This window comes from Peromyscus maniculatus, chromosome 9 (assembly GCF_049852395.1).
Source record: "Peromyscus maniculatus bairdii isolate BWxNUB_F1_BW_parent chromosome 9, HU_Pman_BW_mat_3.1, whole genome shotgun sequence".
Taxonomy (NCBI): Eukaryota; Metazoa; Chordata; class Mammalia; order Rodentia; family Cricetidae; genus Peromyscus; species Peromyscus maniculatus.
The window spans coordinates 67,699,505-67,811,046 of record NC_134860.1 but is presented as its reverse complement, the minus strand read 5'-3'; the positions used below and the strand labels follow the sequence as shown (position 1 = coordinate 67,811,046).

The 111,542-nt window shown below is 45.2% G+C and overlaps 2 protein-coding genes across 5 annotated transcripts; one reads left to right on the top strand and one right to left on the bottom strand.

Moving 5' to 3' along the window:
- The first annotated feature begins 18,769 nt into the window (after positions 1-18,769).
- Rhobtb2 (Rho related BTB domain containing 2) lies at positions 18,770-39,658 on the top strand. 2 transcript variants are annotated; one of them, XM_006986372.4, is made up of 10 exons: positions 18,770-19,339; positions 23,349-23,550; positions 24,389-24,492; positions 25,764-25,949; positions 26,872-27,890; positions 28,175-28,293; positions 30,248-30,398; positions 35,930-36,018; positions 36,690-36,795; positions 36,920-39,658. In XM_006986372.4, exons 2-10 carry the CDS (start codon positions 23,359-23,361, stop codon positions 37,135-37,137), a joined length of 2,184 nt encoding a protein of 727 aa, XP_006986434.1. In that variant the 5' UTR covers positions 18,770-19,339; positions 23,349-23,358; the 3' UTR covers positions 37,138-39,658. The 2 variants fall into 2 exon arrangements, with proteins under 2 accessions (XP_006986434.1, XP_042141020.2); XM_042285086.2 differs by lacking the exon at positions 18,770-19,339 and adding an exon at positions 20,213-21,412.
- Positions 39,593-73,578, bottom strand: LOC102908997 (tumor necrosis factor receptor superfamily member 10B). 3 transcript variants are annotated; one of them, XM_076545278.1, is made up of 8 exons: positions 73,324-73,578; positions 54,111-54,207; positions 49,963-50,076; positions 48,147-48,255; positions 47,069-47,259; positions 46,462-46,556; positions 44,142-44,217; positions 39,593-42,596 (listed from the first exon to the last, which is right to left on the bottom strand). In XM_076545278.1, the coding sequence occupies exons 1-8, from the start codon at positions 73,468-73,470 to the stop codon at positions 42,241-42,243; spliced, it is 1,185 nt and encodes a 394-aa protein (XP_076401393.1). In that variant the 5' UTR covers positions 73,471-73,578; the 3' UTR covers positions 39,593-42,240. The 3 variants fall into 3 exon arrangements, with proteins under 3 accessions (XP_076401393.1, XP_006986444.3, XP_042141019.1); XM_006986382.4 differs by lacking the exon at positions 73,324-73,578 and adding an exon at positions 60,745-60,999; XM_042285085.2 differs by lacking the exon at positions 73,324-73,578 and adding an exon at positions 60,745-60,999 and having other exon boundaries at positions 44,149-44,217.
- Between the last annotated feature and the right edge of the window lie 37,964 nt (positions 73,579-111,542).

The following is a 111,542-nucleotide window of genomic DNA, read 5'->3' as shown; positions in this document are numbered from 1 at the left end:
ATTTTTAAAGTTTGCTCACATCTCCTATATTTAACTTTCTCTTTTAGCGACAACCAGTCAAAAGAAAACACTGAATTGCTCTGGGCCAGTGTTCTTCCTGGTATCACCTCTTATCTGTTTGTAGAGCTTAAAGCCAAAGGTTTTTATTGTTTTTTTTTTTTTTCCTTTCTTTTTTTGCCGTCTCATTTCCTGTTGTAAAAAACAAATCATTAAATGCCCCGGCATAAGGAGTTCTGTGTAATTCTTAGGGACAGGAGTTTCTGCAAACACGATTGCCGGGAATTGTTTCTTTAAGTCCGGTTGTGGTGACAATTATTTTCAAATCTGGGTTGTTAAATAAAAGAAAAGAGAAAAAAAATCTGGGCTTATGGGGGATTTGGAGGAGCTGCCCTCAGCTGGTCCCCAATGTGGGACCCTCCAGAGCAGCAGGAAGCTCCTCCCACCCTCCCATCCCCCCAACCAACGCCTCCTTTGCTTCTCTGGAGCTAACTAGGTAGGGCAGGCCCCTCGAGACTGTCCAAGTAGTCTGCTTTTTAGAGCTGAGTCTTTTGCCAGCCGCAGTCATTTGAGAGAGTCACCGGGTCCTTACCGGGAATCTGCAAGCAGTGGCCAGTTGGAAGGGGAAGGCAGGCAGGGGCGGATCTGCGCAGCCCTACCCCGAGCTTGCCCTGCAGGGCTTACACCGCATACACCGGCTACACTGCGGCCAGCTCACACTACCCATGCCAGCTCCTGGCCCCAGTTTGGCCCCAGTCGGAGTGGTAGCTGTAGCGACCTCTGAGTGCTAGCTGTAGCTGGCTGCTCTCGCCCCGGGGCCTCAGCGTCTGCGTCTCTTTCCGCCCAGTTGTCACGGTCCTCAGCCTGAACCTCAGCCTCCCACCGCAGCCCCAGGCCTCCCTCTTGGGTTCCCAAAGCCCCCACTGTATGAACAAGGTGGTGACTGTCTCCAGAGACTTCAGGCACTGGGTCCTGGTGATTGAATCTAACTTTTGTCTCTGAGCTACCTCTCTGGTTCTCTTACATTCTTGTTTTGAAACTAAACGGCCTGGTCTGGCCTTGAACTTTTGCATCAGCCTCCCGAGGGGCTGCAATTACACACCTGGTCTACCTACAGTCCTGGCTTAGATAGCACATTGGGCTGTGCCCTCACGTGGCCTGCAAACAAGCTCCCTCAGTCATTTTTAGGACACTAATCCTGCTTATAAGGACGGGACCTTGTGACCTAATCATTTTTTCTCAAGCTCTGCCTCTCAATAGTGTTACAGTTCAGATTATATCTCTCTTCTCTCCCCTCCCCATCCCTTCATTATTTTATTTTATATGTATGGGTGTTTTGCCTGCATGTATGTCTGCAGGCCACATATATGGCTTGTACCCCTAGAGGCCAGAGGAGGGCTTCAGATCTCCTGGAACTGGATTTACAGACTATTGTGAGCTGATACGTGAGTGCTGGGTATCGAACCCTGGTCCCTGGAGGAACAGCTAGTGCTCTTAACTGATAAACCACCTCTCCAGTCCCATGCAGATTATATTTCTACATAAGCCTTCAGAAGACATCTCTAGACCCTAGCTATCCCAGGGCAGAGTCTCGAGTAACATCTGGCTTCTGTGTGAATTCCAGCTCCACGGCTCAGACACTGTCTGGATTGTCAGCATCTCTGGCATTACTTTAGAAACTACAGAGACCTGGCAGGCGGGCTCTGCCTGCTACCTGGGAGCCAGGATGGGGAATCATGGAGTTTGTGTTGGTAGGCAGACTTCCTGGCACTGAGCCAAGGAAAGTGCAGGCAGTTTAGATGAAAAGGTAGGGGTGGGAGTGGGGTCGCTGGAGAGATGGCCCAGTGACTAAAAGCATCTACTGTTCGTGCAGAGGAACCAAGTTCAGTTTTCAGCATCCACAGCTTACAACTGCCTGTTAACTCCAGCTCCAAAGGACCCACGTCCCTCTCCTGGCTTCTTCAGACAATGCACCCACACAGTACACACATCCTCAAAGACACACGGAGTTTTTCAAAGTGAAATACATTTTTGAAAGGGGGGTGGGGTGGGATTTTTTAGTTTGTTGATTTAACTGTAGCTAAACATGAGGAAAACATCTGGCAGGAGCTGTAGGCTAGATTTCTGTTTCCTGCCTTCAGGAAGAAAAAGACAGGGTTCTGATCTTATCTCTTAAATAGGCAATTCCCAGGAGGGAATGTAGCTCCGTGGTAGAAACTTGGCCAGCATGAGCAAGGCCCTGGGTTGCATCCCTACTGCCACCTAAATAAACGACTGAATCCGTGTACTCCGGCTATTTCCATTCAATATTCATCGGTATAATTTATTTTCCCGGAATTTGAGTCAGTTTCTTTGGAATTATACAGGGCCAGGGAGAGTCTCCTAGAGGTACACCATGACCACAGGAAACAGTCAGGACTCTCTTGCCCATGGGCATGTCTAGGGAGTCTTTCAAACCTTGGCGGTGTCTGTGATCTGGAATATTCTCCCCCTCTTACCAATGGAGAGCTCAGCTCCTGGGTAACCAATGAGGATGGTGGAAGAAACATTTAAATTTCAGAGCTGTGTGAAGCTTGCTAGCTTTTCTTCTGTTTTCTAAATGTTTAATATAAACTTACAGAATGGGGGAAAAAAGACATAAAAATGAATATAGTTCTATGCACAGGGTCACGCTGGTTTCAGATTTCAGTTTTATGTATCTACTGGTGGTAACTGTTTCTGTAATATTTTTTTTCATGTTTTCCAGGGCTCTTTCCCCTTCATTTATGAGTATATGTATCTATGAAACCAGAAAAGTATTATTTTTAAAAAGTTATTATTTCCCTTTTGATAATGGAGCTAGGGCCTTTCACATGTGAAACACTGTACCACTGGGTTATTTCTAGGGCACAGGAATTATTTTGTTTTGATCTTATTTTTGATTTATTGAGTTTGAGAGAATGTGTGTGTGTGTGTATGTACACGTGTGTGTACATGTGTGTATGTACGTGTGTGTATGTACACGTGTGCATGTGCGTGTGTGTACACACACGTGTGTGTGTGTGTGTGTACACATGTGTGTGTGTGTGTGTCTGTGTGTGTGTGTGTGTGTGACAGTCAGAGGACAACTTGTCTGGAGCCCACTGTCTTCCACCTTGTTGAGGCAGAGTCCTGTTTCTGTGGTTCGGCTGCTGCATGCTAATAACTGGCCTCGAGATTCTAGGAGATTCTCCCGTCTCTGCCCCCCATTCCCATAGAAGTGCTGCGATTACAGCTGTGCAATATCACATCTGGTTTAGGGCTTTTGAAGTGAATTCCAGGGATTAAACTCAGACAGGCAGGCTTCTGCAGCAAATGCTGTGCCAACTTCCAGGCCCAGAAAAAAAAATCATTTTCAAATAAAATATAATTTTTCTTAAGGACAGAAACAAGCAAGAGAGCTCTCCCACTTTTTAAATACCAAGCACAGAAAAGCTCTAAGAGGAAAAGCAGGATTTGGCACCCAAGGAAAAAATGGAGAAAATCCAATTAGTCATCTTGGGGTAAGGAAGGGCTTCTCAATTAAGACAGAAAAGCACCAGTGTGAAAGAATGCTTGATAAACCCAACTGCAATATAACTAAAGATTTATGTTCATCAAAAGTCACAATAAGAAGTCATAAAACTCTACAATCCTGGAGAACACATTTGTCAGCTTATAATTGGAAAAGGTCAGAGGCACAGGTCTTAATCCCAGACCCTTGTCAAGGAGGCAAAAGCAGGCAGATCTCTGAGTCTAAAGCCAGTCTGGTCAACATACCAAATTCCAGGCCAACAGGGTTATATAGTAAGATCCTGTCTCAAAAAAGGAGCAGATGTGGGGGGCGGGTAGGGGTGGGGTGGGATGGAGGTAGAAGAGATGGTTCAGTGTTTAAGACCACTAGCTCCTCTTGCAGAGGACCCAGGTTTGGTTTCCAGCACCCACACAGTAGCTCACAACCACCTGTATCTCCAGTTCCAGAGGAATCAACGCCCTCTTCTGGCCTCTGTAGACTCTTGTACACACATATGGTGCACATATACTCATAAAGGCTCACATTCACATTAATGAAAGAAGACCCCAGAGTATACAAATAACTGCCATAAATAACTATAAATAACAGAGGACACGGAGATTATAGTGTCCAAAAAAGGGGCAAAAGACAAAGATGGGAATCTCATAGAAGAAGAAACACATTGTACCAAGATACAGAAATGATTTTCTTGGTCTTGTAATCACTGAACTACAGATTGTGCAAGGGCACCATTACACACCCAGAAGAAAGGTGTAAGGTCATATCTAAAATCCCACCTGGAGATGAGAACATGAAGCAGCGGGAAATTCTTATTTCTTCATTTTTGAGAGAGAGTTTTTCTGTACAGCTCAGTCTTTCCTAGCATTTGAAATTCTCCTGCCTCCTCATCTCAAGTGTTAGAATTGCAAGCATGCTCTATTGTGCTTGGCTGGGACCTCTTAGACACTACATGGGAAAATGCTTTAGCATTTTCTTGTGCAGTTGAACATACATACTTTCTATCATCCAGCCATTCCAAATCCAGGTATTTCACCAATGAAGAAGGCTTGAACATACACACATAAAGAGAAACACAAGAATGTTCAAAGGAACTGAGCAGCCCAGTGCTGGTATAGCTGAAGAACAGTATACCGTAGCAATCAGGAAAGGTATTAGCTCTGACTATTGAGCTATCTATGCCTTATAAACAGAATTGAATGAGTAAAACAAGCCCAGCTTGATGGTGTGCATACAATATAATAGCTCAAAAATTGTCAGCAAGTGCATAGGTGTAGCTCAGTGGCAGAATATGTCCTTAGCATGTGTGGAGGCTCTCTGTTTCATCACCATCACCCCAGGCCCCCATCCAAAAGATGAAGACAAATGAATACAAAACAAGCAAATCTATATTACATATTACTTAAGGTTCCTACACAACATGATACAGGCGATTTAAAAATCATCAAAGAGATGACACGTCCATATTACACAACAAGAGTATTTCTCTGTTGGAGAAATTAGAGGGAGAAATAGAGGGAAGAGGAGGAGGAGGAGGAGGAGGAGACAGGGAAGAGGAGAATGTGGAGCTATAGGAGAATCGAGGATAGTATATAGCTTTTCCCATGAGGTATACCAATTATAATATACTTTTTTTGGTGGTGGGGGTGTATTGAGACAGGATTTCTCTGTGTAGCTCTGGTTGTCCTGGAACTCACCATATACACCAGGCTGGCCTCAAACTCACAGAGTTCTACCTGCCTCTGCCTCCAAGTGCTGACGCTAAAGGCGTGTGCCACCACTCACAGTTGGGATTATACTTTTAAAGTTGAGTAAGGCCTTTCCAATTGTTTGGATCTCTATTGTGTTTTATAACTCAGGTACATATAGTATTGTATGTATTGTATATTACGAGATTTAAAAAATGTTAATGTCCACACAAGGAAACTGGAAGCATATCCAAAACCTGTAAGTATCATGCCTTTGATTTGAACTCTGACAATTTGATTTAGGATTTCAAATCCATAAACCCACTTGTCCGTGGAGGGCTTAAAGATTCTTTTAACCTGAAAAAGAAAAAAAAATCTTCTGTAGGTACAGACTACCTTAGTCTATTTTGGTTTCCATAATAAAACACCCAGGACTGGGAAATTTCTAGAGCAAAGAAGTTTGCTTGGTTCGGTGTTTGGGGGCTGAGACATGAGAATTATGGCGCTGCTCTGCTCAGCTTTAAGTCTGGCTTCAGCTCGTGGTGAAAAGCGGAAGGGCAGGGGTAGGAGATGGTTCCGTGCTAAAGCGCTTGCTGTACAATCATGGCAACATGAGCATGCATAAAGCTGGCCATGGCAGTGTGCACATGTAACCCCAGGGCCGAGGGCGCAGAGACAGGTGGATTCCGGGAGCTTGCCAACTAACCTGCATAACCTGCGGCCAGCTCCGACTCCAAATGAGAGTCTGTCTCAAAAAAAAAAGGGGGGGGGGAGGGGATGGTGGTAGAGAGCAACAGAAGATCCTGAACATCGTTCCTGGCCTCTACATGTGCACCCCCTGTGCATGCATATCACACACACACACACACACACACACACACACACACACACACACACACACACACACACACAAGCAAAAGAGTGGATGCATGTGGAAAACACAAATGGGATGGCTCTGCTCTCCAACTATCCACTCTCACGATAACTAACCCAGTTCTATGAAAATCTACCCACTTTCTTACAACTTTAATCCATTCCTGAGGCCCCTGCCCATGACCCAAATACCACTCTCTCGGTCACATACCCCAATTCCACCCCACAAGGAGAAATTAAACCTCAACAGGAGTCCAGAAAGGCATCACCACATTGGAACCACAGCAGAGGCTCGGCACTCATTTTCCTATCCCCACTCTCTGGAATCTTTAAGGTCTCCTAGAGGGGTCAGAGGGAGCAGAGGATGAGCTAGCAAGCTTTGATAGCTTTCCTAGGGACTCATCCCAAGCTAGAGAGCGGTTCTAGCAGATGTTAGAAAGGCTGAGCAGACTTCAGGGTGTGGCTTCGCGATCATGCCACCTCCCGCTAACCTGACCAGAAATGATGGCCCTAGGAATCACTCTCTGTGGCGCACAGGGATGGAGTGAGGGCGCTGTAGAGTCCACTCAGAGTGCCTGGCCTTGCCCTTTCGTGTACCCACTGGACCAGCTTTGTGGGCAATCACAGGCTTCTCTGTGGAGGAATACAGCAGGGTAGGAGGAGCCTCAGGCCTGGGAGGGGAGGGAGAGATAGGAAGCTTAAGTAGGTGGCGAGTGACAGAAGCAAACTGCCTTCCAGAGGGGCTGGAGACTATGTAGTGAATCCTGTCTCATGGTACCTACTAGGGGAAACCAGGGAAGTCGGGAGTGAGTTCAGATCTTCCCTTTCCCGCCTCCAACCCTATGGTGGCAGTGTTCCCTCCCACTTCTGTTTTCTAAAATGCCACCCAGGGCCAACCCATCCCATGATATTCAACACGAGGGGTGTATTAATTATTTTAATGTCACTTGGGCAGAGCACCCGACAGGACAGCTTCAGGGAGGAAGTGTGTTTTGGCTTTCCGTCCGTCCCACCAGAGGACATGGTGGTAGCTGCCTATGGTGGCTGGGAGCATGTGATCAAGGCTCTTCACACTATGGTGGACCAGGAACCAAAGGCGTTCCTGGGCAATGATCTTCAAAGGTCTGCCCCTAGTGACCTACTTCTGCCATCTAAGCCCCATCTCCTAAAGGCTCCGCAGCCTCCCAGAAGAGCGCCCCCAGCTGGACAGCAAGTGTACAACCTGCGAGTCTGTGAGGACAGTTACGCAAACAGCAATAAGGGGATGGGCAGCTTAAGCCATTAAGGAGGGTCCAACAGTGCAGTCAGCAGTTACCTCTGGAGCCCTCGGAGATCCACAAAACGGTCCACGGAGCCCCCCCCCCCCAAGTCCATTCCAAGAAACCCTCACACTGGCAACCCCAGCACTTGGAGGGCGAGGCAGGAGGATTGCTGGAGTTCGAGGCCTGCTTGAGCAACAGAGGCCCTATCTCCAAAAACACAAGAAGAAAGAAGCCTGGTAGCCAGTTTAGGTTTCCTGTCTTCCGTTTCCTGGGCAACCATGCTAATCCTTAGCTTTCCTGCTGTTCTCCACCTGTGTGCAGGTGAGCCCAAGCCAGAACAAAGCCTGTCTGTCCCCACCTGGCTTCTCTGGCCTGACTTCCCGCTCCCCAGCCTCTCTCTATGGCCTGGAGTTCAGGTAGACAAAAGTCATCACCAGTGTGGGGTTGCTGCTGCAGTGACATTCCCTGGCACCAGGCCAGGCTGTCAGGAAGTGCATAAAAAAAAAAAAAAAAAAATAATGCCAGTGAGTGGAATTCCAAAGCAGTGTGAGTCACCAGGGACCCAGGAGGACAGGCCAGGGCCCAAGTCCTACTAGGAGCCTGAAGGCAGCTAAATAGAGCTCCAAGGGAGGCAGAAGCTAGGCCAGGCACTGGGAACATTCATGTGGCCAAAGGCGGGAACAGGTGGCTTCACCTGGGCTCTCTGCAGACCTAGAGGCAGGGGTGGGGTGGGGTGAGGTGTGGTGGGGTGGGGTGGAGTGTGGTGGGGTGGGGAGGGGTGGGGTGTGGTGGGGAGGGGAGGGGTGGGGGTTTCAGAGCAGGAGGCCAGCCTCCTGGTTACCAGAGCACTTACCTGCTTTCCCGTAGGCTGGGATTTGGATCTCAGCCTTACCCTCCAATGGGTCTGCTGTTTCTCTACACCTCCCTTTTCAACAACCTGGCCCACCGCTGTCTGCAGACAAGGAACAGTGACAGGCCAGCTGGGCCCCTCAGGAGGGAGACACAGCAGGTAAGTGCCTCCCTCTTGGCACAGGGCTCTGTACTGGAAAGAAAGGGCTCTCTCGCTCCAGCCTGCTCTGGCCACTCCTTGCCACTTCATGTAGCTCTCAGTGCTGGGTCTCTGAAGAAGGGTGACATAGGAAGATAGGACAAGACTGGGTGGCTGAGGAACCTGGTGCTTGACCTGTCAGCCTGTAGCATCCCCTGGACTGTGGCCCAGCAGCTGCCCGTGGCAGCCAGCTTTGGAATAGGAGACAAAGGACTTGGACCAGCTGGGGGTGTATCGAGGGGAGGGATGTTAGTAGCTCTGGGCCAGTGCAAACCTGGGCTCCATTCTTCCCTTGGGACCCTGGCCAGGTTGGGAGGGGTGATAAGGAAGGGGTGGGAGAAGCAGGCACCCCCCCCCCAACTTCCCACTTCCCAGACCACCGAATTCTTATTCCTGAAAGACGCCACAGGTCAGGATAGACCACAGTGACAGTTGGTGATGTTGGGGTCCCCTTGGCCTTCACAGTGACCTGATCTGCCTCTCCGAGTTGTTAGGGCCCCTGCCTATGCCTCACGTGCTCCAGGAAAGTCTCTCCTCTGCTAGTGTCTCCAGCCATTGGAATAGCTTTGATCTTCTGGACCCTGAGCCCTGGATGACCCTCCACGTTTGGGGGACTCTCAATCCTTTAGGCAGTAGAATCTGTGGGCCCCTAAAGAAATAGATCGATAGCTCCAATTCCCATTCTCCGCCCCTTTCCTATCCCCAACCTGTCCACTGTGTTTTTCTTTTCAGTCCCAGCTGACCAGGGGCTCGGAGGCTGCCAGCAAACAGTCTCGTGCCTGCTCTGACTTGGGGTTAGTCCCTTGCAAAGAAGTAGCTGAGTGAGAGGCACCTTCAGTTTCTGTCAGGAACAGGGCTGGGATCGGGTCTGAGCCTGAGGCTTCTTGGGGCTTGCAAGTATCCCAACTAGGCAGTCTTAATTGAGACATGGGCTAAGGTTGCTCAATCTGGGTGACTAAGAAGGCTTCTCTGAAGTGGCCGTTTAAGGATCAGACCCTGTTCACATTCACTTTGGCCCCAGGCACTAATTCCAGAATTTACAATCTTGTTGCCCTCACCCTACCTTCAGGCCATACTTTTTCACCTGTAATGTTAAGACCAACCAGTGTACACTTGGCCAAGTGCACACTGAGTTAAAACTCCAGCCTTGATAGACAAATACCTTCTTATAGTCTGGACTCTGTGTAAGGAAAGATGGGCTCCAGCCCCACCCAGAGAATCCTGGAAGAGGTTCCCCAGGCTAGCAGAGCCTGATTCTCTGATTTCACAAAGCTACGTGATAATACCGCACTTCAGAATTCCAAAAACGGAGGGTGGACGTGTGTGTGTGTGTGTGTGTGTGTGTGGTTGGGGGGTCAGCTATCTACTTAGTACCAGACAAGAAGCTGAAGCTCCCCTCCCCCGCCCCCCCAAATACAACCCTGTAAGGAGACAGAGACAAGACTGGAAAGGGACCATCTGAAAGGTTCAGAGCATGAACATGCATCACACATGGCAAGCCCCAGACAGTAGAAGCTGGGCTGTGCTTAACACTGAACAGTCTGGCAGCAGCCCACACGTCTACTCCCCTCCCCAGGAACCTACCCCAGCCCATTTGCGTCTTGCCTAGCTCCTCAGCCTGGTGGGAGTCTTTATGCTTGACTACACCGGCTCTGTGATCCTGGAAAAGCGTATCCCTTCTGGAAGCTTCGATCTCCATTTCCTCTTTGGCCAATGGGGAGGAGGAAGAAGGAAGATGATGATGATGGTGGCAATGATAACGATGACTTTTCTTACAGGATTTTTAAGTTTGAAGTAAGATAGCTCATAGAACACAATACTGGGCACATAGATTATAAACACGGAATAAGCAGTGATTGTTCTCCAATCTAAGTCCCTTGGTGACCTGGGCCGCTGGCATCCTTGCCACTTCATAATCTCCGTGACCTCTAGGGCAGCACCAGGCACCAGAAGGAGCTTAGCATGTATTTGATGAATGAGAGAAAGAGGCTAATGACGGGGATAAGTGAACAAACAAGCCTTATTATTTGCACAGAAAGCTAAGTCTCAGCTAGGCAGTGTGGCATGGGTTGCCCAGGTTGCTCACCATCTTGGTCCTGCAGGATGGTTTGTGCCTATATGCTGCCTCTGTCTGAAACATCACTTCCTTTCACTGGAGGCAGCTTATATCCAGAACACCCAAGCTGGACCTGGGACCCCAAATCTCAACGCACCTGCTCTGAGTGACCCGAGCTAGGACTTCAAGGCTCCCTGCAGGGACAGTGTGACAGAGCAACCTCTGCTCCCAGCTCCTTTTGGGGCTGCCTCTAGTCCTGAACTTCCACCAGAAGCTCGGGCTTCTGGAGAACTCCCTACCCGGCACTCCCAGTAGCAGGAGGGTTAGTCTGTGACCAACAGTGAATTTTCCAGAGCATGTAGTAACCCCCAGACAGCCAAAGTTGGGACATGTGTTTCCAGTGGTCAGCCTGGCAGCGGCCCACATTCCTACTCCTCTGCCTGGGCACCTGCCCTAAGCCGTCTGTGTCCTGTCTGTCCCATGGAAAGTTCTTAACTCTGAGCACCAGCTCCTTTTCCTTTCTCATGTGCAAATTGGGAATCGAGTCAGCCCTCCTGTGGCTTGGCTCCTCTCACTCACGGTTTGCTCCCTGGTGTGAGGGTGCTGAAGCCAGCCATGACCACACCCTGCAGAGCAAACTTTGTCTGTGGCAAGTCAAAGTGGTCTCTCAGCAATCTCTACAGTTTTTAACCACTTGCAAATCATACCCTGGCAAGAGTGGGGTCCTGGGGAGGCCAGGGATGCTACAGCTGTCCTTTGGGCTTCTCATTGCCGTAGCTATCTCAAGAAACTTCTCATCAGCAGCCCCTCATCCCACCCTCAGGGTTGAATAGCGCCCCTTAGGGTCCCTGGTGTCCTGGCTAGTCACCTGCCTACTCATTTTGTAAGCTATCTAAGGTGAACCACGTGCATTTATTTTTGCAGAATCTTAGACCAGGAGGTGGGAAAAGGGAGAGGGAGGAAAAAGGGAGACAAACAAGAAGGAGGAAAGAGAGAGCTGAGCCTCTAAAGGTGGGTGGAGTGGGTCTGAATGACTCCTAGACTTTGTGGAGAAGAGGGGAGCTCCTCAGAGCTTAAGGTGCCTTTATTCTCCTGTCAAAGATCAGGGCCAAGGACCTCACAAGGGTCCCCCAAGTCAGCCACTCCATTTTTTTCTTTTTCTGAGGCCTCTGCAGGGACAGGAGCCTTGTTACTAACTCAGGGCCAGGGCATTTACATCATTCCCTTTCTTCATCTTTAGAGGTCTAGGTACCAGGAAGACTCCCAGGGCTGGGGGGCAAAGGCATTAAAGGGCTCTGCAGGATTTAGCCTGGAGCTCTCCAGGGAGACTCAGGACCTAAGTGAGGACTGCGTCCCTTCCTGGGGAGCCCCCAGCGATGCTACAGACAGGCTCAAAAGCAGCTGCAGCTGCAGCCTCCAACTCGGGCTGCACCCTGACATCTAGCAACACCCAGGGGATTCAACTGCAGGCTAACTTGACCTTAGCAAGAAGGAGACTTCCCAGTGTGGGCTGCACACACTGCCCTCCAGCTTCACTGAAACCAGCCTGGCTACGACGACGACGACGACGACGACGACGACGACGACGACGTGCTCTGTATTAGGCTGCCCTGTGCCTTTGGAAGCAGGAAGTTAAGAACAGACGCGCACAGGGGCCACTTTTGAAGGGGCAAATGTCCCCTGCTTTCTGACAGCTCCAGGGGAGGGGGGCAGGTCGGAGGGAAGAGACCCAGGCCCTGGGTTGCACCTCTCCCTCACCTCACTCCCTGCAGCCCCACAGACACCCATGGGGAACAGTTGGGGCTTTTTATAATCTTTATTTGTTAACAGTTGAGGCTATTTTTCTTCCCATGCTGCAAGAGAAGCCAGTGGCTCATTAAAAAAAAGTTGTGAAAAACACAAGTCTATTTTGGGGGTGATCAGCCTCCTCCAAGCCTCACACTCCCAGCTCTGTGGAGCTCTGGGGATGAGACCTGCTCTTGCTGGGAAGGTCTGCAGCTTGTAAGAAGCCAAGGATTCTTGGGCCTAGCTAGCAGCATGGTGACGGGGGACATATGTGTCCCATCTTCTACCTTCTTGGACAGAAGCAGAACCACCTAGCTCCATTCTGGTGTGGCCCTGCCTGCCTCATGGTGGCTTCAGAACTCTGTCCTGAGAAAGCCACCTCCCGGGAGGCTTGAGTTGGAGCCACACTGCTGCCGGGCATCTTGCTTTGGCATGTTTAGAGGGTCTGGCATTAGTGGTGGCTCTTACAGCTCTTGAAAGACATTAACCGTCAGGAGATAGAATTTCTCTGCTGAATGAAGAGTCGTTTCAGAGCCATAGGAGATATTTAATGAGGTCCTGGACCAGCTGTGGGTAGACCTAGAGGGATTAGGAGAAGGCTCTGTATGCCCTCTGCCCGTGGAACCACATCGATTGCTAATGGAGTCCTCTTGCCGTGGTGTGGTTACAGACCTGTTGGCAAGGGCCTGGGCCAGCCTTGAACTTTCCGCCAAGAACTCTCACTCACGATCCCTGTTCCATCTCCCCTGACCTCCCCTTCATTTTGTCAAGTGACCCTTTTAGGGCCAAGGTGGACATCGGATTTTATTACTCAGCTAGCCTCTCAGAATTCTAACTCTAGCCTCACTCAATGCCCTTGTGTGGTCTGCTCTGAACATGGGGACCAGATGGCTGGGATACAGACAGAACTTGGGTTCCTGTTACCCAGAGATGTGAGGGGGAGCACATGGGAAGTTGGAGGACTTCAGTGCTTGAAAGGATAATGAGGTCAAGTAGTCGTCATCTGTTGTCTTCACACAGTGTGACTAGTACCATTGTGCCCAATGGCTGGCCAAGGAGATTACAGCCTCTGTCCAAAGTCACATAGCTGTTTGAAAGGTCAGAAGTATGAGGGTAATGGCTGCCTCTCTGCTTTGATTTCTTTTCTTCTTTCTGGTTTTTTGAGACAGGGTTTCTCTGTGTCGCCTTGGCTATTTTGGAACTCGCTCTATAGACCAGGCTGGCCTTGAACTCACAGAGATCCGCCTGCCTCTGCCTCCTTAGTGCTGGGATTAAAGGTGTGCACTACCACCTGCTGGCTGATTTCCTTTTTGTTAAGGCTTATTTTTATTTATATGTATGTGCGTGTTTCTGCGTGGGGTGTATGCCGCACACGTGTGTGTGTGTGTGTGTGTGTGTTCCCTCAGAGGGTGTGTTAGAGCCCCTGCAGCTGGTGTTACACACAGTTATAAGCCATCCGATATGGGCTCTGGGAATGGAACCTGGTTCCTCAGGAAGGGCAGCAGTCACTGTCAATGTTGGGCCATCTCTCCCTGCTTTGGTTTCTTTTCCTCCTGGGGCTGCTTTCACTCTTCTCCCATCTCATCACTTTCTCCCTGTCCCTTTGTCCCTTTCTCATCACCAAGTCAACTTGTCCATCCTTAACAACACAGCATCAACTGCTCTCCAGGGGGGATCCCGCCTCCGGCTTCTCCAAGCCTTTCGCTACCATTTCTGAGCTCTCCAGAGATTCTAGAATTTTCTTTGGATGGGTGAGACTTGATAAGGACCAAAAGGCCTTGCAGAATTGGATTCTCTTTCTTTCACTGTGTGTTAATCCCTATTTCATCCCTTCCAAAGACTTCCCTGTCCGCTCCCAGCCTTGGTGGTCCTTAGCTAGGGTTTCCACATTTGCTCAGGAGCTGCTCCCGTGGAAAGGATGACTGACCACGTCTAGGCCTTCCATGGTTAGCACCCACATCAGCTGTCCAGAACCTCAAAGGACGTGGAGACTAAGCTTTGTATGTGAGAAAACAAACCTAAAGAATACAGTTTTGTTCAGGATCATACAGTTCCATGAGTGACAACTGACAGCCCTTTACCAAATCACTCAGCCAACTCAGAATGGCCCGGCCCAGGACCCCATTGTCTGCCTCATAGCTGGCCCCTCTGGCTCCCAAGCTGGAGCATCAGATCTCTGAAGTTGGGTAGCAGCAGCTATGTCCTTGCACTGGGTAGAGCCTTCTGTTTGAGCCGGCTGACTTTGGGGTGACTTACAGTGTGCTCATTCCCTTTCACCCCCCTTGTCTCCTCCCATCTTGCCTCGGTCCCTTCTCCCACTTCCATGAGGAGCCTGGAGGGAACCCAGCACGTGAGACGACAAAGGAAAGCTGGTATAGCCCGTGGGAGACATCGCGGAGCAGCATGTGAGTGGCCACTTGGTGTGGTATTGTTCTCTGCCCCACCCCACTCCCTGCCCCCAAACTTTCACCCATCAAATATTTGCCCATCAGATATTTATTAAGCATCTCCTGTGTGCATGTTGAAGCTAGACTAACATGACAAATAGATAAATACCACTTTGGGTATGCATGTCCCTTCCAAAGGCGTTCTCAGGACTGGAGGGTAGAGAGACAGCATTGTGACCAGCAGTGTGTGTCTTGAGCTACTATCGGAGCACAGGAGGTCAAGGAACTCAAGATCGACAGGGGGTGTTGGTGGAGGACTTCCTGGAAGATGTGACATCCAGGCCATCTTACAAGGATGATTAAGCATTTTTCCCGTATAGGAGATGGGGGTGGGGAGTATCTTTGTGTCTTTGTGGACTGCTTCCACAAAGACCACACCTCCTCATGGGGACCTGGTAGTGGTCTTACCCTGGGTAGGGAGCTGACTGGCTGCCCTTCCTCCCCTTATCTAGGCTCTGTAGCTCAAAGCAGCTCAGCCTTTGCTCAAGATTTACTTCTGGATTCGTTGCTTGTTCTGAGCGGGGATGCCACCTGCTCCAGTAGGCACACTGCTCATATCACAAGCTCTGGGTGTGTGTGTGTGTGTGTGGTAACTCCAAGAGGAGACGGGCACTGTGAACATGTGCTTATCAATCTGGAAGGCTGAGCTGCTTGTTAAGCACAGAGAACACACAGGCTGGAGGCAGAATGGAGGGAGGGGTCTGTCCAAGTGGGGCTGGCCTGGGAAGAGGTGGAGAGAGCCATGGAAAGAGGGCAGCGCTGGGACTATCCTGGATCTTGAGGTGTGCGCCTTCCCGAGAACCAGGATGGAGGCTTCTCTCTCCAGATAAACCTCCAGCTTAGAAGCAGGTGTCTGCCCACAGGAAAACAGCAGCCTGGTGATGGTCTGGCTTGGCTGTGGGGAGGGAAGGAGGAAGTGACATCAGAAGACAGGTTCAAGGGGATTTTAGGTCCCCGGACAGCTGTGGTGAGGGAAGGGATGCTGGGGGTCTAGGACAGGAAATGTTGGGGTTAAACCCGCCTTTGTGTTGTAGGAATCCCTAACACTGCCGTGAGGCATTGCTTCCGGAGCAAGGACGGGGAGGAGGTCACAGCAGGGCAGTGCCTAGGCCAGCTGGAAGGGCAGTGCAGATGGCCAGCTAGCCAGCAAGATGATGGAATGGGCAGAGGCGACTCTGAGCTGCAGGAAATGGGCAGAAAGGGAAAGAAGGACCAAGAGCAGAAAGGGGGTGAGGTGGGCAGGAACTCCAGGCCTGAGAAGAAACCTGAAGCGAAGACAGAGAGCAGGCTCCAGAGCTGGGCTTAGAGGCTCCGATGATGGAGCTGGGAGAGTGCTGTCCTGCCGTGACAGCTGCTGGCTGCCTCTGTAGGAAGGGGACAGAGTGGGCCATTGGCAGCTGCTGGCTGTGGTTGGGGTAAATCCAGCCTCGGGGATCTGTCATTGAAAAGTTACGAAGATAAAGTTGGGCAGTGGTGGGTGGTTCAGCCCTTTAATCCCAGCACTCTGGAGGCAGGGACAGGCAGTACTCTGAGTTCGAGGCCAGCTTGGTCTACAAAATGAGTTCCCCGACAGCCATGCCTACACAGAGAAACTCTGGCTTGACAAACGGGAGGGGTGGGGGGGAGAGGCCTGGGAAGAAGAGGTACACTTGTTTCTGAGGAGGTACAAGTTGGAGAAAAACTTTCATGTCAAGACAGGACTGAGTGGGCTCTGACTGGGAATGCTGGAAAGGTGAGGTGATGGGGAGACTTCTCTCTTAGTTAGGGTTGCTATTGTTGCGATGAAACTCCATGATCAAAATCGAGTTGGGGAGGAAAGGGTGTATATAGCTTACACTTCCACATCACCGTTCATCACTGAAGGAAGTCAGGACAGGAACTCAAACAAGGCAGGATCCTGGAGGCAGGAGCTGATGCAGAGGCTATGGAAGAGTGCTGTTTACTTGCTTCACATGGCTTGCTCAGCCTGCTTTCTTATAGACCCCAGGATAGACTGGGCCCTCCCCTTGATCACCAATCAAGAAAATATCCTACAGTCTTGCCTACAGCCCCGTTTTATGGAAGCCTTTTCTCAATTGTGGTTCTCTCCTCTCAGATGACCTTAGCTTACGTAAAGTTGACATAAAACTATCCAGTACAACTCCTGTTTGGAAAAAAAGCTGAAAGCAGGGACTGGGACTGTGTACCCTGGCAGGAGTGGTATTCAGGCCATCTCTCCAGCTAGCCACTGGCCGAGTCCTTGCCACTCCACTGAAAATGAGCAGGTTTATAACTTCGTTTGACATTTACATTGGTTCAAGACTGGACCCCAACCTTGCGTCTTGGACCATTCTATGACTCAGCCTGATTTTCTCTCCCGAGGAGAAGAGGCATTGGCTGCAGAGGTACAGGCTCAGAAGCACACCTCCAGCAAAGGAAAAGTCCTGTTTGTCTACTCAGCACTGTACCAGTGACATGCTGCAGGACACAGGAAAGGGGATACCAGCAGGCGTCAGCACCCAGCTGGCTCTTTGGAGCTGGATGGAGAGACCCAGGGAGGGAGGGAGGCTCTGACCAGATGTAGGAACCCAGAGAGGTTTCCTACTGTGTTTTCCTTTAGTACAATCCCTCTTAGGAGTATAAACAATGGAGTGAGGCTCCTCTGTACCAAATACAGAGAGAAGAACATACCTGGGTAAAGTCTAGTTTCTCCTAAACACGTATTTGAACTAGTACTTGTTTTATGAAGATTGAGTCTCAACATGGACTATAAGGAAGCACCCCCAGTCACTGTCAACCTTCTCTCCAGCTCTGGGTAGATGTTGGAAGTAGGGGAGCATCTGCCAACAGTAAAGTATCTACCTACAATCCAAAGGTTAAGTGAGCCTGAATGTACACTTACCAGAAGCATCCTGATAGGAAACTTTCAATCACATGCACTCATAGACAAGAGGCATGTTTCAGACAATACAAATTGAATATTTATTTGTTTATGGCAGGGTCTCCCTGTGTAGCCCACGTTGACCTCAAACTTTCCATCCTCCTGCCTCACCCCCCTGTATGCTGGGATTACAGATGCGTATCACTGAACCTGGCAAAAATTCAGTTTTTATTTGACTTTGGGAAGGAGCAGTAAATCTCTCTTTCGTATCATATTTTGCATAAACTAATATTAAAATGGATCTATATTCTCAAAGAACAAGTTTTGGAAGTGTGATAGAGGAAGTTGAGATGTGAGGCTGGCCAGTCTGGGCTTTAAAAACTGTCCAGAGATAATTGACAATATTTGTAATTTCTAACAGTCCACACCATCCTAACAAAACCAGCCTTGAACAAGGAAGCTTCCTTCTGATGAACATTAGAATCAAGCATTTTTTATTTTAGTGTTTGGAGATAAGGTTTTGCTTGGTAGCCCAGGCTAGTCTTGCACTCACGACAATCATCCAGTTTAACCCTCCCAAGCATTACAGCCACCACATCTGGCTTGAATTACAGTAGATTACAGAAGAGCATCTAAGAGCAGACTTCAATAGGGTTTCTCTGGATAATATTTCCGTGGCATTCTTTGCAAAGTTAAGAAGATACTTGTGAACTCTCTGTGACAACAGGTTGGGATGGGAACCTCTGAAGGTGATACAGGTATCGATACAAAAAGCTCAATAAAAGCTCCGAAAGTCAGAGTTGCAGGGGTGATACAGAAAGGAAGGCCCTTGAGTACTCGGAAAAACTTCCAAGGAGAGAGAAACGCAGTTGTGTGCCACTGGTGGAGGCTTGGCTGAATTCAGGGAGAAACAGGAAAATCTTCCCGTGGCCCTCTAACTCGCATTCCCAAGGCGCACCAGGCGGAGTTTCTTCCTAGCCTCCTGGGGAAAACCGTCGTGAGAATCCAGCAAGTTTTAGAGGCTGGCCAGGTCAGTTTCTGGCCACCATTCGTGGCTCCCAGGGGAGAAGGGAGGGGGCGCAAAGAGCAGCAGAGGAGCGGCGGGGCGTGCCCTGGCTTGGGGGCGTGGCCAAGGCGTGGCCTCCGGGTGTCCAATCCCCATTCGCTCCCCTCTCCACCAACCGCGCGCCGTTGTGGGCGGTCCCTGTCACAGCAACCGTTTCTGGGTGCGATATTTTTCCTTTTTTTTTTCCCTTTCTCTTTCCCCCCCCTCCCACCCCCCCTCAACTTTGCTTTTTTTGTGAATGAAAAAAGGAGGTCGTGAGCGGTCCCCGGGACTGCGGCGCTCGGCGTCTTAAGACTGCGCGCGTGCGGCGGCCTCGCCCGGCGCCTCGCTCTCCAGCGCGCCGCCTGCAACCTCCGCAGCGCAGCCGGGCGGCGGCGCGGCCCAGCGGCCGGAGGTCCGAGCGGCGGCGCGCAGTCCGGCTCCACGAGCCTCCATGACATTGGGCGCCCGGGGCGCGCGGAGATGCTGATCCGGAAGAGGCAGTGGCTGCAGTGCAGCGCGCGAGGCTGCTCACGCGCCGCGGTCCGGCCTGGGCTCCTGTGCCAGAGTTTCTGATCGCACCCGAACCGGGACCCCAGGAGGCTGGATCTCCAGCACAGAGCAGCGGCGTCGGCGGCGCCCCAACTTGCACGCGCGGAGTGACCCCCAGACATCTCACTAAAATGAGCGTGCTTAGCAGGAAGAGATGTGTTCCCTACACTAGAAATTACCCCGTCACATGTAGTGGTGTAAGTACATGACTGATTTCTATGATGGCCGGGTTGCAAGCAGCCTCTGCAAACGCGCCGCCTCGCCTTGGCTCAGCATTCAGCGCCCTCCCCCACCTGCCTGCGCCCCTCCTGCTTTCACCCCGGGCTCCACTCTTCCCTTGGGCTCTTGCTGAGGCTGCTCGGTTCAGAAGGGAGAGAAACTAACCTTTCTTGGGTGTTTTTAGGGAAAAGTATGTGTCTTGCATTGGCGTGGCGTGCCCCTCCCCCTTCCCTATTTATTTCATTTAAAAAAAAATTGTATGTGCAGAGCAGCAGCCTGTCAGGGGGAAAATTAGAGGTTCAGAGTGGTGGAGGTGTACCTTTTTTCTTTCTTTTATTATATTATTATTTTTTAAGCCACTACGATTGGGGTGTTCGCTGACGGTTGTAGCGGTGTTTCTTTGAAGTCAACTCCACTGTGGTCTGTCCAGCAGAGTTTTGGCAAACTATTGGTGGGGAATGTTGAGCTTTGTTTGTTAATGTTCGGGTATCCTCGGATTGAAAAGGTTTATCCTGTATTTAGGCTCCTGTTTTTGTTAACGTGATCATTCAAGATCCCTTTGGGCCTTGCTTTACGTTTTCTGCGTGGGGAGGATCCACCCCTCCACCTTCGCCCATATTACAATGTCAGCTTCCCCAGTGGGAGCTCCTTTAATTCTGAATCCAGCCTTTATTTGCTCCTCTCTTCCCGATTCTCCCTTTCTATCCATCTTCCTTGATTTTTTACTTTCATTTTCTCGATTTTCCTGCCTTTCACGTTTTTTTTTTTTTTTTGTAAGATGCAGGATGTGGGATATTGGTTGCTAGGAGACAAGCCAGGCTCCCAGGGAGATTGTCGTTTCCTTGACAACCAGACTAGGGCAGCCACAGATGAACAAGCCTCCTATCAGCTGTGGGAGGGAAAGGGGGGCTTTTGAGCTCTGCAAAGAGTGTGTGTAGGGGTGCGGGGGTGGGAATGGGAGCCCTTGAGGTTTGTGGGTAATCTGAGCGCACCTTCGGATCTGTCCTGGACAGAGTACAAAGAACTGGGGAAGCAGTTGTGCAGAAGGCTGTTTGTGAAGAGGGGAGTGTTGATTTGGGGACAAGAGTTGGGGAAGGAAATACCAGTGGCTTGGGACTGTCAGGGAGTGGAGTGGAGTGAAGGAGGTTGTGATTCCCAGGGCAGGGTGGAGGGCGATCAGGAGCCTGTGAAGGAATGGGCTGAGACAATTGTGAACAAAAGTCTTGAGTCACTGAAGGGTGCCAGAGGGGAAGGGGCCGTGGGGAAGTTCACTGAGTGGTTTGTATCGTCATGTATCAGCAGCAGTGCAGAGAGGACTCATATTCTAGAGCAGAAATTATATTAATATCGGCATGCTGTCTCCAGGACAGGATCTTCATTTAAGATAGGCCTGATTAGACAAAAAGTTCTCCTGGCTTAATTGGGCCAGCCTGTATCTTAAAGAGAGATATAATTACACATATGGATATGCAATCTAGCATTATATAATACTATATTACATAAGAAGACAAATGCCTCCTTTCACCCAGGCTCTCTTGGCATGAATTTACCAAAACTCAAAAAATTTCTTCCAACACCCTCGTACCCATTTTCTGGAGGTAGAGACTGATGTCCACAAAAAGTGAAGAGGTTTGCCTCTTTCTAGATAGGACAATGAAGCTTGCTGTTTCAACGGGGATGATGATGACAAAAAGCAGGGGGGGGGGGAGAGCCAGTTGGTGGCTGTGTAAGAGAAGCGTGAGGGGCAGCCAGACAGGGGCTGGGCTGGGCTGGAGTGTTCAGGTTGGACAGGCTGCTTCCTAAACTCATGGCCAGTGTTTACTACTTCTCCTACTTGTTGGCTTGCTGTCCCCTACTGAACTCTGGAAGCAAAATCACAAGGTCTGTGTGAGTGTTATGTCACAAAGCAGCTAACTCGGACATGCCCCTGGATCCAAGAATTCCAGGCTCTCCTCTGTGCCTCCTTCTCCCGTTTGCTTCCAGACCTACATGCTAGTGAGTCAAAAGCGCAGGAGGAAGTTCTGTTGCCCTCTGGGTTTCTGTCTTCATAGGTGAGACCCTGCTTTTCTTTTCTTTTTTTGTTACCCACCCCATAAAGCAGAAACCACACCTCCTTGACTCTTCCTGGTGCCCACACATCCCTCAGCTATCTAACTTGAGACTAGGAACTGTCAAGGAGGATTTTATGCCCTCAGTTCAGAAGAGGAGAGGAAGCAGAAAGCTGATGGCTATGACAGTTGCCTGGTGGACAGGACCAGGAGGGAGCAGATAGTTGCCATAGAGACTGGGTCAAAGCCTGTGGTGACCCCTTGTAGTGGAAGGGTCCAGATCCCGTAAAATTCCGAGGAGGATGATCCAGTCTCATTGAAAAGTCCTTGCTGCACTTTTTGCTTAGGTTGCTGAGCTGCATCCCCTTGTGCAAATCCCAGTTGCCATGTTACTTGAGTATTTCAGTTCTGCATTCCTGCATGTTAGCATCTAGTTACAGCCTGCCAGGGACAGAGCTCCTCTGCTGTTGCTGCTGCTGCTGCTGCTGCTGCTGCTGCTGCTGCTGGTGCTGGTGGTGGTGGCTTGGCCCTGGTCTTGATGGCTCAGCAGTAAAGTGCCTGGGCAGCCTCCAGGACTCCTCTGCGCCCAGCCTTCCTGGACCTGGGAAGGCTTAATCCAGGTGGCTCCAGCCCCCCGAGATGTCTCGCTGTACACAGGGAATGAGCAGGGGCAAACTGATAGCCCTAAGCGCACCTACCCTTCCCCTACCCCCTTCCCATCCTGTTTAACCCTTCTAGAAGGGTAGACACCAATGGAGAGGCTGTCCCCAAAGTCTCCTCAAACTGAGGGCCTCAGCTTTTTAACCACGGATACAACTCGCTAACTACAGAAGTGACTTCTGTCTGTTCTTCTGATCAGTTACTCTCTGGGATGGACATACTACTTCTCTGCCTATCACCAAAGGAAACTGAGGCAGAAATGTAGGCTACGCTTGACCCGCAACTTCCTCCAGCACCCAGTTTCCCACGTAGACAGTTTGTGTAGCTTCTCCTCAGAGAGCCAGAGGAGTAAGGGTCTTCCGATCTAAGCCTCTTCCTCTGTAGGAGGTTCGAAGGAGGCAGACCTTACTCTTGGGAGCTGGATGTGGGATGCTGCAGAAAGCCCAGATCGGGGATGGGAAGGCCCAAGGACCATACAGTGTATCGTTCTCCGTCCATAGAGCAACTGCCTCCATCCCTATCTCAAAGTAGGTCTTCAGCTGAGAAGACAGACACGTGGGCAACTGGACAGAACCAGAGTAAGGAGGGGAGGCTTGTGGCTTCAGCAGGTACATAGAAGGCCCCTCCTCGAGGAGGCTGCCGGAAAAAACCTCTCCTAGCCCATAAAAGGATAGGGTAGGAGGATGGAGGTGAGCAGGCTGGGTCTTGGAAATTTACCATCTGAGAGGGCCAGGGGAACATAGGGAGAGCTGGGTGAGCTGCTGCCCAGCCCTGACATGTCCATTAAATTTTAAAGTGACTCTGCATTGGAGCATGCTGGGAAGGGGTGGGGACCTGGCCCCATGTCTGCTTCTCTCAGCTGTTTGTTCTGCTGCTGCTACTGCCCCAGGGAAGAGCAGGAGAGAAGAGGATGAGGGAGCTACCCAGGCAGATTCCCTCTCTCTGGGGGAGTGGGGCTTGGGCCAGGCGCAAGGCAGATTCTGTCTTGGGATCTCTCACAGACTGCCTTCATCCAGAAGCCCAGCCGCAGGATGGTGGGGACCAGAGGGAGATAAGCGATCCATCTGGTGGCATTGTACTCCTCAGCCTGAATGAACTCCCGTCTCCGGGGGCCCCTGCAAAGCTACTTCCCTGACTGTTGCTCACTCCTCTCTCTCCACATCAGCACTGATGTTTGACAAGGCCACAGACCCAGTGGAGGAGGGCTGCTGACACTCATCTTGGTCCTCAGGGGTGTAGCACGCCTAACTGGTCTGATACCTCCTCTCCTGCCCCTCAGGTCCCAATTAATGGATTCTGACATGGATTATGAAAGGCCAAACGTAGAGACCATCAAGTGCGTGGTGGTGGGCGACAACGCCGTGGGCAAGACCAGGCTCATCTGTGCCCGGGCCTGCAATGCCACCCTCACCCAGTACCAGCTTCTTGCCACCCATGTGCCCACAGTGTGGGCCATTGACCAGTATCGAGTATGCCAGGAGGTAAGAGTCCAAGGCCTCTTGGTTGTGTGTGTGTGTGGGGGGGGGGGATCCATGCTATGTATTTTGAACTGTAACTTGGTGTCTCTGGAGCTCATGAGAGCCCCCTAGGGGTGGGGCAGAGGTGGATGAAGTAGAAGGAGCTCCTGGAGAGAGATCTGAAGGAAGCCCACCCCCAGGGAGGTATCTTTGACCATTTGTGTTTTCAGTGGTGTCCTGGTTAGGGTTTCTACTGCTGTGATGAACCACCAGGACCACAAGCAAGTTGGGGAGGAAAGGTTCGATTTAGCTTACACTTCCACATTGCAGTCCATCAGTGAAGGAAGTCAGGACACGAGCTCAAGCCAGGGTAGAAACCTGGAGGCAGGAGCTGATGGAGAGGCCGTGGAGGGTGCTGCTTACTGGCTTGTTATTCAGGGCCTACTCAGCCTGCTTTCTTCTAGAACCCAGGATCACCTGCCCAGGGATGGCACCACCCACAATGGGCTGAGCCCTTCCGCTGGATCTTATGGAGGGATTTTCTCAATTGAGGCTCCTTCCTTTCAGACAGCTAGTTTGTGTCAAGTTGACATAAAACTAGCCAGCACAAATGGGTAAGCCAATGGCTAGGAATCTAGCTTTGGCTGGGTACCATGTCTTGTGCAATTAAGCCTGAAGTAATAACATTTTCTCCTCCTGCAATAAGCGTGCTCTCTTGAGGTCTCTCCCGCTTCTGCTCAGCATGGAGACTACCCTTGTTATCGAGTCTCTGGAGAGTCCATGTGGACAGCCCTGTTCTCCCCATCAGAGCTGAGCGGGCATCTGCCCCCGAGAACCATTGTCCTGTCTCCTCCATGCCCAGGTGCTAGAACGCTCCCGAGATGTGGTAGATGATGTCAGCGTCTCCCTGCGCCTCTGGGACACCTTTGGAGACCACCACAAAGACCGGCGATTTGCTTATGGAAGGTAGGGAAGGCCTTAGGTGCTTGCAGGGAGCCACGCAGGAGAGTTTTCACTCTGTCCTGAGGACCCGAGTAACTCTATACAGTAGACACTGTGAGAATAGAGTGGAGGAGATATGGCGGTGGGTATTCCCTGGGGCTGAAGGTATCCTGGGCTCCCAGGCCTGGTTTGAGTCCCAGCTCCACAACCTACTGGCTCTGAGCAGTTCTGGGATGACTTTTCTCACTGTGAGATGGTGATCATTTCTTTCTTCTTTTTTCTTTTTCTTTCAATGGTGGACATTGAACCTAGAGCCTCACGCATCATAGGCAAATGCTCTAGCCCTTTAAAGCAAAACAAATAAGAACTTCGTTTTGAGACAAGGTCTTCCTTGGTTGTCCAAATTGTCCTTGAACTAACTGTTGCCCAGGAAGCCTTGAACTGGAAGTTTTCTGCCTCAGCCTCCCAAATATTCAGCCCATATCACCAGGCCTGGCAAATATAGTAATTTTTGTGTGATGTATAGATATGTATATTGACATATACATGTTCATGTTTGTGCAAATTGGCGGGGAGGGAGCCTTGCACCTGTGTGTGTGACTGTGGAGGCTGGAGGACATCAGGATGTCTTCAATTGTTCTCCACCTTCTTTATTTTGAGACCCCCCCCCACTACCCCCACCCCCGACAGGGTTTCTCTATGTAGCAGCCTTGGCTGTCCTGGAACTTGCTTTGTAGACCAGGCTGGCCTTGAACACAGAGAGATGCACCTGCTTCTGCCTTCCAAGTGCTGGGATTAAAGGCACAGGCCACCACACCCAGCAAGACGGGGTTTTTTTTTACTGGATCCAGAGCATACAGTTGTGGCTGATCTTGCTGGCTAGAGAGTCCTAGGGATGCCTCACCCCCTCACCTCCCATCTCCATGCTGGAGATTCAAATGCTTACAGCCATGCTTGACTTTCTATGTGAATGTATGAGTCCTGGGGATCTGGACTTAAGTCCTTACATAGGAATCATTTTACCCACTTACCCATGTCCCCGGCCCCAAAATGAAAATTTTTAACACACAAGACAGCTATGAGGCCAAATGAATCTGTGTGCTTTAAAATGCCTACATAAATTATAGTCCCGATTATTTTATATTGTGTGGAAGATGGTGGAAGTAGGTTCCTAAGACGGGGGTAGGCTGTAGTGGAGGGACCAGGAGCAGGCTGACATGTTGTCCTCTTTTCAGGGGCAGGTAAGTCCCCGCCGACTTCCTCTGCCTGTAACTTTTCTCTCCCTCCCCCCCCAGATCTGATGTGGTGGTTCTGTGTTTCTCCATTGCCAACCCCAATTCCCTCCACCATGTCAAGACCATGTGGTACCCAGAAATCAAGCATTTCTGCCCCCGAGCTCCTGTCATTCTGGTGGGCTGCCAGCTGGACCTGCGCTACGCTGACCTGGAAGCCGTTAACAGGGCCAGGAGACCCTTGGCTAGGTAGGGGTGCTGGCGCTCAGGGAGAGGGAAGGGGGATGGGGGCAGAGCGTCGCTGTGACTCCCTGTTCAGCCCTAAAGGAGTCCCCACTAACCCGTACATCTCTCCTTCCATTTGGAGCAAATTCACATCAGAGTCATTAACAAGCATGCTTAATCATTCATTCATTCATTTATTTACTCACTCATTCATCCTCCTATTTCATTGTATACCACTGTGGGAACAGTCCTGTGCAATATTCTGTGAAGAATGACATGGAGGAGAAGATGTGTGTGAGAATATTTGTATGAAAGGGTCTTATAATTTTGTGATGCCAACATAGTTGACTCCTTATGTCATGGCTTCTGCATCTGTGGGTTCAGCCAACGTGAATGGGAATGTCCAGACTCCCCTCACCCCCGTCATTATTCCCTAAATAAAGCATGATAACAACTATAACAGTGGTTCTCAACCTTCCTAACTCTGCGACCCCTTAATTCAGTTCCTCATGTTATGGTGACCCCTCCAACCATAAAATTATTTTTGTTGCTACTTCATAACTGTAATTTTGCTACTGTTATGAATCATAATGTCAATATCTGTGTTTTCTGATGGTCTCAGGCGATTCCTGTGGAAGGGTCCCAATGGGTTGCGACCCACAGGTTGAGAAACACTGAGCTACAACATAGCCCTTACATTGCATAAATAATCTAGAAGAGATTCAAAGAATGGCAGGGATATGCAAAGGCTGTGTAACTACAATGACGTTTTATGTGAGGGACTTGAGTTTCCACAGATTTGAAATCTGAGGAGGATCTTGGAATTGATCCCCTTCAGATACCAAGGGACATCTGTGAGTAGATTAAAGGGCAGATGCCTGAGAAAGAATGGCCAGGCTCCCTCCACCACCAACACAAGTTTGTTTTCCCTTCTCCCACACCCCAGGCCCATCAAGCCCAATGAGATCCTGCCCCCAGAGAAGGGTCGGGAAGTGGCCAAGGAGCTGGGGATCCCTTACTACGAGACCAGTGTGGTGGCCCAGTTTGGTATCAAGGACGTCTTTGACAATGCCATCCGGGCTGCCCTCATCTCCCGCCGCCACCTGCAGTTCTGGAAATCTCATCTGCGCAATGTGCAGCGGCCCCTACTGCAAGCACCCTTCCTGCCCCCCAAGCCACCGCCCCCCATCATCGTGGTGCCCGACCCCCCCTCCAGCAGTGAGGAGTGCCCCGCCCACCTCCTGGAAGACCCGCTCTGTGCTGATGTCATCCTGGTGCTGCAGGAGCGCGTGCGCATCTTTGCCCACAAGATCTACCTCTCCACCTCCTCCTCCAAATTCTATGACTTGTTCCTCATGGACCTGAGTGAGGAGGAGTTGGGGGGCCCCTCAGGGCCAGGGGGCCCCCGCCCAGAGGACCACCGGAGCCACCCTGAGCAACACCACCATCATCACCATCACCACCATGGGCGGGACTTCCTACTCCGGGCAGCCAGCTTTGATGTGTGTGAGAGCGTGGATGAGGCCGGGGGCTCCGGTCCTGCCGGCCTCCGGGCTTCAACCAGTGATGGGATCTTAAGGGGTAATGGAACAGGGTACCTGCCAGGCAGGGGGCGTGTGCTTTCTTCTTGGAGCCGAGCTTTTGTGAGTATCCAGGAAGAGATGGCAGAGGATCCTCTGACCTTCAAATCCCGGCTGATGGTAGTGGTGAAGATGGATAACTCCATTCAGCCAGGGCCCTTCCGGGCTGTTCTCAAGTACCTGTACACAGGGGAGCTGGGTGAAAATGAGCGGGACCTCATGCATATCGCCCACATTGCTGAGTTGTTAGAGGTCTTTGATCTACGTATGATGGTGGCCAACATTCTCAACAACGAGGCCTTCATGAATCAGGAGATCACCAAGGCCTTCCATGTCCGCCGGACCAACCGGGTTAAGGAGTGCTTGGCAAAGGGCACCTTCTCAGGTATGGGACATGTTTAGAAGACAAGGGGTTTCTCTCTAGGAAACTTTCTGAGGGGCCTGGGTTATCATCCCCATAGTATTGGGAGTTGGCTTCAGCTCCCAATGCCCTGGAAATGGGGTTGTCCTCTCGCTCAGGCCAATAGCTTGGCTGTCTACATCCTGTTACTCATATCACGTGGCTCCAGAAGTCAGGTGGGTGGTCAGGACCCAGTGACTGCCCTTGGGGCTGATTCTCCAGCATATCTGCTGTGTCTTTACAATGATGCCTCTTCTCCTCCTGGACAGATGTGACCTTCATCTTGGATGATGGGACCATCAGCGCCCATAAACCCCTACTGATTTCCAGCTGTGACTGGATGGCTGCCATGTTTGGGGGGCCATTTGTGGAGAGTTCTACCAGGGAGGTGAGGCTGGAGATGGGAAGGGAGAGGACGGGAGAGATATTTACATCTTTGAATTTGAGACAGCATCAGTTAATGGTACTTTCCTCAGCACTGGTCATGTTCTAAGCACAGTGATGGACTCAAAACAAGTTTATGAGATGCTGCGAATAGCCAAGAATTCTTCACTATCTCAGGGGAGGGAATTACAGGATCTTAGTAGTTTGGAAAGCTCTTCTGTATACATCTCATTTAATTTATCCAGACATACCTAGCAAGCCGAACCTGTTATATGCAGGAAAGGGATGTCCTGAGAAGTTATGCAACTTGCACAAAGGTATGCAACTAGGAAAAAAGAGGGTAGGTCTAGAACTCAGGATTGACAATTCCTTGGCTCCTTAATTACATTCTGTTGCTCCCCTGAGACACACAGAACCACTAGAAAAGCCTGTGTTCCAAGGTGAAGGCAGCAGTGTCTGCCAAGAAGGTTTTTGTTTTTGTTGAGCTATGGGGAGACCTGTTAGAGAGAATGTCATTTGAGATAATGCCATTGAAAAGGGGTTTGCTGTAGACCCCAAGGAGGGGAAATGCACCCTGTGGGGCCACACAGGGAGGATCAAGAGTCAGCCAGGAGGTGGAGGTGGAGGGATCCTGGTTGTCTGATACCCAGCTCTGGGGTGACTGTGGCAGGAGATGGTAGACTGAGGTGTGAGTGTGGTAGAGGGAGCCCATTTGCAGGCAGCTCCTTTGCTAGCTCTAGGAGCTGGCTGGCGAGGCTGGAAAGGACCAGCCAGGCTCGAGGTATCAGAGCACCAAATACAGAATCTAAAAGCACATAACGAATACAGACCCCTTTCCGTGCCCATCCTCAGCTGACCCATCTTCCTCCTCCTCATTTGCCACCCTCTCGGGTACCAACTCAGGCTAGAGTTGGAAGGGGCTTGGTGACGAGCCCTTAGGAATGTTCTCCTGAATCTGATTCCTCTTTTCCATCCTCCCAGACAAGCAGAGCAGCCCAGACACAGCTCTTGGTGTTTTCCATCATCTCTGCCCCCTGGACCAGCTGCCCGTCACTCTACCTTCTAGCTCATGTTTTCTACTTTGTACAGATGTATAAAATTCAAAGTATCCCCATGCGGTTTTCCCAGCTGGTCCCTAATTTCTTTGGAGAGCAGGGACATGGTCTTTGACATCTGCCAGGTACCCCTGTTGCCCCCTACCCCAGTTCTCAGCTCTTAGACCATGCTCACCAGAGCCTTGGCTGAAAAACTGAACCAAGAGCAATCCGCGATCACGCTGCTGGGTGAATTAGAATATGAGCTCCCTAAGGTTTCTGGAGAGGAAGTGCGGAGGGAGAGACGAGCAGAATGGTGAAGAGCTGAACTGGTCTCTCAAGTGGGAGTAGGAGTTGGATAGACAGGATACGGGGCCAGGATTCTTTGAAGCCTCAGGGGCCTGTGTGCCCCGGGCACTTCTCAGCACCGCAGACACATTTTAAAGTGCCACCCGGTTCCCAGCAAGTCCAGAGAGACTCGCATCTGATGAGAAAGCAGTTTTTGTTTCCCCGCCGTTCTGAGGAGGTCCCAGAGGCCCAAAGCAGCAGCGCTGAGCAGACAGCTGGTTCCCTTTGCTCATTCTGTAGCCCACTTCAGCTATTCCTTCAGGCACCAGGGGCTCAGGGGAGCAGCTGACCCAAATGGCCCCCTTCAAGCACACTCCCTGCCAGAGTGGTGTCAGGAAGATGCCAAGAATCTAGGTCCCTTTGGAAGACATGAAAGCCCCACTCATTGATGCTGTCAGGTCGCCGAGGCTCGGTGCCAAGGTCTTGGGGGTTCCCTAAGCGGATTCAGGAACAACCCAGGAGGTTAGTTGGCTGGGGGGAGACCGGCCCACCAAGTTAGGTCTTCATCTGCCAGGACCAAGTTGCTCTGGGCCACCCTAGACCTCAGGCCACCTGCCTGCTTCTTCCCACCCCCAGGTGGTGTTTCCCTACACAAGCAAGAGCTGCATGAGGGCTGTGCTGGAGTACCTCTACACGGGCATGTTCACCTCCAGCCCGGACCTGGATGATATGAAGCTCATCGTCCTAGCCAACCGCCTCTGCCTGCCGCACTTGGTGGCCCTCACAGGTAACTTAACTAACTGCAGTGTACAGGGACCTCCCTGGGGCAAGGTCATGGAGACCCCAGGGAGTGATTATGTATCTTTTGTTACCTCTCTCCTCCCGGGGACAGACTGGGATGCCAAGGGGAGAAATGCTCTTAGAATTCAGTCTGCTGGGGGCTGGCGAGATGGCTCAGTGGTTAAGAGCACTGGTGGCTCTTTCAGGAGGACCCGGGTTCGATTCCCAGCTCCCACATGGCAGCTCACAAGTGTCTATAACTCCTGTTCCAGGGGATCCAACTCCCTCACACAGACATAGATGGAGGCAAAACACAAATGGTCATTAAAAAAAAAAAAAATCAGTCTGCCGATGTGTGTAGATTTTTCCTGAGGACATAGATGTGCAGTGTGTGTTGGTCTTGGTGGGGTCACCTTAGAGGTCTCTTGACATCACAAAATGGTCTTTATAGGCGACGACACTTTGACCTTCACTCGGGCAAGGTCAAGAAGTCAAAAGGACTAGAACGTATTTCTGCTTCTGCTGTATGTTTCTTCTGGTCAGCTTCCTGCTCTTTTCTTCTTCCTCTCCTTCTTCTTTGACTTCACCTTGTCTTCCTTCTTCCAGAAACGTAAAGCAAACATTGACTAACCCCTCATCATTCCTTGTGAGGATTGTGTAAGCTGGGCCTGGTACTGTGGGCTGTAATCAGAGCTAACAGGAAGCAGAGGCAGAAGGAGCCTAAGTTCAAGTTTCACCCGAGCTACAGAAGAAGTTTAATTACTCTGGGCAGTTTAGCAAACCTTGTCTCAAAGAAAGTGGGGAGTGATGGAGATGTAGCTCCGTGGTGGCACCTGCCTTCTTGTGAAAGGCCCTGGGTTTAGTAGTTCCTATTATCACACACACACACACACACACACACACACACACACACACACACACACATGGGGTAGGGGGTGGCAGAGAGGGAGAGAGGAGAGATTATGAGAGCCATAGCTCAGCTTTTAAGACGAGCCAATCCCAGAAGCCCTCAAGGCAAAGGAAGATGTGAGCAATTGAGAGATGCAGCAGGAGGCAGCCAGGGCCCTCCGTGTGAAGGGGATCCAAAGATGGAGACCCAGGCAGGCCAGGCAGACAGCTTCTGTGGACGTTGGGGCTGGAAGATGGAGACCCAGGCAGGCCAGGCAGACAGCTTCTGTGGACGTTGGGGCTGGTGTTTGTGTGCTGTGGACTTGGATACTGGTGTTAGTGTTGAGGTCAAGACAGGCCAGGAGAGGACAGAGAGGGAGGGGAGCCTTAGAACTTAGACAGGCAAGGGCCAGTGTCAAAGCTGGAACCCTGGGCAGTTAAAGATCGGGGGCAGACACCGGGGAGACAGCAGGTCTGTGATGAGACAGGAATCAGAGGGGACATGTCAGTCACAGGAAGAAGGCAGAAATGATTGATCAGGACAGAATATTAAGAGCCAGGCCTGTAGGGGGAGTCCAGTGGTCCAAACTAGGGGTAAGAGGGACTTTTAGGGAGGGAGTAAGAGCTGCATCTCTGAATTATAGTTATAGCAACCTTTGTTGCCCATGGAAAATGGTGAGATCTTTCCAGAGGCCATAACATTTCAAATTCTGACATGGAGCAATTCTATTTTCAAAAGACTATCTCTAAAGAAATTACCTCGGGGGGAAAAACTAAACCCGTAAAGGTATTTTTCTATGATTCTTTTCATTAGGGCAGAAATTGGAAGCAAGTTGGAGAAGCACCCTTGGTTAGGCCCACATAGGTAATTTTCACATGGCTGCCGTTTAAAATGTCAGACTGCCCTGCCTTGTGGAAGGCCTTGCAGAAAGTAACATCTAATTACTTTACCCAGAAATGATCTGTGAACGTCAGAAAACGGGCACTTAAAACATGACTATGCACCTTGTTAAGGATCTGTGGGAGATGCTGAGTTTCAGACAGTTGGTGAATGTAAAGCCATTTACATGTTCTGAAGGTATCCCTTCATACTTAAACTTGTTTGTTGTTAAATACAACACAAATAAATGAATGTATGCTCCATTTAATGAATTATATAGCAAAATCCTTTTCTAATCTTGATGGATGTCAGGAGTTTTGAGCCTCCCTGGCCACACCAGAAGTTCCCACCTCTCACCCCCATTACCATCCCCCTCTTCTCCCTCGAGGAAACCACACGGCCCACTACTCTGAGAGAAATTTTTACAGACTCCCTTCCTTACAATCTAGAGTTTTATCATCCAAGGATGCTTCCTTTAAATGTTACAGCTTGGTTTCTTTTTGTTTTGATTTGATTTTTTGAGACAGGGTTTCTCTGTGTAACAGCTCTGACTGTCCTGGAATTTGCTTCGTACACCAGGCTGACCTTGAACTCACAAAGATCTGCCTGCCTCTGCCTCCTGAAAGCTGGGATTAAAGGGGTGCATCACCATGCCTGGCTTGGTTTCATTTTTTGTGTCATCCTTTTGAATTTCATTGAATCAGTGAGTACCTGTTCATTAAAAAAAAAAAAAAAAAATCTTCCTAAAGTTATTTGTTGAAAAACAAACTGTCATAGCTTGCTGTCTGCTGCTGTGATTAAAAAGGAAACAAACAAACAAACAAACAAATGACCAAAAACAACTTGGGGGATGAAAGTCTTTATTTAGCTTACAAGTTACAGTCCATCATCCAGGGAAGCCAGGGCAGGAGCTGAAGCAGAGGCCGTGGAGGAATCCTGTTTATTGGCTTGCTTTTCGTGGCTCACTCAGCTTGATTTCGTATATAACCAGGACCACCTTACAAGGGTTGGTTATGCCCATAGTGGACTAGGCCCTCCCTCGTCAATCAGCAGTGGAGAAAACGCCTCTACCAACATGCCCACAGGCCAATCTCATGGAGGCAAATCCTGGATTGAGGTTCCCTTATTGTGGAATATTATTTTAACTATGCAAAGGTGTGTTACATTTGTTTATGCTGCATTTGTTTAATTATGTAAAGATGTGTTGCTGTTTGCCTTGCCTGCCTAGGGCACCTGATTGGTCTAATAAAAAGCTGAAGGGCCAATAGCTGGGCGGTAGAGGGATAGGCGAGGCTGGTGGGCAGAGAGAATAAATAGGAGGAATCTAAGCTCAGGAGAAGAGGGAGAAGAGAAGGGAGAAAGATGGGGGGATGCCAGGAGGCAGGCAGCTGCTAGCCAGCTAGACATGGAGTAGGACATACAGAAAGAAAGGTAAAAAGCCCTGAGACAAAATGTAGATGAAGAGAAACAGGTTAATTAAGTTATAAGAGCTGGTGAGGCAAGCATAAGCTAAGGCTGGGCATTCATAACTAATATTAAGACTCCGTGTCATGATTTGGGGACTGGTTGGCGCCCTAGAAGACAGCCTGCTACATCCCTCTTCCCAGGTTGGCTCTAGTGTGTGTCAAGCTGACAAGAAGCAGCCAGTCCACTCCAACTCTGGCCTTTTAAAAATACATTTTTTTATTTGTTTGTTTGTTTATTTATTTATCCATTGTGTGTATGTATGGTGCTCTGAGGACAGCTTTCGGGAGTTGGTTCTTTCCTTCCTCCTGTGTGCTTTGGGGGATCAAACTCAAGTGAGCAGGTTTGGCAGCAAGTGCCTTGACCTCTTGAACCATCTCACAAGCCCAGTTCTGGTCTTTGGGTCTTGTAGTTTCCTGTGGTCTAGATTTTTACTGATGGCATTCCTTTTTTTTTTTTTTTTTTTATTTTGAGAAGGGTCTGTAGGCTAGACTTGCTTCATACTCTGATCCTCCTGCCTCCACCTCATCAATGCTGAGATTATAGTTGTGCGCTCCCACACCTTGTTTCTGTGGTGCTGGGATGGAACCCGGGACTTCATGCATGGTAGACCAGTCCTCTACCAACTGAGCTATCACCCCAGTCCCACAATTCCATGTTCATGGTGTAGCTAATGTAATTCTCTCCCCAGCCTATTTCTTGTAAACTGGCTATTCAATTTAGGATCTAGATCCTGGTGCACTTAAAAAAAAACAAAAAACAACTGCCTAATAGGTTATTTCTCTTCATCAAGAAATGAAGTTTGCCTGGTTTTCTTTGTGTGTGTGTGTGTGTGTGTGTGTGTGTGGTTTTAGCAGCTATTGAGTATCACTGCCTAGATCTATCAACTAATTGGCTGCTGCAAAAAGACACTATCCCAACTCAGCCATTCTTTCTTCTCCCAAGTGAGGCACACCCACACTTTGGCTACCCAGTAATCGAGTTTATGTAAGAAAGACAGTAATACTTTGTCCTTTCCTTTGATGTATAAGTTTTTGAGATCTAGCTCTTTCCTCCCACCCTTCAGGGTGACCAATTTGTGTGTGTGTGTGTGTGTGTGTGTGTGTGTGGTTTTTCAAGACAGGGTTTCTCTGTAACTTCGGTGCCTGTCCTGGATCTCACTCTGTAGACCAGGCTGGCCTCAAACTCACAGAGATCCACCTGGCTCTGCTTCCCAAGTGCTGGGATTAAAGGCATGCACCATCGACACCCGGCTGTGTCTGTGTATTTTAAAGTATTATCATGAACAAATTTGATTGGTTTCATTTAAATGTATTTATTCTTTTATTTGTTGTTTTTAAGACAGGGTGTTATAAAGCCCAGACTGGCCTTGAACTTGCTATGTAGCTTAAGCTGGCTTTGAACTCCTGGCCTCTTGCCTCATCCTCCAGTGCTAGGATTGTAGACGTGTACTGACACATTCATTCTTATTGAAGTTCAAATACTGTACCTTTAACCAGTGGCCGTCTCTTCGTGTCTGCTCAGGAGCCCTTGCTGGAATGAAGAGATGTCCTAGCTCCTCCACCCTGTCTGTACCTTTATGTCTCAGACCTGGGATCAGCCATTTCTCCAAAACACCCTGGTTTCTCTGTGGTGATGACCTGGGCCCCCGTACATGCTGGAAGTCCTGGTTTCTTATATTTGACAATGGAAATGCTCACTGGTCTTGTGATACTTCCTGCTTCCGGGTCTTTCCTGTGGGAGGAGCTGGATAAAAGTACTCATCTTTTAAGGGCAAAATACCTCATGGGTTTATTCTGATACTTTGAATTAAATTCAGGACCAAGGGAGTTTACTTCCCCCGTATAAATGTTTTAATGTAAACTGGAAGAGGCATGCACCATTTGTTAATAAAGTTTAAAACGCTGTAAATAACTAGGTTTAACCCACAGTTCTAGATCAGAGTTCTTAGGCTGTTTTCATTTTCAGCAAACAGGAGGCTTCAGGCCCTCGTCATCAGTGGCTAATACTGTGACGCTCTGTCATAACAGATTATATAGTGGGACACGTGTTGTTTGAAAGAGACCGCCTAGTAAGCTTGGCATCCTTTTCATTTCCTATCCCTCCCCCACCGAGGTCATACCCTCCTGCCTGTTTCTCTCCAATAGGCACAAACTTAGTCTCCCTTGGACTTTCTGGCCCGTTGGGAAGTCCTGATCAGTTTGAACCCCTCCCTGCAACAATGCCCCGATGTGGCGGTACATAAGCAGTGCGGGTCCCTTGCCATGTTTCTTCAGCTCATGGTTGGCTGTATGTGTGTGTCACAGAGCAGTACACAGTGACCGGGCTGATGGAGGCAACCCAGATGATGGTGGACATCGATGGGGACGTCCTTGTGTTCCTGGAATTGGCACAGGTATCACGGGCAGGGGAAGAGCTTGACAAGGCCCATAGGCAGAGGGTAGGGTTCTGGGAGGTGATGGTTGGGATAGTGGACAGCCTTGGCTGGCCAGCTGGGTAGAGTTTATATCATCTTATATACCAGGAAGCAACTAGAGAACTTTTGCAAAGACAGAGGGGCTGACACCACAGGACATCAGAGGGGACCCCAGAATAGGGCTGGGGTCATCTAGGGGGTACTGAGGATGCCTCCTCCATAGTTAACTGCCTGCCGCCTTATTGCCAAACAAAGGAGTTATAGTGCCGGGGATTTGGTCTTTGAGTGTGGCTGGTGCCAGGTTTTCTAAACTTGATTGCCCATTTCTTAGGGCAGACTCTCTTGTCTGCAGATGGGAGGAGGGGGGAACTGGGCGGGGTAAGAGCTGAGAAGGACAGATGCCAGAGGAAGGGCATGTGGAGCATGGATATCAGTAGCACGGATGCCGGAGGCATTTGTGGGGTTGGTAATAGGGCCCAGGAGCCCATATCAAGCATTGTCTTCCTCAGTTCTGGGTTATGTTCACCCTTATGAGGGTGGGCCCTTTATGACTGCAGAGCATGTGCGGGCACTGCCCAGTGCAGGCTGCTCCATAGGCCTCTATGTGGAGTCCCTGCTCCAACCGGGATGCGTTTCTGTACCATTCACAGTTCCACTGTGCCTATCAGTTGGCCGACTGGTGTCTCCACCACATCTGCACCAACTACAACAACGTGTGCCGCAAGTTCCCACGAGACATGAAGGCCATGTCCCCAGGTGAGTCTCTGAGCCAGGCCCAGCAGCTCCGGTAGCAGGAGCTAACCTGGACCATGGGCAGGACTGGGCTCAGTGCTGACCTGGGGCTACCTCCTAACTCAGCGCCCTTTGCGTTGTGCTCCAGAAAACCAGGAGTACTTCGAGAAGCACCGGTGGCCACCAGTCTGGTACCTGAAAGAAGAGGACCACTATCAGCGCGCGCGGAAAGAACGCGAGAAAGAGGACTATTTGCACCTGCGGAGGCAGCCCAAGCGGCGGTGGCTGTTCTGGAACAGTCCCTCATCACCGTCCTCCTCAGCAGCGGGCTCGGCGTCCCCGTCCTCCTCCTCGGCTGTGGTCTGAGATGCTGCCACCCTCTTCTGATCCTGCTGCTGTTGTCCTCATTAGCCCTTATCCCTTCTGCTCTTCTTTATCATCCTCTCCACCCGACAGGGGACGAGGGAACTCACCTAACCAGGGCCCTAAGGGCAGAGCTGTTCTCACCAGCCAATATGGCTCAGGCCAAGAGGAGCCAGGGCCCTGCAGATCAGAACAGGGTCCACCTACAATTCCAGGCAGGGCAGGGAAGCATCTGCTCCGAGGTGGGGAGCAGGAAAAGAACTCAGAGCTCTTGATAATTCTCTCTCTGGACTTGACAATAGAGTCATCGGAAGAAAGCTTCCCTGTACATGGGCTTGTCTGTTTTGGTCTCTGCTTTGGCCGGGGAGGCAGCTCCCTCCCCAGGAGCTGGTCATGTTTTTTCCACCAGCACACTTGAGGGTTGCAAGTATTCTGTGAGCATTGTCCTGTGGGCTTACTCAGATCCCGCTTGAGAGGTCAGGGTGGAAGTCTGCAGAGCCCATATCAAGGCTTCTGCACCCTGCCATGTGGCTGCTGGGGCGGGGCGGGGGGCGGGGGGCAGGGAATGGAGTACACTGCATCCTGCTAGCGCCTTTTCAGGGCTGCAGGCAATGCAGCCAGACCTACTGGTGGGCGGCAGCCTTGATGAGCGTTCAGGTTTGTAGGCAATGAGCCTTCTACTTCGGCCCTCCCGTACTCCTCACATGTGGACATGAATGGAGGAGGAGGAGGAGGAGGAGGAGGAGGAGGAGGAGGAGGAGGAGGAAGGGTGGGTTCTGTGCTCAGCAAGCCCATGCTCCTCTAGGCTTCTTCCCCTGTCTCTGGGTGGCACTGCTTTTTTATGGGGTGAGGCAAAAAGTAGCCCAACAAATGAAAACCAAACTCAAAAGAAAATCACCACCAAGACCACTCTATCCTTTGGGCACTGCGCCCCCACCCCCAAGAAAGAATGAAGTTCCAAAAAGAGAGCCTGGAGGGAAGACATTTACAAAGCCGAAGTGGGCCTCTATAATGTGGATATGAAGGGTCGGTAGTACCAGCCACTCCAATGCCTTTCAGGAGAGGGCTGGTCCCCTCCATATCTGAGGATGCTGTTGCCCGAGGCATGATGGTTATAGGTTGCAGGGTCGCAGGGGAGGTTTTGGCTTCCAGGCTTCAGTAGCTTTGGACTTTTTTCCATCTTGATAAAGGCTAGCCTCCTCTTCCAAGGGCGACTTCACAGGATGTACACTGAGCATGTGCTTTCGGGGATGGGGTGGGTGGGGTGGGAGGCTTTTGGCAGGGGTTAAATGCCAGGAAAGGACACACTGGAGAACAGGCCACACAGCTCACCCTGGTTCTGGTTGAGGATCAAGGGGAGAGCTGGGCAGGAAGGAAATGTTAGTCCAGAGAGGAATCTGGGTGACTGGAGAAAGAACACAATAGCTTGAAGCCCCCATGGAACAAACACTGGGCCTCAGTTGACCCTTTCCATTTCCTAATTGTGATCCATACTTCACCACCTTTTAGCATGTTTTAGACTTATGAGGTAAAGTCCCACGAGGCAGTAGGAAGTACTTACTGACTGATCCCCGGGACCTAGATAGGTTGCTTAGGTCTGGGATTAAAGCAAACCCAGAAGCAAAGGCAGCCCTCCAATTGTGTGGTACCGGGACCTAGAGTTCTGATCTTGCTTTGTCAGGAGAAACAGGCGGGTCTCCCAGAGTGCTGAACTTGGGAGCCTGGACCCACCAAGACTGCAGCTGCCTCTTGGTCAAGTCCTCCAGACTTGCTGGCTGGGGAAGCGTGTTGTGTGCTGCCCTCTGCTGGCTAGTGTGCTCTCCTGCAGCTGAGCTCTAAAAGGCTTCAAGCGTGAAGATGAGGAGTCCGTAAGCCTGGAAAAGGCAGAGCCTCTCACACCTTCCTTTGAGGGCAGAGTTAGGGGTACATCTCTTGGGAGCTGCAGGTAATAAGTAGAGTCCAGTCCTAATGAGCAAGGGGAATTGGGTCTCTCAGTCGAGCAGCCTGGGCATTCACTAGTGATGAGGATGAACAGGGACAGGCCAGTGGGAGAAAGTGAAGATTTGTGGAGTTGGTGGAAGTCCAAGGAAGACCATGCCCCAGCCAGGCCAGTTCACCCCTCAGGGACCCACCTCCCTACCCCCCACAGCTGTCAGAGCCAGTGTGCACCAGGTGGAGCCCTACAGCCTAGTAGAAGCACCCAGGGGGACTGAGTGAGCCAGGAAAGGGGAGGTGCAAATTGCAGTCCCAGTCCATGGGTGTTCTGGATTCCAGGGAGACAGAAGCAGGAGACACTCCAGTGGGGGGCAAGCCTCTGGCATAAAAGCCCCCCTGTCAGGGGGCGGGCAGTGACAGAAGAACAAGCTCCCCTGGACTGGACTATGTCACTCAGTATTGTCTTAGAAGATGGGGGCAAAAACAAATGAACAACGACAACAACAACAAAAAACCCCACACCTTTTTATATAAGGTTTCATATTTAATTTGGTCATGAATTCATAATACATGAGTATTTTGTACCTAATGGCATGCCTTGTTTTATTTATTTTATGTTACCAACATGTTTCCAAGGGAGTCAAAGAAAGGGCATCAAATGTGGTGGTGAAACATATACCTACTTTGAGGCTGGTCCGGAGCCCAGCAAACCCTGATGGACAATTCCAACATCTGCATGTAGGCACAGTGCTGATACCCAGAATAACAGCCTCTCCAGGCACTGTCCTGCTGTGTGACTAGAATGTGTTGGAGGAGGTTTGGCCAGAAGCTGGGCCGACAGACTGGGGACTTAAGGAGATGGCTCAGCGGTTTAGAGCACTTGCTCTTGCAGAAGACCTGGGCTTGGTTCCCAGCACCCACATAGTGGATCACAACTATCTGTAACTCTAGTTCAAGGTGATCAGAGGTCGCTGTCTGACCTACAAGAGCACCAGGCACGTATGCCATGCGCAGATATGCAGGCAAAACACTCATACATCTACAAAAAAAATTCAATTATTTACCTTTACTTTTTTAATTAAGAAAAATTTTCATTTATTTTACACACCAATCAAAGATTCCCCTTTCTGTCCTCCTGCCCCCCCCCAGCCTCCCCTCCCAACCCACCTCCCAGCGGTGGCATACCCATTTAATCCCAGAACTTGGAAGGCAGATGCGGGCAGATCTCTGAATTGGAGGCCATCCTTATCTGCATAGTGAGTTCAAGATTAGCTAAGGCTACATACATATTTAGAATCTGTCTCAAAGACAAATTAGTTTTTAAAAACAGAATAGGAATCGACACAGGACAAAAATCTAAATGTGCCAGCTCTCCAGAAATCCCTATCACAATATTTTAATTATAATTATTTATGGCTATGGTGATGCACACAAGTAATTCCAGTTTGAAGGAGGCTGAGGCGGGAGGATTGTGGGTGAGGGCAGTCTGGGATTCATAGCCAAGACCCAGACTCAAAACCCAAACCCAAAGAACTGACATTTCAGTGTTCAGTACTGTACAGTGCTCAGGTGCTTACAGAGAACATGGTCCTCAAGTATGGGTTTCTATGCCCCAATGTGGCTCAGGGCTTGATTCACTAGAACTGAGAATTCATGAGTTACTAGTATTTCACATTCATATATACCATCCCTGAGAGCATGCAGGTATCAGGAGCAAGTCTCTGTCCCCTCCTCCCTTGACCCTAGGAAGGACTCAAAGTCACTTACATTAAATGCTCATACCACATCACACACACACAGGCCAGAAGACAACTTGTAGTTCTCCTCTCCCATGATATGGTTTCTGGGGATAGAGCTTGGGTCATCATGCTTGGTGGCAAGCACCTTTATCTGCTGAGCCATCTCCCTGGCCCAGCCCCTCACCATCTAAATCAAGATTACCCATCACCAATGACAGGTCATGGACCAGCCATGTCCATCACAGTGGATACAGTTCCCAAGTCTTGACTCATCTGGCAACACCTACTTGTAAACATGTAAGTATTTACAGACACCTATAAAGTCATTAACTTATATATTAATAAACTGGGGTTGTAGCCCAGTGGCAAAGAAAGTGCTAAGCATGAACTGGGACCTGCATCCAGTACCCAGAACCATAAGACAAAGACAAACAGAAATATAAAGTGGTATAGCTTAAAAGACCCAGTTATCCACACCTAGACAGGGCAGGTATATGTAAAGGAGGACTGGGAACCCAGATTAAGGAGAATCGAGGCCATGGAATGAAACAGAAGTTGTTTCTTCGGGGTCTCAGAGGCACTTGGAGCCAGGAAGCCACTGATTCCCCCAGCAGGTGGTAGGAAAGGGGGTGGGGGATGGGCCGCCACAGGTAGTGCTTTTTACGTTCTCTGTGTGAGAAATCTGTTCACCTGGGAGTTAGATTCCAGACCGACCCTCAACCTGTGATCCAGGGGAGCTGTGCAGCTGTGTGGTTGAGCAGCGGTCTGGTTGGTTTGGAGTCTAACAACAAAGAGAAGTGTCCTTGGCTGGAAACTGGTGACCTTTTAGCTGTTCTCAAGGACAGCTAAAATTTCTATACTCGGGCTGTTTTGTGCTTCCCTCTGTTACAGGGAGGTGGGGGTGGGCAGAGGGCAGTTTGTCTGTGGACAAGGGGTTTTGGTAGACATGTGAAATGAACATGTTAGACCCTGGGACAGGAGTACCCTCTTTGTTTACATAGTCAGCTCTCAACACGTTTACACAGCATATGATAATTTACCAATAGAATGCATGTTACAGGTTTTCATGTAGCCCAACTGACCTTAAACTCTTGATCTTCCTGGCTCCACCTCTGGAGGGCCAGAAAGATAGGCTGGTTCTACCATACCCTGCCAATTGTGCCCTGTCCAGGCACAGAAGGCAAACCAAGATGCTGGAGATGCATTTGAGTGTTCGAATGCTGGCCTAGAGTTCATAAGGCTCTGGGTCCAGCTTCCAGTATGACAACAATACAGTAATATGACAATAAATACAAAAAGATACAATAAAATTAATTCTAAAGACACTGAAGGTCTTTAGACCCATTGCCGCTCCCTGTTCTTTTAAGACAGGCCCTCTCTACACAATCCTAGCTGTACTGAGTTCACCATATACACCAGGCTGGTCTTGAACTCATAGAGATTCTCCCAGCTCTGTCTCCTCAGTGCTGGCGTGTGTCACCATGTCTGGCTCTGCTGTAGCCTGTTGATAAACGAACTTTCCAGATTTCACGGCATGGTCTTCAATTTCGTGCCGGGCACACCTCTCTCCCACGGCCTCCAAGGCATCCAGCAGATGGTTGATGGAGGCATCCCGGCCCGTTTGGTTGAGCCACTTCAGCAGCATTTGGTACAAGACTTCTCGTAGGGTCGGTGTTTCAGCTCTGACCACTTCAATCTCATTGTCTGTGAGGCCCATCTGCCGCATGAGGCTGTTCCAGGAGTTATAGGGCACAACGTTCGGACAGTAACTGAAGATTTGCTTCAGGGCTGGGGGTCAGGAAACAGGGGGGGCAGGTCAGCTGCAAGCCCTTCACAGAGCGTGGAGATCCTAAATCAGATCCAGAAGCCAAGGGGAGGACCTAATGCCCTCCCTTGCCATTCCATGGATGCTGCTGTAGCCTCACCACACCCAAAGCCCACCAGGAACCTGGGTGCTGGAGAGATGGCTCAGCTGTTAAGAGTACTGACTACTCCACCAGAGGACTCGGGTTCGATTCCCGACACCCACATGGCGGCTCACAGCCATCTGGTGCTGTAGTCCCAGGAACTCTGACACATTTTCAGGCCTCTGCAAGGCACTAGGCATGCAAGGGCTGCACAGACATACATGCAGGCAAAACACCCAGATATACAAGGTACATTTTTTAAAGAAGGTTTTTTTTTTTTTTTTTAAATATACCTTAAAAAAAAAAAAAAGAATCCTGTTCTCCAAGAGGGCTGCTGGCCCAGTGGGAGAAGGAGCAGAGATTGTGTGTGTGTGTGTGTGTGTGTGTGTAGAAGGGTGTTAGCACATGGCATGAACCACAGAGGGGCACAGGGGGGGGGGTGCATAGTATCTCAGGGAAAGGAGGCTGTTGTAGGCTGTATTCGTGGTGAATGGGGTACAGGGCAAGCCTATCTTGTCCACGGAGGACCTGTCCATGCCAGCTGACCGCTCTCACATGCTGCACCACGGCCACTAGATGGTGTATAAGGAATGGCTGAAAATCTGAACCTGTCGCTAGGTCACGGAAACTCACCTATGCGGTTAGGATGACGTAAATGAGGTGTGTACGAAATGTGTCATCATGCAGCTCGAGAAACAGAAGGAGCAGGGATAGCGGTCCCATGAGCCCCAGGAGTCACCAGGACACGTTCTAACAGCCTTATTTAACAGCCAGTGAGAGGAGGGTTAGAGGTGTAGCTTAACTGGTAGAATATTTACCCAGTATACTCAAAATCCTGGGCTGAGTCCCAAGCATTCTAGCACTGAGAATGGGGGCTGAAGGGAGAGCCCCGGGGGTTAAAAGTACATACTGCTCTTGCAGGGGACCTAAGTTCTGTTCCCGGAACCCATGTGAAACTAACTTACTAACGAAATACGAAAGGAAACAAGCGCCATTTGATTCTTTGACTCCTGAAATGGTTTCCATCCATTCTGCACAGCATCTCTGAAGTCACGTTTGGGATTTAGAGTACATACAGCTCATCAAACTAAGTCTGGCCACGTCAGGAGCTTCTAATTCAAGGCCCGTGGGTATTACCACAGGCCAGTGCGCCATTCTGGAGGCCCTGGTGGAGGCAGGGGTGGGAACTACGAGGGAGAAGGGAGGGGCGGTGGCAGAGTGGAAGGACAGAGAGATTCTAACAATTCTGTCCTGATGGAGACAGAAGGGAGGAGAGGGGGAGTTATGGTCCCTAAGTCCAGTGACAACAGTACAGGCTTTGCATCCATCCTCAGCTGTCACGGCCGAGCACTATGTGCCACGGGAATGACCGCTGGAATATCCCCCCGGGCTTCTATGTTATTATTGCCTCATGCAAAACACTCACCACCAACCTCGTCGATTCCATTTGCTGGACCCAGCAACTTCCTTCCTGTTGGAGAACTCACGGTTTCCTCAGGTTCCTGTAAACAAACGTCACAGACACCCTGGTCAGAGTCAGGAGATCTGGGGCCCAGGCCTGATCCTGATCACCAGACTTAGGTTACAGTACCACCCTTCTAACGTCTCTGTGAAGACACAGGTAAGCTTCCTGCCTCCGTTGCTTGAAGGCTCTTGATGCTGGTGGCCTAGTGTGGCATAAATGCTCACATCCAGTGTTCTGCGACAAGTGTGCAACCGTATAAGCCTCCATCACGACTGAACATCCCCCTTACTCTGGGGTTTTCCTTCTGGCCAACCTCTCTGCCCCAGGCTTCTTACAAAACTCCGTTGGAGACTACAGAGGAGAGAGCTTTGCAAGATCCAAGGTCAAGATTTGTTTCAAGGCTCTAAAGGCGTTTATTAATCAATAATAACAACGTACACATCAACTGTCTAAGTATGGAAATGAAAACAATAGCATTGGGGATGGGAAGGTATCTGGTACAGATGAATAGGAGATTTGACTGTTTAAAGGGTTTTTAGTGTACGTGTATGTGTGTCTATGTGATGTAGGTCATGTGTATGAGAGAGGGAGCTGTGGAGGCCAGAAGAGGGTATCAGGTGCCCTGGAACTGGAGTTACAGGCAGTTCTGAGCCACCCAATGCAGGTGCTGAGAACGGAACCCAGAGGTCCTCTGAAAGAGCTAACTGCTGAGTTGGCTCTCCAGCTCCTAAATTTGACTTTTAAAAAACAAACTGGCACCAAAGGATACTGTAAATCTCAAAGGTGGGGGAAAGATCACTGACCCAAGTCATCATGGACAAATTAATTAAAGCAGGTTTTTGATTGGTACTCACAGGCTGCCTCACCCTAACGCAGGATTTGAGAGGTCAGCATTGGATGTGGGGAAGACAGGTCTTAGAGAACTCAGGGTACGGGGGGTGGAGGGGGGGGGCGGGGGGAGGCTTCAAACTGGGGATTTGGCAGACAAAATAGGTGGGGTTACAGGTACAGACCATGAGCGTAACAAGCCAGTCCTACATGGGCTCCTGAAACAAAGACAAGGTTGCAAGGTGGGCATAACAAGGCAATCACAACCACTGGTAGTCATAACAACAGGTAGTCACAGGTGGTCACATAACCTTCTGAAACAAAGGTCGGGTTGCAAGGTGGTTATTAAATTTTGAAACAAAGACATGATTGCCATTTCTAGAAACAGGCAGCACAGAACCACTGTAGCTAAGTTTTGAAAAAACAAGTGCCTACTTATTTTAATATACTTGAAAATCTCATGTACAGCGGAGTATTGTATATATGTCTGTCTGTGAGTCTTTCGTGTAAATGATTTTGATATGGCATAAAAGTTTAAAGAAAAGATCCAAAGAAGCTGGCATCACCTTCATCTCTGGGGGGCGGGGGGGGGCTGCAGGGTCCTCTGACCAATCACTGAGCTCTTTCTACACTGTTAGCAGTCCATCACTTGAGCGGAGCGGCTGGTGACCGTTTTTAAATTGTATTTCCCTTTCTCTTTAGGAAATAAAAACTGAGCATAGTTGCAAAAATGACACAGAACTCGTCCAGGTGGAAGGAAGTCCCTGTCAGGATGAACATTTGACTGGTGAGTGAGGAGGGACGGGGAGGGGGGGAGGGCTCAATATTTAAATGGAATTGGGGGGGGGGCTATGAGTGGCAAGAAGTAAATGTATCTGCCGATTTTAACCGTTAAAAATGAACCGTTTTAACTGTTAAAAATGAAATATTAGAACAAATTGAGGGACAAACTTTAGGAACTTGGGCCTGGGGGGATGGCCCAGTCAGTAAAGTGGTGGCCGCACAAGTCTGAGGGCCTGAGTCCAGATGCCTAATCCTGCATCAAAGCCGGGCCCAGAGCTGAAGTAACTCCAGTCCCCGAGGATTCGACACCCTCTTCTGACCCCCTCAGGCTCCAGAAACACACGCAGCGCACATACATACATTCAGGCGAAACACTCATACACATAACATAAAATAAGGGGCTGGAGAGGTGGCTCAGAGGTTAAGAGCACTGGCTGCTCTTCCAGAGGACCTGGGTTTGATTCCCAGAACCCATATGGCAGCTCACAACTGGCTGTAAACTCCAGTTCTAGGGGATCCGATGCCCTCTTCTGGCCTCCATGGTCACCAGGCATGCATGCGGTGCACAGACAGACATGTAAACGAAACAACCAGCCACATAAAATTAAAGACGCTCGGCTCTTCAGCAGAGTCACAGTCTCCGGGCGGGGGCTGTCATTGCAGGACTGACCGTGTCGCAGTGAGAGTCATTTCCCACGCTGGACGTCGGCACTCTCATGAGAAACTCATTCACAGAGCTTGCACTTCCAGGGTCCCGTTGATGGCCTAGGAGAGAAGGAGGTTCCCCAGAGTAAGTGGGCGGGGGACTGACTCATCAGCCCTTTTGATCTGAGCGGAGTGAGCTAGAGGCTCCAACACTGGATAAGGGGGGGGCATTCCTGCTTGGGGGCTACCCTCAGGCTGAGAAGGCGCTTGGGGAGAGACTGGATGAAAGTAACACACAAGAGAGCCTCTGCTGGTTCTGCTGTAGCCAGAGCTGTTCCCCCGCCCTCTCCTGTCCTGACCTTTATCCTCAGCTGAGGAGTTGATGTCTCTCTGTCCTGACCACGCCCTCCTCTCTCAGGCTTGGTTTAGAGAGTGAGATGGACCGGTGAGATTCTGGGGCTCCGTGGTTTCGGGGGAAGTGGGAGATGGTATATCAATTGTGGAGCAAGAGGGGGGCTAGGCTTCAAGGACACTGGGGTTTGGGACACAGGGAGGGCAATTCTGAGGGAGCAGAGCAGGTTAGGGAGATTCAGATTCGGTGCCCAAGGGACCCACCCTCAGCCAACACTCACCTGGATAGGCTCTTTTCACTTGCTGCAATACTGGCTTCCAGACCCCAGTCATCAAAATTACAGCCAAAGCTACAATCACCAGCAGAGCTACCACGGATCCTACGATGAGGCCTAAGAATGAGTGTTTGGGGCCACACTTCCGGTTTGTCTTTGGGGTACAAGGAGTAGTTTCAACGTCTCCGTTGGTACACCTGGGCACACACAAGGAACAAATGATAAGACTTTGTGAGAAGGTCAGATGTGATGAAAGGGGAGTCACCCACTCTGCCCAGCGCCCCTGAGATGGCATTAAAGGAAGGACAGGCTCCTGTGTCTACACTCCAAATGTGTTCCCACATCTGGGCGCACACAGTGCAGACTTTGGGGAACTCTCTGTAGGCATGGTGGCAGCCTTTCTGCCTTTTCTGCAGGGTGTGTGCTGAGCTGCCCTGGGCTACAGGGAGATCCCAAGTTAGGAAAGAGAAGGACACCAGTGTGTGGTCACCACTGAGCCATGTCTTTGTCAACTTTAATAAGCAGACCTTTTTACCAATCATAGTAAATACCACGTGGTCAGGGAAGAGTAAGCGAACTATTTTCCCTCAGCTGAAGTTGAGACTGCAGGGACAGGGTCCTGGGTGAGGCCGGCTGAGTTGGCTCAGGTACCTCTGAGAACCCTGAGGGAGCCACACAAACACACACAGCCTCATTTATGTTTTTTTGCGGGCTTGTAGCACTTTTGCCTTTATTATAGGCTTCTGTCTGCACAAGAATTCTGAGGTGATGTAAGTCAACACAAGCCAGGCTATATTCTACTCATTCTCATGCTGCATTCTACAGATAGTAGACAAATCATCTGGCCAAGGGAAAAAGAATGGGTGGGAAAGGCCACGAAGGGATTGGTGGGGGAGAGGGACATGGAGAGATTTGCAGCTGGGCATGGAGAGGCCACAGCAGGATCAGAAGACCCCAACTGCTTAGAGATACCCTGTGGTGTGGGAACTCCGTGGAGTCGGAGGAAAAGAAAAGGATACAAGGAGGCTTGGGTCTTCTGGGGTTCCCCTGGGCTTGGAGGAGTTCCAGGGCCCCTGTGTCATACTCAGAGCATCTCTGGCAGAACTCAGGAGAGTTTTCATCTTCAAAGGTGCCTGGTTTACACTGACACTCCGTGTCCCGGGTGGAGGTACAGTTGCTTTTTATTTCTTTATCTGTGGAGTTAGAAGGATGAGTTTTCCTGGTTACTATGGTAACTTGTCCTCATGACACAGTTCCCTCTGCTTCAGCTCAACTGAACTTAGGCAGTAATAACCAGGGCCGGTTTCTATAACACCACAGCCTGGGGCATGCAGAGGATGGCTCCCATGAGCAGCTACCAGTACTCAGAGCCGTACAAAAGGAACACAATTCATGACCTCATGCATCAGATTTGGGAGGAACAGTCTTTTAGATCATGAGGACAGGTGCAAGGGATGCACAGAGGATGATCTTCAAACTCCTGGAAACAGGAAGAGCATGAAGAAGCGGAGACTGAACTCTCTCACCTAGCAAGAACTCAGAGCCTAGAACAAGAGAGCCTAGCCCAGAGCCAGCCGGGAACCCAGCCTGAACCCATTCAGCCATTCTTTTCTTTGTTACCAACTATGATGGTTAATCTCGATTGTTAACTTGATAAGATCGAGGATCATCTGGGAGACGGGCCTCTGGGCTTGTCTGTGGGGATTTATCTTGATTAAGCTAATTGGGTGGGAAGACTCATACACTCTGGGTGGCACCATTCTTGGACTAGGCTCCTGAGCTGTATAAAAAGGAGCAAGTGCACTGGGCACACACATCTGTTACTCTTGAGGAACGGGAGTTGAGCAGCCGCTTCAAGCTCCTGCCCACCTTGACTTCCCTGCCTCGATGGGCGGTTGATACCCTTGAACTGCGAGCCAGCTCGACCCTCCCTTCCTCCAGTTGCTTTGTTCATCTCTCAGCAACAGGAAAAGAAACTAAAACAATAACTACGACCTCAACACTTTGGCAGGCCCACCACAGGGAAGATGAATGCACGCTGAAGTTCCTGTGGAAAGTTCTAGGAGTGGCCTCGGCTCTCACAGGGCTAGAAGGCAGCCATTACTAAGAAAAAGCCAATGGATCCTGAGGGTAAGGATAGAACATGGCATGTCACTTGTAGCTGGAGACTGACTACAGGGACAGAGGGGAAAACTCTCAGTGGCTCTTTTCCTTTCTAAGCTGGTGTTGCATCCCATGACCCACACTTCTGACTTCAACTTCTAGAAAATGCAAAGCGGGCAAGTTACTACCTGTTGTAACTCAAAATTTGCTCCTGGGTGTCAAATCCATTGCAGAGTCGGGGAGACTCATGCTGGACCCAGAATGGAATTAATGCCCTATTCCAAACATGCAGGGCTCTTTACTCCTTAATACTGGAACTCTGGCTGGAGACCTCGCTGTTCCACTCAGAACCCTGTATCTATCTATCCATCAAGGCCCGGCTCTAACGCTGTGTGCTCCGTGGAGCCCCACCACTCCTCAGGACAAGTCCTTGCCCACGGGCACCAGGGTGCTTCCTGTTCACCAAGTGTGCCAACTTACAAATCAATGGGTGGTGAAGGCAGTGGTAACCGCCCCATAATGCACCTGGGGGTACTAGGCCCTGCTCTCCACAGGGGCAGAGTAGTTTCTACCTCATGCTCAAAAGATGATTGCAATGATTCCTAAAACATAGCACAGATGAACTCCCCAGGGTTTTTGATTTTTTTAAATTTTTGTCTCATTGAATTAAGGATAGGGGGAGAACAGGGTGGGGTAAAGATCAAATTGGGCTGGAATGGAGGTTTCCGAGCCCATAGCAGTTATGATTCCCACCCCGCTAGACCCCATCTATGGGAAGGAGGCCCTTTGTTCCGCACCTTTCTTACAGACGCTGCAGGGTCTGCATGATTCCAGGCTGTTGGGAGAGCTGGTGTAGTCTATACCCTCCGTGCAGGGATTGCAAGCCCTGGTCTCAGGTGACCGGAAGGAGCCTGAGGAGGGAAAAAAAAAAAAAGATGATGAAGGAAACCTCAGGACTTCCAGAGCCGCGGTGAAGACCTGTGTCCTAGTTAGACAGACTGGGAAGGGGAGATCACTACTGAGGAACTGCCTTCCTCAGATTAGCTGTGGACATGTCTATGGAGCATGTTCTCTTTTCCCGTCCTTCCTTTTCTTTTCTTTTTCTTTTTCTTTTTTTTCCCATCACAGGCAATTTATTTTGTTCTATTCATTCACAGTTAATACAGAAAATACTTGGAAACATTTCCATATGTTTGACACAGAAATCATCAAATAGAAGTATACAATGTTGACAGGAGGCAGTACATTTATAATTTATAACCCCAAATGTATTTATAAATTAGAAATGGAAAGATCTACAAATGAAATTATGAAGGTTCACCAAAGTCATTTAATCTGTCAGTTTCTCATTCATTTTTATGTCTTAATAATATTCTATTGTATGAATAAGCCACATTTTATTTCTCTCCAGTATTTGATAGCTATTTGAGTTGTTTCAACTTTTTTACTATTAGCAACACACTGCTGTAAACTTTCATGTACATGTTTCATAGGTGCACATTTTCAGTAGTTTGAGGATATATTCCTAAGGGTAGAATTGTTACTCAACAATTCTACCCTTTTATTTTTTTTAATGACAGGGTCTCACTATGCAGCCCTAGCTAGCCTAGAACTCACTATGTAGGCTAGGCAGAAACAGTTCAAAGTAAGACTGGTCTACATAAGCACATTCCAGGATAGCAAAGGCTAAACAGTGAGACCTGCTACCCCAGTAAAAAAGAAAGAGGATTATGAAAGGATATTATGAACCTTGGTACATCAACAAAGTAGGTAATTTGTAAAACAGACAATCTCTACAGGCAGACAATGGCAAACCAACTCAAGATGCAGCGATCAGGTACCCGTTCTCTTTCCAGCCCTTCTGGGACCTCAGGCCTGCATCCCTATCAGGGTGGGAGAGGTTGGTCCTCCACCGATGGGAGCAGTAGACAGTGTTCCTAGTGACTGGGTCTGTGCAGTGGAGGAACGGAAGGTATCACAGTCTACCCTCTGTGTATGCCTACACCACTCAGCAGAGATGGAATGTCCTCAAGATAGGTGGCTCCAGCACCAAGTCACCTCCTTGGGGACTGTGTCTTCTCAGCAACTGCCTCCTGTTCCATTCATTCCCGGAAGGAAGGAGGCTGAAGCCATGGCCAAAAGGAAGGGAAGCAGTCTCTTCTTCTTCTTTTACTTTTTTTTTTTTATTTATTCTGTGTGTCTTTCACATCATGTATCTCGAGCCCATGCATTTCCCCATCTCTTTGCATCTGCCCTCTGCTCCTACAGTCCCCCTCCCCCTGCCAAATAAAACAAAATTTAAGGGAAAAAATTAAAAAAAAATCTCATCGTGGAAGCTGCAGTGTGACACAGTGAGTCACGCAGTAAACATCTTTGTCCACATATCTTTACTTGCAAGTGTTCATTGCAAAGAGTCATTGGTCTGGTTCGAGGCCTCTGGTTTCTACTATACCATCCATGCTGGGCCCTCCCTGGGACTCTTCCTGAATATCCTGTTGTTGCCCTGTGTCGTGGAGATCCTGCAGCTTTGGGTCTGTGGGTCAGGCCCCTTCATGCGCTCTAGCAGAGTGTAGATGGGGTGGATGTTAGGGCAGGCCAAGTCATAACCCTGGTTCTGGGCCTGGGCAGCTGCAGGGTTGGTCTGCCTGCCAGTTCTTCCCATCCTCGACACCAGGGTGAACTCTCCAGCATTGACCCAGCTAATTTACCTCTTGTAGCAATGAGCGAGGGGCCAGGCCAGTTCTCCTGCCTTTGTGCCCTCAGAGTCAGCTCTCCCACACCTACACCATCAGGACCAACTCCACTATTGCCCAGGCAAGGTGCAGGGGCCATTCTCCCAAGCACTGAAGCTGATGAGGGGCAGGGACAGCCTTTCCGCTTCCATGACCCCAGGGCCAGCTCCTTTACCTGTCCCAGGTGTCGGTGGGTAGGGCGTGGGGGGAGGGCATCTCTCTTTCATCCATGCTACCATATGTTAGGTGAGAAATGGGGACAGCACCCTCCATACACAACATTGGGGCTCAGTCACCCACAGGGCCAACTCTGCTGTGCTGCCTAGGTGAGGAGCAGGGTCCGCTTTCCTGAATGCCATAGCTTGTGGTGGTGGTGGGGGGTTGTAGGCAGTAAGGGATGAGGGGTAAGGAGGGCATCTCTCCCCTACCCATACTACCACATGACAGTAGTGAGGATAGCTCTCCACGCTTACAACTTCGAGGCTGGCTCACCCACACCTCCACCAACAGGGTCAGCTCTACTGTGTTGCCCAGTTGAGGTGTAGGGCCTGCTCTCCCGAGTGCTGCAGCTGGTGCGGGGCAGAGACAGCTCTCCCACTCTTGTGACCTCAGGGCCAGTTCTCCCACTTGCCCCAGGCATTGATGGGGGGAGGGAAGGGCCCCCCTCCGCCCCGTCCATGCTGCCACAAGATAGACTGAGTATTGGGGACATCTCTCCCATGCTCATGGCTCCAGGGCTTGCTCACCGGCACCTGCGCCAACAGATTGGCTCTATTGTGCTGCCCAGGTAAGGTGCAGGACCGGGAGGCAGCTTGGCAGCTTCTTTAGGAGGCCAAGGAGCGTGTATCTTATCTCTGCAGTGGTGCCCACAGGCACCAGGAGCAGCCGGAACCTGCAGGGTTGCAATGGGGCCATTCTAAAGAGACACTTGTGACCTCTACCTTTGACTATAAGACTATTGAGACACTGCACTCCAACAAATTGGAAATCTTGTACTGGGGAGAGAAGAATGATGGCTATGGCTAGGCAGGGACAGGAACTTATAAGGAAAGAGACTTGCAACTTGTCAGACCACCCTGCAGGACAGAATGGGGCCAAAACAATGATGGGTCAATAATTCTGGTAGTCGGAGAGATGGCTCAGTGGTCAAGAGCTGAGGAGAAGCCAGGTTCAATACCCAGCACCCACATGGCAGCTCACAGCTGTGTGTAATTCCAGTTTTAGGGGATTTGACACCCTCACACAGACATACATGCAGGCAAAACACCAACGCACATAAAATAAAGTTATTAAAAATATGGAAATAAGCCGGGCGGTGGTGGCGCATGCCTTTAATCCCAGCACTAGGGAGGCAGAGCCAGGTAGATCTCTGTGAGTTCGAGGCCAGCCTGGACTACCAAGGGAGTCCCAGGAAAGGTGCAAAGCTACACAGAGAAACCCTGTCTCGAAAAACCAAAAAAAAAAAAAAATGGAAATAAAACAACATATAACTTTGACCCCTACTTAACCCTGAACATCATGTCAAAGATGGATTGGGGGGGGGGTCACTAGACCCTCTGTCTGTTTCCAATGTGGCCACAATAGACAAATCGCCTTCTTCTGAATTCTAATGTCAACCAATGACTCTTTTGATTGGTATACTTATTGAGGATGATGGTAGAGCCTGGCTTGCCAGGACTGCCAAAACACGGACTCTGACTTTGATAATTCTGGTACAGGACCAGGCTGGGAGCTACCTAAGGTTCCAAAGAGAGTTAAGATGAGGGAAAAGAATGTGAACACAGCTGGTTTCTATGGTTTTATGATTGTAGGTAGCATCCCCAGAATTCACACGATGCAAATAAGTGAACAGTAACTGGATGGCAGAGTCGGGGCTACAGGTAATGTGCTCATCTCGCATGAATGAGGCCCTAGGTTAGATCCAGCGAAAAGAAAAATAAAAAAGAAAAGAAAAAGGAACTGGACAGCCAAGGGTAAAATAAGAAGCTGGACCCTTACCTGATACTGTGTACAGATACCTAAATGGAGGCATGGAAACTACCAAACTCCTAGAAAACATGGGGATAAATCTTCATGGCCTTGCATTTAGAAGATACCAATAAGTATCTACAGCATAAAGAAAAACAGGAATTTCAAGGACCAGAAGACTGGAAGAACACGGAGCTGGGGGTGGAGGGTTGGAGCCACAGACTGGCAATCAATCTAGAACGCACCTGGTGGACACTCTATTTCCGATGGGCTCTGACCGGCTCTCTGGAGGTCAGCTTGTAGATCACCGACGGGCTCGGCTGTCACTATACATCGGAGGCTCTGTAAGAACAAGGCAGGCACTGCCTTAAGTGGCTGTTGGGTCTCACCATCACAAGGCCATCTCCCATTCCCTTCCCTCCAGCTTCTAAAACAACCTGGACCTTCGACCCTCCCTCACTTCTAAAACGGCCCAGCACTTGTGCTCAGATTCCTCTTTGCTTCTTACAGAAGCTGGATGTACTCCTCTCTTTGACTCTTTCCTGTTTAAACAAATTAAATTTGTATGCACATAGTGCAAAATAAGAGGAAAGTCTTTAAAATAAAAATTTCATTTTCTCAACTAGAAATAACATGCATCCTTTAATATACTGTCTTGTTTCCCATGTGCCTACTTAATCATCTCTCTCTCTTTCTCTTTCTCTCTCTCTCTCTCTCTCTCTCTCTCTCTCTCTCTCTCTCTCTCACACACACACACACACACACACACACACACACACACACACACACAGTTTTTAAAAATGCAGTCAGGAGCTGAGAAGATGGCTCAGTGGATAATACACTTTGCCACACAAACATGAAGACCTGAGCTCAGATTCCCAAAACTCATATAAAGCTGGGCACAATGGCACACATCTGAAATCTCAGGGCTCCTATGGCTGGCTAGAAAGTGCAGACCGAGAGTCCCTAGAAGCTCATGGGACAGTCAGCAGCATGCTCAGTGGGGAACAAGAGAGATCCTGCCTCATGAGGTAGAGGTGAGGGCTGACACCCGAGGCTGCCTTCTGATCTCCAGGCAAATTCCATGGCACGGCGTTCACACCAACTCATTAAGTGTGCACACACAGATTTTTTCAAAATGCATTCAGGTATACCTTAGGTAAAACTTAACATCTTAATCATTTTAAACATTTAGGCCAGCAGTGCTAAGAGCATTCACATTGTTGTGTAAACAAAATCCAGAATTCCCAACCTGCCCCGGACTTCCCTTCTGGACAAGAGCTCCCATCCTGCCCCGGACTTCTCTTCTGGACAAGAGACCCCATCATGCCCTGACTTCCCTTCGGGACCAGAGAGAGAGCTCCCATCCTACCCCAGACTTCCCTTCTGGACCATAGAGAGTTCCCATCCTGCCCCGGACCTCTCTTCTGGACAAGAGCTCCCATCCTGCCCCGGACTTCCTTTCTGGACAAGAGAGCTCCCATCCTGCCCCGGACTTCCCTTTGGGACCAGAGAGAGAGCTCCCATCCTACCCCAGACTTCCCTTCTGGACCATAGAGAGTTCCCATCCTGCCTCGGACCTCTCTTCTGGACAAGAGCTCCCATCCTGCCCTGGACTTCCCTTCTGGACAAGAGCTCCCATCCTGCCCCGGACTTCCCTTCTGGACAAGAGCACCCATCCTGCCCTGGACTTCCCGTCTGGACAAGAGCTTCCATCCTGCCCCAGAGTTCCCATTTGAACAAGAGAGCTCCGATCTGGACAAGAGAGAGACTTCCTGAATCTGTCAGCTCTGTCTGAACCAAATGCACTGATAAGACCAAGAATGAACCACAAGGAGATGGGCCTACGTCAAGGCAGAAGTACATACAACAAAATGAAGAGCAATACAGCATCACCAGAACCTAGCCCGCCTCCAACATCTAGACCTGAACATGAAAAATTGGAAGAAGCAGAAGAGAACAGCCTTATGAATAACATCATGAAGAAGGTAGAGGCTTGTGTAGAGGAAAAGACAAAATAAAGGGAAGAACTCTATAAACAACTAGAGGAAAGGGCAAACAAATTAGAAGAAAACAATAAAGTCCTGGAAGAAAACAATAAAGTACTGAAAGAAAATCATGAAAAAGCAATGAAACAAATGAAGGAAACAGTCAAAGACCTGAAAAGGGAAATAGAAAAAATGAAGACACAAACAGAGGGAATGCTGGAAAAAGAAAATCTCAGTAAACGATCAGGAACTTCAGATGCTAGTATAACCAACAGAATGCAAGAGATGGAAGAGAGGATCTCTGGCGTTGAAGATACAGTAGAAGAAATAGATTCATCAGTCAAAGAAAACACTAAAGCCAACAAAGTCATGAACCAAAATGTCCAAGAAATTTGGGACACCATGAAAAGACCAAACCTATGAATAATAGGGATAGAGGAAGGAGAAGAATACCAACTCAAAGGCACAGAAAATATATTCAACAAGATCATAGAAGAAAACTTTGCCAACTTAAAGAAGGAAATGCCTATGAAGATACAAGAAGCCAATAGGACACCAAACAGACTAGACCCCCCAAAAAAGTCCCCTTGCCACATAATAATTAAACAACTAATTGTACAGAATAAAGAAAGAATATTAAGAGCAGCAAAGGAAAAAGGCCAAGTGACTTATAAAGGCAAACCCATCAGAATAACACCTGATTTCTCAATGGAGACTTTGAAAGCCAGAAGGACCTGGACAGATGTAATGCAGACACTAAGAGACCATGGATGCCAGCCCAGACTAATATACCCAGCAAAACTTTCAATCATCATAGACAAGGCATTCCAAGACATAAACAAGACATTCCAAGACAAAGCCAGATTTAAACAATACTTATCCACAAACCCAGCCCTACAGAAAGCACTAGAAGGAAAATTCCAACCTACAGAAAGCACTAGAAGGAAGTCAGATACACCCTCGAAAACACAGGCAATAGATAAAGCCATAGCAGTAAACCCCAAAGAAGAGAAATACACACACACTACCATCAAAAAATAAGAGGGATGAACAATTACTGGTCATTAATATTCCTTAATATCAATGGACTTAATTCACCTATAAAAAGACATAGGCTTACAGAATGGATATGAAAGCAAGACCCATCTTTCTGCTGCATACAAGAAACACATCTTCAATTCAAAGGCAGACACTACCTAAGAATAAAAGGCTGGGAAAAGACTTTCCAATCAAACGGTCTTAAGAAACAAGCGGATGTAGCCACCCTGATATCCATCAAAATAGACTTCAAACTAAAATCAATCAAAAGAGATCAAGAAGGGCATTACATACTCATCATTACCAAACTCCTTCTATGAGGCTACAATTACCCTGATTCCTAAACCAAACAAGGATACAACAAAGAAAGAGAAATACAGACCGATCTCCCTTATGAACATTGATGCAAAAATACTCAAGAAAATACTGGCAAACAGACTCCAAGAACACAGCAAAACAATTATCCACCATGATCAAGTAGGCTTCATCCTAGGGATGCAAGGGTGGTTCAACATACGAAAGTCCGTCAATGTAATACACCATGTAAACAAACTCAAAGAAAAAAACCACATGATCATCTCACTAGATGCAGAAAAGGCATTTGACAAAATCCAACACCCCTTCATGATAAAAGTCTTGGAGCGATCAGGAATACAGGGAACATACCTAAACATAATAAAGGCAATTTACAGCAAACCAACAGCCAACATCAAATTAAATGAAGAAAAACTTAAAGCAATTCCACTAAAATCAGGAACGGGGCAAGGCTGTCCACTCTCCCCATATTTATTCAATATAGTACTTGAAGTTCTAGCCAGAGCAATAAGACAACATAAGGAGATTAAGGGGATACAAATTGGAAAGGAAGAAGTCAAGCTTTCCCTATTTGCAGATGACATGATAGTATACTTGAGTGACCCCAAAGATTCCACCAAGGAACTGATACAGCTTATAAACACCTTCAGCAACATAGCAGGATACAAGATCAACTCAAAAAAATCAGTAGCCCTCCTATATACAATGGACAAAGAAGCTGAGAAGAAAATCAGAGATACATCACCCTTTACAATAGCCACAAATGACATAAAATACCTTGGGGTAACACTAACCAAGCAAGTGAAGGACCTAGGGCGAGGGCCGAGGGAAAGAGAGCTTAGGGGAGTGGGAGATGCCAGCTGGATCAAGAACAGAGAGGGAGAACAAGGAATAAGAGACCATAATAAATGAAGACTACATGAGAAAAGGAAGAAACAAAGTGCTAGCGAGGCGCACAGAAATCCACAAAAATACCCCCACAATAGACTGCTGGCAATGGTCTAGAGACAGCCAGAACTGACCTACTCTGGTGATGGGATGGCCAAACACCCTAACTGTTGTGCTAGAAACCCCATCCAAGAACTGAGGAATCTGGATGCAGAGATCCACAGCTAGGCCCCGGGTGGAGCTCCGGGAGTCCAATTAGTGAGAAAGAGGAGGGTTTATAAGAGCGAGAATTGTTGAAACCAAGGTTGGATAAAGCACAGGAACAAATAGCCAAACGAATGGAAACACATGAACTATGAACCAAAGGCTGAGGGGCCCCCAACTGGATCAGGCCCTCTGAATAGATGAGACAGTTGATTGGCTTGATCAGTTTGGGAGGCATCTAGGCAGTGGTACAGAGCGGGTCCTGTGCTCATTGCATGAGTTGGCTGTTTGAAACCTGGGGCTTATGCAGGGACACTTGGCTCAGTCTGGGAGGAGGGGACTGGACCTGCCTGGACTGAGTCTACCAGGCTCATCTCAGTCCTTGGGGGAGGCTTTGCCCTGGAGGAGGTGGGAATGGGGGGTGAGCTGGGGGGAAGGGGAGGGGGGCAGGAGGGGGGAGAACAAGGGAATCCGTGGCTGATATGTAGAACTGAATGGCATTGTAAAATAAAATAAAAGGAAAAAATAGTAAAATTGAAATAAAATTATATTCTTAATTTCTAAATTGGATTTATACCAATTCAGTATATAGTTAAGGAATGTCATAATAGCAATGTATAAAAGAAGAAAACTACATGTAATTATAAAGGTCTGTCTTATTAAAGTTAGAATTTGAATATAGCTTGTTGGTTAATTATGTAGTCTAAAAATCCCTGAGAGAAGAAACTAGGCTGTGAAGCTCATTAATACTATTTTGTATATTGTGTTTTCTAAACAGGAAGCTCCTGAGTTTGAACTGTAATGGCTAAAGAAATAAATGAATTAAATACAGGCTTAGATTTGACATTGATGTTTCTACCATTCAACCCAATACAACATTTAGTTTCAGTGCAATATTGTTAATCATATATATTATTTCTTTGTCTAGTATACATATCTATTTATGTACCAGTTACAGTGTTACTCGCTGATGATACAAAAAAGGAAATAAAAAATAATTTCAAAAAGAAAAAAAAAATAACAAACCGCTCACTCCTTGGTCTACCTCTCCATGCTGGCAACCACTGATCTGCTTATCCTCTTTTTCTTTCTTTTTGTTCTGTTTTGTTTGTTTTTCAAATAGCTAAAAAGGTACCCAAAGTAGCTAAAAGCCAAGAGAGTTTGGAAAAAACGGTTCTTACAGAGGGCTGCCTGGCACTAACTGAACCTGTCCTAACCTCGGTTCCTACTTTGATTCTACTTATTCGTTTTTCAGACATAGGCATGTTCCACCTCAACAGTGAAGTACTAAAACATAAGGTAGAAAACTGTAACCAGCCCGGCAAAAATGAATATAATAAAATAAAATTAATATATGAATTCTTTAGAGACACTGGTGTGCCTCTCTGACGATTAGAAATTAGAAACAATGGACTCCAAGAAACTGGAATTCCCCTCAGTAATCTCGTGCTAGCAGAAGAGGAAAAGTCTGGATTCTTGCCCTAAAAGTCCTTTTACTGTTTTTAAAGGAAAAAAATTTCTAATCCAAGAAACTTCATTTAAAAAAAAAAAAAAAAAAAAAAAAGCGGGGCAGTGGTGTCGCACACGCCTTTAATTCCAGCACTCCGGGAAGCAAAGGCAGGCAAATCTTCATGAGTTCGAAGCCAGCCTGGTCTACAGAACAAGTTCCAGGACAGCCAAAGCCACACAGAGAAATCCTGTCTTGGGGGGAAAAAACAAAAAAACAAAAAAACAAAAACAAAACAAAAACCCCAAAACAAAACAAACAAACAAAACAGTGATGCAACACTGGAAATGAGTTCTGGAGCCACAGGTATCAGAGGCCCGCGCTAGTAGCTGGGCAGGGTCAACCCTCCAGCCCCTACATCTAAATTCTTTCAGCCCCGTAGGTCCTGCAGGAATACCGGGTCCCCCTCTGTCCCGGCTTTCCCTGCCCCATCTCGCCCCAGGCATGGTGTCCCGGTGGGTTTTGCTGGGCTAGCTGGGTCCTTCCTCCTCGTCCCTCGGAGGCCCACCTTGGTCCTTCTCCCCTACCCCATCCCTTCCACCCAAGGTCAGAACCTCCCTCCCTCCCTCCACCTCTGGGTCCTCTCACCCACCGTCCCCTCACCGGAGCTGCGCCTCGTCACATCCTCCCCAGTCGAATCTTCCGCCCACTTCTCTAACCTACCCTGCCCCTTCGGGTTCCCCACCCCCACCCCACCATCGAACCTTCCACCCTTCACCGTCGAGTTCTCCCCGCTCCACAGTGGTGTCCCCCTATACCGTCCGACCTTTTCCCCAGCGCCAAGCACGTGCACTCCAGGCCTGGACGGCACCCTGCGTCCAGCTTCCTGCGCCGGACCGGGCACCGCGCGCGCACCGGACACCGCACGCACAGGACACCGCGCGCGCACCGGACACCGCGCGCCCACCGGGCACCGCGTTCTCACTGGGCGATACTCACACAGAACAGAAGGACAACAACTTGTATTTCGAGGAAGGTCTTGGGGACCCTAGGCCGAAGTCTGAGCCCCGGGAGTGGCCAGGGACCTGGAGTGTGACCTGCCCAGGCCGCTGAGGCTGTGGGCACGCCGCGTCCCCGAGACTTCATCGAGGTAGGGTTGCACTGATTCCCGATCCCGAAACTTCTCAAAAACCGCGAAGAAGAGCTGTTTCCTCTCTGGATTCCTACTCCGTTGCTTGGTGGCGCTTTATCTGATCACGCTTTTTGGAGTTCTGGCCACACCCATCCAGGAGGAGCTCAGTGACGTCCAATTAATCCCTTTCCTACCTTTATTGGGAGCATCGCCGCAGGGCGCACAGTCTCAGGACAGGACTTCGAACAACTTTTTTTTTTTTTTTTTTTAAAGAACCATAACATTTTTATTATAGTTTTCGAGTCATAGGTATGTTTATGATTATAAAAGCTCACAACACTCAATAGTCTGCCTGCCCCATCATACTTTGACTAATATTATGATATTCACCCTAGTAACACAAGATAAATTTATGCTTCTCTACCATCTAGAACACTACGTGTACCACCCAGGAAAACCCGATTTCACTGGACAACTACCCCTCGCTGCCTGCAGACCTTCATTGCTCACACTGGGCACAGCACAGAGCTGGTCGCAGGAACATCTGCCTGCGCCCTCATCCTCCAACCAGGAAGACACCTGAGTTTTCATCTTGTGTGGCTGGAGGAGCTGACTCAGAAGGTGGCTTACGTGGTGAGTCCTCCTCCTCCCCCTTTCTACCTTTTCTTCCTCTTCTTCTTTTTCTTTCTTTTTTCTTCCTCTTCTTCCTCCTCCTCTTTTTTCTTCCTCTTCCTCCTCCTTCTCTCCTCTGATTCCTCCTCTTCTCTTCTTGAATTTGTTATTGTTATAGTTTTTATGCTGCCAGGCCATATCTGAGACCCCAGGACAGGAAATGACAGAATAGATGGCATCGCCGGGTCTAGGTGATGCACTTTAATGCCAGCACAGGCGGAGGCAGGTGGACCTCTGGGTTTGAGGCCAGCCTGGTCTACAGTGTGAGTTCCATGACAACCACGACTACACAGAGAAACCCTGTCTCAAAACCACGTGAACACACACACACACACACACACACACACACACACACACACACACACACACACCAGGCTTAGTGATGCCTTTAATCCCAGCACTCAGGAGGCAGTGGCAGGAGGATCTCTGTGAGTTTGAGGCTATCCTGGTCTATATAGTGAGTTCTGTGACAGCCAGAGCTATGTAGTGAGACCCTGTCTTGACTAAACAAGCAAAAAAATTATAACAAGAGTTAGACTTTAAATCTGCTGCAGGCCTTTGGGTTTCCAGTACAGTATATCATTGAACAAACTTCTTCTCACAAACTTCTGCACATTTGTCTCAGTACAGGTTTTTTTTTGTTTGTTTTGTTTTTTGTTTTTTTTTTTTCCTTTTTTCCTCCTCCTCCTCGTCCTCTCCTCCTCCTCCTTCCTTCCTTCTTTCTTTCTTTCTTTCTTTCTTTCTTTCTTTCTTTCTTTCTTTCTTTCTTTCTTTCTTTCTTTTTTTTGTTTTTCAAGACAGGATTTCTCTGTGTAGCACTAGCTGTCCTGGAACTCGCTTTTTAGACTAGGCTGGCTTTGAACTCACTGAGATCTGCCTGCCTCTGCCTCCCAAGTGCTGGGATTAAAGGCAAACGCCACCACTGCCCAGCCATCAGTTCAGTTCCTATTTTGTGTGTGGGGGGGGGAGGGAGGGGGGGATGCATACTTTTCAAGGAACTATGCTGCTCAAAGCCTGGGATAATTCAGTAAGGTTTCTGGTACTCAAATAAAGTATTCAGTTTATTAATAATCTGTAACTTCTGGAGCTGGGTGTGGTGGTGCACCCTTTAATCCCAGCACTTGGGAGGCAGAGGCAAGTGGATCTCTGTGATTTGGAGGCCAGCCTGGTCTACAGAGCAAGTTCCAGGACAGCCAGAGCTACATAATAGAGAGAGACTCTGTCTGGGAAAAAAAAAAAAAAAACCCAAAAAACAAAACCAAGGGGAAAAAAAAATACCTCTGACTTCTGTCCAATCACTCAGCTTCTCCCTGGTGGGCTCAGATAACACCACCATTACAAGAAGCGGCTCCAAGTGCTGTATCCTACTGGCCTTCTAGGTGAGTGTTCTCAGCACACATCCCACCAGGTCACAGAGCATGATGTTTGAAGATCACAGAAGACATTGGGAAACTGGGTGGGGACTGTAGGTGGCACCCGTGAGGTGACTAACACATCTAGGTATCCTTGATTTTTACTCCCAGGGTTAGGAGACAGCCTGTGCCGTCGCTTGCTACTGAGTCATTTGAGACATTCACTGCCAAGAATAGCCAGGAGGAAAAAGATGGACAGTATGCAGGGGCGTGTTTGTAACAGGACAGAGCAGGTCAGATACACAAGCCAAGATTCACCAGACAGTGACATTTGCGTACACTGCTTGATTACCCCTGCAAGTCAAATACCTTCAAAATTGAAGTGCTGAGATTTTGTATCCAATACTATATGTCAAAGTTCCTCAACCTGTGAGTCATGACCCCTTTCACAGGGGTCACCTAAGACCACCAGGAATATCAGATATTTGCATTACAATTCATAACAGTAGCAAAATTACAGTTATGAAGTAGCAACGAAAATAATTTTATGGTTGGGGTCACCACAACATGAGGAACTGTATTAAAGGGTCGCAGCCTTACGAGGGTTGAGAGCCACTGCCATAGACCATGCTACATTCCTTCCCTTTGGTGTATCTGGCTTATTTCACTAACACGGTGTCTTCCAAGTCCATCCATGTGTCCATGAATGATAGAATTTCGTCTCTTTATAGGGTGGCCTAAGCAAAATTCCCTTTATACACCAATTTTGATGGTCTGAGCCTGAACCTGGGAGTAGGACTTCTGGGTCATATACGAGTTCTACTTTTTGTTTTGTGCAGACTTCCACAATTTCCCCACATAACTGGACACATTTATATTCCCAACAATGGTGAACAAACACACTTTCCCCCAGAATACCACTATTCCATTCTTCTCTCCCCTAATACCACCACACAAAGTACCACTTTTGTTGCTTTGAAATTGCTTGCTACACCTACATACAAATGTTACTCTGTTGCTTTGAAATTGCTTGCTACACCTACATACAAATGTTACTGAGTTTCATGCACTGGTCAGGTAGTCTATGATCTTGTTACATTTGTATATTATGACCTAGTTATAAATTATCTAGAATTCTGTATGTAGGCATCATTTTGACTGTAACTAAAAAAATTAGTTCTTCTTTTTCCAATATTTAATGCCTTTTAATTATAGTTCTTATTTAATTGCCCTGGCTGGGACTCATTCTTAGTACAACATTAAATGGAAATGGTTAAAGCTAACAAGCTTGTCATATTCTTAACCAATATTAAGTATTATTATCGGAGTACATACCTGCTGGTGAGATTTCTGGGTCATTTGGGATGATATTTATGGTAGTCTTAACATTTTTTCCCCCAGAGCTGAGGACCAAACCCAGAGCATTGTGCTTGCTAGGCAAGCGCTCTACCACTGAGCTAAATTCCCAACCCCTTAACATTTTTTTATTACATTTATTTCATTTGTGTGTGTGTGTGTGTGTGTGTGTGTGTGTGTGTGTGTGTGTGTGTGTGTTGCCTGCACACATGTACATGCCACAGAGTTCGTGTGATGGTAGGAAACAGTTTGCAGGAGTTGGTTTTCACCTCCAATCATGTGAGTTCGTAGGTTCAAACTGAGGTTATTGGGCCTGGAGGCAGTGCCATTAGCCGCTGAGTTATCTCTTGGAGCCTGTTGTAGGTTTTTGTTTTTGTTTTTTGTTTTATATAGATGCCCCTTTCAGATTAAACTCCTTTCCACTCCTAATTTGCTAAGAATTCTTATGAATGGCAGTTGGAATTTGTCAGATGATTTTTTTTTTTTTTTGTATCTGTGGAGGTGATCTTGTGGTTTTTCTCTCTCATGTTATTAAATAATTTGAGGACTTTCAAGTGTTGCATCTTGCTTGAATTCTTAGACCACCTTTGGCATGATTTTTTTTTTTTTACATATTGCTTGATTTGATTTGGTAATATTTTCGTGTCTGGATTGACAAGGGATATTAGCCCATCAGTTTCTTTTTCTGTACTGACTTTGTACAATTCCGATGTCATTATCATCCTGGCTTTAGAAAATAGACTCAAGTTTCTGGGGGGAAATTATATAAGAATAGTTAATGGTTCTTTTTAAAATGATTGACAGCATTCAGCAGTAGCATCATTCATATTTTCCTTTTCTTTTTAAAATAAGATTTATTTTATTTCATATGTGTGTGTGTGTGCCTCCATACATGTAAGTGAATTGCAGGCATCCCTGGTGCACTTGGACACCTAAGAGAGCATTAGATTTCCTAGACCTGGAGAGCAATTGTGAGCTGCCTTGTGGGTGCTGGGGACCACACCTGGGTCCTCTGCAAGAACAGCAAGTGCTCTTCACAGCTAACCAGCCACCATATTTTCTATTCCTCATGTTATTTTTTTTAATTAAAGAACACTTTTTAAAAAATGGTATTTATTTTTATTTTATGTGCATTGATGTTTTGCCTGTTTGTATGTCTGTGTAAGAGTGCCATATCCCCTGGAACTGGAATTATAGACAGTTGTGAGCTGCTATGTGGGTGCTGGGAATTGAACCATGGTCCTCTGGAAGAGCAGCCAGTGCTCTTAACCGCTGAGCCACCTCCCCAGGCCCCTTCTGTTTTAGCAAGTGAACATTTTCAAGGTATTTGTCTCCCTTAGCTAGGCTCTAACATCACGGTATTAAAGCAGCTTGTAAAGCTCTTGAACATTGGTCATAATAGTGATACCCAGTTCCTAAAATTCTGATTTTTATAATTTTTGTTTTTTCTCTCTTTTTTAAATGAGCTTTGCTAAGGGCTACTAAATTGTCTTATTCTTTTTTTTTAATTTTTTAAAAAACTTTAATTTTATGTGTACAGGTGTTTTGACTGCATATGACTATGTATCATATGTATGCAGTGCTTGAGGAGGTCAGAAGAAGGTAGCTGATGTTCTGGAACTGGAGTTGCAGATAGTTGTGAGTTGCCATGTGGGTGCTGGGACTCAAACCCAGGCCCTCCAGAAGAGCAGCCAATATTCTTAACAGCTGGGCCTTCTCTCCAACCCTTTTCTTACTCTTTTCAGTAAATATGCTATCTATATTAGTGTTATTGGCTTTTGTATTTTATAGCCATTCTCCTCATTATTCTTTTTCTTCTATTCATTCTGCTCCATTTTGTCCACCTTTTAAGTCAAAGCCTTGATCATTAATACTCCCCCTCCTCTTCTTCCTCTACAGCAAGACCTTGCTATGTAGCCCAGTCTGATTTGGAACCTGAAACTCCTTCTGTCTCAGTCTTCCAAGCGCTAGGATTACAGCTGTGCACCACCACATAGGCTCTTAAGATTTTCCTCTTCCTATTGCAAGCACTTATGTTTTAATGAAGTACTGCTCTGCTTGCTTACCATTGTTATCATTCAGTTGAAGTGTTTCTTCTCTGACCCATATTAATAAGAGTATTGTATAAATTATAAATGTATCTTTTCTTTCTTTTTTCTATTTTTTTCTCTTTATTGAAAAGAAAAAAGATTTTATAGATTTTTCTCCCTCAATAATATATCCTTGTAACTGGATGGTTCTCTCCTGTGCACAAGTTCCTGAATAATCCCTCAGAGGCTTAATATTATTTATGAAAACTTGGCCATTAGCTCAGGCTTGTTACTAACTAATTCTTACGCTTAAATTAACCCATAATTCGAAGATGGCGGAGACAAGCAGACGCAGGTAGGCCTGTGGCAGCGGCCCACGGAGGTAGATGGGTCCAGTGGCAGTGGCTGACAGGGACATTTAGGCCCAGCGGCAGCTGGCGGAGACATTCAGGCCCAGCGGCGGTCCACAGAGGTGGACAGGCCCTGCGGCAGAGATAAGCAGACGGAGGTGGACAGGACCGGCGGCGGTCAACAGAGACATTCAGGCCTGGCGGCGGCCCACAGAGGTGGACAGGCCACACGGCAGACAGGCGGACGCAGGTCGGCGACTTGCGGAGGTGGAAGGGCCCGGTGGCAGCGGCCGACAGGGACATACAGGCCCAGCGGCAACCGGCAGAGACATATAGGCCCCGTGGCAGTTCCCAGAGGTGGATGGGCCCGGCAGCAGTGACAAGCAGAGGTAGGTAGGCCCGCAGCGGCAGCCAGCAGAGACATACAGGCCCATTGGCCGCCCGCAGAGGTAGACAGACCCAGCGGCAGCTGACAGGGACATACAGGCCTAGTTGTGGAGACAAGTGGATACAAGTGGGCTTGTGGCGGTGGGCCACAGGGGTGGACAGGCCCGGGGACGGAGAGGGGCGGACACAGCTTGGAACGGGGACGCCCCTAGCCCCAACACCTGAGGAAGAGGCTATCTCCGTGGGTTGGAACCAGGGCGAGTCTGGACACTCCGTCTGGGGACAACCCAGGGCCCAACTGCTGATCCTGTGAAACCCAACAACTTGGAGGTGTTGGTGAGACTACCCTGCTCAGCTGAAACCCATCTGGGAGAGGATTCAGATGCCTACAGTTTGAAGTCTGAAGAAACAAGATCAGCTGAGGAGTTGACAAATGAACAAAACGTGACCTGGGAACACAGAAGAAGGTACTACCCAGTCACCAAACCAGATCACGAGAATCATAAGTATATAATTCACCGACTGAAATCAGCTGTCCCTGAAGAAACAGCCCAATAGCACCAATTTAACCAAGAACCCTACTAAACCAAGACTAAAAATTAGAACAAGAGAGGCACTCTCAGACACAGACACCACCTGCACCTCACAGAGGAAGAGATGAGTAGACGCCAGTGCAAAAATACAGGCAACAACATAAAGACCTATATGGCAACATCAGAACCTAGTGATTCTACACCTGCAAGACCTAAACATACCATGACAGAAGAAACAGAAGAGATCAACCCTAAAAATGACTTTAAGAAGATGATAGAGGCCCTTAAAGAAGAAATAAAACATTCCCTCAATGAGGAAATAAAAACTTTCCTTAAAGAGGAAATGAAAAACTACCTTAAAGAGGAAATAAAAACTTTCCTTAAAGAGGAAATGAAAAACTCTCTTAAAGAGGAAATAAAAACTTCCCTTAAAGAGGAAATGAAAAACTCCATTAGAGAGGAAATTAAAAACTTCTTTAAAGAAATGGAAGAAAAAACAAACAAAAAATGGGAAGAAATCAAATCAAGCCAAGAAAAAGCAATTAAACAGATGAAAGAAACATTCCAAGATCTGAAAAATGAATTTGAGACAATAAAGAAAACACATGCTGAGGGAATGCTGGAAATAGAAATCCTGACAAAACGAACAGGAACTACAGAAACGAGCATAACCAACCGATTGCAAGAGATGGAACAGAGAATCTCTGACACTGAAGACATGATAGAGAAAATAGATTCGTCAGTCAAAGAAAACACTAAAGACAAAAAAGTCATAACACAAAACGTCCAGGAAATTTGGGACACCATGAAAAGACCAAACCTAAGAATAATAGGGATAGAAGAAGGAGAAGAATACCAACTCAAAGGCACAGAAAATATATTCAACAAAATCATAGAAGAAAACTTTCCTAACCTAAAAAAAGAAATACATATGAAGATACAAGAAGCTTACAGAACACCGAATAGGCTGGATCCAAAAAAAAAGTCCCCTCGCCACATAATAATCAAAACACTAAACACACAGAACAAAGAAAAAATATTAAGAGCCGCAAAGGAAAAAGACCAAGTAACATATAAAGGTAAACCCATCAGAATAACACCAGACTACTCAATAGAGACTATGAAAGGTAGAAGATCATGGACAAATCTCATGCAGACACTAAGAGACCACGGATGCCAACCCAGACTATTATACCCAGCAAAACTCTTAATCACCATAGGCGGAGTAAACAAAATATTCCAGGATAAAACCAGATTTAATCAATACCTGTCTACAAACCCAGCCCTACAGAAAGCACTAGAAGGGAAAATTCAACCCAAAGAAGCTAATCACATCCATGAAAAATCAAGCAATAGATAATCCCACACCAACATACACCACAGAAGAAACAAGCTGGTGTAGCTATCCTAATACCTAGAGAAAAAGGATGTTTCAAAAGAGAAGAAGTCTTGTGGCAATGCCTCAGTGGTCCAGGTAACTACCAGAACTCGGAAAAGTTGGTTGAATTTGGGATTGACTGGGAGGCCAAAGATTTAAAAAGCAGAAGATTCTCTCAAGACACAAGTTGTGTGATAATAGTGTGTTTTGTGTGTGTGAATGAGAATTTGTAAATGTTGAATTCTAGGCTTCGACAATCATTGTCAGTGCAGATTAAGCTGCAAGTATTTATGCTTTAAAACTTAAATTATAAAGCTGGTTACGTCTTTCTAACAACTAGTTTTAATGTTTATGAGCATATTTTACCTACATTACCTTTTCAGGATGTTGAGAAAGATGCATCACAAGCAAAGGCTGGAGGCTGGGGGCTAGATGGTTTTGAGGAAGAGGTCTTGGTGGACTCTTTCATAGAGCAAAGGGAAGCAATGCCTTCTGGGAAATGAGCTAAGTTTTAATCTAGTCTTTAGGATTAGAAGTCAAAAACAAAAATATTAAGGAAAGGAAAACCTAATTGATCTTTGAAGTATTGTTATATGGAATTGAGTGGGACTTTTGAGGCCTTTCTTCCAGAAAACAAGGACTTGGTTGTCAGGCCTATATTAGGCCTAAACCTTGGTGCCATGTAGTTGTACTTAAATCATTTCAATGGAAAGTGTCTTAGTGATTGGAACTTCTAGTGCAGTTTGGAGTTCTTCCATTTGAAAAATGTGATATTTGCATGGGATTGTTTGAATCTTGTTTTCTAGTCCCTCCCCATCACCACCCTCATAGTCTGAAGGTAGATTTTTCTCTTGATAAAGGAACAAAAAAGGTGAACATCTTGTTTGTAAATAGGTATCTAGTAACTAGTGGTAAACTTGAAATGGTAGAATTCTTTAAAGCCTAATTCTAGATAGCCTTAAGAAAATATATCTTAATTACTTTTGAACCTGTATTCACCTTGTTTTTTTCAAATATCTTAAGTTATATTTTCTTTTTCAGAGCTGCTTCTTATTTGGGGCTACTTTTTTTTTTTTTAATTGAGGCGTAATTCATAAAAGGGTATATTGTTTTGATGAGACTTTTTACAACTGTGGCTGGATGTCTTTCTTTAGTCTTCCAAGAAGGGCCATTTTACTTTTTTAGAGTTACTTTTTAAAGTCATGAGGTCAACAACTTAGACTACTATGCATGTAAGTGCTAATGCAAATTAAAGCCCAAGTTGACCTCCAGCAGCAGTTCATTCTATGTTGACAGTGAGAGAACACTTTGCCTGTTAGGATACTGTTACTCGTGGACTGAAATGCTGAAGAAACCCCTCCCCCTATTTTGTTTTTTTGCAAAAATCAAGGTATATTCTAGGGTTTCCTGGTTGACCTCAACAGATAAACTGAGATGATAGTCTTAGTTCAGAAATGATCTGAATGTAGATTTACAGTCTATGTGTACAGCTGGCTAAGTGAGATCGCTTTCACAGTTCTGCATGTATCCCATCGGCTCCCCATTAGTCACTGAACTCTTAAAACTGGTATTGTAACATTATTACAATGTTTTGCGCCAATTTTATAAACTTTACAGTACAATATGTGTGTTCCTTTTCTGAGGCAAACCAAAGGTATATTTCTCAAGGTTCTGCTGCTATCAGCAGTGTTGATGGAGGATTTTTTATACATTTGTAATAGATAGAAATAAACCAGAAAAAAAGAAGAAAAAAAAAAGTGGTGGAGGAAAAGGTGAACACTGCAAGAATACTCAAAAGGGCTGAGAGTTGCAAACGCCAAGATTGGCTTTGCATAGTAAATGGAATAGAACAGCTCTGAACTATAGCTTACTTTTCCTGGTTTGGTCTGACAGAATGATTGAATGCTTTTGTACAAAAATCAGAGCCTTAAAAACAAGGATTTGGTGAGATTGTAAAATGGTGAGCCACTTTGGCAAAACAGTCGGGTGATTGGTCAAAATGCAAAACATTGTTACTCTGTTACTCAACAATTCTACCCTTAGGAATATAACCTCAAACTACTGAAAATGTGCACCTATGAAACATGTACATGAAGGTTTACAGCAGTGTGTTGCTAATAGTAAAAAAGTTAAAACAACTCAAATAGCTATCAAATAATGGAGAGAAATAAAATGTGGTTTATTCATACAATAGAATATTATTAAGACATAAAAATGAATGAGAAACTGACAGATTAAATGACTTTGGTGAACCTTCATACTTTCATTTGTAGATCTTTCCATTTCTAATTTATAAATACATTTGGGGTTATAAATTATAAATGTACTGCCTCCTGTCAACATTGTATACTTCTATTTGATGATTTCTGTGTCAAATATTATATGGAAATGTTTCCAAGTATTTTCGGTATTAACTGTGAATTAATAGAACAAAATAAATTGCCTGTGATGGAAAAAAAAAAATTAACCCATAATTCTTAACTATGTTTAGCTATGTGGCTCATGGCTTGCTACCTCATTTTCTACACATCCTCCTTGCTCAGCTGCTGGCTAGTGTCTCTCTCTTGCTCCACCCTTCTTCATCTCCATCCTCAGTTTGATTGTACTGCCTAACCTTATCTTGCCTCTCCATTGGCCAAAACTGCCTTATTATCAACCAATAAAAGCAACGCACATTCACAGCATACAGAAGGGCATCCCACAGCATATCCTGATTATAGTTTCTCAGCCCTCTATTCCTCCTTATTACTCTCTACATCCCCTCCCATCTGGATCAACTTCCTTTCTGACTCTCATTAGAAAAAAATGGGCTTCTAAGTAATAATAATAATAATAATAATACAAAATGAAATATAATAAGATAAAACAAAATTATCACATCAAAGTTAGACAAGACAAATGAAGAGAAGGGAAAAAAAAGCACAAGAATCAGAGACCCACTCATTCAAAAACTCAGGAGTCCAACAAAAAACACTAAACTGGAAGCCATAATATATACAGAGGACATGGTACAGGCCCGGTTCATGCTGCCTTGGTCTCTGAGATCACATGAGCTTTGATCATGGTGATTTAGAGAGCCTTGTTTTCTTAGTGTCCTCCAATCCCTCTGGCTCTTACATTGTTTCCACCTCATCTTCCCAGGGGTTCATTAAGTCCTGAGGGGAGGGATATGATGGGGACTTCCCATTCAGGATTGAGTGTTCTGAGGTTTCTCACTCTCTGTGTAATGTGTGGCTGTGGGTCTCTGTATTTGTTCCCAACTGCTACAGGAGGAAGCTTTTCTGATGATAAATTATGGCTGAGCAAAACACTGATCTATGAGTAAAACAGAATGTCATTAAGAGTAATTTTGTTACTTTTAGTTTGTTTGGGTTTTTTTTGTAACAGTAGTATTTGGTTTTTCCCTAGGTCCCTAGGCTATCTAGTCCCTGGTTTTTGGTCACCCAAGCAGTGTCAGATATGGGTTCCATCTCGTGGTGTGGGCTTTAAGTAAAATCAGATATTCCCACAAGCTTTGTGCCATTGTCCTAGCATATGCTGCAGGCAGGAAGGACACCATGGTAAAGGAAAGGGTTTGTGGCTGGGTTAGTGTTTGTGTTTCTCCTTTGGTAGCATGCAGAGTACCTTCCTGTATAAAAGACCCTAGCATGTAGTGGTGAAAGCTCTATACAGGCACAGTTGGACTTTCCATGTTCAATGAGTTGTGTAGGTGTTGTCTTCAGCAATAGGACTTTGCTGTCTGTCTGTGGAGAGCGATCTATAGTCTTAGAAACAGCCTGGGTTGTGTGGGGACTCCCATGGGATCCCTTTAGCCAACATTTAATTAGATGTAACCCAACCCCAGTACTAGAAGCTTCACTTGATGACAAGAAATGGCTAGTTGGAACTCTGTCTGGTAATTTCATTTGAATTGCCTTCATATATGTATATATTTTAGAAAGCGTCTAATGTATAGGGTTTTCACACTATCCCTGAAATGGCCCTTAATTTTAGCTGTCTCTCCCTGTATTCCCCCTTCATCTCCCTTTCCCCTCCCCTTCCTCACTTGATCCCCCCATTCCAGCCCTCCCCATCCATCTGTAACTATCTATTTCTTTTTCCTAACACAATCTATCTGTAGCCTCTGCTCCCTTACTCTATACCTAATCTCTGTGGTTCTATGGATTGTAGCTTGGTTATTTTGACTTAACAGCTCCACAGTGGTGTCCCCCTATACCGTCCGACCTTTTCCCCAGCGCCAAGCACGTGCGCTCCAGGCCTGGACGGCACCCTGCGTCCAGCTTCCTGTGCCCAACCGGGCACCGCGCGCACCGGACACCGCCCGCGCACCGGGCAGCGCCCGCGCACCGGGCACCGCCGGCACCGCGTTCTCACTGGGCGATACTCACAAAGAACAGAAGGACAACAACTTGTAGTTCGAGGAAGGTCTTGGGGACCCTAGGCCGAAATCTGAGCCCCGGGAGTGGCCAGGGACCTGGAGTGTGACCTGCCCAGGCCGCTGAGGCTGTGGGCACGCCGCGTCCCCGAGACTTCATCGAGGTAGGGTTGCACTGATTCCTGATCCCGAAACTTCTCAAAAACCGCAAAGAAGAGCTGTTTCCTCTCTGGATTTCTACTCCGTTGCTTGGTGGCGCTTTATCTGATCACGCTTTTTGGAGTTCTGGCCACACCCATTCCAGGAGGAGCTCAGTGATGTCCACTAATTAATCCCTTTCCTACCTTTATTGGGAGCATCGCCGCAGGGCGCACAGTCTCAGGACAGGACTTGGAACAACTTTTTTTTTTTTTTTAAAGAATCATCACATTTTTATTATAGTTTTCGAGTCATAGGTATGTTTATGATTATAAAAACTCACAACACTCAATAGTCTGCCTGCCCCATCATACTTTGACTAATATTATGATATTCACCCTAGTAACAGAAGATAAATTTATGCTTCTCTACCATCTAGAACACTATGTGTACCACTCAGGAAAACCCGATTTCACTGGACAACTACCCCTCGCTGCCTGCAGACCTTCATTGCTCACACTGGGCACAGCACAGAGCTGGTCGCAGGAACATCTGCCTGCGCCCTCATCCTCCAACCAGGAAGACACCTGAGTTTTCATCTTGTGTGGCTGGAGGATCTGACTCAGAAGGTGGCTGACGTGGTGAGTCCTCCTCCTCTCCCTTTCTACCTTTTCTTCCTCTTCTTCTTTTTCTTTCTTTTTTCTTCCTCTTCTTCTTCCTCCTCTTTTTTCTTCCTCTTCCTCCTTCCTATCTCCTCCGATTCCTCCTCTTCTCTTCTTGAATTTGTTATTGTTAGTTTTTATGCTGCCAGGCCATATCTGAGACCCCAGGACAGGAAATGACAGAATAGATGGCATCGCCGGGTCTAGGTGATGCACTTTAATGCCAGCACAGGCGGAGGCAGGTGGACCTCTGGGTTTGAGGCCAGCCTGGTCTACAGAGTGAGTTCCATGACAGCCACGACTACACAGAGAAACCCTGTCTCAAAACCACGTGAACACACACACACACACACACACACACACACACACACACACACACACACCAGGCTTAGTGATGCCTTTAATCCCAGCACTCAGGAGGCAGTGGCAGGAGGATCTCTGTGAGTTTGAGGCTATCCTGGTCTATATAGTGAGTTCTGTGACAGCCAGAGCTATGTAGTGAGACCCTGTCTTGACTAAACAAGCAAAAAAATTATAACAAGAGTTAGACTTTAAATCTGCTGCAGGCCTTTGGGTTTCCAGTACAGTATATCATTGAACAAATTTCTTCACACAAACTTCTGCACATTTGTCTCGGTACAGGTTTTTTGTTTGTTTGTTTTGTTTTTTGTTTTTTTTTTCTTTTTTCCTCCTTTCTCTCTTTCTTTCTTTCTTTCTTTCTTTTTTCTTTCTTTCTTTTTTTTTGTTGTTTTTCAAGACAGGATTTCTCTGTGTAGCACTAGCTGTCCTGGAACTCGCTTTTTAGACTAGGCTGGCTTTGAACTCACTGAGATCTGCCTGCCTCTGCCTCCCAAGTGCTGGGATTAAAGGCGAACGCCACCACTGCCCAGCCATCAGTTCAGTTCCTATTTTGTGTGTGTGGTGGGAGGGAGGTTGGGGGGGATGCATACTTTTCAAGGAACTCTGCTGCTCAAAGCCTGGGATAATTCAGTAAGGTTTCTGGTACTCAAATAAAGTATTCAGTTTATTAATAATCTGTAACTTCTGGAGCTGGGTGTGGTGGTGCACCCTTTAATCCCAGCACTTGGGAGGCAGAGGCAAGTGGATCTCTGTGATTAGGAGGCCAGTCTGGTCTACAGAGCAAGTTCCAGGTCAGCCAGAGCTACATAATAGAGAGAGACTCTGTCTGGGAAAAAAAAAAAAAAACCAAGGGAAAAAAATCCCCTCTGACTTCTGTCCAGTCACTCAGCTTCTCCCTGGTGGGCTCAGATAACACCACCATTACAAGAAGCGGCTCCAAGTGCTGTATCCTACTGGCCTTCTAGGTGAGTGTTCTCAGCACACATCCCACCAGGTCACAGAGCATGATGTTTGAAGATCACAGGAGACATTGGGAAACTGAGTGGGGACTGTAGATGGCACCCGTGAGGTGACTAACACGTCTCCTAGGTATCCTTGATTTTTACTCCCAGGGTTAGGAGACAGCCTGTGCCGTCACTTGCTACTGAGTCATTTGAGACATTCACTGCCAAGAATAGCCAGGAGGAAAAAGATGGACAGTATGCAGGGGCGTGTTTGTAACAGGCCAGAGCAGGCCAGATACACATGCCAAGATTCATCAGTGACATTTGCATACACTGCTTGATTACCCCTGGAAGTCAAATCTACCGTCAAAATTTAAGTGCTGAGATTTTGTATCCAATACTATATGTCAAAGTTCCTCAACCTCTGAGTCATGACCCCTTTCACAGGGGTCACCTAATACCACCAGGAATATCAGATATTTGCATTACAATTCATAACAGTAGCAAAATTACAGTTATGAAGTAGCAACGAAAATAATTTTATGGTTGGGGTCACCACAACATCAGGAACTGTATTAAAGGGTCGCAGCCTTAGAGGGTTGAGAGCCACTGCCATAGACCATGTTACATTCCTTCCCTTTGGTGTATCTGGCTTATTTCACTAACACGGTGTCTTCCAAGTCCATCCATGTGTCCATGAATGATAGAATTTCTTCTCTTTATAGGGTGGCATAAGCAAAATTCCCTTTATACACCAATTTTGATGGTCTGAGCCTGAACCTGGGAGTAGGACTTCTGGGTCATATACGAGTTCTACTTTTTGTTTTGTGCAGACTTCCACAATTTCCCCACATAACTGTACACATTTATATTCCCAACAATGGTGAACAAACACCCTTTCCCCCAGAATACCACTATTCCGTTCTTCTCTCCCCTAATGACCACCACACAAAGTACCACTTTTGTTGCTTTGAAATTGCTTGCTACACTACATACAAATGTTACTCTGTTGCTTTGAAATTGCTTGCTACACTACATATAAATGTTACTGAGTTTCATGCACTGGTCAGGTAGTCTATGATCTTGTTACATTTGTATATTATGACCTAGTTATAAATTATTTAGAATTCTGTATGTAGGCATCATTTTGACTGTAACTAAAAAAAATTAGTTCTTCTTTTTCCAATATTTAATGCCTTTTAATTATAGTTCTTATTTAATTGCCCTGGCTGGGACTCATTCTTAGTACAACATTAAATGGAAATGGTTAAAGCTAACAAGCTTGTCATATTCTTAACCAATATTAAGTATTATTATCGGAGTACATACCTGCTGGTGAGATTTCTGGGTCATTTGGGATGATATTTATGGTAGTCTTAACATTTTTCGCCCCCAGAGCTGAGGACCGAACCCAGGGCCTTGTGCTTGCTAGGCTAGCGCTCTACCACTGAGCTAAATTCCCAACCCCTTAAACATTTTTTTATTACATTTATTTCATTTGTGTGTGTGTGTGTGTGTGTGTGTGTGTGTGTGTGTGTGTGTGTGTGTGTTGCTTGCACACATGTACATGCCACAGAGTTCGTGTGATGGTAGGGAACAGTTTGCAGGAGTTGGTTTTCACCTTCCATCATGTGAGTTCGTAGGTTCAAACTGAGGTTATTGAGCCTGGAGGCAGTGCCATTAGCCTCTGAGTTATCTCTTGGAGCCTGTTGTAGGTTTTTGTTTTTGTTTTTTGTTTTATATAGATGCTCCTTTCAGATTAAACTCCTTTCCACTCCTAATTTGCTAAGAATTCTTATGAATGGCAGTTGGAATTTGTCAGATGATTTTTTTTTTTTTTGTATCTGTGGAGGTGATCTTGTGGTTTTTCTCTCTCATGTTGTTAAATAATTTGAGGACTTTCAAGTGTTGCATCTTGCTTGAATTCTTAGACCACCTTTGGCATGATTTTTTTTTTTTTTACATATTGCTTGATTTGATTTGGTAATATTTTCGTGTCTGGATTGACAAGGGATATTAGCCCATCAGTTTCTTTTTCTGTACTGACTTTGTACAATTCCGATGTCATTATCATCCTGGCTTTAGAAAATAGACTCAAGTTTCTGGGGGGAAATTATATAAGAATAGTTAATGGTTCTTTTAAAAATGATTGACAGCATTCAGCAGTAGCATCATTCATATTTTCCTTTTCTTTTTAAAATAAGATTTATTTTATTTCATATGTGTGTGTGTGTGCCTCCATACATGTAAGTGAATTGCAGGCATCCCTGGTGCACTTGGACACCTAAGAGGGCATTAGATTTCCTAGACCTGGAGAGCAATTGTGAGCTGCCTTGTGGGTGTTGGCGACCACACCGGGGTCCTCTGCAAGAACAGCAAGTGCTCTTCACAGCTAACCAGCCACCATATTTTCTATTCCTCATGTTATTTTTTTAATTAAAGAACACTTTTTAAAAGATGGTATTTATTTTTATTTTATGTGCATTGATGTTTTGCCTGTTTGTATGTCTATGTGAGGGTGCCAAATACCCTGGAACTGGAATTATAGACAGTTGTGAGCTGTTATGTGGGTGCTGGGAATTGAACCATGGACCTCTGGAAGAGCAGCCAGTGCTCTTAACCGCTGAGCCACCTCCCCAGGCCCCTTCTGTTTTAGCAAGTGAACATTTTCAAGGTATTTGTCTCCCTTAGCTAGGCTCTAACATCACGGTATTAAAGCAGCTTGTAAAGCTCTTGAACACTGGTCATGATAGTGATACCCAGTTCCTAAAATTCTGATTTTTATAATTTTTGTTTTTTCTCTCTTTTTTAAATGAGCTTTGCTAAGGGCTACTAAATTGTCTTATTCTTTTTTTAATTTTTTAAAAAAACTTTAATTTTATGTGTACGGGTGTTTTGACTGCATATGACTATGTATCATATGTATGCAGTGCTTGAGGAGGTCAGAAGAAGGTATCTGATCTTCTGGAACTGGAATTGCAGATGGTTGTGAGTTGCCATGTGGGTGCTGGGACTCAAACCCAGGACCTCCAGAAGAGCAGCCAGTATTCTTAACAGCTGGGCCTTCTCTCCAACCCTTTTCTTACTCTTTTCAGTAAATATGCTATCTATATTAGTGTTATTGGCTTTTGTATTTTATAGCCATTCTCCTCATTATTATTTTTCTTCTATTCATTCTGCTCCATTTTGTCCACCTTTTAAGTCAAAGCCTTGATCATTAATTCTCCCCCTCCTCTTCTTCCTCTACAGCAAGACCTTGCTATGTAGCCCAGTCTGATTTGGAACCTGAAACTCCTTCTGTCTCAGTCTTCCAAGCGCTAGGATTACAGCTGTGCACCACCACATAGGCTCTTAAGATTTTCCTTTTACTGTTGCAGGCACCTATGTTTTAATGAAGCCCTGCTCTGCTTGCTTACCATTGTTATCATTCAGTTGAAGTGTATTCTAATTTCCACATAGTTTCTTCTCTGACCCATATTAATAAGAGTATTGTATAAATTATAAATGTATCTTTTCTTTCTTTTTTCTGTTTTTTCTCTTTATTGAAAAGAAAAAAGATTTTATAGATTTTTCTCCCTCAATAATATATCCTTGTAACTGGATGGTTCTCTCCTGTGCACAAGTTCCTGAATAATCCCTCAGAGGCTTAATGTTATTTATGAATGCTTGGCCATTAGCTCAGGCTTGTTACTAACTACTTCTTACACTTAAATTAACCCATAATTCGTAACTATGTTTACCTATGTGGCTCATGGCTTGCTACCTCATTTTCTACACATCGACCTTGCTCAGCTGCTGGCTAGTGTCTCTCTCTTGCTCCACCCTTCTTCATCTCCATCCTCAGTTTGATTGTACTGCCTAACCTTATCTTGTCTCTCCATTGGCGAAAACTGCCTTATTATTAACCAATAAAAGCAACACACTTTCACAGCGTACAGAAGGACATCCCACCTCATATCCTGATGACAGTTTCTCAGCCCTCTATTCCTCCTTATTACTCTCTAGATCCCCTCCCATCTGGATCAACTTCCTTTCTGACTCTCCTTAGAAAAAAACTGGCTTCTAAGTAATAATAATAAAAATAAGAATAATAATAACAAGAATAATAATAAAATACAACACAATGAAATATAATAAGATAAAACAAAATTATCACATCAAAGTTAGACAAGACAAATGAAGAGAAGGGGAAAAAGCACAAGAATCAGAGACCCACTTATTCAAAAACTCAGGAGTCCCATAAAAAACACTAACCTGGAAGCCATAATATATACGGAGGACCTGGTACATGCCCGGTTCATGCTGCCTCGGTCTCTCAGTTCACATGAGCTTTGATCATGGTGATTCAGAGAGCCTTGTTTTCTTAGTGTCCTTCATTCCGCTCTGGCTCTTACATTGTTTCCACCTCATCTTCCCAGGGGTTCATTAAGTCCTGAGGGGAGGGATTTGATGGGGACTTCCCATTCAGGATTGAGTGTTCTGAGGTTTCTCACTCTCTGTGTAATGTCTGGCTGTGGGTCTCTGTACGTGTTCCCAACTGCTACAGGAGGAAGCTTTTCTGATAAAATATGGCTGAGCAAAACACTGATCTATGAGTAAAACAGAATGTCATTAAGAGTAATGTTGTTACTTTTTGTTCGTTTGTTTTTTGTAACAGTAGTATTTGGTTTTTCCCTAGGTCCCTAGGCTATCTAGTCCCTGGTTTTTGGTCACCCAAGCAGTGTCAGATATGGGTTCCATCTCGTGGTGTGGGCTTTAAGTAAAATCAGATATTCCCACAAGCTTTGTGCCATTGTCCTAGCATATGCTGCAGGCAGGAAGGACACCATGGTCAATGAAAGGGTTTGTGGCTGGGTTAGTGTTTGTGTTTCTCCTTTGTTAGCATGCAGAGAAACTTCCTGTATAAAAGACCCTAGCATGTAGTGGGGAAAGCTCTATGCAGGCACCGTTGGACTTCTCCATGTTCAATGAGTTGTGTAGGTGTTGTCTTCAGCAATAGGACTTTGCTGTCTATGGAGAGCAATCTATAGTCTTAGAAACAGCCTGGGTTGTGTGTGGACTCCCATGGGATCCCTTTAGCCAACATTTAATTAGATGTAACCCAATCCCAGTACTAGAAGCTTCACTTGATGACAAGAAATGGCTAGTTGGAACTCTGTCTGGTAATTTCATTTGAATTGCCTTCATATATGTATATATTTTAGAAAGTGTCTAATGTATAGGGTTTTCACACTATCCCTGAAATGGCCCTTAAGTTTAGCTGGCTCTTCCTGTATTCCCCCTTCATCTCCCTTTCCCCTCCCCTTCCTCACTTGATCCCCCCATTCCAGCCCTCCCCATCCATCTGTAACTGTCTCTTCTACTTCTTTTTCCTAACACAATCTATATGTAGCCTCTGCTCCCTTACTCTATACCCAATCTCTGTGGTTCTATGGATTGTAGCTTGGTTATATTGACTTAACAGCTAATATCCACATATAAATAAATACATACCATATTTCTCTTTCTGGGTTTGGGTTACCTCACTCAGAATGATTTTTTTTCTATTTCCTTCCATATACCTACAAATTTCACGATGTATTTTTTAACAGCTGAATAATACTCCATTGTGTAAATGTAACACATTTTCTTTATCCATTCTTCTGTTGAGAGACATCGAGGTTGCTTCCAATTTCTGGCTATTATGAATAGAGCAGCAATGTGCCTTTGTGGTAGGAGGAAGCATCCTTGGGTATATGCCCAAGAATAGTGTGTCTATCTGGCTCTTGAGGTAGATTGATTCTCATTTTCCTGAGGAACCACCGCACTGATTTCTACAGAGGCTATACAAGCTTGCTCCCACCAGCAATGGAGGAGTGAGTGTTTCCCTTATTCCACATCCTCACTGGCATAAGCTGCCAATTGTTTTATTAATTGCAGCCATTCTGCCAGGTGTTAGATGAAGTCTCAAAGTATGTTTGATTTGCATTTTCCTGGTGGCTAAGGATGTTGAATATTTCTTTAAGTGTTTTATAGCCATTTGAATTTCCTTTACTGAGAACTCTGTTCATATCTGTACCTCATTTTTAAATTGGATTTAAATTTAAATTTAAATTAAATTTGTTTTCTTGATATCTATTTTTGGTTTTTATATATTTTGGATATTGCCCCCTATACTGGGTATGTAGTTGGTAAAACTCCTTTTCCCATTCTGTAGGCTGCTGCTTTGTCCAAATGGCAGTGTCTTTTCCTATGTAGAAGCTTCTCAGTTCCATGAGATCTTGTTTACTAATTGTTGATCTTAGTGCCTGTGCTAATGGCATTCTGTTCAGAAAGTCTTTTCCTGTGCCAGTGAGTTCAAGGCTATTGCCCACTTTATCTTGTATCAGGTTTAGTGTATCTGGTTTTATGTTGAGGTTTTTGGATCCATTTTTAGCTTTGTGCAGGGTGATAAGTATGGGTGTATTTGGATTTTTCAACATGCACCCATCCAGTTTGACCAGCATATTTATTGAAGACCCTGTCTTTTTTTCCAGTGTATGTTTCTGGCTTCTCTATCAAAAACCAGGTGTCCATAGGCATGTAGGTTTATGTCTGGGTCTTCAATTTGATTCCATTGATCAATGTGTCTGTTTTTATGCCAACAGCATGCTGTCTTTTTTACTCTATCTTTGTTGTTCAACTTGAAATCAGGGATGGTGATACCTCCGTCAGTTCTTTTATAATTTAGGAATGTTTTAGCTATCCTGAGTTTGTGTGTGTGTGTGTGTGTGTGTGTGTGTGTGTGTGTGTGTGTGTGTGTTTCGCGATAGCAAGCTGAAAATTGTCCTTTCAAGATCTGTGTTGGAATTTTGATGGGGATTGTGTTGGATTTGTAGGTTACGTTTGGTAGGATGACCATTTTTACTATGTTTTCCTACTGATCCATGAGCATGGGAGATCTTTCCATCTTCTGATATCTTCTTCAATTTATTTTTCTCAACAACTTAGAGTTTTTATTGTACAAATCTCTCACCTACTTGGTTAGAGATACCCCAAGATATTTTCTATAATTTTTGGCTACTGTGAAAGGTGTTGTTTCCCTGATTTCTATCTCAGTCCATTTGTCATTTGTATATAGGAGAGCTACTGATTTTTGTGAAGTAATTTTGTATCCAGCTGTTTCGCTGAAATTGTATATCAACTGTAGGAGTTTCCTGATGGAATTTTCAGGGACTCTTACATACATTATCATCATATATAAATAATGATACTTTCAATTTCTTTCTTTCCAATTTGTATCCATTTGATCTCCTTCAGTTGTCTTATTGCTCTAGCTAAAACTTCAAGAAATATACTGAATAGGTATGGAGAGAGTAGACAACCTTGCCTTGTGCCTCATTTTAGTGGAATTGTTTTGAGTTGTTGTCTATTTACGTTGATGTTGGCTATGGGCTTGCTGTAAATTACCTGTATTATGTATTATGTTGAGGTATGTCACTTTTTCTTAAATTCACAAACAGGATTTATTATTCAATTTCACCTATTTTCCATTATCTTTCATTGAAAATATGCTTACATTTCGAAAACACAATATTTTACAGATTTAATGTTTCAACTAATCTTATTTGGGCATTAATGAGACAGCTTGGTTGGAAATGTCTTGTGCAAGGCTGTAAACTCTTCTTGAGTTACCATATGAAGTTGGACAAAAGTAGACCCCACAAAGTGGTCTTCTATTCTCCACATTTCTGTCATGGCCCCAAAACCCATAGTCACATTACACACAACACAATAGAAAATTTTTTAAGGTAAATCTCCTTGCCATTACATTATCTGGCATTTCCATAATTCCCTTAGAAGGCAATACTTCAAGATATTATGCCAAATGGATAACTGGTGAGGACATGAAGATTCATGTACCTTCAAATAATTACATATACATAGTACATCAAGTTATATTGAAAAAATATTCAGTTGATTACTGATTAACTTAAGTTATTACATTTCTTCCAAATAGATGAAAATATTGCTTTGGATACATACATGAAGTGTTTCATGTTTTTCATATTCTCGATTAAGTATTTTAACATTAACATCGTTAAAAGGTTTTGACAAAATAACAATTGTTGGCAGTACATCATCTACCCCTAGACTTGTACTAAGGAGATGACACAAGAAGATCATGAATTCATACACAGCCATCACTGACATTCAAGCCACGCTGGATAGCAAACAACATTTCAAGGGAACTTGTGAAAAACTATGAAAAATAAAACCAGGAACACAAATCCAGTACCCTTTTACAGACACCCTTGCTTGAAAAGCATAATCACATACTTCCTGAGAGTTAAATAAAAATGGACCACTAGATGACGGTCATCCCATTCTATACACTGAAGCAGACAAATACCTTTTAATAAGTGAAATCACAAAAGAAGATGAACAAAAGCCACAAAAGGAATATAAGGACCACAAAATAAACTTCACTAATTGGATTTGCCACACATATAGTACACTTCAATATCTATCTCAAATGTTGCAAAATAGAAGCTACGGTGTGTTCTTCATATCAGTCTTTAATGAACGTGGTTAATAATTTACTTACTTCAAGGCTACAATAAAAAAGACTTCAAACAAGTTTTTTTTCCTTGAAACTGAAAACAATTGTGATGTCTTAACCAAATTGTTTACATGAATATGATTTTTCTTTTGTATGAGTTCCTCTCTATTTCCTGATACCAAGATGATTAAAAAAAAAAAAACTTTAAAATATTGACAGGGATAGAGACATGGCCAAGCCTTTAATACAAGTTCATTCCCTGGACCAAGGTCGGTTTTTTGGTGACTTCCAGTAATTCTTGCTACAAAATCTCCAAAGGTCTAACCTTCTTGAAACCAGAATGCACATACACATACCCACACGAAGACACACAGACATTGTGTGATTAAAATAAAAAAAAAATCTTTAAACTAATTTTCAATCATGAATGTTTTTCTATTGTAATTCCTGTAACTCCGGTGTTAGGGCATCTAAAGGGTTACAGAGTTTTTCTCCATCATGAATTGGTTCATGTAACAGAAAGCAAGCATGTATACTTGAAGTCAGAGAAATCAATCATTCTCAGTCTGTGGTATCATCTGGGAAGATGTAGGAAATGCTGCTCTGCTGGGACGAAATGTCACTGGGGGCTGGCCTGAGAATTTACATCTGCACAGCTGTAGATGTAACCAACCGTCTTATTAAATAAGAAACACAGAAACAATGTAAAAGAGAAAGCCGAGAGGTCAGAGCTCAGAGCTAAAATCTCACCTTTCCTCCTGCTGTCCCAGCTTCCCGAAAGAGAGCTATTTCCTGTGCGTAAGTCATTTTTCCAGTCATTCTGCCTTCTCATTGGTTGTAAACCCAAACACGTGACTGCCTCGTCACTGTCTGAATGTACAGCCCCCTAGGTCTTAAAGGCATATGTCTCCAATGCTGGCTGTATCCCTGAACACACAGAGATCTATGGGATTAAAGGCGTGTGCCACCACTGCCACACTCTGTCTATGGCTCTAATAGCTCTGACCCCCAGGCAACTTTATTTATTAACATACAATCAAAATCACATTTCAGTACAATTAGAATACCACCACACACAGCATTTCCAATTTATACTTTCTGCTTCATGCTGCAGGGAAAGGATGTGAATTCCTAGCCTTCTGCCTTAGCTGCCCTGGCTGACACCTGTGTCCATGCCACTTTCACAGGGTTCCTGTATTGCTCTTTTCCAAAATCTTCTAGAAATTTGACAATGTTCTTCATTATTATGGTCTTCCCAACTGTATCCATGTTGTGGTTTCCCAGCTTGTCCATGCTCTCTGCTCAGCTCCCTGCAGCAGCACTCACAGCACAGCACAAAAAAACTACAGGCTCCTGCTCCTCTTCAAAGTCAAGCCTGAAGCCAGCTGCAGGAAGGACCCTGCACCACTTCTGATTGGTAGGTCGGCTGGAGGGCCTGATTGGCTAGTGAGGCCTCACAAACTCTTCAGCTGATTCTGTTTCCTCACACTGAAAGCTTCTTGAGTCCTCACCTCTGAAGGTCTCAGTTGAACTGCTTAAAAGCTGAGGTATGTCACTTGTATCCCTATGTCTCTAGGACTTTTATTATGAAGGGGTGTTGGATTTTGTCAAAGGCCTTTTCTGCATCTAATGAAATGACCAAGTGGTTTTTGTCTTTCAGTTTCTTTATATGGTGGATTACATTTATTGATTTATGTATGTTGAACTATCCTTGCATCTCTGGGATGAAGCATACTTTATCATGGTGGATAATGTTTTTGATGTGCTCTTGGATTCACTTTGTAAGTGTTTTATTAAGTATTTTTGCACATATATTCATAAGGGAAATTAGTCTGTAATTCTCTTTATTTGTTGGGTCTTTACGTGGTTTGGGAATCAAGGTGACTGTGGCCTTGTAAAATGAACTGGGCAGTGTCCCTTCAGTTTCTATTTTGTGACATAATTTGAAGAGTATTGGCATTAACTCTTCTTTGAAAGTCTGATGGAATTCTGCACCAAAACTATCTAGCCCTTGGATTTTGGGGAGTGGGAGTGGGTGGGAAACTTTTAATGACTGATTCTATTTCACTAAAATTGCTAATCTGATCTTAATTTAACCATTTAAGTGGCATGTATTGAGAAAATTATCAATTTCTTTTAGATTTTCCAATTTGTTGGAGTACAGATTTTTAAAGTATATTATTATGATTCTCTGGATTTCCTTGATATCTGTTGTCATGTCCCTCTTTCATTTCTAATTTTGTTAATTTGGATATTCTCTCTCAGTCTTGTAGTTAATTTGGATACAGGTTTGTCTGTCTTATTGATTTTCTCTTTGTTTCATTGATTCTTTGTATTGTTTTGTTGTTTCTATTGTATTGATTTCAGCTCTGAATTTAAGTATTTCTTGCCATTTGCTCCTTTTGGGTGTGGTTTCTTCTTTTTATTCTAGAGCTTTCAGGTGTGCTGTTAAGTTGCTAGTATAAGATCTCTCCAATTCTTTTATGTAGGCACTTAGTAATATGGCTTTGCCTCTTAGAATGGCCTCCATTGTGTCCCATTAGTTTGGGTATGTTCATTCAATTCTAGAAAGTCTTTATTTTTTTCTTAATTTCTGACTTCACCCATTTTTCACTCAGTAGAGGGCTATACAATTTACATAAGTTCAAAATTTTTCTGTTACATAAGTTCAAAAGTTTTAACCCGTGGTGGTCAGATAGGATGCAGGGTGTTATTTCAATTTTCTTCTACCTGTTGAGACTTGATTTGTGTCTGTGTATGTGGTCAATTTTGGAGATAGTTCTATGAGTGGCTGAGAAGAAGGTATATTCTTTTGTGTTCTGGCAAAATGTTCTGTAAATATTTTATGTTCATTTAGTTTATAATGTCAGTTAGCTTCAACATTTCTTTGTTTAGTTTTTGTCTGGATGACCTGTCTATTGGAAAAAGTGGGATATTGAAGTTTCCCACTATCACTGTGTGAAGATCATTATGTGATTTAAGCTGTAGAACTGTTTCTTTTATGAACTTGAATGCCCTTGTGTTTGATGCATAGATGTTAAGAATGACCATGTCCTCTTAGTTGGTTTTTCCTTTGTGGAGTATGCTTCCCTATCTCTCCTGATTAGTCTTGGTTTGAAGTCTATTTTGTCAGATATTAAAATGGCTACACCAGCTTGCTTCTTAGGTCCATTTGCTTGGAAAACCGTTTTCCAATTTGTTACTCTGAGACAATGTCTATTTTGATGTTGAGGTGTGTTTCTTGGATGCAGCTGCAGTATGAATCCTGTTCTTGCACCCATTCTGTTAGTTTGTGTCTTTCTCTTGGGGAATTGAAACCATCGATGTTGGGAGATATCAGTGAGCAACAACTGTTGATTTTTGTTACTTTGTTGTTTCTGTGTACTTCCCCCTTTTTATTTTGCTGGTCTGGGGTTATTTATTCCTTGTGTTTTCTAGGGTGTGGCTAACCACTTTAGGTTGGAGTTTTCCTTCTATAACCTTCCATAGGACTGGATTTGTAAATAGTGCTTAAATTTAGTTTTACCATGAGATATCTTATTTTCTCCATCTATGATGATTGAAAAATTTGCTGGGTACAACAGTCTGGGCTGGCATCAGTGGTCTCCTAGAGTCTGCAGCACATTTGTCCAGACCCTTCTGGCTTTTAGAGTCTCCACTGAGAAGTCAGGTGTAATTCTAACAGTTCTGCCTTCATATGTTATTTGGTCTATTTCCCTTGTAGCTTTTAATATTCTTTGTTCAGTACATTTACTGTTTTGATTATTATGTACTGAGGTTAGTTTCTTTTCTGGTCCAGTCTATTTGGTGTTCTGTATATTTCTTGTACCTTGATAGACATCTCCTTTAGGAAATTTTCCTATATTCCTATTATTCTTAGATTTGGTCTTTTCATAGTGTCCAGATTTAGTGGATATTTTGTTCCAGGAGTTTTTTTTTTTAGATTTATCATTTTCTTTGACCAATACATCCATTTCTATTGTGTCTTTAATACCTGAGATTCTCTCATCCATCTCTTGTATTCTGTTGGTGAGGCTTGCCTCTATAGTTCCTGTTCAAGTTCCTAAATTTGTCATTTCCAGAGTTTCCGACGTTTGGATTTTCTTTATTGAGTCTATTTCCACTTTTAGGTCTTGAACGGTTGTATTCATTTCCTTCTGCTGTTTGTTTGTGTTTTTATAGATTTCTTTAGGTAGTTTATTCATTCTCTCTTTAGGAACCTCTGTCATATTCATAAAGACTATTTTAAGGTCTTTTTCTTGTGCTTCAGCCATGTTGGAATACTTGAGGCCTGCTATAGCAGGGTTTCTGGGCTCTAGTGGAGACATATTGTCCTGGCTGTTATTGATTGTGTTTTTATGCTCGTGTCTAGACATCTGGAATTGGGAAGATTGTAATTCTAGGTGCTGGTGTCTGGTCTTGTCTTGGTTGGGTAGGTATTTTTTGGAGGGAGTGGGTTTCTGTTTCCTCTATGGTTTTTAAGGGAGTGTGGTGGCTGTGTTCCCTGTTAGGAAATTCTTGAGGCATCCTGATAGGTGTGGCTACTAAAGGATCCAGGTTAAAAATGTTTCTGGGTATTGGGAGCTGACACACAGGATTGGGGATGGGCGGGGTGTGTGTGTGATGGGGTCCACAGGAAGGAGGAGAGCAGGAAGTTCCCCCAGGATCTGCTTAGTTCCCTGGAAATTAGGGTAGAGAGTGAGAAGAGGCCACAGCAGAGTATCTGATATAGAGCTGGGGATGAGATTTGGGGATTGGATTTGGAGTGTAGATGAACAGTCTTATTAAATAAGAAACACAGAGCCAATTGCAGAGTTAAAAACCCAAGAGGTCAGAGCAGTAGCTGAGAGCTGAGCTTACCCTTCGCTGCCACTGCTGTCCTTCCTTTCAGCAAGAGCACTACTTCCTGTGTATCTGTCTTTTTATAGACTTTCTGTTCTGCCTTCTCATTGGTTGTAAACCCAACCACATGACCTCCTCGTCACTGTCCATCTATACAGACCTCCAGGTCTTCTATGGTTGGTATTGAGATTAAAGGCGTGTGTCTCCATGCTGGTGGTATCCTTGAACACACAGAGATCTGCCTGTCATGTGATTGGGATTAAGGGTGTGCACCACCACCACCACCACCACCACCACCACCACCACCACCACCTGGCTTCTGCTATGGCTTGTTATTAGCTCTGACCCCCAGGCAGCTTTATTTATTAACATACACATAAAATCACATTTCAGTACAAATAAAATATTACCATATTTCCCCTTTTCTATTTTAATAGAAAGAAAAAAGGGAAAAAGTTATAACTAATATAAGAAAAACTATATACAAAAGTACAATAACTATATACCATATATACAAGCAATAAATACCTAAACAATGTCTAGTCCATTTGTATTTAACAAATTCAGAGAAAATAATGCCATTATCTATCCTATTTTTGTAAGTCCAAAATGTACCTGATTCACTTTCTAGCCTAACTAATCTTCAACTGTAACTAACTAATCTTCAACTCCCTCAGAGACCCAAGAAGGAAATAATATTACCTAACAAAAAATAAAAACAGGAAGTGCATGCAAGCAGCTTCCAAAAAAAAAAAAAGTGAGTTTAATAGAAACAGCCAGCTGCCTGGACAGTCACCTGAGGTTTCTCTGCAGTGTTGAGGCATCATCTTCAGCCTATAGGCTTAGCGTATCTGACAGACTCATTTGTGAACTAGGATGTACATAAGGTCAACAGTTTGATCTCACATTTGGTGAGAACAGTCCATGTACCAGAAACACCTGAATTCCACTAGTGTCATGTCATGATTCAGGATTTTAAATTCTGGAAATTGTTGATGATTTTTTTGTTTTTGTTTTGTTTTTAATTCAGCTGTCCATTCTTCTTGGCGTGTGTGTGTGTGTGTGTGTGTGTGTGTGTGTGTGTGTGTGTGTGTCTTCATCCTGGCATCCCATTCTTCTCCACTTCCCTCTATATAAATGCCAGTCTACTATTGAGAGGTGTGAGCTTAGTTACTCTTAGTTATTCAAGAATAACTGTTTCAGCTGCTGTTCCACTGCATATCAGAAGCCATCGGGTCCACTGCCTGTTCAGCTGCCTTTGAAGAAAAGGGACCTTTTCCAGATTGCAAAGGCCACTTCAGGGATGGTGTCATAATGTCCTGACCTCAAAAGATGCCTTTTGATAAAACCATAACCACACTTGTTTTGTCAAGAATCGGTAGTCCTTTGTTTCGTGTCCTGTCTGTCCATTTTGTACTGTTTGTCAGCTGTCAATTCGAGGATACTTTGTTGTCCAGTGGCTAACTTTTGCCACAATGAAAGTTACTCTGACCCCCATGCAGCTTTATTTATTAACATACAAATAAAATCACACTTCAGTACGAATAAAATATCACCATACCATTGAATAATAACGTAAGGTTAGAGGTATGGAAATTTCCCATGACTAACTTCTTGGAGGAAGAGATTATGCTAATGTAGAAAGGCAATCACTATATAATGACCACACCCTGACTTTATGCCATGCAGCAGCCTTGGGACAGATTTGAAGAAGTAGGAAAAAAATTAATCATTTACTAAAATTATACAGGACCCAAAAGCAACCTTCACTGATATCTTACAAAAATTGACTTCACCAGTAAATAGAATGATACCAAATTCTGAAGCTAGACAAATACTAATTGAATCTCTGGCTTTTGAAAATGCTAATGCACAATGCAAAAGGGTATGGTGATATTTTATTTGTGCTGAAATGTGATTTTATTTGTATGTTAAAAAATAAAGTTGCCTGGGGATCAGAGCTAAAAAGCAAGCCATTTAGCAGAAATCTGGCAGTGGTGGGGCAGGTAGAGTCTCTGTGTGTTCAAGGACACAGCCAAGCGGTGACCCAAACCTTTAATCCCAGTACGAACTATAGAGATCTGGAAGTCTGTATAGACAGGCAATGACAAGGTGGTTGGGTTTAGAGCCAATGAGAAGGTAGAACAGAAAGGCAATAAAAAGACAGGTCACACAGGAGAAGGTCTCTGTCTCAGGGGAAGGACAGCAGTGAGTGGTAAGCTAAAGGCTATTTGTTAGTGCTCTGACCTCTTGGGCTTTTAACTCTGTATTTGGCTTTGTGTTTCTTATTTAATAAGACTGTTTAGAATTACATCTATGAAAGGGTAATTAGGCCAATAAGGGCAAGATCAGCACCCTTAGAGGAATGGATCTGAGATACAGTCAATATTGAATTTCGTAACTATGATAATGCCTGGATAGGAGAGGTGATTTCCAGAGGTTTGAAGGAAAAATTGAAATATCAGGTGTTTCAATTGCAGTAAGCAAGATCACCTAAAAATGGATTGTAAAAATGGCATTCCTAAAATTATTCTAAGAATAATCCCAACAGAATATCCCTCCCTTCTAGATTATACAGAAATCTTTGTGTGGCAGACAGGTATTGGACTAATAAACGTAGATCAATAGGGGAAAGACAAGGTAACCCTTTGCCATTAGGAAACACCTTGGGGGCCCTATCTCAGGCCCCCATGTCAAATTTGGTTGAGTTATTTCCTGTCATCCTGAAGGAAGCTCCTTCCCAGAGCAATTAAAGAACCTAATCCCTATTGTAAGAAAACATACTGCTCTGAATGATAGAGCAGCTATAGAAGAAAGAACAAAGAATTTAGGAGAAACCATAAAGTGAATATTTTTACAAACTTCTATAAATGAACAAAGACCAAAATTAAAAATATAAATAAATGACATTGTCATTGAAAGTCTTTGTAAGCACAGGTGTGAATGTAACAATCATTGCACCAGAGTCTTGGTGTCCAAATTGGCCTCTTCAGGAGGTAAATGTTCAGCTATTAGGGATTGGAACGTTATGTCAGGTAAAACAGAGCATGAGATGGATCAAATGTATAGGGCCAGAAAGACAGAGTGGAAAATTAAAGCCATATGTGGTTAATATTGCTGTGGGATGGTCTGTATGTCAAATGTGTGCTCTGATTGGTCAATAAATAAAACACTGATTGGCCAGTGGCCAGGCAGGAAGTATAGGCAGGACTAACAGAGAGGAGAATGGAGAGAACAGGAAGGCAGAGGGAGACATTGTCAGCCGCTGCCATGACAAACAGCATGTGAAGATGCTGGTAAGCCACAAGCCATGTGGCAAGTTATAGATTTATGGAAATGGATTAATTTAAGCTATAAGTACAGTTAACAAGAAGCCTGCCACGGCCATACAGTTTGTAAGCAATATAAGTCTCTGTGTTTACTTGGTTGGATCTGAGCGGCTGTGGGACTGGTGGGTGACAGAGATTTGTCCTGACTGTGGGCAAGGTAGAAAAACTCTAGCTACATAATATTGCAATGAATTCATGGGGGTGTGATTTGTTACAGCAACAAAATACCTAGATTAACATTCCTCCAATCTCAGAAACAACCCATAAATTAACATATGTTTCTGGAAAAAATATTAGAAGGTATTATAAAAAAATAGTCACCAACCATTCAGGTTGTACAAGAACAGGGCACAACAGCTGCTGATCTTTCAAAGGCACCAACAACCCTACCTTTAAAATTGTTAACAAACAAAACTATATGGGTTGAGCAATGGCCTTTAACACAGTCCTTAGAACAGCTGGTGTAGGAACAGCTAAATGCTCAGCATATTGACGAACCAACCAACCCTTGGAATTTTCCTGCATTTGTTATTAAAAAGAAATCTGGAAAATGGAGAATGGTAACAGATCTAAGAGCTGTTAATAAGGTAATTCAGCCAATGGACTCTTTACAGTCTAGAATTCATTTGCCTTCTCTGTAACACAAAGGATGGCCTCTTACAGTTATTGATTTAAAAGACTATTTCTTCACTATACCTTTACAAGAAAAAGACGGAGAAAAAATTGCCTTCACGGTGCCTATGAAGAGATATCAAGGAAGGTTCTTCCATAGGGAATGTTAAATAGCCCCACCCTGTGCCATTATTTTATACAATAGCTGTTGAAATGATATGTAAGCAATTTCCTCAATCTACTGTTTACCATTACAGGGATGACATCTTACTAGCTGGCTCAAATGTAGATACTTTAGAAAGAATGTTTGAAGAAGTAAAGAAAATTTTGCCTTGTTGGGGACTACAAATTGCTCCCCCAAAAAATACAAAGCAGAGATTCCATTAATTATTTAGGATATAAAGTACGTATACAAAAAATTAGACCCCAAAAGGTGCAAATTAGGAGTGATCAATTGTGGACTCTTAATCGCTTTCAAAGATTGCTAGGAGACATTTCCAATCTGTGGCCCACTATTGGAGTAAAAAATGATAACTGAGTAATTTGTTTAAAACCTTAAATCATGACAAGGACTTAAACAGTCCAAGAGAACCATCAGCTGAAGCTGAGAGAGAATTGGCTTTGGTGGAAAAGAAATTACAGAATGCAGGTGTGGATCATTTGGATTCAGAGCTTGATTGCATTCTGGTTATTTTACCCTCTACACATTATCCTACAGGAATATTAATGCAGAGGGAAAATTTTATCTTAGAATGGACCTTTTTACCACACAAACAGAGTAAAAAATTAAAAAGTTACATGGAAAAGGTTTCTGGGTTGATTCTAAAGGAAAATTGAGACTTTGTCAATTAGCAGGAATAGACCCAGCAGAAATTGTAGTACCTTTTTTTTTTTTTTTTTTTTTTTATGGTTTTTTCGAGACAGGGTTTCTCTGTGTAGCTTTGCGCCTTTCCTGGGACTCACTTGGTAGCCCAGGCTGGCCTCGAACTCACAGAGATCCGCCTGCCTCTGCCTCCCGAGTGCTGGGATTAAAGGCGTGCGCCACCACTGCCCGGCTGTAGTACCTTTTACTAATGATGAAACTGACCAATTATGAACAGAAAGTGAACCTTGGCAAAGAGCTTGCAGTAATTTTTGGGAGAGATTAACAACAAATATCCCTAAAGCAAGAGAATTCAATTTATAAGGAGAACTGATTGAATTCTTCCTCATACTGTACGAGGAACACCAATATCTGAAACCCCTACAATATATACTGATGCAAACAAATCAGGAAAGGCAAGTTATAAATCAGAAAATTTAAGTAAAATGGCTCAAAGCCCTTATAATTCTGAATTATATGCTATTCTGATGGTATTAATGGATTTACAGAACCTCTTAACATAGTTACTGACTCTCAGTATGCTGAAAGAATTGTTTTACACATTGAAACTGCTGAATTTATTCCTGATGAGTCATAATTAACTTTGTTACTTATTCAGTTACAAGAAATAATCAGGAATAGGAATCACCCCTTATATATTGCACACATCTGATCCCGTATAGGTCTGCCAGGCACTCTAGCAGAAGATAATGATGAAATTGATCAACCATTGATAGGAAATATGCTGGAGGCCTCAGAGTTTCACCAAAAAAAAAACCACCATGTCAATTACAAGGGTTTGAAAAAGGATTTTTCCATCACTTGGCAACAAGCCAAGGAAATTATAAGGAAATGTCCTACTTATTCTTTATACAACCAAACTCTACTACCTGCAGGAAGTAACCCAGATACTCAAAGGAATGAAATCTGGCAGATGGATGTGTTTCATTTGGTAGAATTTGGAAAATTAAAATATGTACATCATACCACTGGATATCTATTCAGTATTTCAATGGGCAACCGCTTTGAGTTCTGAAAAAGCTGATTCTGTAATCACACATTTGCTAGAAATCATGGCCATCATGGGAATACCTGTACAAATTAAAACTGACAATGCTCCAGCATATGTCTCTAGTAAAATGAAACATTTTTTGCTTATTACAATATGAAGCATATTACAGGTACACATGCCACACAATCCTACAGGGTAAGCAGTCATAGATCAAACTGAATTCTAAAGGATAGGCTCAATAAACAGAAAGGGGTAATAAAGACCCCTGGAGATAGATTGCATAATGCTTTATTAACTTTGAATTTTCTCAATGCTAATGAGAAAGGAATGACAGCTGCAGAGAGACACTGGATAATAGAAAAAAACTACTGAATTAAATCAGTCTGTATACTTTAAAGATGTGCTGACCTCAGAATGGAAACCAGCGTATGTGTTATGTTGGGGAAGAGGTTTTTTTTTGTTGTTGTTGTTTCCACAGGAAAAGGAAAGCTATGGATACCACCAAAATTGATAAATATTCTATTTGAACAAGAGAGACCTCTTAATTAGAAGAGGTGATAGTTCATCAAACAGCATGGCCATTCAATCCAAACTAACTTTAAGACTAACAAATGCTTCTTATTTTATCAGATATAACTTGCCAAAAGTTATATCTTTGGGAAACTCCCCAAAAATAGGGTAAGGGAGGGTTTTGTTTTTGTCTTTTCAGGAGAACAAAGGCATCCAGCTAAGGAATCTGAAGACCTCTGGACAAATGAAACATGTGAAGAAAAAGGACAAATCATTCAGAAAAAAAATGGCCCAAGAAAAAGAGTAAATTGGCCTATTGGTATATCACATCTCCAACAGGATAAAATTTTATACATCTTCCTAAATGTTCATTTCTGCTGTTCTCTACAAACATATAATGCAAATGGTCTCTTTCAACTGGTCCCAGTCCAGTTAAAATTAAAGCTGGCTTTGGAGTTGGAGTGTGGCTCTCTCCTTCTCTAAACCCAAGCATGCTTGTTAAAAAGGAAAATCCAATATTTCTGTCTTCTGTCAGAAGAGACACCTGATATGGAACAGAAGAAAAACCAAATTTAGGGAGTATTCTATTGCTACTAATCTCATGATTCTTTGGTTTTATTTTGACTCTTTAACACTTTTCTTAAGATACAAATATTAGTTAGATAGATAGATAGATAGATAGATAGATAGATAGATAGATAGATAGATAGATATAACTTTTTGTCATTATATTAATGGTCATATAGAGTACTAACTAATTCTAGAAAAAGGCTTCATCTAGTTTCCTGTATATGATTTCAGGTTAGAGTCTCTATTAGGGAACTAGGAATTAAGCTTTTGTACTCTAGATGTACATAACAAATACTGATCATTTAACCTCTTTGATATCTGCTGCATATGACATTTAAAATGCTTAAGTTTTCTGCAATGAACCATGACCACACCTAACAGCGACCTTTGAAGTCTCCAAAAGATTGATGGAGCTCCACAACAGTTATTCCACAGGGACTATGATAATGCCACTAAGCTGATAAATATCACCCAAAGATTGGCTTTGGACTACAAACTGCTCAGGACATTTCAAGGTGGCCAACTAAGTTGATCCAGCCTCACAGAATACTCGAACAAGGACTTGAAACAAGCCCTGCACTTTCCCATTATGCAGAGACTGGACAACAAATGATACAGCTACCTCTCCCAGGACTTAACAATTAACCAAAATTTTCTCTTTTCAGGATTCCCTTAAAGATACCTTCACCCCCAGACAGCGGGAAGCAAATTTAAGAACATGATGCCCACATTCCCAAGAGGTGGTGTGGGTGGTTTTTGATCATTCAGTGGGTTATGGATATTAGTGCTGTGGGATGGTCTGTATGTCAAATTGCTCTGATTGGTCAATAAATAAAACACTGATTGGCCAGTGGCCAGGCAGGAAGTAGGTGGGACAAGGAGAGAGGAGAATTCTGGGAAGCAGAAGGCTGAGGCAGAGAGACATTGCAGCCGCTGCCAGGACAAGCAACATGTAAAGACGCCGGTACGCCACCAGCCATGTGGCAAGGTATAGATTTATAAAAATGGGTTAATTTAAGCTATAATAACAGTTAGCAAGAAGCCTGCCGCGGCCATACAGTTTGTAAGCAATATAAGTCTCTGTGTTTACTTGGTCGGGTCTGAGCGACTGTGGGACTGGCGGGTGACAAAGATTTGTCCTGACTGTGGGCAAGGCAGGAAAACTCTAGCTACATATTAGTCATTGTTTAGGATGGTTGGTTTCAAGTTGTTTTTGATAATGGTTAAAAAAAAAAAAAAACAGAGGAGATTAGATTCAGGGTTCTTGTTTTGAAAAAAAGAAAAAAGAAAAGGAGGATATAGTTATGATAGGATAAAAGGGTTGCTGTGGGATGTTCTGTATGCTAAATATGTTGCTCTGATTGGTTAATAAATAAAACACTGATTGGCCAGTAGTCAGGCAGAAAGTATAGGCGGGACAAAGAGAGAAAAGAATTCTGGAAAGTGGAAGGCTGAGACAGAGAGACGCTGCCAGCTACTACCATGAGAAGATGTTAAGATACCAGTAAGCCACGAGCCACATGGCAACTTATAGATTAATAGAAATGGGTTGATTTAAGATATAAAAACAGTTAGCAAGAAGCCTGCCACAGCCATACAGTTTGTAAGCAATATAAGTCTCTGTGTGTTTATTTGGTTGGGTCTGAGCAGCTGAGGGACTGGCAAGTGAGAGAGATTTGTCCTGACCGTGGGCCAGGCAGGACCAGGAAAACTCTAGCTACAAAGGGTAGATTATTGAATCTACTTTTAAAAAGCAACTACTTGTTTTTAAATATTTTACATTGATTTGGATCTTTGTATATTGATATGAAGTTGAGATTATTTTTGTTAGAACATACTGTACATACATTTCTAATCTTATTCAAGGTATTGTACCTATACATCTCATTTAAAAATGTAATGCAAATTGCTTGAAAGTTATTATTACAAACTACTTAGGATAATAAAGAAATGCAGGTTAGTAGTTAGTCACCTATTGCAATTAAACTTGTAGTCATGTTAGGAATGTTTTCAATGTCAAACAAATATATTTTAGGTAGACAGGTGGTCTTCAAACACTTCAGAGATCTACAGAATATGGCATTTAAGATGTTTTAATAACATAGGTTTTATACACACACACACACACACACACACACACACACACACACATATATATATATATATATATATATATATATATATATATATATATATATATATATCATAGGTTTATATATATAAACAATGAGACAGGTCTGCTCCTGGTAGCACCAATCTGCTTCAGAGAAGATGATGGGCATCGAAGAAACTCCATATGGAGTTTACTTTCTTTGTGGTGAAAGTTAGCCACTGGGCAAGAAAGTGTCCCTGCCTCCACTGCTGACAGTATGCTGTCCAAATGGACAAGCAGAACACAAAAGAAAGGACTGCCTGCCAAACTTTGCAAAGACAACGTGGGACAGTCCTTCAGAAAATCTTGCTTCACAGATAAGTCTGTCAGATATTCTAGGCTTGTAGGCCTAAGACAGATGCCCTAACATTTCAAAGGAATCTTGGCTGACTGTACAGGCAGTCAGCTGCTGCTGTCATTTCTCAGATTTTTTGGAAGTTGCTTGCTTGCACTTTTGCTTACTCAGGTAATATTCCCTTTTCAGGTCTTTGATGGAGTTGAAGAGTTTATAGTTATAGTTTTCCTTGTTGCCAGATTCAGAAAAAAAATTCACTAAAGAAATGTAAAGTGTATAGGGTTGAGAGACATAAAAAGATAGTTTTGGTAATGAAAATTAGAATAGAAAGTGAATCAGGTACAAGCTTTTGGACTCACCAAGATAGGATAGATGGAGTATTTTCTCTGAATTTGTCAAATGTTAATGGACTGGACATTGTTAATGTAATTATTGCCTACGTATATTGTATATGGTTATTTTACTTATTGTATATAGTTTTTCTTATATTAGTTGTAACCTTTTTAAATTTTACACAAAAAGGGGGAAATGTGGTGGTATTTTGTTTGTGCTCTAACAAATAAAGCTTGCCTGAAAATCAGAGGGCAAAGCCAGCCATAAAGGCCAGGCAGTGGTGGCACACAACTTTGATTCCAGCACTTGGGATCTCCCGCCTTTAACCCCAGCACTAGGGAGGTGGAGACAGGAAGTGATATAGCTGGGCAAAGAGAGGAATATAAGGCAGGAGAAGACAGGAGCTCAGCCCCTTTCAGACTGAGGAGTTGATGAGGTAAGAGGTGGCTGTGGCTTGCTCTTTTGTCTCTCTGGTCTTTCAGCATTTACCCTGACATCTGGCTCTGGGTTTTAATTATTAAGAACAATTAGGATTCACTCTACACAAGGGGCTCTACCTCAGTGAGTTTTCTACCTTAGGAGTCCAGTGGTTCGGGGCATGCAGAGAAATTCCTTCTAAGGTGAAGGATAAGTTACTGCACCTAATCCTTCCCACCACCAAAAAAGAAGCACAATGTTTAGTTGTCCTATTTGGAGTCTGGAAGCAGCACATTCCTCACTTGGGTGTGTTACTCTGGCCCATATACCAAGTGATTTGGAAAGATGCTAGCCTTGTGGGGGGCCTGGGACAGGACAGAGCTCTTCAATAGGCCCAGGCTGCTGTAAGGACTGCTCTGCCACTTGGACCATGTGACCCAGCAGATCTGATGGCACTTGAGGTGGCAGTGGCAGATAGAGATGCTACTTGGAGCCTTTGGCAGTCAGTCCCTATAGGTAAATCACAGAATTGACCTTGGGGATTTTGGAGCAAGGCTCTACCATTATCTGCAGACAGCTCTTGGCCTATTATTGGGCCTTGTAGAAACTGAATGTTTGACCATAGGCCACCAAATTACCATGAGCTGACCATCATGAGCTGGGTGTTATCTGACCCACCAGGTCATAAGATAGGACATGCATAGCAGCCATCTATTATCAAAAGGACGTGGTATATATGTGATCGGGCCTAGGCAGGTCCTGAAGGCACAAGCAAGTTACATGGAGAAGTTGTCCAAGTGCCTATGGTTTCTACATTACAATTCTGTCTGCTGCCAAGCATGCACCTATAGCCTCATGGGGTGTGTCCAATAATCAGTTGACTGAGGAAGAGCAGACTAGGGCCTGGTTTACTGATGGTTCTGCATGTTATTCAGGTACCACCCAGAAATGGACAGTTATAACATTACAACTCATTTCTGGGACAGCCCTGAAAGACACCAACAAAGGGAAATTTTTAGCAGTGGGCAGTACAAACAGAATGGTTAGACATTGTGTTTGGGAGGAGAAATGGCCAGATAGGCAATTCTTCACTAACTCATGGGCTGTAGCCAATGGACTGGCTGGATGGTCAGGAACTGGAAAGAGCATGACTGGAAATTGGAGGGAAAGACATCTGGGGGAAAAGTGTGTGGATAGATCTCTCCAATTGGATGACAGATGTGAAGATACTGTGTCCCATGTAAATGCTCATCAAAAGGTGATTTCAGCTAAGGAAGAATTCAGTAATCAAGTAGACAATATGACACATTTGGTGGACAGTCAGCCTTTTCCCCTCACCATTCCCGTCATTGCCCAGTTTGCCCATGAACAAAGGGGCCATGGTGGCAGAGATGGGAGTTATGCATGGGCTCAACAACACGGACTTCCACTCACCAAGGCTTACCTGCCTATAGCTGATGCTAAGTGCCAGATCTGCCAAGAGCAGAGCCCAGCAGGGCTCCCGATATGGCACCATTCCCAGGGGTGACCAGCCAGCGATGTGGTGGCAGGTTGACTACACTGGACCACTTCCTCCATGGAAAGGACAATACTCTTCCTTACTATTCTTATTCTTATTCTTACTGATTACAGATTTGCCTTTCCTGAATGGATTGCTTCTGCCAAGACTCCCGTCATGGACTTACAGAATGTCTTCTCCACTGATACGGTGTTCCACACAGTATTGCTTCTGACCAAGGAACTCCCTTCACAGGCAGAGAGGAGTGTGACAGTGGGTCCATGACCGTGGAATCCACTGCTCTTACCATGTCCCCCACCAGTCTGGAGCAGCTGATAGAAAGATGGATGGCCTTTTGGAGACACAGTTATAATGCCAATTAGGTGGCAGCAGCCTGGAGGGCGGGGGCAGGGGTCTCCAGAAGGCAGTATATGCTTTGAATCATCAGCATCTAATGTATGGCATGGTTTCTCCCATAGCCAGGGTCCATGGGTCCAGGAAGCAAGGAGTGAAAAAGGGAATAGTTCCACTCATTATCACCCCTAGTGACCCACTAGAAAAGTTTTTTCTTCCTGTTCTCCCAATCTTAGTTTCTGCTGATCTGGAAGTTTTGGCTCCAGAGTAGGGAGTGTTCCTGCCAGGAGCCACAAGTAACTCCATTGAACTGGAAGCTCAGATTTCCCTCTGGTCACTTTGGTCTTCTACTGCCCTTAAACCAACAGGCTAAGAAAGGAACACCAGTGTTAGGAGGGGTGATTGATCCAGATTACCACGGGGAAATTGGATTGCCGCTTCACAGTGGAGGTAAGAAGGATTATGTGTGAGTGCAGGAGACACTTTAGGGTGTCTCTTGGTGCTATCACGCCCTGTGATTAAAATCCATGGGGAACTACAACAGTCTCACCCAGGCAGGGTGACAGGGGACACAGACCCATCAGGAAAGAAGGCATGAGTCACTCCTCCAGGAAAAGAGCCAAGCCCTGCTGAGGTTCTTGCTGAGGGTGGGGGAAATACAGAATAGTATGTGACCAGTTGCAGAAAAGAGGATTAGAATTGGCATGAGTGTTTCTGTCGTATTTTGTTAAGAATGTGTTTACAGTGTCACTGTGTGTCTGTGTGTGTTCAGGCAGATCTGAATGAAAACTCAGAGGCACCTTAAGAATGAATCTAGCCTTTCACAGCTACAGGGGGATCCAGCCTCTAAGGACTGAAGCACTTTGCTTTCGCCCAGAGCATTTTTATTTTTCTCAATATTTACACTTTAGCCAGTTGATTTTCATAAGCTCAAAACAACCTGAAAGAAGCTCCAAAAAAATACAATGCCAAGTGCAAATTCCTTGATTCATTGGGTACCATAGTTTTTCAGGTTTCCTGACCCAAGTTTTCGCATAGGCCTTTGCATCTTTGGGAGACTCTCAGACAAGATTCACACAGTGGGCAACAAGAGAAACAAAAGGTAACAGAGAAACAGACGATGGATTACGGCTACTTGCTATCACTCTGGAGCTAGGCTAGGTGTAGCCCAGTGGGAATTCTACCACAGTACAGATATTTATGTTTTCTTTCCTCAATTTCTTTATCATGAGATGTAATAGCAGTTAAGAGAATATCAATGGTTATCATATTTTAAATTTGAGATACTAAAAGAATGTCCCTCAAGGATCATTGCCACCTAGTCTAAATTTATAATGCACTTGTAGTGGTACAAGGAATAGTTATATCGTGTCAGGTGTAATTATGGCCTGGTTAAATATGTAATTCATTTGCAATTTGGGGGGGATAGTTATATTATGTTTAGGCACTCTTACTACCTGGCTATTATTTTCATTTGGAAATTAATCATGACATAAGGAGATATGATTGTGTGTTAAGTTAACAAGAGGCTGACTTGTGATGTCTATTCTTGGTTGTCAACTTGACTACATCTGGAATTAATTAAAACACAAAAATAGAGGACACATCTATGAGGGATTTCTGCTTAATTTGAAGTGGGAAGATCTACTTCTAATTGCTGTGGGATGGTCTGTATGTCAAATAAAACACTGATTGGCCAGTGGCTAGGCAGGAAGTAGGTGGGACAAGGAGAAAGGAGAATTCTGGGAAGTGGAAGGCTGAGGCAGGAGAGACACTGCAGCCGCTGCCATGACCAGCAGCATGTGAAGACACCGGTAAGCCACCAGCCACGTGGCAAGGTATAGATTTGTGGAAATGGTTAATTTAAGATAAAAGAACAGTTAGCAAGAAGCCTGCCACGGCCATACAGTTTGTAAGCAATATAAGTCTCTGTATTTACTTGGTTGGGTCTGAGCGGCTGTGGGACTGGCGGGTGACAAAGATTTGTCCTGACTGTGGGCAAGGCAGGAAACTCTAGCTACATCTAATCCGGATCTCTGAGGTAGGAAGACACCTCTAATCCAGATCTTGAATCTAGATTGAATTTGGGCCACATCTCTACTGGAAGCCTACATAAGGACATAGAAGAAGGAAGCTTTTGTTCTTTGCCTGCTTGCTCTCGCTTGCTAGCAAGTCCATTCCTTCACTGGCATTAGAGCCTGCTTCTTCGGGATTCCAGCATAACCTGAAGACCAGCTGAGACATCCAGTCTCATGGACTGAGCAACTAAACCACTGGATTCTTGGACTTTCCATTCACAGCCAGCCATTGTTGGATTAGCTGGACTGCAACTTGTTAAGTCATTCCAATTTATATTATATGTAATATATATTCATCCTATAATTTTCTTACCCTGGAGAACCCTTAGTATATGATGATTCCTACCACAGGCCCATGAAAAATCATGATGAAACTACTAATAAAAATTCACTGGAAAAGTAGGGGAATAGCGACTGAAAAGACATCCAGTGCCAACCTCTGGCCTCATAAGTATGCATGCTTGCCTCCACATGTGCACATATGGACACATATACACACATACACACAAAGAAAACTGCAAAGAATCATCATCGTCAGTGCAAAACTGGCACCAATGATGGGTTATAGCAAAGTTTTAGGATACATGTTTATAAAAAGATTTAGGATACATGTTTATAAAGAAGAACCAATAATTACTTACATACCAACAGTGATTCCAAACCATTCTTCCTTTTTTTTTTAGAAAAAGAATATCTTTTATTTATTCTTTGACAATTTCTCCAAGACATCTTCAACACACACCCCTCCCCACATAATGTCCTCTCCTTTTTTGGTTAATAACCCACTGAGACATACAGACCCAGCGGCAGCCCACAGAGGTAGACAGGCCCGGCGGCGGAGACAAGCAGACGCAGGTAGGCCCACCGCGGCGGCCCGCAGAGGTAGACGGGCCCGGCGTCGAGCCGACAGGGACATTCAGGCCCGGCGGCAGCTGGCAGAGACATACAGGCCCAGCGGCGGCCTGCAGAGGTAGACGGGCCCGGCGGCAGTGACAAGCAGAGGTAGGTAGGCCCGCGGTGGCAGCTGGCAGAGACATACAGGCCTGGCGGCAGCTGGCAGAGACATACAGGCCCGGCGGTAGACGCAGAGGCAGATAGACCCATTGGCAGCTGACAGGGACATACAGGCCCGGTGGCGGACCACAGAGGTAGACAGACCCAGCGAGGGACACAAGCAGACACAGCTTGGAACAGGGAAGCCTCTAACCCCAACACCTGGGGAAGAAGCTATCTCTGTGGGACGGAACCAGAATGAATCTGAACACTCCGTCTGAGGACAACCCAGGGCCCAGCTGCTGATCCTGCGAAACCCAACAACTTGGAGGTGTTGGTGAGACTACCCTGCTCAGCTGAAACCCATCTGGGAGAGGATTCAGATGCCTACAGTTTGAAGTCTGAAGAAACAAGATCAGCTGAGGAGTTGACGAATGAACAAAACGTGACCTGGGAACACAGAAGAAGGCGCTGCCCAGCCACCAAACCAGATCACCAGAATAAGTATATACTTCACCGACTGAGATCAGCTGCCCCTGAAGAAGTAGCCCAATAGCACCAATTTAACCAAGAACTCCTACTAAACCAAGACTAAAAATTAGAACAAGAGAGGCACTCTCAGACACAGACACCACCTGCACCGCACAGGAGAAGAGATGAGTAGACGCCAGTGCAAAAATACAGGCAACAACATAAAGAATGTAGTGATTCTACACCTGCAAGACCTGAACATACCAAGACAGAAGAAACAGAAGAAATCAACCCTAAAAATGACTTTAAGAAGATGATAGAGGCCCTTAAAGAAGAAATAAGACATTCCCTCAAAGAGGAAATAAAAACTCCCTTAAAGAGGAAATAAAAACTTCCCTTAAAGAGGAAATGAAAAACTCCATTAAAGAGGAAATAAAAACTTCCCTTAAAGAGGAAATGAAAAACTCCATTAGAAAGGAAATAAAAAACTCCCTTAAAGAAATGGAAGAAAACACGAACAAAAAATGGGAAGAAATCAAAGAAAGCCAAGAAAAAGCAATTAAACAGATGAAAGAAACATTCCAAGATCTGAAAAATGAATTTGAGACAATAAAGAAAACACATGCTGAGGGAATGCTGGAAATAGAAATCCTCACTAAATGAACAGGAACTACAGAAACAAACATAACCAACCGATTGCAAGAGATGGAACAGAGAATCTCTGACACTGAAGACACAATAGAGAAAATAGATTCATCAGTCAAAGAAAACACTAAAGACAAAAAAGTCGTAACACAAAACATACAGGAAATTTGGGACACCATGAAAAGACCAAACCTAAGAATAGTAGGGATAGAAGAAGGAGAAGAATACCAACTCAAAGGCACAGAAAATATATTCAACAAAATCATAGAAGAAAACTTTCCTAACCTAAAGAAAGAAATACCTATGAAGATACAAGAAGCTTACAGAACACTGAATAGGCTGGATCCAAAAAAAAAGTCCCCTCGCCACATAATAATCAAAACACTAAACACACAGAAAAAAGAAAAAATATTAAGAGCCGCAAAGGAAAAAGACCAAGTAACATATAAAGGCAAACCCATCAAAATAACACCAGACTACTCAATAGAGACTATGAAAGCTAGAAGATCATGGACAAATCTCATGCAGACACTAAGAGACCAGGGATGCCAACCCAGACTATTATACCCAGCAAAACTCTCAATCACCATAGGTGGAGTAAACAAAATATTCCAGGATAAAACCAGATTTAATCAATACCTGTCCACAAACACAGCCCTACAGAAAGCACTAGAAGGGAAAATCCAACCCAAAGAAGCAAACACATCCATGAAAAATCAAGCAATAGATAATCCCACACCAACATACACCACAGAAGGACAACACAACACAACCACAAAAAATAACAGGAATTAACAATCACTGGTCATTAATATCCATCAATATCAATGGTCTCAACTCACCTATAAAAAGACACAGGCTAACAGAATGGATAAGAAAACAGGACCCATCCATCTGCTGCATACAAGAAACACACCTTAACTTCATAGACAGACACTACCTCCAAGTAAGGGGCTGGGAAAAGGCTTTCCAAGCAAATGGACCTAAGAAACAAGCTGGTGTAGCTATCCTAATATCTAATAAAATAGACTTCAAACTAAAATCAATCAAAAGAGATCAGGATGGACATTACATATTTATCACGGGAAGAATCCACCAAGATGAAGTCTCGATTCTAAACATTTATGCTCCAAATACAAAAGCATCCACATTCATAAAAGAAACACTACTAAAGTTTAAAATGCACATCAAACCCCACACATTAGTAGTGGGAGATTTTAACACACCACTCTCACCAAACGACAGAGCTACCAGACTGAAACTTAACAAAGAAATAAAGGACCTAACAGATGTTATGACTCAAATGGACCTAATAGATATCTACAGAACATTCCATCCTAACACAAAAGAATATACCTTCTTCTCAGCACCCCATGGAACCTTCTCAAAAATTGACCACATGCTCAAAACAAATCTCAACAGATACAAAAAAATTGGAATAACCTCCTGTATCTTATCAGACCACCATGCCTTAAAGTTAGACCTCAACAACAACAAAAATTATAGAAATCCCACAAACTCATGGAAACTGAATAATGCCCACCTGAAACATCAATGGGTCAAGGAAGAAATAAAGACAGAAATTAAAGAGTTCCTAGAATTCAATGAAAATGAAAGGACAACATACCCAAATTTATGGGACACTATGAAAGCAGTGCTAAGAGGAAAATTCATAGCTCTAAATGCACACAAAAAGAAGATGGAGCAATCCCATACCAATGAATTAACAGCACAACTGAAAGCTCTAGAACAAAAAGAAACAAACTCACCCAGGAGAAATAGACGCCAGGAAATAATCAAATTGAGGGCTGAAATCAACGAAATAGAAAACAAGAGAACAATATAAAAAATCAATGAAACAAAGAGTTGGTTCTTTGAAAAAATCAACAAGATAGACAAACCCCTAGCCAAATTAACCAAAAGGCAAAGAGAGGCACCCAAATTCACAAAATCAGAAATGAAAAGGGAGACAACAGACAACGAGGAAATCCAGAGAATCATCAGATCATACTTCAAAAACCTGTACTTCACAAAAATGGAAAACCAGGAAGAAATGGAGAATTTTCTGGATAAATACCACATACCAAAATTAAATCAAGACCAGATAAACCATTTAAATAGACCAATAACCCCTAAAGAAATAGAAACAGTCATCAAAAGTCTCCCAACCAAAAAAAGCCCAGGACCAGATGGTTTCAGTGCAGAATTCTACCAGCCTTTTAAAGAAGAACTAATACCAATCCTCTTCAAAGTGTTCCACACAATAGAAACAGAAGGAACACTACCAAACTCTTTTTATGAGGCTACAATTACCCTGATACCCAAACCACACAAAGATGCAACAAAGAAAGAGAACTACACACCAATCTCCCTCATGAACATTGATGCAAAAATACTCAACAAAATATTGGCAAACCGAATCCAAGAATACATCAAAACAATCATCCATCACGACCAAGTAGGATTCATCCCAGGGATGCAAGGATGGTTCAACATACGCAAATCAGTCAATGTAATACACCATATAAACAAACTGAAAGAAAAAAACCACATGATCATCTCCTTAGATGCTGAAAAAGCCTTTGACAGAATCCAACACCCCTTCATGATAAAGGTCTTAGAAAGATCAGGAATACAAGGAACATTTCTAAACATAATAAAAGCAATTTATAGCAAGCCAACAGCAAACATCAAATTAAATGGAGAGAAACTCAAAGCGATACCACTAAATTCAGGAACAAGACAAGGCTGTCCACTCTCCCCATATTTATTCAATATCGTACTAGAAGTTCTAGCTAGAGCAATAAGACAACAAAAGGAGATCAAAGGGATACAAATTGGCAAGGAAGAAGTCAAACTTTCACTATTTGCAGATGATATGATAGTATACATAAGTGACCCCAAAAACTCTACCAGGGAACTCCTACAGCTGATAAACTCCTTCAGTAAAGTGGCAGGATACAAGATCAACTCAAAAAAGTCAGCAGCCCTCCTATACACAAATGATAAAAGGGCTGAGAAAGAAGTCAGAGAAACATCACCCTTTACAATAGCCACAAATAATATAAAATACCTTGGGATAACACTAACTAAACAAGTGAAGGACCTTTTTGATAAGAACTTTAAATCTCTAAAGAAAGAAATTGAAGAAGATATCAGAAAATGGAAGGATCTCCCATGCTCATGGATAGGTAGGATTAACACAGTAAAAATGGCAATCTTACCAAAAGCAATCTACAGATTCAATGCAATCCCCATCAAAATCCCAACACAATTCTTCACAGACTTGGAAAGAAAAATGCTCAAGTTTATATGGAAAAACAAAAGACCCAGGATAGCGAAAAGAATCCTATACGATAAAGCAATTCTTGGAGGCATCACCATCCCTGACCTCAAACTCTACTATAGAGCTATAGTAATAAAAACAGCTTGGTACTGGTATAAAAACCGACATACGGACCAATGGAATCGAATTGAAGACCCTGACATTAATCCATGCACATATGAACACCTGGTTTTTGACAAAGGAGCCAAAACTATACAATGGAAAAAAGAAAGTATCTTCAGCAAATGGTGCTGGCATAACTGGATGTCAATATGTAAAAGATTACAAATAGATCCATATCTGTCACCATGCACAAAACTCAAGTCCAAGTGGATCAAAGACCTGAACATAAATCCAGTTACACTAAACTTAATAGAAAAGAAAGTAGGAAGCACTCTTGAACGCATTGGCACTGGAGACCATTTCCTAAATAAAACACCAACAGCACAGACCCTGAGCACAACAATTAACAAAAGGGACCTCTCAAAACTGAGAAGCTTTTGCAGGGCAAAAGACACAGTCAATAAGACAAAAAGACAGCCAACAGAATGGGAAAAGATCTTCACCAACCCCACATCTGACAGAGGATTGATCTCCACAGTATATAAAGAACTCAAGAAACTAGACATCAAAATACTGAACAGTCCAATTAAAAAATGGGCCAAAGAGCTAAACAGAATTCACAAAACAAGAACTACAAATGGCTGAAAGACATTTAAAGAAATGCTCAACATCCTTAATCATCAGAGAAATGCAAATCAAAATGACTCTGAGATACCACCTTACACCTGTCAGAATGGCTACGATCAAAAACACCAATGACAGTCAATGTTGGAGAGGATGTGGAGCAAAGGGAACACTCCTTCACTGTTGGTGGGAATGTAAACTTGTACAACCACTGTGGAAATCAGTATGGCGGTTTCTCAGAAAATTAGGAATCGAACTACCTCAAGACCCAGCCATCCCACTCTTGGGCATATACCCAAGGAATGCTGATTCATACCATAAAGATACATGCTCAGCTATGTTCATAGCAGCACTATTTGTAATAGCCAGAACCTGGAAACAACCTAGATGCCCATCAACGGAAGAATGGATAAAAAAAATGTGATACAAATACACAATGGAGTACTACTCAGCAGAGAAAAACAATGAAAGCATGAATTTGCAGGCAAATGGATGGAACTAGAAAAAATCATCCTGAGTGAGGTAACCCAAACCCAGAAAGACAGTCATGGTATGTACTCACTCATAAGTGGATTCTAGATATAAAATAAAGAACAATCAGACCACAAACCATAGAACCATGGAGGCTATATATATAATATATAATATATATATTATATATATAGCATGGAGGTCCCTAGGACGACTGTGGCTTATAATAAACTTTGGTTTTACTCAATTATTGAAAAAAAATAGCCAAAGGAATGGAATCACATGAACTATGAACCAAAGGCTGAGGGGCCCCCAGCTGGATCAGGCCCTCTGAATAGGTGAGACAGTTGATTGGCTTGATCAGTTTGGGAGGCATTTAGACAGTGGGACCAAGTCCTGTGCTCATTCCATGAGTTGGCTGTTTGAAACCTGGAGCTTATGCAGGGACACTTGGCTCAGTCTGGGAAGAAGGGACTGGACCTGCCTGGACTGAGTCTACCAGGTTGATCGCAGTCCTCGGGGGAGGATTTGCCCTGGAGGAGGTGGGAATGGGGGATGGGCTGGGGGTAAGGGAAGGGGGTGGGAGGGGGAGAATAGGGGAACCGGTGGCTGATATGTAGAACTGAATGGCATTGTAAAATAAAATTTTAAAAAAAAAAGTTGGGATATTCACAAAAAGAAATGTAAATGACCAGCAAATGTATGAAAATCGGCTTTTTATTCTCAGAGTAATATATAAATGAGATCATTTTTTTCTTTTATTAAACCACAGGAGATGTAGTTTGAAGGTAGCTAGCCAGCAGCATCTCCCATGGACCACATATGGAAATACTGAGCCCTAGAGCCTTTCTTAAAGAAATCAATTCTCATATAATAAATTGTTACTTTACAGACAAAAAAAAATAACCCACTGAGTCCAATTAGTGTTACCTGTTGGAATGTTGACTTGATCTTGTGCAGGCAATTACAGCTGCAGCGAGCTCATGGATACATTGGCCATGTCATGTCCCCAAGGGGCTTTTCCCAGCTCTTCTTCCCGTCCTCTGGGCCTCACATTCTTTCCACCTCTCTGTCCAATCTCTGTGTACAGAAACCGTCCAGACAATGTTAGATATGTACAGAAAACACCCAGAGAATGTCAGATACATAAGCAAAATGGATCCAGGGTCAATAGCCACCCCAGTGATAGCTTCCTAATAATGTTCACAGAGATCTGTGAATCATTTTATTTTTTTTGTTTGTGTTGTTGTTATTGGTAGTTGTTTTGTATATATGTGTCTGTGGGTATGTGTTCATGTGGGTACATGTGTGTATGTGGTTGTGTGTAATGTTACATGCATGTTCATGTGTATCAAGGTCAGAGACCAATTGTGCTGTGGGATGTTCTGTATGTCCTGTGGGAGCCCTTTCTTGGGTTCCTTGTGGCTTTACCCAGCAAGTCCGCATAGAGGATGATTAGGACCATGTGCCTGAGTGCAGGTGTCTGAGATGGTCTGCACTTGGCTGTGCTATGGGATGGTCTGTATGTCAAGTTGCTCTGATTGGTCAATAAATAAAACACTGATTGGCCAGTGGCTAGGCAGGAAGTATAGGCGGGACTAACAGAGAGGAGAAATAAAAGAAGAGGAAGGCAGAAGGAGTCACTGCCACCCTGACAAGCAGCATGAAAAAATGCCGGTAAGCCACGAGCCGCGTGGCAAGGTATAGATTTATGGAAATGGATTAATTTAAGCTATAAGAACAGTTAGCAAGAAACCTGCCACGGCCATACAGTTTGTAAGCAATATAAGTCTCTGTGTTTACTTGGTTGGGTCTGAGTGGCTGTGGGACTGGCGGGTGACAAAGATTTGTCCTGACTGTGGGCCAGGCAGGAAAACTCTAGCTATATTATACAATTGTGTTGTTTCTCAGGAGCAATCCACCTTGGGTTTTTGTTTTTGTTTTTGAGATAGGGTCTCTCATCAGCTCAGAGCTTGCCAAGTTGCCTAAGCCACCAGCAAGGCCTGGTGTTTACATGTTTCTGTCTCCCTGGTGATAAGATTGTAAGCCTGTGCCCCTGCACCTGGATTTTTTATGTAGGTTCTGGGGCTCAAACTCAGATTAACATGCTTGCACGGCACCCACTCTACCAACTGGGCTGTTTCCCCATCC

Excerpts from the sequence above, each read along its gene's own strand:
- Rhobtb2 (XM_042285086.2), top strand. The coding sequence starts at position 21,351 with ATGCTAGTGAGTCAAAAGCGCAGGAGGAAGTTCTGTTGCCCTCTGGGT. Across the intron at positions 23,551-24,388 it reads AGTATCGAGTATGCCAGGAG|GTGCTAGAACGCTCCCGAGA; the intron begins GTAAGAGTCCAA and ends CTCCATGCCCAG. Across the intron at positions 28,294-30,247 it reads TGGAGAGTTCTACCAGGGAG|GTGGTGTTTCCCTACACAAG; the intron begins GTGAGGCTGGAG and ends TCCCACCCCCAG.
- LOC102908997 (XM_076545278.1), bottom strand. The coding sequence starts at position 73,470 with ATGAAGTCTCGGGGACGCGGCGTGCCCACAGCCTCAGCGGCCTGGGCA. Across the intron at positions 48,256-49,962 it reads CTGCAGCGTCTGTAAGAAAG|ATAAAGAAATAAAAAGCAAC; the intron begins GTGCGGAACAAA and ends CTAACTCCACAG. Across the intron at positions 47,260-48,146 it reads TTCTGCCAGAGATGCTCTGA|GTGTACCAACGGAGACGTTG; the intron begins GTATGACACAGG and ends GTGTGTGCCCAG.